We start from the raw sequence: 144179 nt of genomic DNA on the forward strand, positions 1-144179 counted from the left end.
ACTGTGCTCTACTGTGCTCTACTCTACTCTACTGTGCTCTACTCTACTGTGCTCTACTGTGCTCTACTATGCTCTACTCTACTCTACTGTGCTCTACTCTACTGTGCTCTACTGTGCTCTACTCTACTCTACTGTGCTCTACTGTGCTCTACTGTGCTCTACTCTACTGTGCTCTACTGTGCTCTACTCTACTGTGCTCTACTGTGCTCTACTCTACTCTACTCTACTGTGCTCTACTCTACTGTGCTCTACTGTGCTCTACTGTGCTCTACTGTGCTCTACTCTACTGTGCTCTACTCTACTGTGCTCTACTCTACTGTGCTCTACTCTACTGTACTCTACTGTGCTCTACTCTACTGTGCTCTACTGTGCTCTACTGTGCTCTACTGTGCTCTACTCTACTGTGCTCTACTCTACTGTGCTCTACTCTACTGTGCTCTACTCTACTGTGCTCTACTCTACTCTACTGTGCTCTACTCTACTGTGATGTCCAAACTTGTGAAACATGAGCCGAATGCCATTCATACCCATAATTATGCATTTCTGTGTAGTACAGATCAAGGACCCATGATGTAATTCCTCTTACCGTAATTCCGTTACCCGGTGTAAATCTACTTCACTTACTGTAGTTCAATAAACAAAATAGATTTTTTCGAACTCAAGGTGCCATGTCATAGCTGACACCCCATTATTTCTGCAGACATCTTTGAATCTTAATTCGGAGAAGATATTTAAACGTGGTCACGTTAAAAACGGAGGGAGATTTTACAATAATTCCATTACCAAAGTTTGCATCTGCACAGTTCTATCACTAAATTAGTTTTTGCCCATTTTTCAGAGGAAATGGTTAAAAGTAGTCCTTGTGCATAGAGTTGTATGGTTTGTTAATCTTGGAAACCAATGGTTATTATTTGGCATACGTTTTAAAGTGAAATAACGGAGTCAAAGTGTAAATCTGTTATTGTGGAATTGCCCAGTACAAGTCCGCTTCTTGAAAAGTTACCACGCAAAAATAATGTTTCAGAAAGGCACCAGCTGCCACTATTATGTGGCTGTAACAGGTCAGTAATCCAAAGAAGTGGTCAAAAGCCACCCACAGACCCCCCCCACACCCTACTCCAATCCCACCCTAAACAACCATTATATATAGCAGGTATGACATCAACCCATGTTTTGGTTTGGTTTACCTAGCCACTGATGAAAAGGTTAGCATTTGAAGACCACCTGCCGACCCCCCCCCCCCCCCAACTGTGAGACTGATGTAACCAACCAACTGTGAGACTGCTGTAATGACTGACTGACTGGCTGGCAGAGTGCTAACTAGGACACTGGGCCTGCCCTGAGTATCAGTCTGCTAACCTGGCATGAACCATGGCGAGCAGTGCCGAGCAACAGCACCAGACAAATCACCCATTTAGCATCACGGTGTGTGTGTCTATCAATAGTCTCACATCTCTGTGTCTCCTGCTGTTTCTGTCTTTCTCTCTGAACTCTACAAACCACAGTCATTAATATAGAAAGAAGTAACACATATATTTTGTAATTTCATGTCACTTCTGAACACAGGACTAACTTTTCTCTTCTCTCTCTCTCTCTCTTTCAGTGAAGAAAGCCAAGCTGCATGGGCCTCCAGGTAATAAAGACCAGCACACAACCAACATTTGGTTCTGGGTGCCGTGATTACATATGTTGTGATCCCTTATCCCTACAGGGATGACCTATATGGTGATCCCTTATCCCTACAGTGATTACCTATGTGGTGATCTCTTATCCCTACAATGATCCCTTTGTGGTGATACCTTATCCTTACAGTGATCCCTATGTGGTGATCCCTTATCCTTACAGTGATCCCTATGTGGTGATCCCTTATACTACAGTGATCCCTATGTGGTGATCCCTTATACTACAGTGATCCCTATGTGGTAATCCCTTATACTACAGTGATCCCTATGTGGTGATCCCTTATACTACAGTGATCCCTATGTGGTGATCCCTTATACTACATTGATCCCTATATGGTGATCCCTTATACTACAGTGATCCCTATGTGGTGATCCCTTATACTACATTGATTACCTATGTGGTGATCCCTTATACTACAGTGATCCCTATGTGGTGATCCCTTATACTACAGTGATCCCTATATGGTGATCCCTTATACTACAGTGATCCCTATGTGGTGATCCCTTATACTACAGTGATCCCTATGTGGTGATCCCTTATACTACAGTGATTACCTACACTACCATTCAAAAGTTTGGGGTCACTTATAAAGTTCCTTATTTTCGAAAAGAATTTGTTTTTTTGTCCATTAAAATAACATCATATTGATCAGAAATACAGTGTAGACATTGTTCATGTTGTAAATGGCTATTGTAGCTGGAAACTGCTGATTTTTAATGGAATATCTACATAGGCGTACAGAGGCCCGTTATCAGCAACCATCAGTCCTGTGTTCCAATGGTACTTTGTGTTTGCTAATCCAAGTTTATCATTTTAAAAGGCTAAATTATCATTAGAAAACCCTTTTGCAATTATTTTACCATAGCTGAAAACTGTTGTGCTGATTAAAGAAGCAATAAAACTGGCCTTCTTGAGACTATTTGAGTATTTGCAGCATCAGCAATTGTTGGTACGATTACAGGCTCAAAATAGCAAGAAACAAATAACTTTCTTCTGAAACTCGTCAGTCCATTCTTGTTCTGAGAAATGAAGGCTATTCCATGCGAGAAATTGCCAAGAAAGTGAAGATCAAGAAGGATTCTTCTAAGATCTTCAAAGTTCTTTTAAGAATCTTAGGGTTCTTGGCACTGAAAATTGCACCCAAAAGGTTCTTCCAAGAACCCCATAGGGGGTGGGGTTCATCGAGGAACCTCCTTAGTTGGTGGGGGTTCTGGCAGGAACCTAACTGCTCAACTGAAATATTTGGATTTGAATTTGAAAGGACAGCAGGTGCAGGCACTTCACTGAAAAATGTAAAGATCGCCTCAATTTAAGGTAAGGTTGGTCCCTTGTATGGTCTAAATTGATATTGTTTTCTGATTCTTCTTTTCATATTTGTGCAAATCTTTCTAAAACAGAAAATGGGCACAATTCAATGGATATCAATCAACAAAGAGGTAAGAATATGTACTGTAGGCTATAAGAATATGTTGAAGGCTAGCTGTATTGGGTGCAGATGACTGAACTGCTCACTTTTGTGTCTGTAGGTATACAGACGAGGAGGCATACAAAGGTATGTCAATTGGGACTTGGTATGTTATGCAGATCAGATTTACCATCCTCCTCCCTTACCTCTTCAGTGAATATCCCATAGGCCTCTACATTATGGAAAAGGTATGTTTATGAAAACCATTATTAAAACTGTTTTTTCATGCACATTTACCACAAAAACCAAGGTATGAGTACTGTCATGTGCATGTTTTGTTAATCATCTGTATAACTACTATTTTTTGGATTCACAGACTTCACCCTCCCTACACCTCTGATGAATATAACAGGAAACCTGTTCGATCACCATGCACTGCAAAATCATTCTGACTATGGATATGGAGAACATCAACACATTAACATCAACATGCCAGAGGATATATCCATTGGACTTGGGGCTCTGCTGGGAGTTTACCTCATATTTGGATTTTTTATATTCTCATTTGCCACTCAAATCATAATAAACACTGACAACTAAAATATTGTGTTATTGTTGTTAGCCCTGTTGGCGGTAGGTGCACTTGAATCAGAAGCCCTGTTGGCGGTAGGTGCACTTGAATCAGAAGCCCTGTTGATGGTAGGTGCACTTGATTCAGAAGCCCTGTTGGCGGTAGGTGCACTTGAATCAGAAGCCCTGTTGATGGTAGGTGCACTTGATTCAGAAGCACTGTTGGTGGTAGGTGCACTTGATTCAGAAGCCCTGTTGGCGGTAGGTGCACTTGATTCAGAAGCCCTGTTGATGGTAGGTGCACTTGATTCAGAAGCCCTGTTGGCGGTATGTGCACTTGATTCAGAAGCCCTGTTGATGGTAGGTGCACTTGATTCAGAAGCCCTGTTGGCGGTAGGTGCACTTGATTCAGAAGCCCTGCGCACCAGGTAGGCAAAGTATTCCCATTTTGAACCATTTCATTTTTCAAACTCCGTTTACCCGGCGGACCGGGAGATCTGTTGGTAAATCGAGTGCGCCTACTGTGCTGGACAATCCGATAGCTCAAATCACAGCTTCCACGACCCCCGCCACAACAAAGTTTGATACTAGCCTGCAAAGATTGATACTAGCCTACGTGAGATTTCATAACTTTTTAAACCATGACCAGACAGAGACTGTCAAATAATACAGCAAAGATCTGCTGTTTTTATGAGTGAGTTAATGTCTAAGTGTTTATTCAGCTCTGTCACTGTTTTTATTCAACACTATTACAAAACATAAAACGTGCTTCTCTCTACTTCCCGTTGCGCTGCAGCAGCAATGAATGAGTAGTGTATCGATACCCTGCGTTTTTATTATTATTAGCAGCTCGTCGTGTCTATTTTAATATCAAGGAATATTTCACTTTCTCTGGTCATAGGAACAACATGAATTTGTGCATGAGGCAGATGCAGAGCGATTCGAGTTTCGCCACCAGGTGGAAGATTGTCCCCTCTCTCTGGTCAGTCTCACCAGAGGAAAGGAAGGAGAGAGCAGGGGCCGTGAGAGGCGGACGTGGACCCTCTGCTGCTCTCTCCTTCCCTCCGCAGAGATTGCCGTGTTCCAAACAACAAGGAGCTCGGAAATCTCCGACTTCAGTGCATTCGAGACAACTGGGAACTCGGGGAAAAATGAGATCCGACTGAGAAAAATATGTTCAATGGTCATTCAACTCTGAATTCCAAGTCGGAAACGTGGGTATCTTTCTAGAGCTCCGACTTTCCGACCAGAAGATCACCGACGTCATGATTTGACTTCGTTTTTGCCGAGTTCCCAGTTGTCTTGAAAATACCATGCCCATCAAATGTAGGTAACATCAGTCCAGTAAAAAAAAAAAAGCTCGACTTTTGAAATATAATAAGGTCTGAGAAGGACAATATAGCCAATATACTATGATACTATATTAGGCCTAATGCACAAACCTCATTTTTATTAGGTTCATGTTACATTTTTTAAGTCATGTAAAAATAAAAAAATAATCTGAGAGGTACAGCTTGCTTTTTCACTGCGAAAGTAATCTTGACTCAGAAAAGGTTGGTTGGCCTAACCAAACTTTTTTGGTGAGAAAACCATCAGTCAGTTGAAAATGCGATGGAAACCCATTTAACTTGTATTTTGTATTCTGTACATGGGAATTTAACCGCAAAATATATTGTTATGTGCACTACGTCATCACGCTCAGACTTTTATCTGGAACAAGTCAATTTGATGGAAACACATCTCTGGTGGGAAAATGCGCATATTGTTTTTATGCAGATTCTACAATATTCGCATGAAAATCTGTCGCCAATTGGATGGAAACCTAGATACTGACATTATAATCCTCACACAGTATTTATCTTTCTCTCTCTTGCTCTGTCTTTGTCTCTGTCTGTCTCTCTCTCTCTCTCTCTCTTTCGCTCTCTAATTAACAATGTCACAAATGTAAAGAAAAATCATAAATCATATACTAGATTTTTATAACCTAACTAAGCTAAATGCCTAACTATTGATTTATGTTTAGTATAAGTTAGCTTTATATTGAAGATTCGGACGATGCACGTCAATACCTCTTCAACAGAACATGCCAGAATGATATAAGTGACATATTCTAAATCAGCTCACGATAACGAACAAGCTCTGTTCCGTTTTCAAAAAGTGACTTTATAGTCATTTCAATGGCAGATTCTCTGTGTACTTGAAGTTTACGGACCTTCTTAAAAGTGCATTTGTTAACTGAAAAACTGAAATAGCTTTGCAACCACATGACATAGAACTCTCAAACCAACTGTAATATGTTCAGGGACAATCAACGGCAATTAGTTTATTTTTATTTTTACTTTGGCTATTTTCTATCCATTTAAATTGTATACATAAAAAATGCTTCCTTCAAACGTCAATAACTTCCACCCAATAATAAGCCCCCCTCCCCGGGGCTTGGCCCACACTCCCTGGGGAGGCCACAGACCTCCCTGGCCCTCTGGAGCTCTCTCATTCAATGCAATGAAGTGTGGATAAAAGGCTGGAGTAACTATGATTCTCTTAAAAGGATAATCCACCCAAACCACTAATTCCTATGATTAACAGTGTTAAATAACACTAGTATGTGAAAACAATATTTTTGTGAACAAGTGTTTCATTTTGTCGCTATACCAAGGTTTGTAGCAACATTTGAAAATTGTGGTGGAAATCTGTTGCAGCTCAAGTCGTCCACAATGCAAGGCTACACTGTTTAGATTGAGCATACCTAAACAAAAGATATACTTTGTCATGACAATATGAACGTATGAAAAATCAGTGCCCGTAATTGCCCAAATTCAGTGCCCGACCTCACTAATGCTCTTGTGGCTGAATGGAAGCAAGTCCCCGCAGAAAGCTCAGAGCTTTCTGTGGTGGTGGGGCAGCCAGCGGAAAATATGGAGCGTAGGGGTTGGAAATGTTCTCTAGTTGCGCCGTGATTGGCTCAGTGTTCTGTTACTCATGGGGACACTACGTCACCGCAAAATCTATGGGGAGAGCTCGGAAATTCAAGCCCCTTGGGTGCTGCTATAAAGTTACATTAGAAGTGCCCATACAAGAAGGCTCAAGGTCATTGGCCACAGATAAAATGACGTCAAATAATGTTATATCTACCGTAGCTTTGATTGGACTGATCATGTCAACATCATGCTGTGTTCATTTGAAGAGGAAGGTGGCACGGCGGTCCTTGTGGGCAAATTTTGTCATCAAACTTTGTCATCAAAGTCTGGCATTCTCTGGATTTAGGGTGCTTTCAAGACAACTGCGAACTCGGAAAAAACAAGGTTAAATCAGCCTGTCAGTGATCTTCAGGTTGGAGCTCTAGAAAGAGGCCTGAGTTCACGACTTGGAATTCTGAGTTGGATGACCGTTCAAAGCGTATTTTCCCCGTCGGAGCGGAGAAAATTTGCCCACAAGGAAATTCCAAGTTAACACAGGTGAGAGTGTTGACGAGGACAAGGCTGGAGATCACTCTGTCATGCTGATTGAGTTATAATAACAGACTGGAAGCTTTAAAAGGATGGTGGTGCTTGAAATCATTGTTCTTCCTCTGTTAACCATGGTTACCTGCAAGGAAACACGTGCCGTCATCATAGCTTTGCACAAAAAGGGCTTCACAGGCAAGGATATTGCTGCTAGTAAGATTGCACCTAAATCAACCATTTATCGGTCATCAAGAAATTAAAGGAGATAGGGTAAATTGTTGTGAAGAAGGCTTCAGGGCGCCCAAGAAAGTCCAACAAGCTCCAGGACCGTCTCCTAAAGTTGATTCAGCTGTGGGATCGGGGCACCACCAGTGCAGAGCTTGCTCAGGAATGGCAGCAGGCAGGGGTGAGTGCATTTGTACGCACAGTGAGGCAAAGACTTTTGGAGGATGGCCTGGTGTCAAGAAGGGCAGCGAGGAAGCCATTTCTCTCCAGGAAAAACATCAGGAACAGACTGATATTCTGCAAAATGAATCCCCTTTCCGATTGGATGGGGAATCCGGAAAAAAGCTTGTCCGGAGAAGACAAGGTGAGCGCTACCATCAGTCCTGTGTCATGCCAACAGTAAAGCATCCTGAGACCATTCATGTGTGGGGTTGCTTCTCAGCCAAGGGAGTGGGCTCACTCACACTTTTGCCTAAGAACACAGCCATGAATAAAGAATGGTACCGACACATCCTCAGAGAGCAACTTCTCCGAACTATCCAAGAACAGTTTGGTGACGAACAATGCCTTTTCCAGCATGATGGAGCACCTTGCCATAAGGCAAAAGTGATAACTAAGTGGCTCGGGGAACAAAACATCCACATTTTGGGTCCATGGCCAGGAAACTCCCCAGACCTTAATCCCATTGAGAACTTGTGGTCAATCATTTTACATTTTACATTTTTTAGCAGACGCTCTTATCCAGAGCGACTTACAGTTAGTGAGTGCATACATTTTTCAATCCTCAAGAGGCAGGTGGACAAACAAAAACCCTGCAGTTCTGCAGTTGGGACAGCTTTATGTAGGCTTGTTTGTGGGCACCGTTTGTCACCGTTATAGTGCAATCAATGTATTGTTTAGTGTTGTGTTGTGGCTTTGCTGGCATGCATCTGGAAGAAATAAAAAATGCCGGAGTTTCCCCCACCAACATTGACATGCTAAAATCACCACTGGGTGGGTCAAGCATAACATTACAACCCTGTTACCCATAGATAGAAGATCTAGAATGATTTCAACAATTTACATTTGTTTGGCAAACTTGCATTCCATTCCCCCTGTCACACAGGGATTTCTGGTCGATTCAAAATGAAATAGTCAACCCTGTTACAGTCAACCCTGTTACTTTATTTGGCACTTAATAGGCAATTACTATAGTATGTATTTCTTACTCCAGATGGGGAAAACATGTTTTTTATTAAGTTGAACATGTGCTCTTTATGGCAGAATGTTAAAATGAGGTGAAATAAAAGTTAAACTCCCCAAAAGGCACTCAGTTGAAGCTATTTCAATCTGATATTTCTCCTATGGTCTAAAATAGATGTGTATAGATGACTCTCTAATATAACATGTCACACATTGTAGCAAACTGATGGAATGTTAGGTGTCTCATTGAAAGTCTAACATCTACCATGACTACTGGATGTTTCAATTCTAATACATAACAAAACAATCGACACCGTAACAACAATATTGCTTTTTTAATTAATTATTTTATTCAAGCTTAAAACTTTGTCATAATTTATTGGGAGTTATCTTCTAGGTCTAGGACAGGAGGGGTCCATATAATGACCGATTGGCATTCGTTATCCACCTGGGAGGGCCCCTGTCGGCCGGCCTCTGGCCGGTGTTCGGACGGACGGTTCCTCCCGCCCCATGTGGATTCGCCTCTATCGGTGGAGCCCCTTTCGGAGACGGTTTACCCCCGCTTCCCCGATACGCTCCAGCCGAGCACCGTCCGAGCGAAACCAAGTCGACCCGTCTGACCCAGTGGCCCTACGTTGGTGCTCCGGTTCGGGGAGTGGCACACCCAGGCAGCTATGCCAGGAGTGAGGTCCACCCTGCTATGTACCGGCGCCAGAGACACGTGTTTCTCACACCCTGTTGTTGGCTCGGTTGTGCGGTTCCTACTAAACCCTCCAGCTAGAAAAATACCTCTTGAGCGGCGCCCTGGCACTCGTGGCTCCGGCCGCGGGAAGTTCTGGGCCTCCCGCTTGGTGTGCGGCGGATTGCAACCGGGCCTCCTCCCCTGACGGGGTCGGACCGTGCCCGGGCTGTCTTCCGCTTAGCGCGCCCAGGTACAACCTCTACGTTGCGAGGGGCTACCTGGTTGATCCTGCCAGTAGCATATGCTTGTCTCAAAGATTAAGCCATGCAAGTCTAAGTACACACGGGCTAAACCCAGAATAACCCGTGTTGTGAGAATAAAGGAATTTACGGAAAATCGATGGCTAGGCGGCCGAATCCTAACCACTCGAGTGCCAGGGAATGAATTCGAAACATTTCTCACTCCAGAGTGTCCAGACTGGGTTATCAACCATGGACCCATCCGTGCTACCCCAAGGGCATGGATGTGAACTGCAAAGCTTGGAGGAGCGAAGCGAGAGAAGCGAGAGAATAAAGCGAAAAGCGAAGAAGGCAAAATGGCGGTTTCGGGGCTCCGAACCGCTGGGAGATGAGTACCACAGGGGTGCTCCCTACCCAATAAAAACATCTATTCGACATGTGGCCTTCCACAATAAACCTCAGGCCGCGGACCCAGATCCCCCCGATCCCGCGGACGCGAGGGGGGACGTGGGCTCGCTGGCGCCTCAGTGTTTCGGCAAATTAAGGGCACCTGCTCTAGCATCGTGGGATGGGGGGGATATCAGCAGTACCCTGCTGATATCACTCCCTGTCTTAGAATTGAGCTGTGAGCAATGTGGAACATGACTTGGAACTGTCGGGGAAGCTGCTAAGCATTATGCGGTGAAGCATTCGGGCGTTTCAGTTGTGTATATGTGTCGGGCGTGTGGTAAGTCCAGCGGCAACAGTCACTCCATTTCCTGCCATGTCCCTAAGTGTAAGGGACCGGTAGAGACCCGTTTGGAGGCTGGCTATGACTGGGTCTGTGGTCAATGTGCAAGAAGGTTTACAACTGCTGCGGGGCTGACCCAACACAAACGACACAAACACGTTGCTCTTTATTGCCAAGAAAAAGAGGGGGAGAAGGCAGCAATCCAAAAGGGGAAAAAGGATGGAGGTGAAGGATGGAAGGCCTGGGAGGAAGGTGAGTTGACTCGATTGAGCAACGAGTTGGCTGGGGATAAGCATATTAACAGGCTGATTGCAGTGAGCCTGGGGAATGGCAAAACTCCAGAACAGGTGAGGCAGAAAAGACGAAGACTGAGGCGTGGAAGGCTGCCGAGTGACATACTCCAGGAAGCAGCTGGTGAGTGTAATATCATCAGGTTGCTGTCCAAGCCGGCTGCACCATCAACACCCCAGAGCGGGATACGTGAGATCCTCCGGAATGAGCTACTGAGTGGTGATACCAATGATGGTGTAGAAATTGGAGAAGTCACCTTATCCCTAAGGGGGGTGGAGCAAGATCCAGCCTTGCTCAATTCGTCCGCCCTGGAACTGCAGCAGCTGCTGGGAGGGGGATCGGGTTCCCAGGGTCTACTGAACCAATCAGCGAAGCGCAAGGTCACATTGCCAAGTGAAGGAGAGAAAATTGCCAAGCAGTCGGAATATCACAGAGTACAAGTGCTGTATGATATGAATAGATCCAGATTGGCAAAGGATATTCTAGATGGTAATGGGGATGTAGTGGCTGCTTTACCACCACTGGAGGTTGCCTTGGCATTCAAAAGTCGGTGGGAGGTGACTGAAACGTTCCATGGCCTTGGTCAGTTTCATTCGGAGGGGAAAGCGGACAATGGGGTCTTCGGGTCGCTCATCTCAGCGGCTGAAGTAAGTGAAAACCTTGGGGCTATCAAAACTGGAACAGCAGCTGGGCCAGACGGGATCACTAAGACGGCATTACAAAAATGGGATCCGACTGGTGCGAAACTTGGTCGTACTTTTTCTGTATGGTTGACATCGGGTACCCTGCCTTTCAAGAGGTGCAGGACCACTTTGATACCCAAAACCGCTGACCCGGCTTTGCGCACCCAGGCGTCTGGGTGGAGGCCTCTTACCATCGGGTCGTTGGTATTGAGGCTATACTCTCGCATCCTTACAAACAGGCTGGCGCGGGCGTGTCCCATCAACCCACGCCAGAGAGGATTTACTTCCTCACCTGGATGTTCGGAAAACTTGATGATCTTGGGAGGATTGTTGAAGGAAAGTAGGGCGAGTGGCGAGATGTTGGCCGTGGTGATGGTGGACTTTGCACGTGCATTTGACTCCATTAGTCATCTGCATATCTTGGAGGTGCTGAAGCAGAGAGGACTGGATGAACACATCGTCAGAATCATAGGTGACTCGTACACCAACGTTACGACAATGATTATGGTCGATGGGGAGCAGTCCCCTCCCATCGACGTGAGGATAGGGGTCAAGCAGGGCGATCCCATGTCGCCGCTGCTGTTCAATATAGCCCTTGATCCAATGATTGACACTCTTGAACGTATCGGCTCGGGGTACAGGCTGGATGATCGTCAGATCACAACCCTGGCTTTTGCTGATGATCTTGTCTTGGTGAGCGGTTCATGGGAGGGCATGGCGAAAAACATCCTGATTCTGGAAAAATTTTGCCAACTGACGGGGCTGAGGGTCCAGCCCAAGAAGTGTCACGGTTTCCTCACTCAGAAAATTCGGGGAGTGTTCTCGGTAAACTCTTGTAGGCCCTGGATAATGGGTGGTGGTGAGCTGCACATGGTCGGGCCAGCAGAGTCGGTCCAATACCTTGGGTTGAGAGTGGGTCCGTGGCAAGGCATTATAGAACCGGAACCTGTCGAGCGACTTCGTGACTGGATTAGCTCGATTGGGCGGTCTCCGCTGAAGCCTTCACAGAAGGTGAGGATGTTGAATGCCTATGCGGTCCCGAGGATGGTTTATCAGGCGGACAACGGCGGGTCAGGGCCAAAAATCCTCAATGTACTTGATGGGATGATCAGGAAGGCGGTGAAGGTATGGTTCCACCTTCCACAGTCTACTTGTGACGGGTTACTTTACTCTAGATGCCAGGACGGCGGGCTGGGTATCGTAAAGTTAGCTTGTCAAATCCCATCTATCCAAGCCAGAAGGGTCTACCGATTATGGCATTCGGATGATGCCATCACTCGGATAGTTACCCGCAGGACAGTGAAATCAAAGGAGTACCTCGGGATGTGGCTGAGAGCTGGTGGGGACAAGGCAAGTTTGCCTCCCCTAGAAACATCGGATGAGGGTGCTGTCCGGAGTACAGACCCCGCCAGCTTGGTGATGCCAACAATGAAAAACCCAGTCAAGCCGAACTGGAGGCAAGGAGAGTTTCAGAGATGGCAGAACCTGGCAGTGCAGGGAGTAGGAGTGCAGGCATTCGCAGGAGACAGAAACAGCAATCACTGGTTGAAAGATCCAGCCAAGGTTGGATTTAAACAAAGATACTATATTGCAGGTCTCCAGCTGAGAGCCAATGTATACCCAACGCGAGAGGCACTTGCCAGGGGGAGGAAAGACATTCCATCGGTCTGCCGCCACTGTCTATCTGGTAATGAGTCTTGCTCACATATTCTCGGGCAGTGTCCTGCAGTGAAGGATAGTCGCATCTCGCGACATCACAAGCTGTGTGACCTGTTAGCAAGTGAAGCCGAAAGCGCCGGATGGATCGTCACCAGAGAAATGTGTTGCAGCACCCGTGCCGGGGCGTTGCGACGACCAGACCTGGTGTTCGTGAAAAATGGTACTGCTTTGGTGGTGGATGTTACTGTGCGGTACGAAATGGCCTCAAACACCTTAGAGGTCGCGGCTGCTGAGAAAGTCGCTAGGTACACCCCGATTGCTCGATACATCATGGCTGCCCTGAAGGTGAGGAAGGTAAAAGTGTTTGGTTTTCCACTGGGAGCCCGAGGGAAGTGGCCAATCAGAAATGAAAGGTTGCTAATGAACTTGGGGGTGAATCGTTTACGGAGGAAACGATTGGCCAAGCTATTCAGCAGGAGGGCTCTCCTGTACTCCCTGGATGTCCTTAGGGACTTCTATAGAATCGATGGGAAGATGGTGAGCTCGGATGAGGATAGCGATGATGATCATCCTTAGGCTCAGTAGGCGACTATTGAGGAGTGCCTGCTGGTATAGAGGTACTTTCACCGCTCTTTCCAAACGCTGCCCTGACCTTGGTTAGGAGAATTCCCAGAACCCCCACCATTGAACGAAACCCCTGGCTTCGGCGAGGAGATCCAATTAGACCTATGGTCTAATGGGGCATTATGATGGTAGAGGCGCCTCTAAGTTAATCTTGGAAGTAGCACCATCGGCGAGCCATTCTGCTTTGAACGAAGCCCTGACTTCGGTTAGGAGAAAAGGACCATGGTTAACTATAAATAGTTAAAGAAGGTTCGGTTCGGTTTCCATGAAGGTTCGGTTTCCATGAAGGTTCGGTTCGGTTTCCATGAAGGTTCGGTTCGGTTTCCATATAAAAAAATAAAAAAAGGGACAGGTGGGGTGGTGGAAATGATCAGAGTTGCGTTCAACTTGAATAAAGATGAGAAACTCTGGTCTGTGGAGCCACTGGACAGAGGGGAAGACTTCTGTTTAAACCATGTCCATTTGGGGATATTTTCTAGGACAGGTAAGGTGGTGAGGAGAGACGAATTCAACAGATAAAGATGATAATCTGTGGTCTGGGGAGGAGAGTTGATGACCTTAGACGGTTTGTTGCCTTGATTAAGAGGATACTTGCTGGCTTGAGGAGCTTAAAAAGGCATGAAGAATTGAAGAGGAGGAGGAATTATTGGGCGACACTTGTATGTATTACCAGCGTAACCCCAGTGGCACTGTGGCTTTGTTGAGTTGCAGCTCTCAGCAGACAGCAGGTTAGGAATGCTGTAAGAAATCACAGAGACAGGTAAGTATCTACATACATGTGTGTTGCATGTACACTAAACACTCACATTTGGATAATGTCACTTTTTAAAGTGGCAAAATATATATTAGCAGTGTAAAACATCAAAACATTTGGAAACATTATTTACCCCATCTTAATTATCTTCCAGATGCCTGGAGTTTTCTTTTTCTTGCACTTTGGCTCTGTTGTCTCAGCCTCTTCTTGAGCCTTTAACTGCTGGCTCATTGACCCCATCTGCTGGCTCTCTGCCCCCCGCTGCTGGCTCTCTGCCCCCCCCTGCTGGCTCTCTGCCCCCCCCTGCTGGCTCTCTGCCCCCCCCTGCTGGCTCTCTGCCCCCCGCTGCTGGCTCTCTGCCCCCCCCTGCTGGCTCTCTGCCCCCCCCTGCTGGCTCTCTGCCCCCCCCTGCTGGCTCTCTGCCCCCCCCTGCTGGTTCTCTGGCCCCCGCTGCTGGCTCTCTGCCCCCCCTGCTGGCTCTCTGCCCCCCCCTGCTGGCTCTCTGCCCCCCCCTGCTGGTTCTCTGCCCCCCCCTGCTGGTTCTCTGCCCATGCCTGTGGCCTCCTTGGCCTCTCCTGCTGGCCATCTCCAGATCCAACGGGCTCTTGGCTTAAGCTCTTGGTTGGACAGCGGGTGATGTACTGGGTGCTGCACTTCTTGATTAGAGCATCAGCCTCCAGATTCATCTGCTCCAGCCATTTCTCCTGCTTTTCATTTAGGGACTGTTCCTTCATCCTCTCCCTCTCCTCTTTACGTTTCTGTTGTTTTCTAAGCAGGGACTGGGCTCTCCACTGCTTATGATAATCCTCCAGCTTCTTCCTTATCTCCTCATCCTTCAGGAGCTCCTTCCTCTTCTCCCTCTCTCTCTCGGCCCGGGTGATGTGGGTTGTTATCACTATGTGTCCAGGGATGACTGGGAGGGGAGAAGAAGCAGAGTTCACATTCAGCTTAGGGGATCAGGTATCAACTTATATGCAATGGACACAGGGAATTAAGAACAGAACCCCCAATTGGATCTCAATGATTCTATACTCATTTCAACTGAGCAAGGCATGGTATTTGTCAATAAAGTGCAATAATTCCCGTCCTGAATTGACCTGACCCTAAGTTTAACATGAGTCCCAAATGGCACCTATTCCTTATATAGTGCCAGGGCCGGCCCTAGGCATATACGATCGCTTAGGGCCCCATGGCCACTAGCCCCCCCCGTCAAAACAAGTCATTTACATATTTTTTTGTGTATTTTTTAGGAACTCTTTCGGGGTCTCAACTAACTCTTGAGAGTGAGAATAGTAAATGACACCAGGTACAATTTCTAAACTTGGTTGTTAAATCAGCAGTATTTTTCTTGTATGTCAGTCAGTCACTCAATTAGCCATGTTAGCTAACATATTTTAGATTGGTAAGTTAGTCTAGCCAGCTAACTTGTAGTAATCATGATCGAATTACGGACCAGGCACGAAGGGCACGTGCCCAGGGGCCTTGACCTGCAGTGAGCCCCCATTGATTTTGTTAGTCACTCTCATTCAGATATCATCTTAACATGGCATTAGTCATGGCAAAATGTGTAGAATTGCAGGAAATTAGCTTAAAAACTGCAAATTCTTCTCTCCACCCCATGGCAAAATGTGTAAAATTGCATGAAATGTTTTCTATAATTGTAAAATCTTCTCTCCACCCCATGGTAGAATTGCAACAAACTTGTTTAAAAACTGCAATATTTTCTCTTCCCATTGCAAAGTGTATATTTGGAGGAAATGTACTCAAAAACCTAAACAAAATGTTGCTTAGGGCCCCCAAAAGGCTATGGTGCACTACTTTTTACCAGGGTCATTGAGATCCAGTTGGGTTTTCAATTCTACATTCCCTTTGTACATTACATTTAAGTTGAGACCAGATCAGCTTGTCCATTTTGGGTCAGTAGTTTATATTGAAACAATGATGCAACATGATGACTGGTGTGGAACTTATGTGTGTGTAGAAGAGACTAAAGATGATGATGATGATGATGTCATAAGCAGAGGGAAAACAGGTCTTACCAACGTTGATGATCTTATGGCCCTCCTCCTTCTCTCTCTGATACGTTCTCTCTATCTTTCTGAGGTTCCTCTTCTCCCACTTCTTATTCACCCAGCCCACAGCTCTCCTTCGGATACTTTTATCAGCTGGGACAAGATCCTCCTTGTCATCTTCATTCTCCTCCTCCTCTTCAGGGTTCTTCTCCTCCTCTCTCTCCTCCTCTCTCTCCTCCTCTCTCTCCTCCTCTCTCTCCTCCTCTCTCTGCCTCTCCTCCTCTCTTAGTCTGAACCTTTCTTTCTGTCTAGCAATTTCAATCTCTCGTTTTTTATCCTGCTCCTCTTGTCGTCTTGCCCTCTCCTGTTTTCTTTCCATCTCCAGCAGTCTTTCCTCCTTCTCCCTCCTGATTTGTTGTCCTCTTTCTATTTGTTCTCGTTCCCCCTTCAACACTTCTAACCTCCTCTGTTTACGCCTGTTGAAGACTTCCCGTGCTTTTTCTTTAACATTAACTACTACATGCTTCTTCATGCTTACTTCCTTTCTTCTCTCTTCTTCTCTTTCTCTTTCCTCCTCCTCTGCTTCCTTAATCACTTTCTGCTTTTCTTCCCTCTCTCTCTCCAGTTCATTCTGTCCCTCAATCTTTTCTTCCTCCATCTCTTTATGTTGCTGATCTTTTAATTCCATCTCTCTCTGATTCTGAGTCTCTTTCTCCATTTGTTTCTGTCTCTCCTCTTGTTGTTGTCGTCTGTCTATCTCTTCTCTCTCTCTCTGTCTCTTGTTCTCCCTCTCCCTTTCTTCCTCTTCCATCTCTATTGGCTGTTTACATCTTTCTTCTTCATGCTTTCTTTCAATCTCTCTCTGTCTCTCTTCTATTTTTTTCTGTCTCTTCTCCATTCTCTTTCTTTCAATCTCTCTCTGTCTCTCTTCTTCTTCTTCTATTTTTTTCTGTCTCTTCTCCATACTCTTCCTTTCTATCTCCTTGCATCTTTTGTTCTCCCTCTCCCTTTCTTCGTCTTCCATCTCTATTTGCTGTTTAAATCTTTCTTCTTCATGCTTTCTTTCAATCTCTCTCTGTCTCTCTTCTTCTTCTATTTTTTTCTGTCTCTTCTCCATTCTCTTTCTTTCAATCTCTCTCTGTCTCTCTTCTTCTTCTTCTATTTTTTCTGTCTCTTCTCCATACTCTTCCTTTCTATCTCCTTGCATCTCTTGTTCTCCCTCTCCCTTTCTTCCTCTTCCATCTCTATTTGCTGTTTAAATCTTTCTTCTTCATGCTTTCTTTCAATCTCTCTCTGTCTCTCTTCTTCTCTTTCCATATTTTTCTGTCTCTTCTCCATACTCTTCCTTTCTATCTCCTTGCATCTCTTGTTCTCCCTCTCTCTTTCTTCCTCTTCCATCTCTATTTGCTTCTGTTTGTCTCTCTCCTCTTCTTCTCCTCCCTCCATCTCCTTCTTCTTCTCCTCTTCTTGTTGTCCCTGTTTTGGTATTTTCTCTTTTCTCGTTCTTTCTACCTCTTTCTGTGTGTCGTTCTCACCCTCTGTCTTCTCCTCCATGGCCATTTGGTTCTGTTTCCATGTATACTCGTCTGTTTCCATATTTTCTAATTCTGTCAGCTGTTCCTTGATATTCTTCAATATTTCCTCCAGTTCAGACGTCTTGTTTTCATTGATGAGGGCTGTCTCTCTCTCCATCTCTCTCTCCATCTCTATCTCTCTCTCCATCTCCCCATCTCTCTCTCCATCTCTCTCTCCATCTCTCTCTCTGTCTCTATCAAATTTTCTCTCTGGTCCAGTCTCATCTTTCAATCTAATCTCTTCTTTCATTCTCGCAACCTCTCTGTCTAACACTAGTACATTTTTGTTAACCTGTTTCACTCTTTCATTCTGTCTTCTAAACGCTTCTTTTGCTCTTTGAAATGTTATTTTGTATTGAATCTCTTTTGTTGTCATGTCTTCTTTCAATCTCTCAACTTCTCTCTCTAACTCTTTTACCTTTTTGTTAACCTGTTTGACTTCCTCATTCTCTGCAGTACGCATGTCTCTTTTTCTTTCAAATGCTATTTCCTGTTCAATCTCTTTCAATCTCTCAATCTCTCGCTTTTATTGTTTCCTCTGCCTGTTTCACTTTCTCCTTCATTTCTTGTCTCTCCAATTCTGCTTTTCTCTCCCTTTCCCTCTGTCTTTCACTCTGTCTTTCCGTCTCAATAGGTTTGTTGTTCCAGGCCAGTCTTGGTCGCTGATCCTCCATGACTTTCTGCCATAGCCTCAATATCGCTATCTCTTGCTTCATTTTTAAAAGGTTCAATTAGTGCTAATTTATGACCAAGACATACTTTCAAAGGATTTGCAGTGAATGATACATATAAATACAACCTAGAGCTAGGTAATTGAATCAAACACTGGACAACATCAATAGCAGGGTCATTTTGACCAATTAATCTGGTCAATTCATTGTCAATGAATGTATTGACATGGTTTGAAAAAATCATGAGACATTTTATGGAATCAATTATGTCCAAAATCTGTACAAATACAAACACACAACTAGTTTTCCCATTCAGTTAGGGGTTTGAGAAATACCCGTTACAATTTGTGTGATGTTACAACAATGTTGCCTTTGATGTTTATGCTTGTAGAAATTACTCCTACAAATGATGTTTCACTGATGTAATTATTTACAACCTGCACACATACAGTTATCATCAACAACAACAACAACAACAGGAATGATATTAATAAGGAAGTGGATATTCGACAGGCAGAAGAAAGGAATAGAGATTAATATAATGAATAGGAAGAGAGATTAATATAATGAATAGAGATTAATATAATGAATAGGAAGAGAGATTAATATAATGAATAGAGATTAATATAATGAATAGAGATTAATATAATGAATAGGAATAGAGATTAATATAATGAATAGGAAGAGAGATTAATATAATGAATAGAGATTAATATAATGAATAGAGATTAATATAATGAATAGGAAGAGAGATTAATATAATTAATAGAGATTAATATAATGAATAGAGATTAATATAATGAATAGAGATTAATATAATGAATAGGAAGAGATATTAATATAATGAATAGAGATTAATATAATGAATAGGAAGAGAGATTAATACAATGAATAGAGATTAATGTAATGAATAGGAAGAGAGATTAATATAATGAATAGAGATTAATATAATGAATAGAGATTAATATAATGAATAGGAAGAGAGATTAATATAATGAATAGAGATTAATATAATGAATAGGAAGAGAGATTAATATAATGAATAGAGATTAATATAATGAATAGAGATTAATATAATGAATAGAGATTAATATAATGAATAGGAACAGAGATTAATATAATGAATAGAGATTAATATAATGAATAGGAAGAGAGATTAATATAATGAATAGAAAAAAATATAATGAATAGGAAGAGAGATTAATATAATGAATAGAGATTCATATAATGAATATGAAGAGAGATTAATATAATGAAGAGATTAATATAATGAATAGAGATCAATACAATGAATAGAGATTAATATAATGAATAGAAAGAGAGATTAATATAATGAATAGAGATTAATATAATGAATATAGATTAATATAATGAATAGGAAGAGAGATTAATATAATGAATAGAGATTAATATAATGAATAAGAAGAGAGATTAATATAATGAATATAGATTAATATAATGAATAGAGATTAATATAATGAATAGGAAGAGAGATTAATATAATGAATAGGAAGAGAGATTAATATAATGAATAGAGATTAATATAATGAATAGGAATAGAGATGAATATAATGAATAGGAATAGAGATTCATATAATGAATAGAGATTAATATAATGAATAGGAAGAGAGATTAATGTAATGAATAGAGATTAATATAATGAATAGAGATTAATATAATAAATGGAGATTAATATAATGAATAGGAATAGAGATTAATATAATGAATAGGAATAGAGATTCATATAATGAATAGGAAGAGAGATTAATATAATGAATAGAGATTAATATAATGAATATGAAGTGAGATTAATATAATGAATAGAGATTAATATAATGAATAGAGATTAATATAATGAATAGAAAGAGAGATTAATATAATGAATAGAGATTAATATAATGAATATAGATTAATATAATGAATAGGAAGAGAGATTAATATAATGAATAGAGATTAATATAATGAATAAGAAGAGAGATTAATATAATGAATAGAGATTAATATAATGAATAGAGATCAATATAATGAATAGAGATTAATATAATGAATAGAAAGAGAGATTAATATAATGAAGAGATTAATATAATGAATAGATATTCATATAATGAATAGGAAGAGAGATTAATATAATGAATAGAGATTAATATAATGAATAGGAAGAGAGATTAATATAATGAATAGAGATTAATATAATGAATAGGAAGAGAGATTAATATAATGAATAGAGATTAATATAGTGAATATAGATTAATATAATGAATAGGAAGAGAGATGAATATAATGAATAGGAAGAGAGATTAATATAATGAATAGAGATTAATATAATGAATAGGAATAGAGATGAATATAATGAATAGGAATAGAGATTCATATAATGAATAGGAATAGAGATTAATATAATGAATAGGAATAGAGATTCATATAATGAATAGGAAGAGAGATTCATATAATGAATAGAGATTAATATAATGAATAGGAAGAGAGATTAATATAATGAATAGAGATTAATATAATGAATAGATATTCATATAATGAATAGGAAGAGAGATTAATATAATGAATAGAGATTAATATAATGAATAGGAAGAGAGATTAATATAATGAATAGAGATTAATATAATGAATAGGAAGAGAGATTAATATAATGAATAGAGATTAATATAATGAATAGAGATTAATATAATGAATAGGAATAGAGATTAATATAATGAATAGGAATAGAGATTCATATAATGAATAGAGATTAATATAATGAATAGGAATAGAGATTCATATAATGAATAGAGATTAATATAATGAATAGGAATAGAGATGAATATAATGAATAGGAAGAGAGATTAATATAATGAATAGGAATAGAGATTAATATAATGAATAGAGATTAATATAATGAATAGGAATTGAGATTCATATAATGAATAGAGATTAATATAATGAATAGGAAGAGAGATTAATGTAATGAATAGAGATTAATATAATGAATAGAGATTCATATAATAAATGGAGATTAATATAATGAATAGGAATAGAGATGAATATAATGAATAGGAATAGAGATGAATATAATGAATAGGAATAGAGATTAATATAATGAATAGGAATAGAGATTCATATAAAGAATTGGAATAGAGATTCATATAATGAATAGGAATAGAGATTCATATAATGAATAGGAAGAGAGATTAATATAATGAATAGAGATTAATATAATGAATAGAGATTAATATAATGAATAGAGATTAATATAATAAATAGAGATTAATATAATGAATAGGAATAGAGATTAATATAATGAATAGGAATAGAGATTAATATAATGAATATGAATAGAGATTCATATAATGAATAGAGATTAATATAATGAATATGAAGAGAGATTAATATAATGAATAGAGATTAATATAATAAATAGGAAGAGAGATTAATATAATGAATAGAGATTAATATAACGAATAGGAAGAGAGATTAATATAATGAATAGAGATTAATATAATGAATAGGAAGAGAGATTAATATAATGAATAGAGATTAATATAATGAATAGGAAGAGAGATTAATATAATAAATAGAGATTATTATAATGAATAGAGATTAATAAAATGAATAGAGATTCATATAATGAATAGAGATTAAAATAATGAATAGGAAGAGAGATTAATATAATGAATAGAGATTAATATAATGAATAGAGATTAATATAATGAATAGGAATAGAGATTAATATAATGAATAGAGATTAATATAATGAATAGAAAGAGAGATTAATATAACGAATAGAGATTAATATATTGAATATTGATTAATATAATGAATAGAGATTCATATAATTAATAGGAAGAGAGATTAATATAATGAATAGAGATTACTATAATGAATAGGAAGAGAGATTAATATAATAAGAGATTAATATAATGAATAGAGGTTAATATAATGAATAGGAAGAGAGATTAATATAATGAATAGAGATTAATATAATGAATAGGAAGAGAGATTAATATAATGAATAGAGATTAATATAATGAATAGAAAGAGAGATTAATATAACGAATAGAGATTAATATATTGAATATTGATTAATATAATGAATAGAGATTCATATAATTAATAGGAAGAGAGATTAATATAATGAATAGAGATTACTATAATGAATCGGAAGAGAGATTAATATAATAAGAGATTAATATAATGAATAGAGATTAATATAATGAATAGGAAGAGAGATTAATATAATGAATAGAGATTAATATAATGAATAGGAAGAGAGATTAATATAATGAATAGAGATTAATATAATGAATAGGAAGAGAGATTAATATAATGAAGAGATTAATATAATGAATAGAGATTAATACAATGAATAGGAAGAGAGATTAATATAATGAATAGAGATTAATATAATGAATAGAGATTAATATAATGAATAGGAAGATAAATTAATATAATGAATAGAGATTAATATAATGAATAGGAAGAGAGATTAATATAATGAATAGAGATTAATATAATGAATAGAGATTAATATAATGAATAGAGATGAATATAATGAATAGAAATGAAGATAATGAATGGGAATAGAGATTAATATAATGAATAGGAATAGAGATTCATATAATGAATAGGAATAGAGATTAATATAATGAATATAGATTAATATAATGAATAGGAAGAGAGATTAATATAATGAATAGAGATTAATATAATGAATAGAGATTAATATAATGAATAGAGATTAATATAATGAATAGAGATGAATATAATGAATAGAAATGAAGATAATGAATAGGAATAGAGATTAAGATAATGAATAGGAATAGAGATTCATATAATGAATAGGAATAGAGATTCATATAATGAATAGGAAGAGAGATTAATATAATGAATAGAGATTAATATAATGAATAGAGATTAATATAATGAATAGAGATTAATATAATGAATAGAGATGAATATAATGAATAGAAATGAAGATAATGAATAGGAATAGAGATTAAGATAATGAATAGGAATAGAGATTCATATAATGAATAGGAAGAGAGATGAATATAATGAATAGAGATTAATATAATGAATAGAGATTAATATAATGAATAGGAATAGAGATTAATATAATGAATAGGAATAGAGATTCATATAATGAATAGGAATAGAGATTCATATAATGAATAGGAATAGAGATTAATATAATGAATAGGAAGAGAGATTAATATAATGAATAGAGATTAATATAATGAATAGGAAGAGAGATTAATATAATGAATAGAGATTAATATAATGAATAGGAAGAGAGATTAATATAATGAATAGAGATGAAGATAATGAATAGGAATAGAGATGAATATAATGAATAGAGATGAATATAATGAATAGGAATAGAGATGAATATAATGAATAGATATTAATATAATGAACAGGAATTGAGATTAATATAATGAATAGAGATTAATATAATGAATAGGAATAGAGATTAATATAATGAATAGAGATTAATATAATGAATAGGAATAGAAATTAATATAATGAATAGGAAGAGAGATTAATATAATGAATAGGAAGAGAGATGAATATAATGAATAGGAATAGAGATGAATATAATGAATAGGAAGAGAGATTAATATAATGAATAGAGATTAATATAATGAAAAGAGATTAATATAATGAATAGAGATGAATATAATGAATATAAATGAAGATAATGAATAGGAATAGAGATTAATATAATGAATAGGAATAGAGATTCATATAATGAATATAGATTAATATAATGAATAGGAAGAGAGATTAATACAATGAATAGAGATTAATATAATGAATAGGAAGAGAGATTAATATAATGAATAGAGATGAAGATAATTAATAGGAATAGAGATGAATATAATGAATAGAGATGAATATAATGAATAGGAATAGAGATTAATATAATGAATATAGATTAATATAATGAATAGGAAGAGAGATTAATATAATGAATAGAGATTAATATAATGAATAGGAAGAGAGATTAATATAATGAATAGAGATTAATATAATGAATAGGAAGAGAGATTAATATAATGAATAGAGATGAAGATAATGAATAGGAATAGAGATGAATATAATGAATAGAGATGAATATAATGAATAGGAATAGAGATGAATATAATGAATAGATATTAATATAATGAACAGGAATTGAGATTAATATAATGAATAGAGATTAATATAATGAATAGGAATAGAGATTAATATAATGAATAGAGATTAATATAATGAATAGGAATAGAAATTAATATAATGAATAGGAAGAGAGATTAATATAATGAATAGGAATAGAGATGAATATAATGATTAGGAAGAGAGATTAATATAATGAATAGGAATAGAGATTAATATAATGAATAGGAATCGAGATTAATATAATGAATAGGAAGAGAGATTAATATAATGAATAGAGATTAATATAATGAATAGGAATAGAGATTAATATAATGAATAGGAATAGAGATTAATATAATGAATAGGAATAGAGATTAATATAATGAATAGGAATAGAGATTAATATAATGAATAGGAAGAGAGATTAATATAATGAATAGAGATTAATATAATGAATAGGAATAGAGATTAATATAATGAATAGGAATAGAGATTAATATAATGAATAGGAAGAGAGATTAATATAATGAATAGAGATTAATATAATGAATAGGAATAGAGATTAATATAATGAATAGGAAGAGAGATTAATATAATGAATAGGAAGAGAGATTAATATAATGAATAGGAATAGAGATGAATATAATGAATAGGAATAGAGATGAATATAATGAATAGGAAGAGAGATTCATATAATGAATAGGAAGAGAGATTAATATAATGAATAGAGATTAATATAATGAATAGGAATAGAGATTAATATAATGAATAGGAAGAGAGATTAATATAATGAATTGAGATTAATATAATGAATAGGAAGAGAGATTAATATAATGAATAGGAATAGAGATTAATATAATGAATAGAGATTAATATAATGAATAGGAAGAGAGATTAATATAATGAATAGAGATTAAAATAATGAATAGAGATGAATATAATGAATAGAGATGAATATAATGAATAGAGATTAATATAATGAATAGGAAGAGAGATTAATATAATGAATAGGAAGAGAGATTAATATAATGAATACGAATAGAGATTAATATAATGAATAGGAAGAGAGATTAATATAATGAATAGGAATAGAGATTGATATAATGAATAGGAAGAGAGATTAATATAATGAATAGGAAGAGAGATTAATATAATGAATAGGAAGAGAGATTAATATAATGAATAGAGGTTAATATAATGAATAGAGATTAATATAATGAATAGGAAGAGAGATTAATATAATGAATAGGAAGAGAGATTAATATAATGAATAGGAAGAGAGATTAATATAATGAATAGGAAGAGAGATTAATATAATGAATAGGAATAGAGATTAATATAATGAATAGGAAGAGAGATTAATATAATGAATAGGAAGAGAGATTCATATAATGAATAGGAAGAGAGATTAATATAATGAATAGAGGTTAATATAATGAATAGAGATTAATATAATGAATAGAGATTAATATAATGAATAGGAAGAGAGATTAATATAATGAATAGGAATATCAGACAGTAAAAAAAACTGAACGAAGACACAAAGACATAGAATTACATATTACATGAGACAAATGCATTTTCTCAGAGTTACATAAATCACATGACACATTGGGACCTCAGTCTCAGAGATCACAACAGGCATTAGCTAACGGACGCACGCACACACACAACTGTAAATAAATAATGAGACGTTTGCTCTGCTTGCCTTCAGGTCCCAGATGAAAGAAAGTGCATCTCTGTGTCCACGTTGGGGGTCTGGCCCTCTGTCTCCCCCCCCTCTCTCCCTGCCTCCCCCACCCTCCCCCTCCCTCTCCCTCGGCCCTGCGGGCTGAAGACAGAGGGGAAGGCATGTTTAAAGGCCTTTCTGAAGTTGTTGCCCATGAAAGCGTAGACCAGAGGGTTGACAGAAGAGTTGGAGTAGGACATGCAGTGGGCCCAGATCTTCACCTGGCAATCAAACCAAAACCAATCAAAACAAAACCAATCAAACCAACACTTTATTTACACGTGCCTTCAAGATGCTCCACCATCTCTGTTCAGTGCCTGCCAGGGTTGGGGTCAATTCCATTTAAATTCCAATGCATTCAGAAAGTTAACCAAATTCAAATTACTTACTTACTTACTTACTTACTTACTTACTTACAGACAGACAGACAGACAGACAGACAGACAGACAGACAGACAGACAGACAGACAGACAGACAGACAGACAGACAGACAGACAGACAGACAGACAGACAGACAGACAGACAGACAGACAGACAGACAGACAGACAGACAGACAGACAGAGAGAGTTACCTTGGAGAGTGCGTAGGGCAGGCAGACAGACAGACAGACAGACAGAGAGAGAGAGTTACCTTGTAGAGTGCGTAGGAGCGCAGGTGTGGTTCGAAGGCCTGGAGCAGGATGCAGATCTGGATGGGCCCCCAGCACACAGTGAATAGAACCACCATCACCACCACCATCCTAGAGACACGAGCCCTGACTGCTGCACCACGTTCTACTTGGGCTGTTACCTAGAAGGGGTAGGGGTTAAGGTTAGGGTAAGGGTAAGGTTAGGGTAAGGGTAAGGTTAGGGTAGGGTAAGGGTAAGGGTAAGGTTAGGGTAAGGTTAGGGTAAGGGTAAGGTTAGGGTAAGGGTAAGGTTAGGGTAGGGGTTAAGGTTAGGGTAAGGGTAAGGGTAAGGTTAGGGTAAGGTTAGGGTAAGGGTAAGGGTAAGGGTAAGGTTAGGGTAAGGGTAAGGTTAGGGTAAGGGTAAGGTTAGGGTAAGGGTAAGGTTAGGGTAAGGGTAAGGTTAGGGTAAGGGTAAGGGTAAGGGTAAGGGTAAGGGTAAGGGTAAGGTTAGGGTAAGGGTAAGGTTAGGGTAAGGGTAAGGTTAGGGTAAGGTTAGGGTAAGGGTAAGGTTAGGGTAAGGGTAAGGTTAGGGTAAGGTTAGGGTAAGGGTAAGGTTAGGGTAAGGGTAAGGTTAGGGTAAGGGTAAGGTTAGGGTAAGGGTAAGGTTAGGGTAAGGAGTAGACAGGTTGTGTCTAACTACCTGGTAGCTGCTGTCGGTGGGCTGTACCGAGGGCTGTCCCATGCGTTTGATCATGAAGGCGTAACAGAAGCAGATAGTGATGACAGGTAACAGGTAGACAGCCAGGAAGCTGTAAAGGATAAATGCTCTCTGGAGGTGGGCAGAAGGAAACACTTCACTGCAATATGTCTGGGGACCAAACCAACAGCCCTCCTCCAAACGCTGGTACAGAGCTATAGGCACTGACAGCAGGAGAGAACCTGGGGGTAGGATGGAGAGATGGAGATGGAGAGATGGAGATGGAGAGATGGAGATGGAGAGATGGAGAGATGGAGATGGAGAGATGGAGAGATGGAGATGGAGAGATGGAGAGATGGAGAGATGGAGATGGAGAGATGGAGATGGAGAGATGGAGATGGAGAGATGGAGAGATGGAGATGGAGAGATGGAGATGGAGAGATGGAGATGGAGAGATGGAGATGGAGAGATGGAGAGATGGAGATGGAGAGATGGAGATGGAGAGATGGAGATGGAGAGATGGAGAGATGGAGATGGAGAGATGGAGAGATGGAGAGATGGAGATGGAGAGATGGAGAGACAGAGATGGAGAGACAGAGATGGAGAGATTGAGATGGAGAGACAGAGATGGAGAGACAGAGATGGAGATGGAGAGATTGAGATGGAGAGAGCGAGAGAGATAGAGATAGAGATGAGAGAGAGAGAGAGAGAGAGCGAGAGAGCGAGAGAGAGAGAGAGAGAGAGAGATCGATAGAGAGTGAGAGACAGAGAGAGAGAGAGAGAGAGAGAGAGAAAGAGAGAGAGAGAGAGCGAGAGAGAGAGAGAGAGAGAGAGAGAGAGATAAAGAGTTAGAGAAATAGACAGATACATATGTATTGCCTAGATCTGGAAATGTTACAAAATAAATGTGACAGTGTGTGTGTGTGTGTGTGTGTGTGTACCTATCCAGATGGAGACAGAGACCGTCATGGCCATGCGAGGGGTACGGTGGCGTAGGGACTGTAGAGGATAGACGGTCACGTAGCAACGGTCAACACTCATAGCAGACAGAGTTATACAGGTCGCCTGCGCTGTCACCTGGAACACACAGTAATCACTATCCATTTCTCCATTTAGTTAGAAGCACAAATATCCCCTTTGAGCCTGCTGAGTCCAACTCTGACCCCTGTGTGTGTCTTCCTGTTGTAGGTAGTTGACCAGCCGACAGTCTGTGGTGTGTGTGTGTGTCTGTGTGTGTGGTGTGTGTGTGGTGTGTGTGTGTGTGTGTCTGTGTGTGGTGTGTGTGTGTGGTGTGTGTGTGGTGTGTGTGTGGTGTGTGTGTGGTGTGTGTGTGTGTCTGTGTGTGTGGTGTGTGACCCACCTGTTGTAGGTAGCTGACCAGACGACACATGAAGTCTCCGAACACCCAGCTTGGAAGGGGGTAGAGGGTAGCGGTGAAGGGGACACAACACACCAGGAACATGATGTCTGTTGTGGCCAGGTTCACTGCAGCAACACAGGACAGAGAGGTTAGAGGTTAGAGGTTAGCCAGGAACACAGGACAGAGAGGTTAGAGGGTAGAGGGTAGCCAGAACACAGGACAGAGAGGGTAGAGGGTAGCCAGGAACACAGGACAGAGAGGTTAGAGGTTAGAGGTTAGCCAGGAACACAGGACAGAGAGGTTAGAGGGTAGAGGGTGGCCAGGAACACAGGACAGAGAGGTTAGAGGGTAGAGGGTAGCCAGGAACACAGGACAGAGAGGTTAGAGGGTAGAGGGTAGCCAGGAACACAGGACAGAGAGGTTAGAGGGTAGCCAGGAACACAGGACAGAGAGGTTAGAGGGTGGCCAGGAACACAGGACAGAGAGGTTAGAGGGTGGCCAGGAACACAGGACAGAGAGGTTAGAGGTTAGAGGGTGGCCAGGAACACAGGACAGAGAGGTTAGAGGGTAGCCAGGAACACAGGACAGAGAGGTTAGAGGGTAGAGGGTAGCCAGGAACACAGGACAGAGAGGTTAGAGGGTAGCCAGGAACACAGGACAGAGAGGTTAGAGGGTGGCCAGGAACACAGGACAGAGAGGTTAGAGGGTAGCCAGGAACACAGGACAGAGAGGTTAGAGGTTAGAGGGTAGCCAGGAACACAGGACAGAGAGGTTAGAGGTTAGAGGGTGACCAGGAACACAGGACAGAGAGTTTAGAGGGTAGCCAGGAACACAGGACAGAGAGGTTAGAGGTTAGAGGGTGGCCAGGAACACAGGACAGAGAGTTTAGAGGGTAGCCAGGAACACAGGACAGAGAGGTTAGAGGGTCACCAGGACCACAGGACAGAGAGGTTAGAGGTTAGAGGGTCACCAGGAACACAGGACAGAGAGGTTAGAGGGTAGCCAGGAACACAGGACAGAGAGGTTAGAGGGTAGCCAGGAACACAGGACAGAGAGGTTAGAGGTTAGAGGGTAGCCAGGAACACAGGACAGAGAGGTTAGAGGTTAGAGGGTAGCCAGGAACACAGGACAGAGAGGTTAGAGGTTAGAGGGTAGCCAGGAACACAGGACAGAGAGGTTAGAGGGTAGAGGGTAGCCAGGACACAGGACAGAGAGGTTAGACGGTGGCCAGGAACACAGGACAGAGAGGTTAGAGGGTAGCCAGGAACACAGGACAGAGAGGTTAGAGGGTAGGGGGTAGCCAGGAACACAGGACAGAGTGGTTAGAGGGTAGCCAGGACACAGGACAGAGAGGTTAGAGGTTAGAGGGTAGCCAGGAACACAGGACAGAGAGGTTAGAGGTTAGAGGGTAGCCAGGAACACAGGACAGAGAGGTTAGAGGGTAGAGGGTAGCCAGGACACAGGACAGAGAGGTTAGACGGTGGCCAGGAACACAGGACAGAGAGGTTAGAGGGTAGGGGGTAGCCAGGACACAGGACAGAGAGGTTAGAGGGTAGCCAGGAACACAGGACAGAGAGGTTAGAGGGTAGCCAGGAACACAGGACAGAGAGGTTAGAGGGTAGAGGGTAGCCAGGAACACAGGACAGAGAGGTTAGAGGATGGCCAGGAACACAGGACAGAGAGGTTAGAGGGTAGCCAGGACACAGGACAGAGAGGTTAGAGGGTAGCCAGGACACAGGACAGAGAGGTTAGAGGGTAGCCAGGACACAGGACAGAGAGGTTAGAGGGTAGCCAGGACACAGGACAGAGAGGTTAGAGGGTAGCCAGGACACAGGACAGAGAGGTTAGAGGTTAGAGGGTAGCCAGGACACAGGACAGAGAGGTTAGAGGGTAGAGGGTAGCCAGGACACAGGACAGAGAGGTTAGAGGTTAGAGGGTAGCCAGGAACACAGGACAGAGAGGTTAGAGGTTAGAGGGTAGCCAGGACACAGGACAGAGAGGTTAGAGGGTAGAGGGTAGCCAGGACACAGGACAGAGAGGTTAGAGGGTGGCCAGGAACACAGGACAGAGAGGTTAGAGGGTAGAGGGTAGCCAGGAACACAGGACAGAGAGGTTAGAGGGTAGAGGGTAGCCAGGAACACAGGACAGAGAGGTTAGAGGGTAGCCAGGAACACAGGACAGAGAGGTTAGAGGGTAGCCAGGACACAGGACAGAGAGGTTAGAGGTTAGAGGGTAGCCAGGAACACAGGACAGAGAGGTTAGAGGTTAGAGGGTAGCCAGGAACACAGGACAGAGAGGTTAGAGGGTAGAGGGTAGCCAGGAACACAGGACAGAGAGGTTAGAGGGTAGCCAGGAACACAGGACAGAGAGGTTAGAGGTTAGAGGGTAGCCAGGAACACAGGACAGAGAGGTTAGAGGGTAGAGGGTAGCCAGGAACACAGGACAGAGAGGTTAGAGGGTAGCCAGGAACACAGGACAGAGAGGTTAGAGGGTAGCCAGGAACACAGGACAGAGAGGTTAGAGGGTAGCCAGGACACAGGACAGAGAGGTTAGAGGGTAACCAGGAACACAGGACAGAGAGGTTAGAGGGTAGCCAGGAACACAGGACAGAGAGGTTAGAGGTTAGAGGGTAGCCAGGAACACAGGACAGAGAGGTTAGAGGTTAGAGGGTAACCAGGAACACAGGACAGAGAGGTTAGAGGGTAGCCAGGAACACAGGACAGAGAGGTTAGAGGTTAGAGGGTAGCCAGAACCACAGGACAGAGAGGTTAGAGGGTAGCCAGGAACACAGGACAGAGAGGTTAGAGGTTAGAGGGTAGCCAGGACACAGGACAGAGAGGTTAGAGGGTAGAGGGTAGCCAGGAACACAGGACAGAGAGGTTAGAGGGTAGAGGGTAGCCAGGAACACAGGACAGAGAGGTTAGAGGGTAGAGGGTAGCCAGGAACACAGGACAGAGAGGTTAGAGATTAGAGGGTAGCCAGGCCACAGGACAGAGAGGTTAGAGGGTAGAGGGTAGCCAGGAACACAGGACAGAGAGGTTAGAGGGTAACCAGGAACACAGGACAGAGAGGTTAGAGGTTAGAGGGTAGCCAGGACACAGGACAGAGATGTTAGAGGGTAGCCAGGACACAGGACAGAGAGGTTAGAGGGTAGAGGGTAGCCAGGAACACAGGACAGAGAGGTTAGAGGGTAGAGGGTAGCCAGAAACACAGGACAGAGAGGTTAGAGGGTAGCCAGGAACACAGGACAGAGAGGTTAGAGGTTAGCCAGGAACACAGGACAGAGAGGTTAGAGGGGAGCCAGGAACACAGGACAGAGAGGTTAGAGGGTAGCCAGGAACACAGGACAGAGAGGTTAGATGGTAGAGGGTAGCCAGGAACACAGGACAGAGAGGTTAGAGGTTAGAGGGTAGCCAGGGACACAGGACAGAGAGGTTAGATGGTAGAGGGTAGCCAGGAACACAGGACAGAGAGGTTAGAGGTTAGAGGGTAGCCAGGGACACAGGACAGAGAGGTTAGATGGTAGAGGGTAGCCAGGAACACAGGACAGAGAGGTTAGATGGTAGAGGGTAGCCAGGAACACAGGACAGAGAGGTTAGAGGTTAGAGGGTAGCCAGGGACACAGGACAGAGAGGTTAGAGGTTAGAGGGTAGCCAGGAACACAGGACAGAGAGGTTAGAGGGTAGCCAGGAACACAGGACAGAGAGGTTAGAGGGTAGCCAGGAACACAGGACAGAGAGGTTAGAGGGTAGCCAGGAACACAGGACAGAGAGGTTAGAGGTTAGAGGGTAGCCAGGAACACAGGACAGAGAGGTTAGAGGTTAGAGGGTAGCCAGGAACACAGGACAGAGAGGTTAGAGGTTAGAGGGTAGCCAGGAACACAGGACAGAGAGGTTAGAGGGTAGCCAGGAACACAGGACAGAGAGGTTAGAGGTTAGAGGGTAGCCAGGAACACAGGACAGAGAGGTTAGAGGTTAGAGGGTAGCCAGGACACAGGACAGAGAGGTTAGAGGGTAGCCAGGAACACAGGACAGAGAGGTTAGAGGTTAGATGGTAGCCAGGAACACAGGACAGAGAGGTTAGAGGTTAGAGGGTAGCCAGGAACACAGGACAGAGAGGTTAGAGGTTAGAGGGTAGCCAGGAACACAGGACAGAGAGGTTAGAGGGTAGCCAGGAACACAGGACAGAGAGGTTAGAGGTTAGAGGGTAGCCAGGAACACAGGACAGAGAGGTTAGAGGTTAGAGGGTAGCCAGGACCACAGGACAGAGAGGTTAGAGGTTAGAGGGTAACCAGGAACACAGGACAGAGAGGTTAGAGGGTAGCCAGGAACACAGGACAGAGAGGTTAGAGGTTAGAGGGTAACCAGGAACACAGGACAGAGAGGTTAGAGGGTAGCCAGGAACACAGGACAGAGAGGTTAGAGTTAGAGGGTAACCAGGAACACAGGACAGAGAGGTTAGAGGTTAGAGGGTAACCAGGAACACAGGACAGAGAGGTTAGAGGTTAGAGGGTAACCAGGAACACAGGACAGAGAGGTTAGAGGGTAACCAGGAACACAGGACAGAGAGGTTAGAGGGTGGCCAGGAACACAGGACAGAGAGGTTAGAGGGTAGAGGGTAGCCAGTAACACAGGACAGAGAGGTTAGAGGGTAGCCAGGAACACAGGACAGAGAGGTTAGAGGGTAGATGGTAGCCAGGAACACAGGACAGAGAGGTTAGAGGTTAGAGGGTAGCCAGGACACAGGACAGAGAGGTTAGAGGTTAGAGGGTAGCCAGGACACAGGACAGAGAGGTTAGAGGGTAGCCAGGAACACAGGACAGAGAGGTTAGAGGTTAGAGGTTAGAGGGTAGCCAGGAACACAGGACAGAGAGGTTAGAGGGTAGAGGGTAGCCAGGACACAGGACAGAGAGGTTAGAGGGTAGCCAGGAACACAGGACAGAGAGGTTAGAGGGTAGCCAGGAACACAGGACAGAGAGGTTAGAGGTTAGAGGGTAGCCAGAACCACAGGACAGAGAGGTTAGAGGGTAGCCAGGACCACGGGACAGAGAGGTTAGAGGGTAGAGGGTAGCCAGAACCACAGGACAGAGAGGTTAGAGGGTAGAGGGTAGCCAGGAACACAGGACAGAGAGGTTAGAGGTTAGAGGGTAGCCAGGAACACAGGACAGAGAGGTTAGAGGGTAGCCAGGAACACAGGACAGAGAGGTTAGAGGTTAGAGGGTAGCCAGGAACACAGGACAGAGAGGTTAGAGGGTAGCCAGGAACACAGGACAGAGAGGTTAGATGGTAGCCAGGACACACGACAGAGAGGTTAGAGGTTAGAGGGTAGCCTGGAACACAGGACAGAGAGGTTAGAGGGTAGCTAGGAACACAGGACAGAGAGGTTAGAGGTTAGAGGGTAGCCAGGAACACAGGACAGAGAGGTTAGAGGGTAGCCAGGAACACAGGACAGAGAGGTTAGAGGGTAGCCAGGAACACAGGACAGAGAGGTTAGAGGGTAGCCAGGACACAGGACAGAGAGGTTAGAGGTTAGAGGGTAGCCAGGACAACAGGACAGAGAGTTTAGAGGGTAGCCAGGAACACAGGACAGAGAGGTTAGAGGGTCACCAGGAACACAGGACAGAGAGGTTAGAGGGTAGCCAGGACCACAGGACAGAGAGGTTAGAGGTTAGCCAGGACCACAGGACAGAGAGGTTAGAGGGTAGCCAGGAACACAGGACAGAGAGGTTAGAGGGTGGCCAGGAACACAGGACAGAGAGGTTAGAGGGTAGCCAGGACACAGGACAGAGAGGTTAGAGGGTAGCCAGGAACACAGGACAGAGAGGTTAGAGGTTAGAGGGTAGCCAGGAACACAGGACAGAGAGGTTAGAGGGTAGGGGGCAGCCAGGACACAGGACAGAGAGGTTAGAGGGTAGATGGTAGCCAGGAACACAGGACAGAGAGGTTAGAGGGTAACCAGGAACACAGGACAGAGAGGTTAGAGGTTAGATGGTACCCAGGAACACAGGACAGAGAGGTTAGAGGGTAGCCAGGAACACAGGACAGAGAGGTTAGAGGTTAGAGGGTGGCCAGGAACACAGGACAGAGAGGTTAGAGGTTAGAGGGTAGCCAGGAACACAGGACAGAGAGGTTAGAGGTTAGAGGGTAGCCAGGAACACAGGACAGAGAGGTTAGAGGGTGGCCAGGAACACAGGACAGAGAGATTAGAGGGTAGCCAGGACACAGGACAGAGAGGTTAGAGGTTAGAGGGTGGCCAGGAACACAGGACAGAGAGGTTAGAGGTTAGAGGGTAGCCAGGAACACAGGACAGAGAGGTTAGAGGTTAGAGGGTAGCCAGGAACACAGGACAGAGAGGTTAGAGGGTGGCCAGGAACACAGGACAGAGAGGTTAGAGGGTAGGGGGTAGCCAGGAACACAGGACAGAGAGGTTAGAGGATGGCCAGGAACACAGGACAGAGAGGTTAGAGGGTAGGGGGTAGCCAGGAACACAGGACAGAGAGGTTAGAGGGTAGCCAGGACACAGGACAGAGAGGTTAGAGGGTAGCCAGGACACAGGACAGAGAGGTTAGAGGTTAGAGGGTGGCCAGGAACACAGGACAGAGAGGTTAGAGGGTAGGGGGTAGCCAGGAACACAGGACAGAGAGGTTAGAGGGTAGCCAGGACACAGGACAGAGAGGTTAGAGGGTAGCCAGGACACAGGACAGAGAGGTTAGAGGTTAGAGGGTGGCCAGGAACACAGGACAGAGAGATTAGAGGGTAGCCAGGAACACAGGACAGAGAGGTTAGAGGGTGGCCAGGAACACAGGACAGAGAGGTTAGAGGGTAGGGGGTAGCCAGGAACACAGGACAGAGAGGTTAGAGGGTAGCCAGGACACAGGACAGAGAGGTTAGAGGGTAGAGGGTCACCAGGAACACAGGACAGAGAGGTTAGAGGGTAGCCAGGAACACAGGACAGAGAGGTTAGAGGGTAGCCAGGAACACAGGACAGAGAGGTTAGAGGGTAGCCAGGAACACAGGACAGAGAGGTTAGAGGGTAGCCAGGACACAGGACAGAGAGGTTAGAGGGTAGCCAGGAACACAGGACAGAGAGGTTAGAGGTTAGAGGGTAGCCAGGAACACAGGACAGAGAGGTTACAGGGTAGCCAGGAACACAGGACAGAGAGGTTAGAGGTTAGAGGGTAGCCAGGAACACAGGACAGAGAGGTTAGAGGGTAACCAGGAACACAGGACAGAGAGGTTAGAGGGTAGCCAGGAACACAGGACAGAGAGGTTAGAGGTTAGAGGGTAGCCAGGAACACAGGACAGAGAGGTTAGAGGGTAGCCAGGAACACAGGACAGAGAGGTTAGAGGTTAGAGGGTAGCCAGGAACACAGGACAGAGAGGTTAGAGGGTAGCCAGGAACACAGGACAGAGAGGTTAGAGGGTAGCCAGGAACACAGGTCAGAGAGGTTAGAGGTTAGAGGGTAGCCAGAACCACAGGACAGAGAGGTTAGAGGGTAGCCAGGAACACAGGACAGAGAGGTTAGAGGGTAGCCAGGAACACAGGACAGAGAGGTTAGAGGTTAGAGGGTAGCCAGGAACACAGGACAGAGAGGTTAGAGGGTAGCCAGGAACACAGGACAGAGAGGTTAGAGGGTAGCCAGGAACACAGGACAGAGAGGTTAGAGGTTAGAGGGTAGCCAGGAACAAAGGACAGAGAGGTTAGAGGGTAGAGGGTAGCCAGGAACACAGGACAGAGAGGTTAGAGGGTAGCCAGGTACACAGGACAGAGAGGTTAGAGGTTAGATGGTAGCCAGGAACACAGGACAGAGAGGTTAGAGGTTAGAGGGTAGCAAGGAACACAGGACAGAGAGGTTAGAGGTTAGAGGGTAGCCAGGAACACAGGACAGAGAGGTTAGAGGGTGGCCAGGAACACAGGACAGAGAGGTTAGAGGTTAGAGGTTAGCCAGGAACACAGGAAAGAGAGGTTAGAGGTTAGAGGGTAGCCAGGAACACAGGACAGAGAGGTTAGAGGTTAGAGGGTAGCCAGGACCACAGGACAGAGAGGTTAGAGGTTAGAGGGTAACCAGGAACACAGGACAGAGAGGTTAGAGGGTAGCCAGGAACACAGGACAGAGAGGTTAGAGGTTAGAGGGTAACCAGGAACACAGGACAGAGAGGTTAGAGGGTAGCCAGGAACACAGGACAGAGAGGTTAGAGGGTGGCCAGGAACACAGGACAGAGAGGTTAGAGGGTAGCCAGGAACACAGGACAGAGAGGTTAGAGGGTAGCCAGGAACACAGGACAGAGAGGTTAGAGGGTAGAGGGTAGCCAGGCACACAGGACAGAGAGGTTAGAGGTTAGAGGTTAGCCAGGAACACAGGACAGAGAGGTTAGAGGTTAGAGGGTAGCCAGGAACACAGGACAGAGAGGTTAGAGGGTAGAGGGTAGCCAGGAACACAGGACAGAGAGGTTAGAGGTTAGAGGGTAGCCAGGACACAGGACAGAGAGGTTAGAGGGTAGCCAGGAACACAGGACAGAGAGGTTAGAGGGTAGATGGTACCCAGGAACACAGGACAGAGAGGTTAGAGGTTAGAGGGTAGCCGGGAAACACAGGACAGAGAGGTTAGAGGGTAGCCAGGACCACGGGACAGAGAGGTTAGAGCGTAGCCAGGACCACAGGACAGAGAGGTTAGAGGTTAGAGGGTAGCCAGGAACACAGGACAGAGAGGTTAGAGGGTAGAGGGTAGCCAGGAACACAGGACAGAGAGGTTAGAGGGTAGCCAGGAACACAGGACAGAGAGGTTAGAGGGTAGCCAGGAACACAGGACAGAGAGGTTAGAGGGTAGCCAGGAACACAGGACAGAGAGGTTAGAGGGTAGCCAGGAACACAGGACAGAGAGGTTAGAGGGTAGCCAGGACACAGGACAGAGAGGTTAGAGGTTAGAGGGTAGCCAGGACAACAGGACAGAGAGTTTAGAGGGTAGCCAGGAACACAGGACAGAGAGGTTAGAGGGTCACCAGGAACACAGGACAGAGAGGTTAGAGGGTAGCCAGGACCACAGGACAGAGAGGTTAGAGGTTAGCCAGGACCACAGGACAGAGAGGTTAGAGGGTAGCCAGGAACACAGGACAGAGAGGTTAGAGGGTGGCCAGGAACACAGGACAGAGAGGTTAGAGGGTAGCCAGGACACAGGACAGAGAGGTTAGAGGGTAGCCAGGAACACAGGACAGAGAGGTTAGAGGTTAGAGGGTAGCCAGGAACACAGGACAGAGAGGTTAGAGGGTAGGGGGCAGCCAGGACACAGGACAGAGAGGTTAGAGGGTAGATGGTAGCCAGGAACACAGGACAGAGAGGTTAGAGGGTAACCAGGAACACAGGACAGAGAGGTTAGAGGTTAGATGGTACCCAGGAACACAGGACAGAGAGGTTAGAGGGTAGCCAGGAACACAGGACAGAGAGGTTAGAGGTTAGAGGGTGGCCAGGAACACAGGACAGAGAGGTTAGAGGTTAGAGGGTAGCCAGGAACACAGGACAGAGAGGTTAGAGGTTAGAGGGTAGCCAGGAACACAGGACAGAGAGGTTAGAGGGTGGCCAGGAACACAGGACAGAGAGATTAGAGGGTAGCCAGGACACAGGACAGAGAGGTTAGAGGTTAGAGGGTGGCCAGGAACACAGGACAGAGAGGTTAGAGGTTAGAGGGTAGCCAGGAACACAGGACAGAGAGGTTAGAGGTTAGAGGGTAGCCAGGAACACAGGACAGAGAGGTTAGAGGGTGGCCAGGAACACAGGACAGAGAGGTTAGAGGGTAGGGGGTAGCCAGGAACACAGGACAGAGAGGTTAGAGGATGGCCAGGAACACAGGACAGAGAGGTTAGAGGGTAGGGGGTAGCCAGGAACACAGGACAGAGAGGTTAGAGGGTAGCCAGGACACAGGACAGAGAGGTTAGAGGGTAGCCAGGACACAGGACAGAGAGGTTAGAGGTTAGAGGGTGGCCAGGAACACAGGACAGAGAGGTTAGAGGGTAGGGGGTAGCCAGGAACACAGGACAGAGAGGTTAGAGGGTAGCCAGGACACAGGACAGAGAGGTTAGAGGGTAGCCAGGACACAGGACAGAGAGGTTAGAGGTTAGAGGGTGGCCAGGAACACAGGACAGAGAGATTAGAGGGTAGCCAGGAACACAGGACAGAGAGGTTAGAGGGTGGCCAGGAACACAGGACAGAGAGGTTAGAGGGTAGGGGGTAGCCAGGAACACAGGACAGAGAGGTTAGAGGGTAGCCAGGACACAGGACAGAGAGGTTAGAGGGTAGAGGGTCACCAGGAACACAGGACAGAGAGGTTAGAGGGTAGCCAGGAACACAGGACAGAGAGGTTAGAGGGTAGCCAGGAACACAGGACAGAGAGGTTAGAGGGTAGCCAGGAACACAGGACAGAGAGGTTAGAGGGTAGCCAGGACACAGGACAGAGAGGTTAGAGGGTAGCCAGGAACACAGGACAGAGAGGTTAGAGGTTAGAGGGTAGCCAGGAACACAGGACAGAGAGGTTACAGGGTAGCCAGGAACACAGGACAGAGAGGTTAGAGGTTAGAGGGTAGCCAGGAACACAGGACAGAGAGGTTAGAGGGTAACCAGGAACACAGGACAGAGAGGTTAGAGGGTAGCCAGGAACACAGGACAGAGAGGTTAGAGGTTAGAGGGTAGCCAGGAACACAGGACAGAGAGGTTAGAGGGTAGCCAGGAACACAGGACAGAGAGGTTAGAGGTTAGAGGGTAGCCAGGAACACAGGACAGAGAGGTTAGAGGGTAGCCAGGAACACAGGACAGAGAGGTTAGAGGGTAGCCAGGAACACAGGTCAGAGAGGTTAGAGGTTAGAGGGTAGCCAGAACCACAGGACAGAGAGGTTAGAGGGTAGCCAGGAACACAGGACAGAGAGGTTAGAGGGTAGCCAGGAACACAGGACAGAGAGGTTAGAGGTTAGAGGGTAGCCAGGAACACAGGACAGAGAGGTTAGAGGGTAGCCAGGAACACAGGACAGAGAGGTTAGAGGGTAGCCAGGAACACAGGACAGAGAGGTTAGAGGTTAGAGGGTAGCCAGGAACAAAGGACAGAGAGGTTAGAGGGTAGAGGGTAGCCAGGAACACAGGACAGAGAGGTTAGAGGGTAGCCAGGTACACAGGACAGAGAGGTTAGAGGTTAGATGGTAGCCAGGAACACAGGACAGAGAGGTTAGAGGTTAGAGGGTAGCAAGGAACACAGGACAGAGAGGTTAGAGGTTAGAGGGTAGCCAGGAACACAGGACAGAGAGGTTAGAGGGTGGCCAGGAACACAGGACAGAGAGGTTAGAGGTTAGAGGTTAGCCAGGAACACAGGAAAGAGAGGTTAGAGGTTAGAGGGTAGCCAGGAACACAGGACAGAGAGGTTAGAGGTTAGAGGGTAGCCAGGACCACAGGACAGAGAGGTTAGAGGTTAGAGGGTAACCAGGAACACAGGACAGAGAGGTTAGAGGGTAGCCAGGAACACAGGACAGAGAGGTTAGAGGTTAGAGGGTAACCAGGAACACAGGACAGAGAGGTTAGAGGGTAGCCAGGAACACAGGACAGAGAGGTTAGAGGGTGGCCAGGAACACAGGACAGAGAGGTTAGAGGGTAGCCAGGAACACAGGACAGAGAGGTTAGAGGGTAGCCAGGAACACAGGACAGAGAGGTTAGAGGGTAGAGGGTAGCCAGGCACACAGGACAGAGAGGTTAGAGGTTAGAGGTTAGCCAGGAACACAGGACAGAGAGGTTAGAGGTTAGAGGGTAGCCAGGAACACAGGACAGAGAGGTTAGAGGGTAGAGGGTAGCCAGGAACACAGGACAGAGAGGTTAGAGGTTAGAGGGTAGCCAGGACACAGGACAGAGAGGTTAGAGGGTAGCCAGGAACACAGGACAGAGAGGTTAGAGGGTAGATGGTACCCAGGAACACAGGACAGAGAGGTTAGAGGTTAGAGGGTAGCCGGGAAACACAGGACAGAGAGGTTAGAGGGTAGCCAGGACCACGGGACAGAGAGGTTAGAGGGTAGCCAGGACCACAGGACAGAGAGGTTAGAGGTTAGAGGGTAGCCAGGAACACAGGACAGAGAGGTTAGAGGGTAGAGGGTAGCCAGGAACACAGGACAGAGAGGTTAGAGGGTAGCCAGGAACACAGGACAGAGAGGTTAGAGGGTAGCCAGGAACACAGGACAGAGAGGTTAGAGGGTAGCCAGGAACACAGGACAGAGAGGTAAGATGGTAGCCAGGACACACGACAGAGAGGTTAGAGGTTAGAGGGTAGCCAGGAACACAGGACAGAGAGGTTAGAGGGTAGCCAGGAACACAGGACAGAGAGGTTAGAGGGTAGAGGGTAGCCAGAACCACAGGACAGAGAGGTTAGAGGGTAGCCAGGAACACAGGACAGAGAGGTTAGAGGTTAGAGGGTAGCCAGGAACACAGGACAGAGAGGTTAGAGGGTGGCCAGGAACACAGGACAGAGAGGTTAGAGGGTAGCCAGGAACACAGGACAGAGAGGTTAGAGGTTAGCCAGGAACACAGGACAGAGAGGTTAGAGGTTAGAGGGTAGCCTGGAACACAGGACAGAGAGGTTAGAGGGTAGCCAGGAACACAGGACAGAGAGGTTAGAGGGTAGCCAGGAACACAGGACAGAGAGGTTAGAGGTTAGAGGGTAGCCAGGAACACAGGACAGAGAGGTTAGAGGGTAGAGGGTAGCCAGGAACACAGGACAGAGAGGTTAGAGGTTAGAGGGTAGCCAGGGACACAGGACAGAGAGGTTAGAGGTTAGAGGGTAACCAGGAACACAGGACAGAGAGGTTAGAGGGTAGCCAGGAACACAGGACAGAGAGGTTAGAGGTTAGAGGGTAGCCAGGAACACAGGACAGAGAGGTTAGAGGGTAGCCAGGAACACAGGACAGAGAGGTTAGAGGGTGGCCAGGAACACAGGACAGAGAGGTTAGAGGGTAGCCAGGAACACAGGACAGAGAGGTTAGAGGGTAGCCAGGAACACAGGACAGAGAGGTTAGAGGTTAGAGGGTAGCCAGGAACACAGGACAGAGAGGTTAGAGGTTAGAGGGTAGCCAGGAACACAGGACAGAGAGGTTAGAGGGTAGCCAGGAACACAGGACAGAGAGGTTAGAGGGTAGCCAGGAACACAGGACAGAGAGGTTAGAGGTTAGAGGGTAGCCAGGAACAAAGGACAGAGAGGTTAGAGTGTAGAGGGTAGCCAGGAACACAGGACAGAGAGGTTAGAGGGTAGCCAGGTACACAGGACAGAGAGGTTAGAGGTTAGATGGTAGCCAGGAACACAGGACAGAGAGGTTAGAGGTTAGAGGGTAGCCAGGAACACAGGACAGAGAGGTTAGAGGTTAGAGGGTAGCCAGGAACACAGGACAGAGAGGTTAGAGGGTGGCCAGGAACACAGGACAGAGAGGTTAGAGGGTAGCCAGGAACACAGGAAAGAGAGGTTAGAGGTTAGAGGGTAGCCAGGAACACAGGACAGAGAGGTTAGAGGTTAGACAGGAACACAGGACAGAGAGGTTAGAGGTTAGAGGGTAGCCAGGACCACAGGACAGAGATGTTAGAGGTTAGAGGGTAGCCAGGAACACAGGACAGAGAGGTTAGAGGTTAGAGGGTAGCCAGGACACAGGACAGAGAGGTTAGAGGGTAGAGGGTAGCCAGGAACACAGGACAGAGAGGTTAGAGGTTAGAGGGTAGCCAGGAACACAGGACAGAGAGGTTAGAGGGTAGCCAGGAACACAGGACAGAGAGGTTAGAGGTTAGAGGGTAGCCAGGAACACAGGACAGAGAGGTTAGAGGGTAGAGGGTAGCCAGGAACACAGGACAGAGAGGTTAGAGGTTAGACAGGAACACAGGACAGAGAGGTTAGAGGTTAGAGGGTAGCCAGGAACACAGGACAGAGAGGTTAGAGGTTAGAGGGTAGCCAGGAACACAGGACAGAGAGGTTAGAGGTTAGAGGGTAGCCAGGAACACAGGACAGAGAGGTTAGAGGGTAGAGGGTAGCCAGGAACACAGGACAGAGAGGTTAGAGGGTAGCCAGGACCACAGGACAGAGAGGTTAGAGGGTAGCCAGGAACACAGGACAGAGAGGTTAGAGGGTAGCCAGGATCACAGGACAGAGAGGTTAGAGGGTAGCCAGGAACACAGGACAGAGAGGTTAGAGGTTAGAGGGTAGCCAGGAACACAGGACAGAGAGGTTAGAGGGTAGCCAGGAACACAGGACAGAGAGGTTAGAGGGTAGAGGGTAGCCAGGTACACATGACAGAGAGTTTAGAGGGTAGCCAGGTACACAGGACAGAGAGGTAAGAGGGTAGCCAGGAACACAGGACAGAGAGGTTAGAGGGTAGAGGGTAGCCAGGAACACAGGACAGAGAGGTTAGAGGGTAGCCAGGAACACAGGACAGAGAGGTTAGAGGGTAGCCAGGAACACAGGACAGAGAGGTTAGAGGGTAGAGGGTAGCCAGGAACACAGGACAGAGAGGTTAGAGGGTAGCCAGGAACACAGGACAGAGAGGTTAGAGGTTAGAGGGTAGCCAGGAACACAGGACAGAGAGGTTAGAGGGTAGCCAGGAACACAGGACAGAGAGGTTAGAGGTTAGAGGGTAGCCAGGAACACAGGACAGAGAGGTTAGAGGGTAGAGGGTAGCCAGGACCACAGGACAGAGAGGTTAGAGGTTAGAGGGTAGCCTGGAACACAGGACAGAGAGGTTAGAGGGTAGCCAGGAACACCGGACAGAGAGGTTAGAGGTTAGATGGTAGCCTGGAACACAGGACAGAGAGGTTAGAGGTTAGAGGGTAGCCTGGAACACAGGACAGAGAGGTTAGAGGGTAGCCAGGAACACAGGACAGAGAGGTTAGAGGTTAGAGGGTGGCCAGGAACACAGAACAGAGAGGTTAGAGGGTAGAGGGTAGCCAGGAACACAGGACAGAGAGGTTAGAGGGTAGCCAGGAACACAGGACAGAGAGGTTAGAGGTTAGAGGGTAGCCAGGAACACAGGACAGAGAGGTTAGAGGGTAGATGGTAGCCAGGAACACAGGACAGAGAGGTTAGAGGGTAGCCAGGAACACAGGACAGAGAGGTTAGAGGGTAGCCAGGAACACAGGACATAGAGGTTAGAGGGTAGCCAGGAACACAGGACAGAGAGGTTAGAGGTTAGAGGGTAGCCAGGAACACAGGACAGAGAGGTTAGAGGGTAGCCAGGAACACAGGACAGAGAGGTTAGAGGGTAGAGGGTCACCAGGAACACAGGACAGAGAGGTTAGAGGGTAGCCAGGAACACAGGACAGAGAGGTTAGAGGTTAGAGGGTAGCCAGGAACACAGGACAGAGAGGTTAGAGGTTAGAGGGTAGCCAGGACCACAGGACAGAGAGGTTAGAGGGTAGCCAGGAACACAGGACAGAGAGGTTAGAGGGTAGCCAGGAACACAGGACAGAGAGGTTAGAGGTTAGAGGGTAGCCAGGAACACAGGACAGAGAGGTTAGAGGGTAGAGGGTAGCCAGGAACACAGGACAGAGAGGTTAGAGGGTAGCCAGGAACACAGGACAGAGAGGTTAGAGGGTAGCCAGGAACACAGGACAGAGAGGTTAGAGGGTAGCCAGGAACACAGGACAGAGAGGTTAGAGGGTAGCGGTGAAGGGGACACAACACACCAGGAACAAGATGTCTGAAGGTACACCCTTCACTGAAGGGACACAGCACAAACAGTACATACACGTAGTATAAGTTGGTAATAGAGTTGATATAACAGCACGGTAACAGAGTTGACATAACATAGTTGACATAACATCGTTGACGTAACATAGTTGATGGAACAGAGTTGACGGAACAGAGTTGATGGAACAGAGTTGACGTAACAGAGTTGATGGAACATAGTTGACGGATCATAGTTGATGGAACAGAGTTGACATAACATAATTGATAGAACATAGTTGATGGAACATAGTTGATGGACCATAGTTGATGGAACATAGTTGACATAACATAGTTGACGGAACAAAGTTGACGTAACAGAGTTGACATAACAGAGTTGACACACATAACAGTACCTATATAGAAGTTGGTGACGGTCTTCATCTGCTGGTGCTTGGTGATGACGTGGATGACCAGAGAGTTTCCCACCAGGCCGACCAGCATGATGAAGCTGAACAGGGTGGGAACCAGCCAGGCATCCACCAGCACCGGGGGGCCCTGGTCCTCCAGAGAGGCTGACTGGTTACACCCTAAGCTTAAGGGCTCCGTTACGGTTAGGGGGCTGGGGCTGGTCTCCACAGGGCTGTCCGTCATTATGCACAAGCACTGTAGCTAGTCCTCTGCCCTAATCTAAAATAAGCAATAGTGGAAAAAGGATGTTACAATATTTGTTCTATAATATTTTATTCAAATTCATGTTCTAATCAAACCTGGTAAAACAAAGGTGAAAAGAATGTCAGTCTAATTTATATTTTATCTGTGTTTAGAATAATGTATCAAAGGTAGAGGTTGCGTCACCTGTTTGGGGTATCCCTCTTTTAGCTCACTCCGACGAAGATGTTCTGGACACCCACCCAGGAGATGGTGGTTGATCTGTGGTCAATGTTCGGTCCAGTGTCCTCCTACACCGTGGTCATTCTGTAAAATATCAGCTCTCAGTTCAAAGCACTCTGTCAAAGCCACAGCCATGGACAGACAGACAGACAGCACTGACTTCAGAGATAGAGAGCTCGAGAGGGATGGAGAGAAGGGAGGGGAGCTCGAGAGGGATGGAGAGAAGGGAGGGGAGCTCGAGAGGGATGGAGAGAAGGGAGGGGAGCTCGAGAGGGATGGAGAGAAGGGAGGGGAGTGGTGTTGAAAGAAAAGAGGGTAGAGACAACAAAGAGAATAAATATTGGTTGTGGACGGTAGTGATTATGTGTGTTTTTGAGAGATGGTGTTTGAGTTGTGTGTGTGAGTATGTAATTACCAGTTGCTTCAGGGACTTATTGCCCTTTAGGTTTTCGGGTGCAGTCAGGTTGGGTAGTCAGTCAGTCAGCCAGGTTGGGTAGTCAGTCAGTCAGCCAGGTTGGGTAGTCAGTCAGTCAGCCAGGTTGGGTAGTCAGTCAGTCAGCCAGGTTGGGTAGTCAGTCAGTCAGTCAGGTTGGGTAGTCAGTCAGTCAGCCAGGTTGGGTAGTCAGTCAGTCAGCCAGGTTGGGTAGTCAGTCAGTCAGCCAGGTTGGGTAGTCAGTCAGTCAGCCAGGTTGGGTAGTCAGTCAGTCAGCCAGGTTGGGTAGTCAGTCAGTCAGGTTGGGTAGTCAGTCAGTCAGGTTGGGTAGTCAGTCAGTCAGACAGGTTGGGTAGTCAGTCAGTCAGGTTGGGTAGTCAGTCAGTCAGCCAGGTTGGGTAGTCAGTCAGTCAGGTTGGGTAGTCAGTCAGTCAGCCAGGTTGGGTAGTCAGTCAGTCAGCCAGGTTGGGTAGTCAGTCAGTCAGGTTGGGTAGTCAGTCAGTCAGTCAGGTTGGGTAGTCAGTCAGTCAGTCAGGTTGGGTAGTCAGTCAGTCAGCCAGGTTGGGTAGTCAGTCAGTCAGCCAGGTTGGGTAGTCAGTCAGTCAGCCAGGTTGGGTAGTCAGTCAGTCAGCCAGGTTGGGTAGTCAGTCAGTCAGCCAGGTTGGGTAGTCAGTCAGTCAGCCAGGTTGGGTAGTCAGTCAGTCAAGTTGGGTAGTCAGTCAGTCAGTCAGGTTGGGTAGTCAGTCAGTCAGACAGGTTGGGTAGTCAGTCAGTCAGGTTGGGTAGTCAGTCAGTCAGTCAGGTTGGGTAGTCAGTCAGTCAGCCAGGTTGGGTAGTCAGTCAGTCAGCCAGGTTGGGTAGTCAGTCAGTCAGGTTGGGTAGTCAGTCAGTCAGGTTGGGTAGTCAGTCAGTCAGGTTGGGTAGTCAGTCAGTCAGTCAGGTTGGGTAGTCAGTCAGTCAGCCAGGTTGGGTAGTCAGTCAGTCAGCCAGGTTGGGTAGTCAGTCAGTCAGCCAGGTTGGGTAGTCAGTCAGTCAGCCAGGTTGGGTAGTCAGTCAGTCAGCCAGGTTGGGTAGTCAGTCAGTCAGGTTGGGTAGTCAGTCAGTCAGACAGGTTGGCTAGTCAGTCAGTCAGTCAGCCAGGTTGGGTAGTCAGTCAGTCAGCCAGGTTGGGTAGTCAGTCAGTCAGCCAGGTTGGGTAGTCAGTCAGTCAGTCAGCCAGGTTGGGTAGTCAGTCAGTCAGGTTGGGTAGTCAGTCAGTCAGCCAGGTTGGGTAGTCAGTCAGTCAGTCAGGTTGGGTAGTCAGTCAGTCAGTCAGGTTGGGTAGTCAGTCAGTCAGACAGGTTGGGTAGTCAGTCAGTCAGACAGGTTGGGTAGTCAGTCAGTCAGACAGGTTGGGTAGTCAGTCAGTCAGCCAGGTTGGGTAGTCAGTCAGTCAGTCAGCCAGGATGGGTAGTCAGTCAGTCAGGTTGGGTAGTCAGTCAGTCAGCCAGGTTGGGTAGTCAGTCAGTCAGGTTGGGTAGTCAGTCAGTCAGCAAGGTTGGGTAGTCAGTCAGTCAGCCAGGTTGGGTAGTCAGTCAGTCAGTCAGGTTGGGTAGTCAGTCAGTCAGACAGGTTGGGTAGTCAGTCAGTCAGTCAGCCAGGTTGGGTAGTCAGTCAGTCAGCCAGGTTGGGTAGTCAGTCAGTCAGGTTGGGTAGTCAGTCAGTCAGCCAGGTTGGGTAGTCAGTCAGTCAGCCAGGTTGGGTAGTCAGTCAGTCAGTCAGGTTGGGTAGTCAGTCAGTCAGACAGGTTGGGTAGTCAGTCAGTCAGTCAGCCAGGTTGGGTAGTCAGTCAGTCAGTCAGCCAGGTTGGGTAGTCAGTCAGTCAGTCAGCCAGGTTGGGTAGTCAGTCAGTCAGAAAGGTAGGGTAGTCAGTCAGTCAGTCAGGTTGGGTAGTCAGTCAGTCAGACAGGTTGGGTAGTCAGTCAGTCAGTCAGGTTGGGTAGTCAGTCAGTCAGACAGTTTGGGTAGTCAGTCAGTCAGTCAGTCAGCCAGGTTGGGTAGTCAGTCAGTCAGTCAGGTTGGGTAGTCAGTCAGTCAGTCAGTCAGCCAGGTTGGGTAGTCAGTCAGTCAGACAGGTTGGGTAGTCAGTCAGTCAGGTTGGGTAGTCAGTCAGTCAGACAGGTTGGGTAGTCAGTCAGTCAGTCAGTCAGGTTGGGTAGTCAGTCAGTCAGACAGGTTGGGTAGTCAGTCAGTCAGTCAGGTTGGGTAGTCAGTCAGTCAGACATAGGTTGGGTAGTCAGTCAGTCAGTCAGTCAGCCAGGTTGGGTAGTCAGTCAGTCAGTCAGGTTGGGTAGTCAGTCAATCAGTCAGTCAGCCAGGTTGGGTAGTCAGTCAGTCAGATAGGTTGGGTAGTCAGTCAGTCAGGTTGGGTAGTCAGTCAGTCAGACAGGTTGGGTAGTCAGTCAGTCAGACAGGTTGGGTAGTCAGTCAGTCAGGTTGGGTAGTCAGTCAGTCAGCCAGGTTGGGTAGTCAGTCAGTCAGCCAGGTTGGGTAGTCAGTCAGTCAGTCAGGTTGGGTAGTCAGTCAGTCAGACAGGTTGGGTAGTCAGTCAGTCAGACAGGTTGGGTAGTCAGTCAGTCAGACAGGTTGGGTAGTCAGTCAGTCAGCCAGGTTGGGTAGTCAGTCAGTCAGGTTGGGTAGTCAGTCAGTCAGCCAGGTTGGGTAGTCAGTCAGTCAGCCAGGTTGGGTAGTCAGTCAGTCAGCCATGTTGGGTAGTCAGTCAGTCAGACAGGTTGGGTAGTCAGTCAGTCAGACAGGTTGGGTAGTCAGTCAGTCAGCCAGGTTGGGTAGTCAGTCAGTCAAACAGGTTGGGTAGTCAGTCAGTCAAACAGGTTGGATAGTCAGTCAGTCAGACAGGTTGGGTAGTCAGTCAGACAGGTTGGGTAGTCAGTCAGTCAGACAGACAGGTTGGGTAGTCAGTCAGTCACACAATCAATCAGGTTGGGTAGTCAGACAGTCAGTTCATCAGTCAATCAGTCAGACAGTCAGTCAGGTTGGGTAGTCAGTTGGGTAATCAGTCAAACAGTCAGGTTGGTTAGTCATTCAGTTAGGTTCGGTAGTCAGTCAGACAGTCAGTCAGCATGAGTAATCAGAGTCAGTCGGTTAGTCACTCAGACAGGTTGGGTAGTCAGTCAGTCAGGTAGCCAGTCAATCAGTCAGGTTGGGTAGTCAGTCATTCAATCAGGTAGCCAGTCAGTCAGTCAGGTAGCCAGTCAGTCAGTCAGTCAGTCAGGTAGCCAGTCAGTCAGTCGGGTTGGGTAGCCAGTCAGTCAGCTAGCCAGTCATTCAGGTAGCCAGACGGTCAGGTAGCCAGTCAGTCAGGTTGGGTAGCCAGTCAGTCAGTGTGTGTGTGATGGTGTGTGTCTGGTCTTTCAGGTGTTGTTGTGGCTCAGCAGCATGTGAGCGCCCTCTGGTGGGCACACTGTTCTCACATTGAACTATACAGAGCTCAGTGTCTTTCTGCGCTAGACGACAGCCCATCATTCACCATTACACAAACAGAGTGTCGGCAAAGTGTGTGTGGAAGTATGTCTGCCTTTTGTTTCAGGTGTAGGGGTCGTGACAGGGCCGGCTCCAGGAATAAGCAACATGACCTGGGGACTCTGAAAAGACCCCTGGTGGCATGTCTGGTGGGATGTGTGTGTGTGTCAGTTGACTATGCAAAAAAATTGAAATATCCAACACATTGTTTCTTATAAATAGAAAAAGTAATACAGTCAAGAGAGACTGGTCTACTTGGTATTGATATTAGCCCTCTGATTACAATGAAGACTGATGTAGCGATGTGTCATTTTAATGTCATATGTTGAACGGTGTTGAACTTCCTTTTACTGTCTGTCTAAAATGCTGAACTGTTATAGACAACTGAGTTCCTCCAAGCGCTCTCGCTCTCTCCCAGACAAAGGGTGATAGTGGTTCTTCACACCTAGGGGCGATACCATGTTTCAAGTTTATTTTTTTAAGTCACATGCAAGAACAGTGAAATGCCATTCTTGCAGCTTTAACCCCAACAATGCAGTAATCAGTAACAATGTAGTACTAAAAATAACAAGCTGGAACAAAAACACACAATCTAAAAATAAGAACACAATAAATTAAGTAAGCATATTATATACAGGGTCAGTTATTTACATGTGCAGGGATACTGGAGTGATAGAGGTAGATATGTACAGGGGTACGGTGACTATATACAGGGTCAGTTCAATACCATATTAACAATGTGCAGGGATACTGGAGTGATGGAGGTAGATATGTATAGGGGTAAGGTGACTATATACAGGGTCAGTTCAATACCATATTAACAATGTGCAGGGATACTGGAGTGATGGAGGTAGATATGTATAGGGGTAAGGTGACTATATACAGGGTCAGTTCCAGTACCATATTAACAATGTGCAGGGATACTGGAGTGATGGAGGTAGATATGTATAGGGGTCAGGTGACTATATACAGGGTCAGTTCCAGTACCATATCAACAATGTGCAGGGATACTGGAGTGATGGAGGTAGATATGTATAGGGATCAGGTGACTATATACAGGGTCAGTTCAATACCATATTAACAATGTGCAGGGATACTGGAGTGATGGAGTTAGATATGTAAAGGGATCAGGTGACTAGGCAACAGGATATGAGATAAACAGAGTAGCAGCAGCTTGTATGTGTGTGGTTGTGGGGGTGTGTAGTCAGTATAAATGTATGTGCATATTATGTGTGTGTGAAAAGATGACGGAGTGAGTGTTTGTGTGTGTGCGTGTTGGAGTGAGTGTTTGTGTGTGTGCGTGTTGGAGTGAGTGTTTGTGTGTGTGCGTGTTGGAGTGAGTGTTTGTGTGTGTGTGTTGGAGTGAGTGTTTGTGTGCGTGCGTGTTGGAGTGAGTGTGTGTGTGTGTGCGTGTTGGAGTGAGTGTTTGTGTGTGTGCGTGTTGGAGTGAGTGTGTGTGTGTGTGCGTGTTGGAGTGAGTGTGTGTGTGTGTGCGTGTTGGAGTGAGTGTTTGTGTGTGTGCGTGTTGGAGTGAGTGTGTGTGTGTGTGCGTGTTGGAGTGAGTGTGTGTGTGTGTGCGTGTTGGAGTGAGTGTTTGTGTGTGTGCGTGTTGGAGTGAGTGTTTGTGTGTGTGCGTGTTGGAGTGAGTGTTTGTGTGTGTGCGTGTTGGAGTGAGTGTTTGTGTGTGTGCGTGTTGGAGTGAGTGTTTGTGTGTGTGCGTGTTGGAGTGAGTGTTTGTGTGTGTGCGTGTTGGAGTGAGTGTTTGTGTGTGTGCGTGTTGGAGTGAGTGTTTGTGTGTGTGCGTGTTGGAGTGAGTGTTTGTGTGTGTGCGTGTTGGAGTGAGTGTTTGTGTGTGTGCGTGTTGGAGTGAGTGTGTGTGCGTGTGCGTGTTGGAGTGAGTGTGTGTGCGTGTTGGAGTGAGTGTTTGTGTGTGTGCGTGTTGGAGTGAGTGTTTGTGTGTGTGCGTGTTGGAGTGAGTGTTTGTGTGTGTGCGTGTTGGAGTGAGTGTGTGTGTGTGTGCGTGTTGGAGTGAGTGTGTGTGTGTGTGCGTGTTGGAGTGAGTGTTTGTGTGTGTGCGTGTTGGAGTGAGTGTTTGTGTGTGTGCGTGTTGGAGTGAGTGTTTGTGTGTGTGCGTGTTGGAGTGAGTGTGTGTGTGTGCGTGTTGGAGTGAGTGTTTGTGTGTGTGCGTGTTGGAGTGAGTGTGTGTGCGTGTTGGAGTGAGTGTTTGTGTGTGTGCGTGTTGGAGTGAGTGTTTGTGTGTGCGTGTTGGAGTGAGTGTTTGTGTGTGTGCGTGTTGGAGTGAGTGTGTGTGCGTGTTGGAGTGAGTGTGTGTGCGTGTTGGAGTGAGTGTTTGTGTGTGTGCGTGTTGGAGTGAGTGTTTGTGTGTGTGCGTGTTGGAGTGAGTGTTTGTGTGTGTGCGTGTTGGAGTGAGTGTGTGTGCGTGTTGGAGTGAGTGTTTGTGTGTATGCGTGTTGGAGTGAGTGTTTGTGTGTGTGCGTGTTGGAGTGAGTGTTTGTGTGTGTGCGTGTTGGAGTGAGTGTTTGTGTGTGTGCGTGTTGGAGTGAGTGTTTGTGTGTGTGCGTGTTGGAGTGAGTGTTTGTGTGTGTGCGTGTTGGAGTGAGTGTTTGTGTGTGTGCGTGTTGGAGTGAGTGTTTGTGTGTGTGCGTGTTGGAGTGAGTGTTTGTGTGTGTGCGTGTTGGAGTGAGTGTGTGTGCGTGTGCGTGTTGGAGTGAGTGTGTGTGCGTGTTGGAGTGAGTGTTTGTGTGTGTGCGTGTTGGAGTGAGTGTTTGTGTGTGTGCGTGTTGGAGTGAGTGTTTGTGTGTGTGCGTGTTGGAGTGAGTGTGTGTGTGTGTGCGTGTTGGAGTGAGTGTGTGTGTGTGTGCGTGTTGGAGTGAGTGTTTGTGTGTGTGCGTGTTGGAGTGAGTGTTTGTGTGTGTGCGTGTTGGAGTGAGTGTTTGTGTGTGTGCGTGTTGGAGTGAGTGTTTGTGTGTGTGCGTGTTGGAGTGAGTGTGTGTGTGTGTGCGTGTTGGAGTGAGTGTTTGTGTGTGTGCGTGTTGGAGTGAGTGTTTGTGTGTGTGCGTGTTGGAGTGAGTGTTTGTGTGTGTGCGTGTTGGAGTGAGTGTGTGTGCGTGTGCGTGTTGGAGTGAGTGTGTGTGCGTGTTGGAGTGAGTGTTTGTGTATGTGCGTGTTGGAGTGAGTGTTTGTGTGTGTGCGTGTTGGAGTGAGTGTTTGTGTGTGTGCGTGTTGGAGTGAGTGTGTGTGTGTGTGCGTGTTGGAGTGAGTGTGTGTGTGTGTGCGTGTTGGAGTGAGTGTTTGTGTGTGTGCGTGTTGGAGTGAGTGTGTGTGCGTGTTGGAGTGAGTGTTTGTGTGTGTGCGTGCTGGAGTGAGTGTTTGTGTGTGTGCGTGTTGGAGTGAGTGTTTGTGTGTGTGCGTGTTGGAGTGAGTGTTTGTGTGTGTGCGTGTTGGAGTGAGTGTTTGTGCGTGTGCGTGTTGGAGTGAGTGTGTGTGCGTGTTGGAGTGAGTGTGTGTGCGTGTTGGAGTGAGTGTTTGTGTGTGTGCGTGTTGGAGTGAGTGTTTGTGTGTGTGCGTGTTGGAGTGAGTGTTTGTGTGTGTGCGTGTTGGAGTGAGTGTTTGTGTGTGTGCGTGTTGGAGTGAGTGTTTGTGTGTGTGCGTGTTGGAGTGAGTGTTTGTGTGTGTGCGTGTTGGAGTGAGTGTGTATGTGTGTGCGTGTTGGAGTGAGTGTTTGTGTGTGTGCGTGTTGGAGTGAGTGTGTGTGCGTGTTGGAGTGAGTGTTTGTGTGTGTGCGTGTTGGAGTGAGTGTTTGTGTGTGTGCGTGTTGGAGTGAGTGTTTGTGTGTGTGCGTGTTGGAGTGAGTGTGTGTGCGTGTGCGTGTTGGAGTGAGTGTGTGTGCGTGTTGGAGTGAGTGTTTGTGTGTGTGCGTGTTGGAGTGAGTGTTTGTGTGTGTGCGTGTTGGAGTGAGTGTTTGTGTGTGTGCGTGTCGGAGTGAGTGTTTGTGTGTGTGCGTGTTGGAGTGAGTGTGTACGACCCTGTGAATGTGCAAAATTCAAAAATAAAATAACAAAACACATAAAGGGTAGATAGTCTGGGTAGCCATTTTATTTAGTTACCTACTGAACAAAAATATAAACGCAACATGCAACAATTTCAAAGATTTTAAATTCATTTGGCCTTAATCTATGGATCTTCACATCACTGGGAATATACAGTTGAAGTCGGAAGTTTAGATACACTTAGGTTGGAGTCATTAAAACTTGTTTTTCAACCACTCAACAAATGTCTTGTTAACAATCTATAGTTTTGGCTAGTCGGTTAGGACATCTACTTTGTTCATGACACAAGTAATTTTCCAACAATTGTTTACAGACAGATTATTTCACTCATAATTCACTGTATCACAATTCCAGTGGGTCAGAAGTTTACATACACTAAGTTGACTGTGCCTTAAACAGCTTGGAAAATTCCAGAAAATGATGGCATGGCTTTAGAACAGGGGTGTCAAACGTCCGGCCCGCGGGCCGGATCAGGCCCGCAAACGGGTTTAATCCGGCCCGCGAGATGATTTTGTAAAGTATAAAAATGAGCTGCAATTTTTCAATAAAAGAAACTGCTGTTCCAATTGTGTCCACTGGATGGCGCAATAGCAATTGTGTTAAGCAAGCAAACTGTTTATACCGGGGCAGAGCAAATAGGTCAAGCAAGTGCAGCCAGTCCGGATGAGCTACTTTGTTTTGCCCGCGATATTTATTACGGCTTCTACTTTTAACATTATGTGCTTTGGCACCCTCATTGCCCCAATATGTCTCTGTCAAAAAAGAGAAAAGTGGACGCAGAGTGTTCCAAGAAAAATTGTCATCCTTCTATTTATTCACGGAATTGAATGGGAAAGCTGTATGTTTGGTGTGTTCACAGCATGTTGCAGTGCTGAAAGAATATAACCTTCGTCGCCACTATGTGAGTCTTCATGCCGACAAATATGACAACTTTCAAGGACAGCGGAGATGAGAGAAGGTGAATGAACTGTTGGTGGGTCTGAAGAAACAGCAGTCTGTGTTTACTCACAGCCAAGACATCAGTGACGCTGCAGTGAAAGCTAGCTACCTCATTGCTAATGAAATCGCAGTGGCTTCAAAACCATTTAGTGAGGGTGAATTTGTAAAAACATGCATGATGAAGGCAGCGGAGATTGTGTGCCCTGAAAAGCACCAGGCTTTTGCAAATATCAGCCTGACAAGAAACACAGTTGCAGACAGGATTTCCGATCTTTCAGTGGATTTGGACAGCCAGTTGAAGCAAAAAGTAAAGTCATTTATTGCGTTTTCGGTTGCAATTGATGAAAGCACGGACATTACAGATGTTGCACAACTGGCCATTTTCATCCGCGGAGTTGATGACACATTGACCGTCACCGAGGAGTTCTTGGAGTTGGTGCCGATGACAGATACAACGACAGCAGCTGATATTTTCATTGCACTCGTCGGCGCGCTGGACAGGGTCGGAGTGGACTGGTCCCGCGCTGTCAGCCTGGCTACAGATGGTGCGCCCTCAATTATCGGGAAAAAAGCAGGCGTTGTGACAAAGTTCAGAGAGAAAGTGCAATCTGCAAATGGAGGACGTGATTTTTGGACTTTTCACTGTATTTTGCACCAGGAGGCTTTGTGTTGCAAGTCATTAAAGATGGATAACGTCATGAATAAAACAAAGCTGCGCTCAAGGCTCACGCACAAGCACTTGAATCACATCCTGAAGTTGGCTGCCACTCAGGATGTGACGCCTGATATTGATGCGCTGGTGAAAGCTAAAAGATGCCAGGTATCAGGAGTCAAATAAACTATGCAACCCCACTTAAAGTGCTGCATGAGACACCCTGATATAGTTCTGTGATCTGTGATATACTTCTGTGTGTGTGTTTGTGTGTTGTTTGTCCTCAGAATTTCAAATAGCTTGAGGTGTTTTATGATTAATAGTGATGTTGTGCTTTTGGACACACTGTCCTCAGGCTCCAGCTTTATGTTTATATGTTTTTATGTTGATGTGCTATTGTTTTTAATTGTTTTTATTTTATTTGTATATTTAACCTATTCTTGACTCTGTGGTTCTTGCACTTGTTTGGGGAACAGGATTTCATTATTTGTATCTATATTTCTGCCTGAGAAATGACCCTCTGATATAGTTATGTGATCTGTGAAACAGTTCTGTGAATCACTGAGGCATTGTGTGTTTGTGTGTTCTTTTTCTTTAGAATTTTCAAATAAACTTGACGTGTTTTATGATTAATAGTGATGTTGTGCTTGTACTATTTTGGACACACCGTCCTCAGGCTCCAGCTTTATGTTGTATGTTGATCGTATTAAAACAAAGAAAACAATCTGAAGTTGTTGTTTTTAAGTTATATATACCATGATTTTACCGGTCCGGCCCACTTGGGAATAGATTTTCCTCCATGTGGCCCCTGAGCTAAAATGAGTTTGACACCCCTGCTTTAGAAGCTTCTGATAGGCTAATTGACATAATTTGAGTCAATTGGAGGTGTACCTGTGGATGCATTTCAAGGCCTACCTTCACACTCAGTGCCTCTTTGCTTGACATCATGGGAAAATCAAAAGAAATCAGCCAAGACCTCACAAAAAAAATTGTAGACCTCCACAAGTCTGGTTCCTCCTTGGGAGCAATTTCCAAACGCCTGAAGGTACCACGTTCATCTGTACAATCAATAGTACGCAAGTATAAACACCATGGGACCACACAGCTGTCATACCGCTCAGGAAGGAGACACGTTCTGTCTCCTAGAGATGAGCGTACCTTGGTGCAAAAAGTGCAAATCAATCCCAGAACAACAGCAAAGGACCTTGTGAAGATGCTGGAGGAAACAGGTACAAAAGTATCTATATCCACAGTAAAACGAGTCCTATATCGACATAACCTGAAAGGTCGCTCAGCAAGGAAGAAGCCACTGCTCCAAAACTGCCATAAAAAACCCAGACTTCGGTTTGCAACTGCACATGGGGACAAAGAACGTACTTTTTGGAGAAATGTCCTCTGGTCTGATGAAACAAAAATAGAACTGTTTGGCCATAATGACCATCGTTATGTTTGGAGGAAAAAGGGGTTAGCTTGCAAGCTGAAGAACACCATCCCAACCGTGACGCACGGGGGTGGCAGCATCATGCTGTGGGGGTGCTTTGCTGCAGGAGGGACTGGTGCACTTCACAAAATAGATGGCATCATGAGGAAGGAAAATTATGTGGATATATTGAAGCAACATTTCAAGACATCAGTCAGGAAGTTAAAGCTTGGTCTCAAATGGGTCTTCCAAATGGACAATGACCCCAAGCATACTTCCAAAGTTGTGGCAAAATGGCTTAAGGACAACAAAGTCAAGGTATTGGAGTGGCCATCACAAAGCCCTGACCTCAATCCTATAGAAAATGTGTGGGCAGAACTGAAAAAGCGTGTACGAGCAAGGAGGCCTACAAACCTGACTCAGTTACACCAGCTCTGTCAGGAGGAATGGGCCAAAATTCATCCAATTTATGGTGGGAAGCTTGTGGAAGGCTACCCGAAACGTTTGACCCAAGTTAAACAATTTAAAGGCAATGCTACCAAATACTAATTGAGTGTATGTAAACTTCTGACCCACTGGGAATGTGATGAAAGAAATAAAAGCTGAAATAAATCATTCTCTCTACTATTATTCTGACATTTCACATTCTTAAAATAAAGTTGTGATCCTAACTGACCTTTTACTAGGATTAAATGTCAGGAATTGTGAAAAACTGAGTTTAAATGTATTTGGCTTAAGGTGTATGTAAACTTCCGACTTCAACTGTATCTCTCCCCAGCAGCATACCACTCTGCATCTCTCTCTACCCCAGCAGCACACCACCCTGCATCCCACTGCTGGCTTGCCTCTGAAGCTAAGCAGGGTTGGTCCTGGTTGGTCCCTGGATGGGAGACCAGATGCTGCTGGAAGTGGTGTTGGAGGGCCAGTAGGAGGTCCCTGGATGGGAGACCAGATGCTGATGGAAGTGGTGTTGGAGGGCCAGTAGGAGGTCCCTGGATGGGAGACCAGATGCTGCTGGAAGTGGTGTTGGAGGGCCAGTAGGAGGTCCCTGGATGGGAGACCAGATGCTGCTGGAAGTGGTGTTGGAGGGCCAGTAGGAGGTCCCTGGATGGGAGACCAGATGCTGATGGAAGTGGTGTTGGAGGGCCAGTAGGAGGCACTCTTTCATCTGGTCAAAAAAAAAAAAACTATCCCAGGGCAGTGATTGGGGACATTGCCCCAGGGCAGTGATTGGGGACATTGCCCCAGGGCAGTGATTGGGGACATTGCCCCAGGGCAGTGATTGGGGACATTGCCCCAGGGCAGTGATTGGGGACATTGCCCCAGGGCAGTGATTGGGGACATTGCCCCAGGGCAGTGATTGGGGACATTGCCCCAGGGCAGTGATTGGGGACATTGCCCCAGGGCAGTGATTGGGGACATTGCCCCAGGGCAGTGATTGGGGACATTGCCCCAGGGCAGTGATTGGGGACATTGCCCCAGGGCAGTGATTGGGGACATTGCCCCAGGGCAGTGATTGGGGACATTGCCCCAGGGCAGTGATTGGGGACATTGCCCTGTGTAGGGCGCCGTCTTTCGGATGGGACGTTCAATGGGTGTCCTGACTCTCAGTGGTCAGTGAAGATCCCCAGCTTCCAATTGGCTCATTCATCCCCCCTCCTCTCCCCTGTAACTATTCCCCAGGTCGTTGCTGTAAATGAGGTGTTCTCAGTCAACTTACCGGGTTAAAAAAGCCAAAAGACACAAACCACTTTATATTTCAAATCTATTTATATAGTCTAAACATCACAACAACTGTACATAGACGTATTGCACTAGTTACATATATGCAGTATTGATAGCTATATGTCAAACACTTACTGTGGTTCTGGAATGGAGCAGAAAGAAACCAACAGAAACCTCTAGAGGTGAGAAATAGGGATTTGTGCGTTATACAGTTTAAGGGGTCTTGTACATTCGTATATACACACACACATTTATACTATGCATTTCAAACAACCAAGTAAAACAAAATAATGTACAAACGGCAAGATCAGTTTCAAAGCCACTCAGGTCAGGAACTCTTCAACCTCAGTAGGGTGAAACATTCTGAACGTTGCAGACAGAAATGTAACGAATAGAGCTGACGTGACTCTTCTTATTCTATGATTGAAAGAATCATATTTACATTTACATTTACATTTTAGTCATTTAGCAGACGCTCTTATCCAGAGCGACTTACAGTTAGTGAATACATATTTTTTTATACTGGCCCCCCGTGGGAATCGAACCCACAACCCTGGCGTTGCAAACGCCATGCTCTATCAACATCCCTGCCGGCCATTCCCTCCCCTACCCTGGACGACGCTGGGCCAATTGTGCGCCGCCCATGAGTCTCCCGGTCGCGGCCGGCTGCGACAGAGCCTGGATTCGAACCAGGATCTCTAGTGGCACAGTTAGCACTGCGATGCAGTGCCTTAGACCACTGCGCCACTCGGGAGACATATGTTCTATACAACACATTTCTATCTGAATGTTCTGTAATGTTGCGCCCCACTGACACCTGCATCATGTGGCTGGATGACACTTTCCTGTGCCGCGTTCCATTGGCTAACCAACATCTCCTTTGCTGTCTATAGTCCGTCTAGCTCTCCAAGTCTTCTGTTACGGTCTAGTCTAACTGTCAGAACCAGCGTGTCTACGTGGTCCGTGGTCTGAGACTAGGGCAGCTAGGACTTCAGTGGGGGAGTCGAACGGCTCACAGGTAAAGAGCAGTGTTTGGCTACACGATCAAATTCCCTACTGACCTAAGGATCACCACCTCGCTCCAAGGCCCAAAGCTTTACAGTTCTGTCCTTCCTCTACTCACCTCACGGGCCTCTGGGTAGGGAAGGGGATGGGACGGTGTGTGAGGACGGTTCGGCTGTGTGTGTGTGTGTGTGTGTGTGTGTGTGTGTGTGTGTGTGTGTGTGTGTGTGTGTGTGTGTGTGGAGGACCACTGTTAGGGGACATTAGATGATGTGTGTGTAGGAAGGCCACAGCAGGAAGCTCTCTCAGATGTTGAAGCTCTCGCCACAGCCGCAGGTGCCCTTGATGTTGGGGTTGTTGAAGACAAACTCACTGGACAGCTTGGACTCCACAAAGTCCATCTCTGTCCCCAGCAGAGTCAGCTGGGCCTTCTTCTCTATGAATACACGCACACCTGCAGGAGAGGACAACCACACCACTCAGTACTATACACCTACAGGACCACACCACTCAGTACTATACACCTGCAGGACCACACCACTCAGTATTATACACCTGCAGGACCACACCACTCAGTACTATACACCTGCAGGACCACACCACTCAGTATTATACACCTACAGGACCACACCACTCAGTACTATACACCTACAGGACCACACCACTCAGTACTATACACCTACAGGACCACACCACTCAGTACTATACACCTACAGGACCACACCACTCAGTATTATACACCTGCAGGACCACACCACTCAGTATTATACACCTGCAGGACCACACCACTCAGTATTATACACCTGCAGGACCACACCACTCAGTATTATACACCTGCAGGACCACACCACTCAGTACTATACACCTGCAGGACCACACCACTCAGTATTATACACCTACAGGACCACACCACTCAGTACTATACACCTGCAGGACCACACCACTCAGTATTATACACCTACAGGACCACACCACTCAGTACTATACACCTACAGGACCACACCACTCAGTATTATACACCTGCAGGACCACACCACTCAGTATTATACACCTGCAGGACCACACCACTCAGTATTATACACCTGCAGGACCACACCACTCAGTATTATACACCTACAGGACCACACCACTCAGTACTATACACCTACAGGACCACACCACTCAGTATTATACACCTACAGGACCACACCACTCAGTATTATACACCTGCAGGACCACACCACTCAGTATTATACACCTACAGGACCACACCACTCAGTATTATACACCTGCAGGACCACACCACTCAGTATTATACACCTGCAGGACCACACCACTCAGTACTATACACCTGCAGGACCACACCACTCAGTATTATACACCTGCAGGACCACACCACTCAGTATTATACACCTGCAGGACCACACCACTCAGTATTATACACCTGCAGGACCACACCACTCAGTATTATACACCTGCAGGACCACACCACTCAGTATTATACACCCAATATCACTTAACACATATATGGAGTGATTTCAGAGCCAACAGAAATTGTATTTGAATTCCATAATTTTGAATTGGTATTAAGATATTGAATTTGAATTAATTTGGGGTTCAGCAGCGATGCTGGTAAAACCCTCCTGTATTTGTTCTGGTTCATTATCATTTGGGCTTCAGCAGCGAAGGGTCTGGAACCCCCATTAGAATTGTTTGGATTATTTTTGGAGAGCTATAGCTCTGAAATGGTAAGACCTACAGAGACCAAACTTGGTGGGGTGGTGTAAAATTATGCACAAATACATCTGGTTACACGTGGTGCAACTCGGACAAAATGGTGGCGCTACAAACGTTATAGATCTGCCATTTTGAAAATGGTGTAAAATCTTCAACATTTTTAACTTAGCAATATGCACCTACATATGTAGATCGTATTAGATACAAAGTTACAGAAAGCTAAACCAACAACCACACAAACCGAAATTGGATACACTGCAAACACAGGTTCAACAAAGAAAAAGGTAGCTAGCAAGTGATTTGTTTTTGCAGACATCTTTTTTTGTGTGTGCTGAGCATGACCTTCTCTGGTCACGACACAAATGGACCTATGCGATCAAATCCTCCCACATTACATTTCTAGTTTGACCAGCTTGTTTTCAGCAACTGATATTTTTTAATTTGGTTGTCATATTGGCAGGTTTGCTAGCAACAAACTATTTAGCTAGCGTTTAGCCTAGTGTTTGATATGTGATCTCCATGGTAAAGAACAGTGTCCTGACGAGCCGGCACTATGCCAGGCTAAATCGGGCATCGTCAGCTCATTGTTATGGATGTATCCAAATGAATGTCAATAGAAAACAGCTGTTCTGCTGCTATTCTGGCTGCAGAGGTCGTGACTGTGTTAGCCGTAGCTAGTTAGCCGTAGCTAGTTAGCCGTAGCTAGTTGGCTAGCTAGCGAGAAAGGGATAACAACATCCTTCAATATATCACTAAATCGAACGAGCAACCAAAAGATGTTAAAAGTATGAATTTGCTTATGGAAATATAAACACAATTATTATTATTTCTACCGGTAAATGAGTGCTTTAGTATTGTTTTCTTTGGTAAATGTGGTATAAGCAGGACAAAAGCCATCGTTCTATACATTACCTTGGAAAAATGACCTTCACTGCGTCGTCCATTATTTCCACGGTAATGTACAGAATGTAGGTGTTTATCCCCTACGTAAAGTAGAGCACATTACAGTATTTTACTTTTACATTTTAGTCATTTTAGCAGATGCTCTTATCCAGAACGACTTACAGTTAATGAGCGCATACATTTTTCATACTGGCCCCCCGTGGGAAACGAACCCACAACCCTGGCGTTGCAAGCGCCATGCTCTACCAACTGAGCTACAGGGGACTGCAGTACAGTACATTATAGACGTCTATGTTTGTGCCCTTGGAGGGTTGGAGCCACTTGCAGGCTATTCATGTCAATACCCTACACTTTTTCCTGGAGTGTGCAGTTGTCCATTGCCCACGTGGTGGTCCTCCGTAGCTCAGTTGGTAGTAGGTTCTTGCAGCAGCAGGATAGCGGGTCCCATTCTCGCGACCACCTGAATGTATGCACACAGTTGCTTTGGATAAAAGCCACCTGCTGAATGACATACGAGACAATATTATATGTTATAAGACTTGTGCAAGAGATTGAGTCAAGACTGGAACCTGCAATTCATACATACATGGAAGCTCTTCCACAGTGTTCAACTCTGAGCGTTGGTGCCTTTGTCTCGTAATGCAAGCCAACCCACCACGGCCCAGGTTCAAATCCCACCGCTGCCACTTTCAGATAGACATCGCTAAACAATGAGGGATTGTTGGTGTTGTACCTGAACCAAATTGTATGACTTCTAAAATAAAGCATAATATTTGAGAGGGCGAAAAAGGCAAACAGGGCGGAACGGGCGCCAAAGGCTTGGACCCCGGGTCATCGCTGCAGTCAGCTATATTTAGGGGTTCAGCCAAAGGCTTGGACCCGGGGTCATCGCTGCAGTCAGCTATATTTAGGGGTTCAGCCAAAGGCTTGGACCCCGGGTCATCGCTGCAGTCAGCTATATTTAGGGGTTCAGCCAAAGGCTTGGACCCCGGGTCATCGCTGCAGTCAGCTATATTTAGGGGTTCAGCCAAAGGCTTGGACCCGGGGTCATCGCTGCAGTCAGCTATATTTAGGGGTTCAGCCAAAGGCTTGGACCCCGGGTCATCGCTGCAGTCAGCTATATTTAGGGGTTCAGCCAAAGGCTTGGACCCCGGGTCATCGCTGCAGTCAGCTATATTTAGGGGTTCAGCCAAAGGCTTGGACCCCGGGTCATCGCTGCAGTCAGTGTTGACGCTGGTGAAACCCCATTGTCTTTGTTCTGGTTCATTATTATTGTTGTTATGGTCCTTTTTCTGCCATTTGGTGGAAAAACTATCAAATACCCGTGAGATGAAAAGGCCCAGGACTGTGCGACTTAGCAACATGGTAAAGGCCCAAGGGCCACACCCTCTCATGCGTTACCATGCCAATTGGCCACATGGTGGCGCTATAACAAGCGATTGAAAATGCTAACTTTGAAAGGTCAGGCCCCGCACCCCTTGTGACCTAGAGTCATTAAATTTAGTCCATAGGTCCCTCTCCTCACAAGGAAAATGTTTTCCTCAAGAATTCATAGTCTGCCATGATGGATTTTCCGCCATTTTGAATTTTGTGAAAATCACTTAAAAACGCTACTCCTCTGGCACCGATTGACCGATCTGCACGAAACTTGACATGTGGCATATACAGTGAGGGAAAAAATTATTTGATCCCCTGCTAATTTTGTACGTTTGCCCACTGACAAAGAAATGATCAGTCTATAATTTTAATGGTAGGTTTATTTGAACAGTGAGAGACAGAATAACAACAAAATAATCCAGAAAAAAAGCATGTCAAAAATGTTATAAATTGATTTGCATTTTAATGAGGGAAATAAGTATTTGACCCCTCTGCAAAACATGACTTAGTACTTGGTGGCAAAAACCTTGTTGGCAATCACAGAGGTCAGACGTTTCTTGTAGTTGGCCACCAGGTTTGCACACATCTCAGGAGGGATTTTGTCCCACTGCTCTTTGCAGATCTTCTCCAAGTCATTAAGGTTTCGAGGCTGACGTTTGGCAACTCGAACCTTCAGCTCCCTCCACATATTTTCTATGGGATTAAGGTCTGGAGACTGGCTAGGCCACTCCAGGACCTTAATGTGCTTCTTCTTGAGCCACTCCTTTGTTGCCTTGGCCATGTGTTTTGGGTCATTGTCATGCTGGAATACCCATCCATGACCCATTTTCAATGCCCTGGCTGAGGGAAGGAGGTTCTCACCCAAGATTTGACGGTACATGGCCCCGTCCATCGTCCCTTTGATGCAGTGAAGTTGTCCTGTCCCCTTAGGAGAAAAACACCCCCAAAGCATAATGTTTCCACCTCCATGTTTGACGGTGGGGATGGTGTTCTTGGGGTAATAGGCAGCATTCCTCCTCCTCCAAACACGGCGAGTTGAGTTGATGCCAAAGAGCTCCATTTTGGTCTCATCTGACCACAACACTTTCACCCAGTTCTCCTCTGAATCATTCAGATGTTCATTGGCAAACTTCAGACCGGCATGTATATGTGCTTTTTTGAGCAGGGGGACCTTGCGGGCGCTGCAGGATTTCAGTCCTTCACGGCGTAGTGTGTTACCAATTGTTTTCTTGGTGACTATGGTCCCAGCTGCCTTGAGATCATTGACAAGATCCTCCCGTGTAGTTCTGGGCTGATTCCTCACCGTTCTCACGATCATTGCAACTCCATGAGGTGAGATCTTGCATGGAGCCCCAGGCCGATGGAGATTGACAGTTATTTTGTGTTTCTTTCATTTGCGAATAATCGCACCAACTGTTGTCACCTTCTCACCAAGCTGCTTGGCGATGGTCTTGTAGCCCATTCCAGCCTTGTGTAGGTCTACAATCTTGTCCCTGACATCCTTGGAGAGCTCTTTGGTCTTGGCCATGGTGGAGAGTTTGGAATCTGATTGATTGATTGCTTCTGTGGACAGGTGTCTTTTATACAGGTAATAAACTGAGATTAGGAGCACTCCCTTTAAGAGTGTAACCCATTCGGAATATTTTATATTTGAGATTCTTCAAAGTAGCCACCCTTTGCCTTTGACAGCTTTGCACACTCTTGGCATTCTCTCAACCAGCTTCATGAGGAATGCTTTTCCAACAGTCTTGAAGGAGTTCCCACATATGCTGAGCACTTGTTGGCTGCTTTTTCTTCACTCTGCGGTCCAACTCATCCCAAACCATCTCAATTGGGTTGAGGTCGGGTGATTATGGAGGCCAGGTCATCTGATGCAGCACTCCATCACTCTCCTTGGTTCACCTTCCAACAGGACAACGACCCTAAGCACACAGCCAAGACAGCGCAGGTGTGGCTTCGGGACAAATCTCAGACTGTCCTTGAGTGGCCCAACCAGAGCCCGGACTTGAACCCCATCGAACATCTCTGGAGAGACGTGAAAATAGCTGTGCAGCGACGCTCCCCATCCAACCTGACAGAGCTTGAGAGGATCTGCAGAGAAGAATGGGAGAAACTCCCCAAATACAGGTGTGCCAAACTTGTAGCGTCATACCCAAGAAGACTCGAGATTGTAATCGCTGCCAAAGGTGCTTCAACAAAGTACTGATTAAAGGGTCTGAATAATTATGTAAATGTAATATCCTTATTTTTTTATATAAAATTAGCAAACATTTCTAAAAACCTGTTTTTGCTTTGTCATTATGGGGTATTGTGTATAGATTGATGAGGGGGTAAAAACAATTTAATCAATTTTAGAATAAGGCTGTAACGTAACAAAATGTGGAAAAAGTCAAGGGGTCTGAATACTTTCCGAAGGCACTGTAGGTAGGAGCTACCGAATGTCATTTTTGGTGAGTTTGGAAATGTACAAGCAAAATGTGGACGAGAGACATTGTACAAATGAACAAAGTTTTGACGCTTGTCTGAAGGGAGAACAGCACTGGCTCTGGAGTGTCTGTTTGGAGTCTGGAGTCGCTAGGGCAACGGGCCTGCCTGCTCTGCTTGGAGTCGCTAGGGCAACGGGCCTGCCTGCTCTGCTTGGAGTTGCTAGGGCAACGGGCCTGCCTGCTCTGCTTGGAGTTGCTAGGGCAACGGGCCTGCCTGCTCTGCTTGGAGTCGCTAGGGCAACGGGCCTGCCTGCTCTGCTTGGAGTTGCTAGGGCAACGGGCCTGCCTGCTCTGCTTGGAGTTGCTAGGGCAACGGGCCTGCCTGCTCTGCTTGGAGAAGAGGGGGGAGGAGCAGACGGGCTGAGAACGGAGAGGAGAGAAACAACAAGAGGAAATGAAGATGGTGTTTAGTAGCTGAACAGATAACTCATCCAAAGAGCTGCACAATACGATGCCCCGTCACCTTATTCATTCAACCACTTCCTTAGATTAACTAGCAAGTTAAATGTAGGGGTCGGGTAATGCAGAAGTCTGTGTTTTACACGCAGGAAAAAAATATTAAAAACGCATAAGATATATCTTGCTGCGTTTTGTAAATGCAGACGTAAAATGCTTCTTATTGTAATTTCTGCTCGGCGTTAGTTGCACTTCTCCACTCGGATGAGAATTCACCAACGGGCATTCTATCACCAGACAGCTCTATTATGATGTCATAGAGGAATGGGGTCATAATAGCTTATAGCCCAAACAGTTCAAACACTAGATTCATTAGGAAGAAAATCTATTCCACGTGGTTTCAGATAACTGCCAGAAACACCTCCGTTGGTACCACTAGCTTCTGATTCCACCTTTCCTGGCTGGCTAAGTACCAGGATGTTGTCTCTGGTTTTGAATCTGAACTTAGAGAACTCGATTTGAAAACGGAATCATCTGAAAAGTTTAATATATGAAACTTTGGTCAACTTGAAATGATAGTTTGTAAACTTGAAACACAGACAATGAATGCAATATGTACCATATTGAAACTGAATATATATCATTTTAATATTCAATTACATTTATATTTAAAACTGCAATATTCATTCAATTCAGTTTCAAATCATGAAATACAAGTTCAATTTATAAATTAAATGATTCAATTTGAATTGAATTCAAATTATATTATATATAAATTATATCGGCACTGAAATCGCTCCATATACATATCACTTAATGCATTTAATGTTTTGAAAAACATTTCAACATAACATTGGGGAGACGTTGATGGTAAAGTTACACAATTCAACCACAGACAATCTATTACCTACCAACATCGTGCTGAGATGGGGATAAAATGAGACCTTGGTCTAACATTACGCTAACGTTAAGGAACTAACACGATGATAACGTTGCTCACCGTCCTGCAGCACCTCCTCGTCAGCTTTGTCTTTCTGCTTGGTGAAGTCCAGAGTGTAGGTCATACCATTACAGCCCCTCGTCCTCACACCTACTCTCAGACCAATCTGGACACAACACAAAAACACCATTATACCACTACCACTCACACCTACTCTCAGACCAACACAACACCTGTTCAGGTGAGAGAGTGTTGTACCTGGAAGGTCCTTAGTGTCTATAGGCTGCACGGTGCTGTTGGTTTATTTCTGTGAGCAACCATTTTGTGACCGTGCTGTCTTGAAGAAATGTTTGGGGTGTGCAATAATGTCTTCTTTTTTTTCTCCAGTTGGTTTGTTTGGAGAGGCTCTGCTGGTTTGAGGTCCAGGCAGCACCCTCCAGTAAGGAAAGTCACTAGTATTTCTGAAATGTCTATTGTTTAAGTAAATGCCGTGGTTAAGTGTTCTTTCTTTCCAACCATAAGAAGTACAGTATTGTTTGTCACTGTTTTTGGTCAACTTGTGAACGTGGTCAGCTGAATCTCTGTGAAAGCAGTGTTCTATTTCAGAAAACGAATCTAGTGGAAGTAACATATCTAAGTCATTCTGGTGTACTCTTGTTAATGCGTATTTATTCTGTAATCCTCTGTTTAATAAACAGCTTGTTCTGTTTTATCGTTTCCTTTAATGGGTCTAGAACCGGTCTAACGTTTAGATATTACAACTGTAATTACATTCATTACCAACCATTATAAACTGGGTGGTTCGAGCCCTGAATGCTGATTGGCTGACAGCCGTGGTATATCAAATCAAATGTTATTTGCCACATGCGCCGAATACAACAGGTGTAGACCTTACAGTGAAATGCTTACTTACAAGCCCTTAACCAACAATGCAGTTTTAAGATAAATAAGTGTTAAGTAAAAAATAGATAAGTAAAAAGTTAAAATAAAAAATAATTAAAGAGCTGCAGTAAAATAAAATAACAGTAGGGAGGCTATATACAGGGGGTACCGGTACAGAGGCTATATACAGGGGGGTACCGGTACAGAGTCAATGTGTAATAACAGTAGGGAGGCTATATACAGGGGGTACCGGTACAGAGGCTATATACAGGGGGGTACCGGTACAGAGTCAATGTGTAATAACAGTAGGGAGGCTATATACAGGGGGTACCGGTACAGAGTCAATGGGAAATAACAGTAGGGAGGCTATATACAGGGGGTACTGGTACAGAGGCTATATACAGGGGGTACCGGTACAGAGTCAATGTGTAATAACAGTAGGGAGGCTATATACAGGGGGTACCGGTACAGAGTCAATGTGTAATAACAGTAGGGAGGCTATATACAGGGGGTACCGGTACAGAGTCAATGGGAAATAACAGTAGGGAGGCTATATACAGGGGGTACCGGTACAGAGGCTATATACAGGGGGTACCGGTACAGAGTCAATGGGAAATAACAGTAGGGAGGCTATATACAGGGGGTACCGGTACAGAGTCAATGGGAAATAACAGTAGGGAGGCTATATACAGGGGGTACCGGTACAGAGTCAATGTGCGGGGGCACCGGTTAGTCGAGGTAATTGAGGTCATATGTACATGTAGGTATAGTTAAAGTGACTATGCATAGATAATAAACAGAGAGTAGCAGCAGCGTAAAAGAGGGGGTAGGGTGGGGGGGGGGGGGGCAATGCAAATAGTCCGGGTAGCCATGATTAGCTGTTCAGGAGTCTTATGGCTTGGGGGTAGAAGCTGTTAAGAAGCCTTTTGGACCTAGACTTGGCGGTCCGGTACCGCTTGCCGTGCGGTAGCAGAGAGAACAGTCTATGACTTGGGTGGCTGGAAACTTCCTCTGACACCGCCTGGTATAGAGGTCCTGGATGGCAGGAAGCTTGGCCCCAGTGATGTACTGGGCCGTAAGCACTACCCTCTGTAGTGCCTTGCGGTCGGAGGCCGAGCAGTTGCCATACCAGGCTGTGATGCAACCAGTCAGGATGCTCTCGATGGTGCAGCTGTAGAACTTTTTGAGGATCTGAGGACCCATGCCAAATCTTTTCAGTCTCGAGGGGGAATAGGCTTTGTCGTGCCCTCTTCACGACTGTCTTGGTCTGTTTGGACCATAATAGTTTGTTGGTGATGTTCTTGGGCACAGGGACTATGGTGGTCTGCTTGAAACATGTTGGTATTACAGACTCAGTCAGGGACAGGTGGAAAATGTCAGCGTAGACACTTGCCAGTTGGTCAGCGCATGCTCGGAGTACACGTCCTGGTAATCCGTCTGGCCCTGCGGCCTTGTGAACGTTGATCTGCTTAAAACTCACATCGGCTACGGAGAGCGTGATCACATAGTCATATGACAAAACATGTATTTATACTGCTCTAATTACATTGGTAACCAGTTTATAATAGTAATTAGCCACCTCAGTGTCTGTGGTATATGGCCAATATACCACGGCTAAGGGCTGTATCCAGGCACTCCACGTTGCGTTGTGCGTAAGAACAACCCTTAGCCGTGGTATATTGGTCATATACCACACCCCCCTCGGGCATTATTGGTTAAATATACCACTACTCCTAACCCCAAACCGCCTTCACATCAATCTGGAACACTACAGAACAAGTTAGTCTGGAACAAAAGCCTATTTTCTCCAGGACCAGTGTTTTGGGTTCTGGGTTAGGAGGGTTATTACATTTAAGTCATTTAGCAGACGCTCTTATCCAGAGCGACTTACAGTTAGTGAGTGCATACATTATTTTTTCATACTGGCCCCCCCCACCCTGGATGACACTGGGCCAATTGTGCGCCGCCCCATGGGTCTCCCGGTCGCGGCCGGCTACGACAGAGCCTGGATTCGAACCAGGATCTCTAGTGGCACAGCTAGCACTGAGATGCAGTGCCATAGACCACTGCGCCACTCGGGAGCTATTATATATCATCCCCTCAGTGGGAAGGGTTAGTTAGAAGGTGGAAAAGGTTGGAGGGTTATATTGCAGGGATACTTACATATTCTGGCTTGTTCTCCAGTAGGGTCCTGATCCTATTCACAGCAGGAGGAGTCTGGAGGAAAAACCAGAGGAAAGGGGTTGGCAACACACCATTAACAACAGCTATGACAGTGCAGTCTATGGCGGTCCTCCAGCAGCACACCACCCTGCATCTCTCTCTACCCCAGCAGCATACCACCCTGCATCTCTCTCTACCCCAGCAGCATACCACCCTGCATCTCTCTCTACCCCAGCAGCATACCACCCTGCATCTCTCTCCCCCTCTCCCCCCAGCAGCCCTAATGCCAGCAGCATACCACCCTGCATCTCTCTCTACCCCAGCAGCATACCACCCTGCATCTCTCTCTACCCCAGCAGCATACCACCCTGCATCTCTCTCTACCCCAGCAGCATACCACCCTGCATCTCTCTCTACCCCAGCAGCACACCACCCTGCATCTCTCTCTACCCTAGCAGCACACCACCCTGCATCTCTCTCTACCCCAGCAGCATACCACCCTGCATCTCTCTCCCCCTCTCCCCCCAGCAGCATACCACCCTGCATCTCTCTCTACCCCAGCAGCATACCACCCTGCATCTCTCTCTACCCCAGCAGCACACCACCCTGCATCTCTCTCTACCCCAGCAGCATACCACCCTGCATCTCTCTCCCCCTCTCCCCCCAGCAGCCCTAATGCCAGCAGCATACCACCCTGCAGCTCTCTCTACCCCAGCAGCATACCACCCTGCATCTCTCTCTACCCCAGCAGCACACCACCCTGCATCTCTCTCTACCCCAGCAGCATACCACCCTGCATCTCTCTCTACCCCAGCAGCACACCACCCTGCATCTCTCTCCCCCTCTCCCCCCAGCAGCCCTAATGCCAGCAGCATATCACCCTGCATCTCTCTCTACCCCAGCAGCACACCACCCTGCATCTCTCTCTACCCCAGCAGCATACCACCCTGCATCTCTCTCTACCCCAGCAGCACACCACCCTGCATCTCTCTCTACCCCAGCAGCATACCACCCTGCATCTCTCTCTACCCCAGCAGCACACCACCCTGCATCCCACTGCTGGCTTGCCTCTGAAGCTAAGCAGGGTTGGTCCTGGTCAGTCCCTGGATGGGAGACCAGATGCTGCTGGAAGTGGTGTGTCCAAACTTTTGACTGGTAGTGTGTATACAGTTGAAGTCGGAAGTTTACATACACCTTAAGCCAAATACATTTAAACTCAGTTTTTCACAATTCCTGACATTTAATCCTAGTAAAAATGGGAAGACCCATTTGCGACCAAGCTTTAACTTCCTGACTGATGTCTTGATGTTGCTTCAATATATCCACATAATTTTCCTTCCTCATGATGCCATCTATTTTGTGAAGTGCACCAGTCCCTCCTGCAGCAAAGCACCCCCACAGCATGATGCTGCCACCCACGTGCTTCACGGTTGGGATGGTGTTCTTCGGCTTGCAGGCGACCCCCTTTTTCCTCCAAACATAACGATGGTCATTATGGCCAAACAGTTCTATATTTGTGTCATCAGACCAGAGGACATTTCTCCAAAAAGGACGATCTTTGTCCACATGTGCAGTTGCAAACCGTAGTCTGGCTTTTTTTATGGCGGTTTTGGAGCAGTGGCTTCTTCCTTGCTGAGCGGCCTTTCAGGTTATGTCAATATAGGACTTGTTTTACTGTGGATATAGATACTTTTGTACCTGTTTCCTCCAGCATCTTCACAAGGTCCTTTGCTGTTGTTCTGGGATTGATTTGCACTTTTCGCACCAAAGTACGTTCATCTCTAGTGAAGTCTAACGACAGCCCCCACAATAATTTTATCATCAGTCATTTGTGTAAGTGCTTGTTGAGTGTCCTTCCCTATAAGCGTGCTGAAAGTCTGTTGTCAGTTTGTTTACTGTGAAATAGCATTGTATCTGGTCAAACAATTTTTCCAGAAGTTTACTAAGGGTTGGTAACAGGCTGATTGGTCGGCTATTTGAGCCAGTTAAGGGGGCTTTACTATTCTTAGGTAGGGGAATGACTTTAGCTTCCCTCCAAGCCTGAGGGCACACACTTTCTAGTAGGCTTAAATTGAAGATATGGCAAACAGGAGTGGCAATATCGTCCATTATTAACCTCTGTAATTTTCCATCAAAGTTGTCAGACTCCGGTGGCTTGTCATTGTTGATAGACAACAATAATTGTTTCACCTCTTCCAAACTGACTTAACAGAATTCAAAAGTACAATTGTCTTTCATAATTTGGTTAGATATACTTCGAAGCGTAGAGTCAGCGTTTGTTGCTGGCATGTCATACCTTGCCTAGCATACCTGTGGTCCTCTGTAGCTCAGCTGGTAGAGCATGGCGCTTGTAACGCAAGGGTAGTGGGTTCGATCCCCGGGACCACCCATACGTAAAAATGTATACACACATGACTGTAAGTCACTTTGGATAAAAGCATCTGCTAAATGGCATATTATAATTATTGTTATACGTAGGGTTAGATTTAGAGTTTTATCGGCAAAAGCTAATAGCTCTCTTGCCTGTCCCTGTGGCCATCTACATACCTAATTCACGACACTCGCTGGGCTCAATCTGAGGTAACAACTGCGTCAGATCTACATATCAATGAGCTAGACCCATCCATTTGGTTTGCGAATCAGTGAACCTGTGCAGCATACGCTCAATTCGATGCCTACGAACTAACAGATTTCGACGCATTTCAAATTACCCAGCAGCCATTTAGAAACAACAAATCGACAAATGTTTTATTTCTTCATTAAGAAATGTCTTCTGCGGTTTAAAATTGGCCAGAACTTGAAAAGGGGGACAGTGACACGCGTTTTGTTTAGGTTTTACACCTTTTTCTTATAAAATGTGGTTACCCATGACCAGGGCATAAAATTACCTTTTTGGTCCACCAGCCACAGGACCATGCCTCAGGACTACCTGGCCTGATGACTCCTGGCTGTCCCCAGTCCACCTGGTCCTCTCTCCCTCCCCTCCCGGAGGACCTGAGCCCTAGGACCATGCCTCAGGACTACCTGGCCTGATGACTCCTGGCTGTCCCCAGTCCACCTGGTCCTCTCTCCCTCCCCTCCCGGAGGACCTGAGCCCTAGGACCATGCCTCAGGACTACCTGGCCTGATGACTCCTGGCTGTCCCCAGTCCACCTGGTCCTCTCTCCCTCCCCTCCCGGAGGACCTGAGCCCTAGGACCATGCCTCAGGACTACCTGGCCTGATGACTCCTGGCTGTCCCCAGTCCACCTGGTCCTCTCTCCCTCCCCTCCCGGAGGACCTGAGCCCTAGGACCATGCCTCAGGACTACCTGGCCTGATGACTCCTGGCTGTCCCCAGTCCACCTGGTCCTCTCTCCCTCCCCTCCCGGAGGACCTGAGCCCTAGGACCATGCCTCAGGACTACCTGGCCTGATGACTCCTGGCTGTCCCCAGTCCACCTGGTCCTCTCTCCCTCCCCTCCCGGAGGACCTGAGCCCTAGGACCATGCCTCAGGACTACCTGGCCTGATGACTCCTGGCTGTCCCCAGTCCACCTGGTCGTGCTGCTGCTCCAGTTTCCACTCTTCTGCCTGTGGCTATGGAACTCTGACCTGTTCACCGGACGTGCTACCTTGTCCCAGACCTGCTGTTTTCAACTCTCTCTCTCTACCACACCTGCTATTTCAACCTCTAAATGCCCGGCTATGAAAAGCCAAGTGACATTTACTCCTGATGTACTGACCTGTTGCAACCTCTACAACCACTGTGATTATTATTTGACCCTGCTGGTCATCTATGAACATCTTGAAGAACGATCTGGCCTTAATGGCCATGTACTCTTATAATCTCCAACCGGCACAGCCAGAAGGGGACTGGCCACCCCTCAGAGCCTGGTTCCTCTCTAGGTTTCTTCCTAGGTTCCTGCCTTTCTAGGGAGTTTTTCCTAGCCACCGTGCATCTACAGTGAGGGAAAAATGTAGCTACAGTGAGGGAAAAAAGTATTTGATCCCCTGCTGATTTTGTACGTTTGCCCACTGACAAAGAAATGATCAGTCTATAATTTTAATGGTAGATTTATTTGAACAGTGAGAGACAGAATAACAACAAAAAAATCCAGAAAAACGCATGTCAAAAACGTTATAAATTGATTAGCATTTTAATGAGGGAAATAAGTATTTGACCCCTCTGCCAAACATGACTTAGTACTTGGTGGCAAAACCCTTTTTGGCAATCACAGAGGTCAGACGTTTCTTGTAGTTGGCCACCAGGTTTGCACACATCTCAGGAGGGATTTTGTTCCACTCCTCTTTGCAGATCTTTTCCAAGTCATTAAGGTTTCGAGGCTGACGTTTGGCAACTCGAACCTTCAGCTCCCTCCACAGATTTTATATGGGATTAAGGTCTGGAGACTGGCTAGGCCACTCCATGACCTTAATGTGCTTCTTTTTGAGCCACTCCTTTGTTGCCTTGGCCGTGTGTTTTGGGTCATTGTCATGCTGGAATACCCATCCACGACCCATTTTCAATGCCCTGGCTGAGGGAAGGAGGTTCTCACCCAAGATTTGATGGTACATGGCCCAGTCCATTGTCCCTTTGATGCGGTGAAGTTGTCCTGTCCTCTTAGCAAAAAAACACCCCCAAAGCATAATGTTTCCACCTCCATGTTTGACGGTAGGGATGGTGTTCTTGGGGTCATAGGCAGCATTCCTCCTCCTCCAAACACAGTGTTGAGTTGATGCCAAAGAGCTCGATTTTGGTCTCATCTGACCACAACACTTTCACCCAGTTCTCCTCTGAATCATTCAGATGTTCATTGGCAAACTTCAGATGGCCCTGTATATGTGCTTTCTTGAGCAGGGGGACCTTGCGGGCGCTGCAGGATTTCAGTCCTTCACAGCGTAGTGTGTTACCAATTGTTTTCTTGGTGACTATGGTCCCAGCTGCCTTGAGATCATTGACAAGATCCTCCCGTGTAGTTCTGGGCTGATTCCTCACCGTTCTCATGATCATTGCAACTCCACGAGGTGAGATCTTGCATGGAGCCCCAGGCCGAGGGAGATTGACAGTTCTTTTGTGTTTCTTCCATTTGAGAATAATCGCTCCAACTGTTGTCCCCTTCTCACCAAGCTGCTTGGCGATGGTCTTGTAGCCCATTCCAGCCTTGTGTAGGTCTACAATCTTGTCCCTGACATCCTTGGAGAGCTCTTTGGTCTTGGCCATGGTGGAGAGTTTGGAATCTGATTGATTGCTTCTGTGGACAGGTGTCTTTTATACAGGTAACAAACTGAGATTAGGAGCACTCTCTTTAAGAGTGTGCTCCTAATCTCAGCTCGTTACCTGTATAAAAGACACATGGGAGCCAGAAATCTTTCTGATTGAGAGGGGGTCAAATACTTACTTCCCTCATTAAAATGCAAATCAATTTATAACATTTTTGACATGTGTTTTTCAGGATTTTTTTGATGTTGTTCTGTCTCTCACTGTTCAAATAAACCTACCATTAAAATTATAGACTGATAATTTCTTTGTCAGTGGGCAAACGTACAAAATCAGCAGGGGATCAAATACTTTTTTCCCCTTACTGTACATCTGCATTGCTTGCTGTTTGGGGTTTTAGGCTGGGTTTCTGTATAGCACTTTGTGACATCTGCTGATGTAAAATGGGCTTAATAAATACATTTGGTTTGATTTGAGGCAGGTAGATTTAAAAATCTACCAGCCACTCAGATTTCATACCAGCCAAAATATTACTTATTTTTATTCAACTTAAAACCAACAAAACACAAAAAAACTAGTCTCCAGCTTCAGAGATTTTTGCAATTCGTTTCAGTCATTGGCAGCAGAGAACTGGAAGGAATGGCGGCCAAAGGAGGTGTTGGCTTTAGGGATGACCAGTGAGATATACAGTGGGGAAAAAAAGTATTTAGTCAGCCACCAATTGTGCAAGTTCTCCCACTTGAAAAGATGAGAGTGGCCTGTAATTTTCATCATAGGTACATGTCAACTATGACAGACAAAATGAGAAAAAAAAATCCAGAAAATCACATTGTAGGATTTTTAATGAATTTATTTGCAAATTGTGGTGGAAAATAAGTATTTGGTCAATAACAAAAGTTTCTCAATACTTTGTTATATACCCTTTGTTGGCAATGACACAGGTCAAACGTTTTCTGTAAGTCTTCACAAGGTTTTCACACACTGTTGCTGGTATTTTGGCCCATTCCTCCATGCAGATCTCCTCTAGAGCAGTGATGTTTTGGGGCTGTCGCTGGGCAACACGGACTTTCAACTCCCTCCAAAGACTTTCTATGGGGTTGAGATCTGGAGACTGGCTAGGCCACTCCAGGACCTTGAAATGCTTCTTACGAAGCCACTCCTTCGTTGCCCGGGCGGTGTGTTTGGGATCATTGTCATGCTGAAAGACCCAGCCACGTTTCATCTTCAATGCCCTTGCTGATGGAAGGAGGTTTTCATTCAAAATCTCACGATACATGGCCCCATTCATTCTTTCCTTTACACGGATCAGTCGTCCTGGTCCCTTTGCAGAAAAACAGCCCCAAAGCATGATGTTTCCACCCCCATGCTTCACAGTAGGTATGGTGTTCTTTGGATGCAACTCAGCATTCTTTGTCCTCCAAACACGACAAGTTGAGTTTTTACCAAAAAGTTCTATTTTGGTTTCATCTGACCATATGACATTCTCCCAATCCTCTTCTGGATCATCCAAATGCACTCTAGCAAACTTCAGACGGGCCTGGACATGTACTGGCTTAAGCAGGGGGACACGTCTGGCACCGCAGGATTTGAGTCCCTGGCAGCGTAGTGTGTTACTGATGGTAGGCTTTGTTACTTTGGTCCCAGCTCTCTGCAGGTCATTCACTAGGTCCCCCTGTTTGGTTCTGGGATTTTTGCTCACCGTTCTTGTGATCATTTTGACCCCACGGGGTGAGATCTTGCGTGGAGCCCCAGATCGAGGGAGATTATCAGTGGTCTTGTATGTCTTCCATTTCCTAATAATTGCTCCCACAGTTGATTTCTTCAAACCAAGCTGCTTACCTATTGCAGATTCAGTCTTCCCAGCCTGGTGCAGGTCTACAATGTTGTTTCTGGTGTCCTTTGACAGCTCTTTGGTCTTGGCCATAGTGGAGTTTGGAGTGTGACTGTTTGAGGTTGTGGACAGGTGTATTTTATACTGATAACAAGTTCAAACAGGTGCCATTAATACAGGTAACGAGTGGAGGACAGAGGAGCCTCTTAAAGAAGAAGTTACAGGTCTGTGAGAGCCAGAAATGTTGCTTGTTTGTAGGTGACCAAATACTTATTTCCCACCATCATTTGCAAATAAATTCATTAAAAATCCTACAATGTGATTTTCTGGATTTCTTTTTCTCATTTTGTCTGTCATAGTTGACGTGTACCTATGATGAAAATTACAGGCCTCTCTCATCTTTTTAAGTGGGAGAACTTGCACAATTGGTGGCTGACTAAATACTTTTTTACCCCACTGTACCTGCTGGAGCGCAGACTACGGGTGGGTGTTGCTATGGTGACCAATGAGCTAAGATAAGGCTGGGATTTGCCTAGCAGTGATTTATAGATGACCTGGAGCCAGTGGGTTTGGCGACGAATATGTAGTGAGGGCCAGCCAACAAGAGCGTACAGGTCACAGTGGTGGGTAGTATATGGGGCTTTGGTGACAAAACGGATGGCACTGTGATAGACTACATCCAATTTGCTGAGCAGAGTGTTGGAGGCTATTTTGTAAATGACATCGCCGAAGTCAAGGATCGGTAGGATAGTCAGTTTTACGAGGGCATGTTTGGCAGCATGAGTGAAGGAGGCTTTGTTGCGAAATAGGAAGCCAATTCTAGATTTAACTTTGGATTGGAGATGCTTAATGTGAGTCTAGAAGGAGAGTTCACAGTCTAACCAGACACCTAGGTATTTGTAGTTGTCCACATACTCTAGGTCAGACCCGTCGAGTAGTGATTCTAGTCGGGTGGGCGGGTGCCAGCAGCGTTCGATTGAAGAGCATGCATTTATTTTACTTGTGTTTAAGAGCAGTTGAAGGCTACGGAAGGAGTGTTGTATGGCATTGAAGCTCGTTTGGAGGTTTGTTAACACCGTGTCCAATGAAGGGCCAGATGTATACAAAATGGTGTCGTCTGCGTAGAGGTGGATCTGAGAGTCACCAGCAGCAAGAGCGACATCATTGATATACACAGAGAAAAGAGTTGGCCCAAGAATTGAACCCTGTGGCACCCCCATAGAGACTGCCATAGGTCCATTTCCGTATGGACTATTTCCGTATGTGAGTATGGATACTGTGGTGTCCTGTGTTTTGTGTACTCACTCATTTGCTGGTTACTCTGTTTGGTAACTTTGTGTGTTTCTGGGAAAAGGGGAATTTAAGCAAGTTGCCCTTGGGCGTACATTACCCGTAGGAAGAAAACTGTCTAAAAACACTAGTTAGACCTGAGCGGACCACCCACTGTATTTTTGTATGATTAGCAGTAGCTTAGCGGTTCTTGAGGCAGGCAAGATCAGTTTAGGGGTTTTTTACACTATTGTTTCATTTCTTGGGTTCTGCTCAGCCCTTTTTCCCAAACCTTTACCGTGTGTTCAAAAATAAACCTTTTATGTTTGACGGTAGTTTATGGTTGTCGTGTAGTTTTTGTTCTCACTGTTCCATGTCACGCTTCTAATTTGCATGAATTATGTTACGGGTCTCTTGTCCATCCACCCTAGACGTTTAAAGCCACGGGGTTCGTAACATAATGCAAATTGAGAATCATGTGACTAAACTGAATAAAAAGAAAAAACTATACTATGAAACAAATAAATTATATAAAGAATGATAGCAAAAAGCTTTGGAGCACATTAAATAAAATGTTGGGCAAAAAGGCAAACTCAGCTCCATTATTCATTGAATCAGATTTATCACAAAACCCACTGATATTGCCAACTACTTGATGATGATTTTTTAATTGGCAAGATTAGCAAACTTAGGCATGACATCCCCGCAAAAAGGGCCGACACTACACATCCAAGTATATCTGACCAAATAATGAAAGACAAGCATTGTAATTTTGAATTACGTAAAGTGAGTGTGGAAGAGGTAAAAAATGATTGTGGTCTATCAACAATGACAAGCCACCGCGGTCTGACAACTTGGATGGAAAATTACTGAGGATAATAGCGGACGATATTGCCACTCCTATTTGCCATATCTTCAATCTTACAAGAAAGTGTGTGTCCTCAGGCCTGGAGGGAAGCAAAAGTTATTCCCCTACCTAAGAATAGTAAAGCCCCCTTAACTGGCTCAAATAGCCCACCAATCAGCCTGTTACCAACCCTTAGTAAACTTTTGGGAAAAATTGTGACCAGATACAAATGACTGGCTGAGGGAAATTGATGATAAAAAGATTGTGGGGCTGTTTTGTCAGACTTCAGTGCGGCTTTTGACATTATCGATCATAGTATGCTGCTGGAAAAACGTATGCGTTATGGCTTTACACCCCCTGCTATAATGTGGATGAAGAGTTACCTGTCTAACAGAACACAGAGGGTGTTCTTTAATGGAAGCCTCTCCAATATAATCCAGGTAGAATCAGGAATTCCCCAGGGCAGCTGCCTAGGCCCCTTACTTTTTTCAATCTTCACTAACGACATGCCACTGGCTTGAGTAAAGCCAGTGTGTCTATGTATGCGGAAGACAACACTATACACGTCAGCAACTACAGCGACTGAAATGACTGCAACAATTAAAGAGCTGCAGTTAGTTTCAGAATGGGTGGCTGGGCGTTGTATTTGGGACAAATCATTCACTAAACCTCAACTAAATCTTGTAATGAATAATCAGGAAATTGAGCAAGTTGAGGTGATTAAACTGCTTGGAGTAACCCTGGATTGTAAACTGTCATGGTCGAAACACATTGATACAACAGTGGCAAAGATGGGGAGAAGTCTGTCCATAATAAAGCGCTGCTCTGCCTTCTTAACAGCACTATCAAGGCAGGTCCTATAGGCTCTAGTTTTGTCGCACCTGGACTACTGTTCAGTCGTGAGGTCAGGTGCCACAAAGAGGGACTTAAGAAAATTACAATTGGCTCAGAACAGGGCAGCTCAGGTGGCCATTAAATGTACACGGAGAGCTAACAATAATATGCATGTCAATCTCTCATGGCTCAAAGTGAAGGAGAGATTGACCTCATCACTAATTGTTATTGTAAGAAGTGTTGACAAGCTGAATGCCCCGAGATGTCTGTTTAAACTACTATCACACAGCTTGGTCACCCATGCATACCCCACAAGACATGCCACCAGAGGTCTCTTCACAGTCTCCAAGTCTAGACTATGGGAGGCGGAGAGAGAGAGAGAGAGGGATGGAGGGAGAGAAGGCGGGAACTTTGGCAGACGAGTAATGACGAAATGCAATGTCTGTGAAAACACACCACATGGAGTGACATGCAAGTACACATACAGTCGTGGTCAAAAGTTGAGAATGACACAAATACTAATTTTCACCAAGTCTGCTGCCTCAGTTTTGATGATGGCAATTTGCATATACTCCAGAATGTCATGAAGAGTGATCAGATGAATTGCAAAGTTCCTTTGCCATGAAAATGAACTTAATCCAAAAAAAAAACATTTTCACTGCATTTCAGCCCTGCCACAAAAGGACCAGCTGCCATCATGTCAGTGATTCTCTCATTAACACAGGTGAGAGTGTTGACGAGGACACGGCTGGAGATCACTCTGTCATGCTGATTGAGTTAGAATAACAGACTGGAAGCTTTAAAAGGAGGGTGGTGCTTGAAATCAATGTTCTTCCTCTGTTAACCATGGTTACCTGCAAGGAAACACATGCCATCATCATTGCTTTGCACAAAAAGGGCTTCACAGGGAAGGATATTGCTGCTAGTAAGATTGCACCTAAATCAACCATTTATCGGATCATCAAGAATTTCAAGGAGAGAGGTTAAATTGCTGTGAAGGCGGCGTCAGGGCGCCCAAGAAAGTCCAGCAAGCGCCAGGACCGTCTCCTAAAGTTGATTCAGCTGCGGGATCGGGGCACCACCAGTGCAGAGCTTGCTCAGGAATGGCAGCAGGCAGGTGTGAGTGCATCTGCACGCACATTGAGGCAAAGACTTTTGGAGGATGGCCTGGTGTCAAGAAGGGCAGCAAAGAAGCCACTTCTCTCCAGGAAAAACATCAGGGACAGACTGATATTCTGCAAAAGGTACAGGGATTGGACTGCTGAGGACTGGGGTAAAGTCATTTTCTCTGATGAATCCCCTTTCCGATTGTTTGGGGCATCCGGAAAACACCTTGTCCGGAGAAGACAAGGTGAGCGCTACCATCAGTCCTGTGTCATGCCAACAGTAAAGTATCCTGAGACCATTCATGTGTGGGGTTGCTTCTCAGCCAAGGGAGTGGGCTCACTCACAATTTTGCCTAAGAACACAGCCATGAATAAAGAATGGTACCAACACATCCTCCGAGAGCAACTTCTCCCAACCATCCAAGAACAGTTTGGTGACGAACAATGCCTTTTCCAGCATGATGGAGCTCCTTGCCATAAGGCAAAAGTGATAACTAAGTGGCTTGGGGAACAAAACATCGACATTTTGGGTGCATGGCCAGGAAACTCCCCAGACCTTAATCCCATTGAGAACTTGTGGTCGATCCTCAAGAGGCGGGTGGACAAACAAAAATCACAAATTCGGACAAACTCCAAGCATTGATTATGCAAGAATGGGCTGCCATCAGTCAGGATGTGGCCCAGAAGTTAATTGACAGCATGCCAGGGCGGATTGCAGAGGTCTTGAAAAAGAAGGGTCAACACTGCAAATATTGACTCTTTGCATAAACTTAATGTAATTGTCGATAAAAGCCTTTGACACTTATGGAATGCTTGTAATTATACTTCAGTATACCATAGTAACATCTGACAAAAATATCTCATAACACTGAAGCAGCCAACTTTGTGAAGACCAATACTTGTGTCATTCTCAAAACTTTTGACCACGACTGTACATAGAGCCATGACTACATGGATCTCTATTCCACATCAGGTAACTGCAGTAGAATCAGATTTTAAAAAACAGATAAAAATACACCTTACGGAACAAAGGGGACTGTGAAGTGACACACACAGGTACAGACACACGCGGTAGCGCACACACACACACATTGTAATATTGTTGTATGGTGGTATTATACATTTTGTATTGTAGATATGTAGTGGTGTAATAATGTTATATGATGCACTGTTTTATCTATTGTTTTGTGTGTGATGTAAGTGCCTTAATGTGTTTGGACCCCAGGAAGAGTAGCTGCTGCCTTGGCAGGAACTAATGGGGATCCATAATAAACCCCAGGAAGAGTAGCTGCTGCCTTGGCAGGAACTAATGGGGATCCATAATAAACCCCAGGAAGAGTAGCTGCTGCTTTGGCAGGAACTAATGGGGATCCATAATAAACCCCAGGAAGAGTAGCTGCTGCCTTGGCAGGAACTAATGGGGATCCATAATAAACCCCAGGAAGAGTAGCTGCTGCCTTGGCAGGAACTAATGGGGATCCATAATAAACCCCAGGAAGAGTAGCTGCTGCCTTGGCAGGAACTAATGGGGATCCATAATAAACCCCAGGAAGAGTAGCTGCTGCTTTGGCAGGAACTAATGGGGATCCATAATAAACCCCAGGAAGAGTAGCTGCTGCCTTGGCAGGAACTAATGGGGATCCATAATAAACCCCAGGAAGAGTAGCTGCTGCCTTGGCAGGAACTAATGGGGATCCATAATAAACCCCAGGAAGAGTAGCTGCTGCTTTGGCAGGAACTAAATGGGGATCCATAATAAACCCAAGGAAGAGTAGCTGCTGCCTTGGCAGGAACTAATGGGGATCCATAATAAACCCCAGGAAGAGTAGCTGCTGCCTTGGCAGGAACTAATGGGGATCCATAATAAACCCCAGGAAGAGTAGCTGCTGCCTTGACAGGAACTAATGGGGATCCATAATAAACCCCAGGAAGAGTAGCTGCTGCCTTGGCAGGAACTAATGGGGATCCATAATAAACCCCAGGAAGAGTAGCTGCTGCCTTGGCAGGAACTAATGGGGATCCATAATAAACCCCAGGAAGAGTAGCTGCTGCTTTGGCAGGAACTAATGGGGATCCATAATAAACCCCAGGAAGAGTAGCTGCTGCCTTGGCAGGAACTAATGGGGATCCATAATAAACCCCAGGAAGAGTAGCTGCTGCCTTGGCAGGAACTAATGGGGATCCATAATAAACCCCAGGAAGAGTAGCTGCTGCCTTGGCAGGAACTAATGGGGATCCATAATAAACCCCAGGAAGAGTAGCTGCTGCTTTGGCAGGAACTAATGGGGATCCATAATAAACCCCAGGAAGAGTAGCTGCTGCCTTGGCAGGAACTAATGGGGATCCATAATAAACCCCAGGAAGAGTAGCTGCTGCCTTGACAGGAACTAATGGGGATCCATAATAAACCCCAGGAAGAGTAGCTGCTGCCTTGGCAGGAACTAATGGGAATCCATAATAAACCCCAGGAAGAGTAGCTGCTGCCTTGGAAGGAACTAATGGGGATCCATAATAAACCCCAGGAAGAGTAGCTGCTGCTTTGGCAGGAACTAATGGGGATCCATAATAAACCCCAGGAAGAGTAGCTGCTGCCTTGGCAGGAACTAATGGGGATCCATAATAAACCCCAGGAAGAGTAGCTGCTGCCTTGACAGGAACTAATGGGGATCCATAATAAACCCCAGGAAGAGTAGCTGCTGCCTTGACAGGAACTAATGGGGATCCATAATAAACCCCAGGAAGAGTAGCTGCTGCCTTGGCAGGAACTAATGGGGATCCATAATAAACCCCAGGAAGAGTAGCTGCTGCCTTGACAGGAACTAATGGGGATCCATAATAAACCCCAGGAAGAGTAGCTGCTGCCTTGGCCGGAAAAATATCAAGGGAGGCCAAATGCTGGCTGGCTTCCCTTGCATTCAGAGCTTCCAGCGGCAACAATGTCATACTCTTTATGACCAGACAGAATCAGATAGATGGCCTACACATATAGAGACAGAGGGGCGCTGTTTCGCAAGAAGTATGAATGCGACTTCTGCAGAGTCAGTATCACCGTAAATGCCGAACGGCCAATGCAGACACGGATTGACCATGTAGCGCCTTTTACCCGCCAATTCCAAAATCTACCCACATTTGGCAGGTGTTAATTTTATGTTTAACTTTTGATGGGTAGGCGCCAGCCATCTCTGGCACCGTGGGTCACCACAGCGTGTACCCAGGCGAACAGTAAGTAACCTTAACCTTGTTTATAGTAAGTAACCTGAGGTAGTAAGCCTAGGAGGTTAATGCGGGCAGGTCTCATTGATAACTATAGTGAAGCTGGCATTGTGACGCAGAACAACGGGCTGGGAATAAAACGGTATTGATGGCGAGTCGGTGACACGGTGCTCAATACAACCAACAGAAACTGGCAGGGTGGAAAAATGCCCTAAAATAAAGACCTGCTTCTTCGCGATTACTAAAACTACGGCGAGCAGCTGGGTCATAGCGTAATATTATAAAAATGGGCTCCATGGCGGATGCAACTAACTAATTTTAATCAGAAAAGTGTTTAAAAAGTAATGTGTCCAGCCTACCAGTAATGGTTAACGTTCCCAAAAATCTTTGGTTAAATCACATGACATGATCTGGTGTAACAATCTCTGTAACTACAAGTTCGCTAGCTGAAGCTAGTGTATTCATAATCAATGACGTTAACGATATTAGCTATCTTAGCTAAATACATTTAACACACTTCTCACTCACTGTTCGTCAAAAGCATTAGGAGCATACATAACACGTAATGAGCGTCAGCAGAAAACAACATATGCTTTGGATAAAAGCGTCTGCTAAATGGCATATTATTATTATTATCTAAAACTACAGGCAGCAATGTATCCACTACTAGGGCCCCTGGTGTAACGTTAGCTAGCTAGCTCACTTTGTCACTTCGGAGCAAGCAGTCATAACACAAACCGTCAGTTTAAAGAGAAAATAGCGATGCCGAATACTTCTACACACTTACCAGAGTTAACGCAGCTCTTGTAGCTAATATCTTTCTTTTACTAACAGCTCTGACGGTCGCTCGAACCACCATGGAGGCAGACATGTTTAGCCGTCTAACCGTTAAATGTAGCCCCGTTGGCTAACGTGAAAACACCGGTCTACGCAGGCGCAGATCCACGATAGGGCGATTTCTTAGTCGACCGGCAGTTCAGCCAATAGACAAAGTACAGTTACGACACTTGTAGGACACTTCCAAAAACTTGTGCAACGCAACAAAGAAATAAGGTCATTTGGCTGGCTACAAAGGTCATTTAAAGTTTTAAAACCACAACATTGCAGTACACGTATCCCATTTTATGTATGTAGTTACATTTACATTTTAGTCATTTAGCAGACGCTCTTATCCAGAGCGACTTACAGTTAAGTGAGTGCACACATTTTTCATACTGGCCCCCCGTGGGAAACGAACCCACAACCCTGGCGTTGCAAGCGCCATGCTCTACCAACTGAGCTACAGGGGCCCTACAATCGAGTGAATAATAATCTCAGTAGGACTGCTGCCAGTACACAATTTGAGGAGCCTACATAGAAATGTGTGAATCAACCTAAAATTGAGTAATTCCAAAAGAAAGCCAGTGTGAGGGTTTATTTTCTAAACTAATGACAGAAAAGTACTGACAAAAAAAATTATCTGGACATTAAATGAACGTTTATTTGATAAGCAGGTCTCAGACAGAATACTAGCAGCAAACATTAGCCCAGGGCAGGGGGGGCAGGGCTTCACATTACAGCTACCTGTCCCACCAATCAAAGGCACTGGCCACCAAATGCATCATACAAACTAAAGCATATTTCCCGTTTTCCCACCCCACCCCAAAATCCTTCAGCACTGATGTACGCAGAACCCCAAATCAACCCTCAGCCCGATCCCATATCATGCGAGAGTGTAGATCGATAAGTATAATTGATTTGGTGTGTATAAGAAATCTGGTGGTAACTAGCTCCACCTTGAGGTTTCACTGTATTACTACACCTGTCCAATCATCTCAGATCTACACACATGGGAGTTGGGAGCTAGGGGTCCATTTAGGTACTGGTAACCCAAATACAGAGTCACTGCCATGACATCATTACAAACCCACAGCGTGTTTAGAGGGGGCAGGAAGGAGCGGAGTGGAATGGAGCTCTAGCTAGCTACCATCTTTGGATGTTCTGGCATGGAGGGGCTGTCCATTATTAATCAATAGTCCCCATTTGTTTCAGGGCCAATTCTAAAATCCAGATTTAAATCCTCTGCGCACGTACGAGTGTATAGAGATACACACACACAGCCCGGTTCGAACTGGATCTACTGTCCAAAATGGAGGAGAGGGGTGTTTGGGAGGACATCAGTGCACAAGAAAATTAAACAAATAATCACCATTATTAAAACTAAATAAAACACCCCCCCCCTGGTGTTGGGGGGGTGAACTAACAGAGAGAAGGAAGAAAACATGTATTTTCAGTTAAAACAATATGACACTTTAAAAAGCTCCTCAGACATTAGGAGTGGTGGTTAAAACATAAAATACCCTCTCGCTCTGTTTATCTGCAGCCCAAACGGCACCCTAATCCCTATAGACTGCATTATAGACCCTGGTCAAATGTAGTGCACTATATAGAGAATAGGGTGCCATTCTCTGGTCAAATGTAGTGCACTATATAGGGAATAGGGTGCCATTTGGGAGACATCCTCTGTCTGGGGCTCAGGCCCTGGGGTTCTAGGTTCCAGGGTCCGGGTTCCAACAGAAGGCTGGGGTGTTCCGGTTCCAAGTTCTAGGTTTCGGGTGTTCTAGATTCAGGCTGGTGGACTGGAGGTTTTGTCCAGAGCTCAGAGGGAGTAGAGTAGAACCCAGAGGTTGAGCGCTGCCTCCTCCGTCTCTCTCCTCCTCGCTCTCTGGTCTTCGGTCCACTGGGCTCCTCCTGGGATCAGACCGACCCATGTGCCTGCTGGCTAGACTGCCTGGAACACAGGTGGACGCAAGACAGCATTATGGAAGACAGCAAGGAAGAGATGCACTGACCATCGGGGAATGCTGCTGTAAGGTCCTGAAACATTGAGTAAATCAAATCAAAATGTTATTTTGGCCACAAATGTGTTTACATCCCTGTTAGTGAGCGTTTCCCTCATTAAAATGCAAATACATTTATAACATTTTTGACATGCGTTTTTCTGGATTTTGTTGTTGTTATTCTGTCTCTCACTGTTCAAATAAACCTACCATTAAAATTATAGACTGATCATGTCTTTGTCAGTGGGCAAACGTACAAAATCAGCAGGGGATCAAATACTTTTTTCCCTCACTGTATATACATACATACATACATACAGTGAGGGAAAAAAGTTAAAAATAATAAAAAGTAACAAAATAACAATAACGAGGCTATATACAGGGGGTACCGGTACAGAGTCAATGTGTAATAACAGTAGAGAGTCTATATACAGGGGGTACCGGTACAGAGGCTATATACAGGGGGTACCAGTACAGAGGCTATATACAGGGGGTACCGGTACAGAGGCTATATACAGGGGGTACCAGTACAGAGGCTATATACAGGGGGTACCGGTACAGAGGCTATATACAGGGGGTACCGGTACAGATTCTATATACAGGGGGTACCAGTACAGAGGCTATATACAGGGGGTACCGGTACAGAGTCAATGTGTAATAACAGTAGGGAGGCTATATACAGGGGGTACCGGTACAGAGGCTATATACAGGGGGTACCGGTACAGAGTCAATGGGAAATAACAGTAGGGAGGCTATATACAGGGGGTACCGGTACAGAGTCAATGTGCGGGGGCACAGGTTAGTCGAGGTAGTTTGTACATGTAGGTAGGGGTAAAGTGACTATACATAGATAATAGACAGCGGGTAGCAGCAGTGTAAAAACAAAAGGGGCGGGGGGTCAATGTAAATAGTCCGGGTGGCCATTTGATGAATTGTTCAGCAGTCTTATAGCTTGGGGGTAGAAGCTGTTAAGGAGCCTTTTGGTTCTAGACTTGGCGGTCCGGTACCGCTTGCCATAGCAGAGAGAACAGTCTATGACTAGGGTGGCTGGAGTCTGACAATTTTTTGAGCTTTCCTCTGACACCGTCTAGTATACAGGTCCTGGATGGCCCCAGTGATGTAGTGGGCCGTACGCACTACCCTCTGTAGCGCCTTACGGTCGGATACCGAGCAGTTGCCATACCAGGCGGTGATGCAACCGGTCAGGATGCTCTCGATGATGCAGCTGTCAAACTTTTTGAGGATCTGGGGACCCATGCCAAATCCTTTCAGTCCCCTGAGGGGGAATAGGTGTTGTCGTGCCCTCTTCACGACTGTCTTGGTGTGTTTGGACCATGATAGTTTGTTGGTGATGTGGACACCAAGGAACTTGAAACTCTCGACCCGCTCCACTACAGCCCTGTCGATGTTAATGGGGGCGTGCTCAGTCCTCCTTTTCCTGTAGTCCACAATCATCTCCTTTGTCTTGATCACGTTGAGGGAGAGGTTGTTATCCTGGCACCACACTGCCAGGTCTCTGACCTCCTCCCTATAGGCTGTCTCATCGTTGTCGGTGATCAGGCCTACCACTGTTGTGTCGTCAGCAAACTTAATGATGGTGTTGGAGTCGTGCCTGGCCATGCAGTCATGGGTGAACAGGGAGTACAGGAGGGGACTGAGCACGCACCCCTGATGGGCCCCAGTTTTGAGGATCAGTGTGGCAGACGTGTTGTTGCCTACCCTTACCACCTGGGGGCGGCCCGTCAGGAAGTCCAGGATCCAGTTGCAGAGGGAGGTGTTTAGTCCCAGGATCCTTAGCTTAGTAATGAGCTTTGAGGGCACTATGGTGTTGAACGCTGAGCTGTAGTTAATGAACAGCATTCTCACGTAGGTGTTCCTCTTGTCCAGGTGTGAAAGGGCAGTGTGGAGTGTGATTGAGATTGCATCATCTGTGGATCTGTTGGGGCGGTATGCGAATTGGAGTGGGTCTAGGGTTTCTGGGATTATGCTGTTGATGTGAGCCATGACCAGCCTTTCAAAGCACTTCATGGCTACAGACGTGAGTGCTACGGGTCGGTAGTCATTTAGGCAGGTTACCTTCGCATTCTTGGGCACAGGGACTATGGTGGTCTGCTTGAAACATGTAGGTATTACAGACTCGGTCAGGGAGAGGTTGAAAATGTCAGTAAAGACTCTTGCCAGTTGGTCCGCGCATGCTTTGAGTACACGTCCTGGTAATCCATCTGGCCCCGCGGCCTTGTGAATGTTGACCTGCTTAAAGGTCTTGCTCACATCGGCTGCCGTACAAGGTGGTGATACAGCCCGACAGGATGCTCTCAATGGTGCATCTGTAAAAGTTTGTGAGGGTCTTAGGGCCTAGCCAAATATCTTTAGCCTCCGGAGGTTGAAGAGGCACTGATGCGCCTTCTTCACCACACTGTCTGTGTGGGTGGACCATTTCAGTTTGTCAGTGATGTGTACGCCGAGGAACTTGAAGCTTTCCACCCTCCCTACTGCGGTCCCGTCAATGTGGATAGGGGCGTGCTCCCTCTGCTGTTTCCTGAAGTCCACGATCAGCTCCTTCGTTTTGTTGACGTTGAGGGAGAGGTTATTTTCCTGGCAGCACTCCGCCACATATGGTTACATGCACACAATAACACAATTATTGTGAATATTCAGATGAACATAATAGTTCGATTAAAACGTTTACATGCTTTGCAAGAAGAATGATTTCCCTAATAATCCTGTTTACATGGACACATCTGAAAATCAGGCTACTGATGGGACTTTGATAAATGCAGAAAATCGCCACTCAAAATGTTATTTTTGTGAAAACTATTTAATTCTGAGTTATAAAGTTTGTATGTGAAATACAGTGCTGGAACTCTGGCGTTTACCAATGATGGCTCAGAACACCAGGTGTTTTAATCGGCGTATTCTTCCTTCCATTATGACCAGCAGAGGGAGGTGTTACCATGACTATTACATAACCTGCCTACTGCCATAATCAGATTCATATCGAATTATTAGTGTGCATGTAAACATACTCATTGACCTTGGTTTTGAAAAGCTAATAGGAAATTATAATCATACATATTCAACTACAAACACATAAAAACCACTGACCTGCTTGTGGACTCAAATCACATTTTGTTGTTGCTTCTTTTTCTCCTGTTGAGGGGAGCCCTGGACAAATGAACACACAGGAGGGTTAGAACAAGTGCGCGCGCTTGTGTGTGTGTCAATGTTTGTGTGAATATTCATCGTACCCGTCTTTCTCTCTCTCTTAAATTCCTCATGTGGCTCGTAGAGGGAGAGGAGTTTTCTGCTTTGGCACCTGCATCAGACAGAAACATCAACACCACAACACTTTCTACAACAGACAGCCAGCCAGAGACAGACAGCCAGCCAGCCAGAGACAGCGAGCCAGAGAGAGACAGACAGCCAGCCAGAGAGAGACAGCCAACCAGCCAGAGAGAGACAGCCAGCCAGCCAGAGACAGCCAGCCAGAGAGAGACAGACAGCCAGCCAGAGAGAGACAGCCAGCCAGCCAGAGAGAGACAGCCAGCCAGCCTGAGAGAGACAGCCAGCCAACCAGAGACAGCCAGCCAGCCAGAGAGAGACAGCCAGCCAACCAGAGACAGCCAGCCAGAGAGAGACAGCCAGCCAGCCAGAGAGAGACAGCCAGCCAGCCAGAGAGAGACAAACAGCCAGCCAGCCAGCCAGCCAGAGAGACAGCCAGCCAGCCAGCCAGCGAGACAGCCAGCCAGCCAGCCAGCGAGACAGCCAGCCAGCCAGAGAGACAGCCAGAGAGACAGCCAGCCAGCCAGAGAGAGACAGCCAGCCAGCCAGAGACAGCCAGCCAGCCAGAGAGAGAGAGACAGCCAGCCAGCCAGAGACAAACAGCCAGCCAGAGACAGCCAGCCAGAGAGAGACAGCCAACCAGCCAGAGAGAGACAGCCAGCCAGAGAGAGACAGACAGCCAGCCAGAGAGAGAGAGACAGCCAGCCAGCCAGCCAGCCTGAGAGAGACAGCCGGCCAACCAGAGACAGCCAGCCAGCCAGAGAGAGACAGCCAGCCAACCAGAGACAGCCAGCCAGCCAGAGAGAGACAGCCAGCCAGCCAGAGAGAGACAGCCAGTCAGCCAGAGAGAGACAAACAGCCAGCCAGCCAGAGAGACAGCCAGCCAGCCAGCCAGCCAGAGAGACAGCCAGCCAGCCAGAGAGACAGCCAGCCAGCCAGAGAGAGACAGCCAGCCAGCCAGAGAGAGACAGCCAGCCAGCCAGAGACAAACAGCCAGCCAGAGACAGCCAGCCAGCCAGCCAGGGACAGAATGTCAGTCAGACAGACTCAGTACTGACCTGCCGGACCTCTGTACTGGGGGCAGTCCTTCTTGATGTGGGCGTTGCTCCCACACAGGAAGCAGCATCGCTTCTCTTCCTGTCGCCTCCAGCGGTCGCCCTGACGACGTTCCCTTCCCCCCTCAGACGCCGCCCAGTCCCTCCTTCCCTCCTGCTCACGACACTGCCTAGACCTAGAGAGGAGGATGTCACACACAGACACACACACACACACAGAGAGACACACACACACACACACAGAGAGACACACACACACAAAGTCAAAACACACACACACAGACACACACAAAGTCAAAACACACACACACACACCACACGGCTAGTGGCACTCCTTACTTCCTGCGCATGGGACAGTCTTTCATGAAGTGTCCGATCTTGCCACATATCCTGCAGCAGCGGTCGTTTGGAGCCAGCTGTCCTTCTGTCAACACCTCCGGGTCAAAGAAGAACTCCTGAGAGGGACAACCAGATATTACTGTTATAAACCTCCGGGTCAAACACAAAACCACATATTACTGTTATAAACCTCAGGGTCAAACACAAAACCACATATTACTGTTATAAACCTCAGGGTCAAACACAAAACCACATATTACTGTTATAAACCTCAGGGTCAAACACAAAACCACATATTACTGTTATAAACCTCAGGGTCAAACACAAAACCACATATTACTGTTATAAACCTCAGGGTCAAACACAAAACCACATATTACTGTTATAAACCTCAGGGTCAAACACACAACCACATATTACTGTTATAAACCTCAGGGTCAAACACAAAACCACATATTACTGTTATAAACCTCAGGGTCAAACACAAAACCACATATTACTGTTATAAACCTCAGGGTCAAACACAAAACCACATATTACTGTTATAAACCTCAGGGTCAAACACAAAACCACATATTACTGTTATAAACCTCAGGGTCAAACACACAACCACATATTACTGTTATAAACCTCAGGGTCAAACACAAAACCACATATTACTGTTATATACCTCAGGGTCAAACACAAAACCACATATTACTGTTATAAACCTCAGGGTCAAACACAAAACCACATATTACTGTTATAAACCTCAGGGTCAAACACAAAACCACATATTACTGTTATAAACCTCAGGGTCAAACACAAAACCACATATTACTGTTATAAACCTCAGGGTCAAACACAAAACCACATATTACTGTTATAAACCTCAGGGTCAAACACAAAACCACATATTACTGTTATAAACCTCAGGGTCAAACACAAAACCACATATTACTGTTATAAACCTCAGGGTCAAACACACAACCACATATTACTGTTATAAACCTCAGGGTCAAACACAAAACCACATATTACTGTTATATACCTCAGGGTCAAACACAAAACCACATATTACTGTTATAAACCTCAGGGTCAAACACAAAACCACATATTACTGTTATAAACCTCAGGGTCAAACACAAAACCACATATTACTGTTATAAACCTCAGGGTCAAACACAAAACCACATATTACTGTTATAAACCTCAGGGTCAAACACAAAACCACATATTACTGTTATAAACCTCAGGGTCAAACACAAAACCACATATTACTGTTATAAACCTCAGGGTCAAACACACAACCACATATTACTGTTATAAACCTCAGGGTCAAACACAAAACCACATATTACTGTTATAAACCTCAGGGTCAAACACAAAACCACATATTACTGTTATAAACCTCAGGGTCAAACACAAAACCACATATTACTGTTATAAACCTCAGGGTCAAACACAAAACCACATATTACTGTTATAAACCTCAGGGTCAAACACAAAACCACATATTACTGTTATAAATTAGAACGATACATGAGTGCTGTATAATCCTATTAGAGATCAGGACAGAGACTCAACCACAGCACATTACCATTATACTCCTGACAGAAACACAACCACAGATTTGATTTGTGAGTGCACTTGTTTTGAATGCACTTCTTCCAAGACAATATTGAATACATCAACATTTACATTTTAGTCATTTAGCAGACGCTCTTATCCAGAGCAACTTACAGGAGCAATTAGGGTTAAGTGCCTTGCTCAAGGGCACAGAAAGATTTTTCACCTAGTCGGCTCAGGGATTCGAACCAGCAACTTTCGGTTACTGGCCCAACCCTCAACAACTAGGCTACCTGAATACTAACCATCTGCGTATTCAGGAGGGTAGGTAGTGAATACTAACCATCTGACTAGTGTACTCAGGAGGGTAGGTCTTGACTGGCGTTCCAAACACTCTCCTACCATTAATGAATGCCTTCATGATGAAGTTGGTCACTATGAAAGAGAGAGCGAGAGAAGGAGAGAGAGACCGAGAGGGAGAGAGAAGGAGAGAAGGAGAGAGAGAGGAGAGAGAGACCGAGAGGGAGAGAGAAGGAGAGAGAGCGAGAGAGATTATTGAGAGGAAGATGTGATGCTGTGAGGTCGGTGTGCTATCAGACAGACAGACAGACAGACACCTATTTCTCCTGGACAGAGACAGACAGACAGACAGACAGACAACACCTACTTCTCCTGGACAGAGACAGACAGACACCTACTTCTCCTGGACAGAGACAGACAGACAGACACCTACTTCTCCTGGACAGAGACAGACAGACAGACACCTACTTCTCCTGGACAGGCCAGCTCCCAGGTTATGGTTCAGGTCAAAAGGATCTGGAGAGAACAACAACATTAGATCAGATAACTAGATCACTGGATCCCAACCCTCCCTGGCCTTGGAGTGCTGCAGGGTGTGCAGGCTTTCATTATAACCCAGCAATGCTAAACACTCAAACTTGATGATGAGTGGAACCAGGTCAGTCGGTGGTGGGCTGAACCAGGTCAGTCGGTGGTGGGCTGAACCAGGTCAGTCGGTGGTGGGCTGAACCAGGTCAGTCGGTGGTGGGCTGAACCAGGTCAGTCGGTGGTGGGCCATCACCATCGCTCCACTCAATCCCCTCCAAAAAGTGCCATGTTTACTGTCAAGAAAACTGTGCTAGGAGTTCAATAGGAATAAATGAAGTACTGACCTTCGATGACGATGTACTTGGAGGTCCACTGCTTGTTGAAGGTGGTAAGAGCTGCTCTCTGTCTGATGGAGATGACGTGTTCTCTGAAGTCAAAGGTCTCAGTGTAGAACTGCAGCAGGCCCAGCCACAGAGACCCTACACACTCCATGTTCCTCTGCTGCCAGCGCTCAGGCTAGAGAGAGAGAGAGAGGGCGAGAGAGAGAGGGCGAGAGAGAGAGAGAGAGAGAGAGAGAGAGAGAGAGAGAGAGAGAGAAACGGGGTTAAATTCTATAACCACCTAAAAGGAAGCGATTCCCAAACCTTCCATAACACAGCCATCACCTACAGAGAGATGAACCTGGAGAAGAGTCCCCTAAGCAAGCTGGTCCTGGGGCTCTGTTCACAAACACAAACAGACCCCACAGAGCCCCAGGACAGCAACACAAGTAGACCCAACCAAATCATGAGAAAAAATATATAATTATTTCCAATGTGTCAAGTAATTAACAAAAAAACTGCGCAAACTAGAATGCTATTTGGCCCTAAACAGAGAGTACACAGTGGCAGAATACCTGACCACTGTGACTGACCCAAACTTAAGGAAAGCTTTGACTATGTACAGACTCAGTGAGCATAGCCTTGCTATTGAGAAAGGCTGCCATAGGCAGACCTGGCTCTCAAGAGAAGACAGGCTATGTGCACACTGCCCACAAAATGAGGAGGAAACTGAGCTGCACTTCCTAACCTCCTGCCAAATGTATGACCATATTAGAGACACATATTTCCCTCAGATTACACAGACCCACAAAGAATTTGAAAACAAATCAAACGTTGATAAACTCCCATATCTGTTAGGTGGAATACCGCAGTGTGCCATCACAGCAGCTAGATTTGTGGCCCGTTGCCACAAGAAATGGGCAACCAGTGAAGAACAAACACCATTGTAAATAACACCCATATTTATGTCACGCTGGTGCCAGCAGCAGGCCAGCAGAGTGACTCACTAGGTTATCCAGCTGAGTGACTCACTAGGTTATCCAGCTGAGTGACTCACTAGGTTATCCAGCTGAGTGACTCACTAGGTTATCCAGCTGAGTGACTCACTAGGTTATCCAGCTGAGTGACTCACTAGGTTATCCAGCTGAGTGACTCACTAGGTTATCCAGCTGAGTGACTCACCAGGTTATCCAGCTGAGTGACTCACTAGGTTATCCAGCTGAGTGACTCACTAGGTTATCCAGCTGAGTGACTCACCAGGTTATCCAGCTGAGTGACTCACCAGGTTATCCAGCTGAGTGACTCACCAGGTTATCCAGCTGAGTGACTCACCAGGTTATCCAGCTGAGTGACTCACCAGGTTATCCAGCTGAGTGACTCACCAGGTTATCCAGCTGAGTGACTCACCAGGTTATCCAGCTGAGTGACTCACCAGGTTATCCAGCTGAGTGACTCACTAGGTTATCCAGCTGAGTGACTCACTAGGTTATCCAGCTGAGTGACTCACTAGGTTATCCAGCTGAGTGACTCACTAGGTTATCCAGCTGAGTGACTCACTAGGTTATCCAGCTGAGTGACTCACTAGGTTATCCAGCTGAGTGACTCACTAGGTTATCCAGCTGAGTGACTCACTAGGTTATCCAGCTGAGTGACTCACTAGGTTATCCAGCTGAGTGACTCACTAGGTTATCCAGCTGAGTGACTCACTAGGTTATCCAGCTGAGTGACTCACTAGGTTATCCAGATCATCGTAGAAGTAGACGTTCCATCCATCCACCAAAACCTCTGGCTTCGCTTCCCCGTCATAAATCTACAAACACATGAAGTTACATCAATACATCAATAAATCCACAAACACATGAAGTTACATCAATAAATCCACAAAACACATGAAGTTACATCAATCTCTCTATTGAGTAAACAATGTGAACATTCTGGAGCCAGTAAAAGAGTCAGCTAATCTAACCCCCGAGTCAGCTAATCTAACCCCCGAGTCAGCTAATCTAACCCCCGAGTCAGCTAATCTAACCCCCGAGTCAGCTAATCTAACCCCCGAGTCAGCTAATCTAACCCCCGAGTCAGCTAATCTAACCCCCGAGTCAGCTAATCTAACCCCCGAGTCAGCTAATCTAACCCCCGAGTCAGCTAATCTAACCCCCGAGTCAGCTAATCTAACCCCCGAGTCAGCTAATCTAACCCCCGAGTCAGCTAATCTAACCCCCGAGTCAGCTAATCTAACCCCCAGAGTCAGCTAATCTAACCCCCAGAGTCAGCTAATCTAACCCCAGAGTCAGCTAATCTAACCCCCGAGTCAGCTAATCTAACCCCCAGAGTCAGCTAATCTAACCCCCAGAGTCAGCTAATCTAACCCCAGAGTCAGCTAATCTAACCCCAGAGTCAGCTAATCTAACCCCCAGAGTCAGCTAATCTAACCCCCGAGTCAGCTAATCTAACCCCCAGAGTCAGCTAATCTAACCCCAGAGTCAGCTAATCTAACCCCCGAGTCAGCTAATCTAACCCCCGAGTCAGCTAATCTAACCCCCGAGTCAGCTAATCTAACCCCAGAGTCAGCTAATCTAACCCCCGAGTCAGCTAATCTAACCCCCGAGTCAGCTAATCTAACCCCAGAGTCAGCTAATCTAACCCCCAGAGTCAGCTAATCTAACCCCAGAGTCAGCTAATCTAACCCCAGAGTCAGCTAATCTAACCCCAGAGTCAGCTAATCTAACCCCAGAGTCAGCTAATCTAACCCCAGAGTCAGCTAATCTAACCCCAGAGTCAGCTAATCTAACCCCAGAGTCAGCTAATCTAACCCCCGAGTCAGCTAATCTAACCCCAGAGTCAGCTAATCTAACCCCAGAGTCAGCTAATCTAACCCCCAGAGTCAGCTAATCTAACCCCCAGAGTCAGCTAATCTAACCCCCGAGTCAGCTAATCTAACCCCCGAGTCAGCTAATCTAACCCCCGAGTCAACTAATCTAACCCCCGAGTCAGCTAATCTAACCCCAGAGTCAGCTAATCTAACCCCCGAGTCAGCTAATCTAACCCCCGAGTCAGCTAATCTAACCCCCGAGTCAGCTAATCTAACCCCCGAGTCAGCTAATCTAACCCCCGAGTCAGCTAATCTAACCCCCGAGTCAGCTAATCTAACTCCTCTGTTGTAGGTAGAATATCACCCGTGTGAGTTACCTCCTGCAGCACAGGTATAACGGGTGGGTTCCTCTGTTGGAGGTAGAATAGCACCATCAGGGTGTAGCCGTAGGAGGACAGACTGCCTCGGGACGCATCACCTATATCACACATCTAGACCAGGGGACAGACAGACTCATTCAATTATCATCAGAAGCTTCTAGTGCAGTGCTAAACGTGCTGGGCCATCGGCGTGTGTTCGGCTCACCTTGGCCAAGACCTTCATGACGTAGCACAGTATCTTGACTCGGGGGTCGACGGCAGCGTAGGACGCCAACAGACGTGTGTTGTACAGGGCCAGCGTGTTGTAGAGGGATATGTCTCCCTCCAGGCCCGTTCTGACGTGGTAGAACTTAACGATGGGGACTTTAGCTGTAGTGATGGGGAGGATGTTCCTTAGACCTGGGGGGGGGGCAGATACAGCATTAAGGGACTAGAAAGATAACCATTATTATAGGGTAGTGTCTAGACACTGACCTGGGGGGGGGCAGATACAGCATTAAGGGACTAGAAAGATAACCATTATTATAGGGTAGTGTCTAGACACTGACCTGGGGGGGGGACAGATACAGCATTAAGGGACTAGAAAGATAACCATTATTATAGGGTAGTGTCTAGACACTGACCTGGGGGGGGGCAGATACAGCATTAAGGGACTAGAAAGATAACCATTATTATAGGGTAGTGTCTAGACACTGACCTGGGGGGGGGCAGATACAGCATTAAGGGACTAGAAAGATAACCATTATTATAGGGTAGTGTCTAGACACTGACCTGGGGGGGGGACAGATACAGCATTAAGGGACTAGAAAGATAACCATTATTATAGGGTAGTGTCTAGACACTGACCTGGGTGTTTCCTCAGCAGTCTGGCCAGAGACTCTATGATGCTGATACAGTCCAGACCCTGCAGGGGAAAATAAATTATTACTTTTCAAAACAGGATTTCAGAAGAGGTGTGTTTATGGGATTCACTTAATGGTTTATCGATAGAGAGAATAGTTGTCTTGATAAGAGAGAAGGAGAAAAGCAGAGAGATTACTTCAGCGGTGTCCTCTCCGTCCAGCACCATACAGATGTCCAGGTCACTCTGCTTGAAGCCAAAGCCATTTTTAGATGAACCAAACAGTCTCAGCCTGGCACCTGTCAATCAATCAAGCAACCAGTCAACCAAACAGTTAAAGTACGGAACCTGTCAGTCACAAGAAATAACAACTACATATCTGCTACCACATGGAGAGTGGACATCTCTCCTCCAATCTTCCTTTAGACAACAACTTTTAGAGGTGAACATTATTTCCCCAGAGTATCAGGTGTGTCATGGCGTCTCACCAGTGAACTGGCGTTTGACGAAGCTCTCCAGGTCCAGTAGGATGTGTTCTCTCACTCCCACCTCCACCTCATCTAGAGCAAAGTCTCCTGGGAAATTCAATCAAATAAACAGTCAATTCCCGGGAAATATTAAATTAAATATATTTTAAAGTAACGACGTGGAACGGTACATCCTGTACAGAATGTACAGATCATTTGAAGAACAGGTAACACGCGCACACACAGGCAGACTTACGGTAGCACTGTTGGCAGACGGTGTTGAGTGTTTTGAGGAAGGCGGGCGTCATGGGAGGGAGAGGGGCTAGCTGTACCCTCTGGAAGTCCTCAGGGCAGTCCTTCTTTAGATGGCCGTCACGCTTACACACACCGCACACCACTGTGTGGGACTGAACCACACACAGACACAAGGTTAGCAAATCATAACAGTTTTAGACTTTGTTTGCAAGAACTTTGAAAGAAAATGTGTGATCACGTGGTCATATCTACCCTGCCGCGGGTGAACGCCTGTCTGGTGAACCCATAGCAGAGAACACTGGCCCCCTCGGTCCTGTTGTCTGGTGCTTCCTGCTTGGGCGGGTCCTCTGGTACTGTGGGTGGGGCTACCTCATCCTCCTCATCCAATGAGCCGGGAGTGTCTAGGTCTGGCCCCTCCTCATCGGAGAGTTGCTCCTCTCCTGAGACCTCGTCCAATGGGAACAGCTCTTCGTCCTCTGTGGTCACACTGTCTAGGTGATGTCTGGGATATACTCCATCCTCCTCTTCAGACAGGCTGTTCTTCCCCAAGTCTTCCTCTTCTTTCTCTTGGTCGGACTCTGGAGGGCTCTCCTCCTCTTCCTCCATACAGTCAGAATCCTGCACATCTGCCTCTCCTTTCTGCTTAGTGGTTGCCTGGGATTCCAGGATGAGACCACTCAACCCTGATTGAACAAGGCCAACGTCACTCGGAGCCTTATGTCCAGGCCCTGGCTTGTGATTGGCTCCTCGCGGCTCTGCTGTCGTGTGGTTGGCTGAGGGGAGCCTGAGGGGCAGGGCGAAGTACTTGTAGGTAGATTTGAGGCAGTGGAGGATGTACTCGTACATCTGTTGGCTGTTCAACGTACGAGCCACGTTCCTCTTCACAGCAAACGGATCTAAAAACACACGACTTCATTAGATCATAAACTCATCTCAAAATCATAACTTGTGTATCTGTGTCATGATTTGCTAAACAACTGTTCCCCATTCACAAAGTCTACCTGGAAACAGCTTACACAGGTTTAGCATTCAAAGTGAACAATTGGAGACCTTAATTCCGGTTAACTACACTGGGCTGGGTTCAACCACCACAGGTTATCCGGCTCCAACTAGAAAATAGCTACTAAAACATGTAGGAGACTGAAGGCAACAATACCCTCCACGGCAATGCGTTTCTTGGGCCAGTCCTTGGCCTCCCGTGATAGGACGAGGCTGGTACGCACGCTGATGACACACTCCGCCATGTTGAACTCCAGCGAATAAAAACGCAGCATCTCCACCCACAGAAGACCCACCGCTGGAGGAGAGACAGGTCTCTGGAACACCAGAGGAGCCTGGAGAGAGAGAGAGAGAAACACAATCACTGACAATGTTGAGCACCCACAGGGTGCGGTGGCCTCGCCCACCCCACAGAACACAGTGGCAATCGGGGGAGAAGGGCCTTGGTCAGGGAGGTGACCAAGAACCCAATGGTCACTCTGACAGAGCTCCAGAATTCCTCTGTGGAGATGGGAGAACCTTCCAGAAGGACAACCATCTCTGCAGCATTCCACCAATCAGGCCTTTATGGTAGTGTGGCCAGACGGAAGCCACTCCTCAGTAAAAGGCACATGACAGCTCGCTTGGAGTTTGCGAAAAGGCACCTAAAAGGACTCTGACCATGAGAAACAAGATTCTCTGGTCTAATGAAACCAAGATTTTACTGAATGCCAAGTGTCACGTCTGGCGGAAACCTGGCACCATCCCTATGGTGAAGCATGGTAGTGGCAGCCCCTATTACTTGCCTGTTCAACCTCTCTTTCGTAACGTCTGAGATCCCCAGAGATTGGAAAGCTGCCGCGGTCATCCCCCTCTTCAAAGGGGGTGACACTCTAGATCCAAACTGTTACAGACCTATATCCATCCTGCCCTGCCTTTCAAAAGTTTTTGAAAGCCAAGTTAACAAACAGATCACCGACCATTTCGAATCCCACCGTACCTTCTCCGCTATGCAATCCGGTTTCCGAGCTGGTCATGGGTGCACTTCAGCCACGCTCAAGGTCCTAAACGATATTATAACCGCGATCGATAATAGACAGTACTGTGCAGCCGTTTTCATTGACCTGGCCAAGGCTTTCGACTCTGTCAACCACCGCATTCTTATTGGCAGACTAAATAGCCTTGGTTTCTCAAATGACTGCCTCGCCTGGTTCACCAACTACTTCTCAGATAGAGTTCAATGTGTCAAATCGGAGGGCCTGTTGTCTGGACCTATGGCAGTCTCTATGGGGGTGCCACAGGGTTCAATTCTTGGGCCGACTCTTTTCTCTGTGTATATCAATGACGTCGCTCTTGCTGCTGGTGACTCTCAGATCCACCTCTACGCAGACGACACCATTTTGTATACATCTGGCCCTTCATTGGACACTGTAATAACAAACCTCCAAACGAGCTTCAACGCCATACAACACTCCTTCAGTAGCCTCCAACTGCTCTTAAACGCTAGTAAAACTAAATGCATGCTCTTCAATCGAATGCTGCTGGCACCCGCCCACCCGACTAGAATCACTACTCGACGGGTCTGACCTAGAGTATGTGGACAACTACAAATACCTAGGTGTCTGGTTAGACTGTAAACTCTCCTTCCAGACTCACATTAAGAATCTCCAATCCAAAGTTAAATCTAGAATCAGCTTCCTATTTCGCAACAAAGCCTCCTTCACTCATGCTGCCAAACATGCCCTCGTAAAACTGACTATCCTACCGATCCTTGACTTCGGCGATGTCATTTACAAAATAGCCTCCAACACTCTACTCAGCAAATTGGATGTAGTCTATCACAGTGCCATCCGTTTTGTCTCCAAAGCCCCATATACTACCCACCATTGTGACCTGTACGCTCTTGTTGGCTGGTCCTCACTACATATTCGTCGCCAAACCCACTGGCTCCAGGCCATCTATAAATCACTGCTAGGCAAATCCCTGTCTTATCTTAGCTCATTGGTCACCATAGCAGCACCCACCCGTAGTCTGCGCTCCAGCAGGTATATCTCACTGGTCATCCCCAAAGCCAACACCTCCTTTGGCCGCCATTCCTTCCAGTTCTCTGCTGCCAATGACTGGAACGAATTGCAAAAATCTCTGAAGCTGGAGACTCTTATCTCCCTCACTAACTTTAAGCATCAGTTGTCAGAGCACCTTACCGATCACTGCACCTGTACACAGCCCATCTGAAATTAGCCCGCCCAACTACCTCATCCCTATATTGTTATTTATTTTGCTCTTTTGCACCCCAGTATCTCTATTTGCACATCATCTCTTGCACATCTAGCATTCCAGTGTTAATACTAATTGTAATTATTCTGCACTATAGCCTATTTATTGCCTTACCTCCATAACTTGCTACATTTGCACACACTGTATATATATTTTCTGTTGTATTTTTTGACTGTATGTTTTGTTTACCCCATATGTAACTCTGTGTTGTTGTTTTTAATCGCACTGCTTTGCTTTATCTTGGCCAGGTCGCAGTTGTAAATGAGAACTTGTTCTCAACTGGTTTACCTGGTTAAATAAAGGTGAAATAAAATAAAATAAAAAATAAAATAAAAAATGCTGTGGGGATGTTTTCAGTGGCAGGGACTGGGAGACTAGTCAGGATCGAGGGAAAGATGAAAGGAGCAAAGTACAGAGAGATCCTTGATGAAAACCTGCTCCAGAGCGCTCAGGACCTCAGACTGGGGCGAAGGTTCACCTTCCAACAGGACAACAACCCTAAGCACACTGCCAAGACAACGCAGGAGTGGCTTCGGGACAAGTCTCTGAATGTCCTTGAGTGGCCCAGCCAGAGCCCGGACTTGAACCCGATCTAACATCTCTGGAGAGACGTGAAAATAGCTGTGCAGCGACGCTCCCCATCCAACCTGACAGAGCTTGAGAGGATCTGCAGAGAAGAATGGGAGAAACTCCCCAAATACAGGTGTGCCAAACTTGTAGCGTCATACCCAAGAAGACTTGAGGCTGTAATCGCTGCCAAAGGTGCTTCAACAAAGTACTGAGTAAAGGCTCTGAATACTGATGTAAATGTCATATTTCCGTTTTTATATTTTTTATAAATGTACAGAAATTTCTAAAAATTATTTTTTGCTTTGTCATTATGGGTTTTGTGTGTAGATTGAGGAGGGAAAAAAACAATTTAATCCATTTTAGAATAAGGCTGTAACGTAACAAAATGTGGAAAAAGTCAAGTGGTCTGAATACATTCAGAATGCATTGTATAGTTACCTCCCCCCAACCCAAAGGGTGTAGTTACCTCCCCCCAACCCAAAGGGTGTAGTTACCTCCCCCCAACCCAAAGGGTGTAGTTACCTCCCCCCAACCCAAAGGGTGTAGTTACCTCCCCCCAACCCAAAGGGTGTAGTTACCCCCCCCACCCCCAAAGGGTGTAGTTACCTCCCCCCAACCCAAAGGGTGTAGTTACCACCCCCACAGGGTGTAGTTACCTCCCCCTCCCCACAGGGTGTAGTTACCTTCCCCACAGGGTGTAGTTACCTTCCCCACAGGGTGTAGTTACCTCGCCCACCCCCACAGGGTGTAGTTACCTCCCCCCCACCCCCACAGGGTGTAGTTACCTCCCCCACCCCCACAGGGTGTAGTTACCTCCCCCCAACCCAAAGGGTGTAGTTACCTCCCCCTCCCCCACAGGGTGTAGTTACCTCCCCCCAACCCAAAGGGTGTAGTTACATCCCCCTCCCCCACAGGGTGTAGTTACCTCCCCCTCCCCACAGGGTGTAGTTACATCCCCCTCCCCCACAGGGTGTAGTTACCTCCCCGCCTCCCCACAGGGTGTAGTTACCTCCCCCTCCCCCACAGGGTGTAGTTACCTCCCCCTCCCCCACAGGGTGTAGTTACCTCCCCCACAGGGTGTAGTTACCTCCCCCACAGGGTGTAGTTACCTCCCCCACAGGGTGTAGTTACCTCCCCCACAGGGTGTAGTTACCTCCCCCACAGGGTGTAGTTTCCTCCCCAACAGGGTGTAGTTACCTCCCCCACCCCCACAGGGTGTAGTTACCTCCCCCACAGGGTGTAGTTACCTCCCCCACCCCCACAGGGTGTAGTTACCTCCCCCACAGGGTGTAGTTACCTCCCCCACAGGGTGTAGTTACCTCCCCCCAACCCACAGGGTGTAGTTACCTCCCCCCAACCCACAGGGTGTAGTTACCTCCCCCACAGGGTGTAGTTACCTCCCCCACAGGGTGTAGTTACCTCCCCCACCCCCACAGGGTGTAGTTACCTCCCCCACAGGGTGTAGTTACCTCCCCCACCCCCACAGGGTGTAGTTACCTCCCCCACAGGGTGTAGTTACCTCCCCCACAGGGTGTAGTTACCTCCCCCACAGGGTGTAGTTACCTCGCCCACCCCCACAGGGTGTAGTTACCTCCCCCACCCCCACAGGGTGTAGTTACCTCCCCCAACCCACAGGGTGTAGTTACCTCCCCCAACCCACAGGGTGTAGTTACCTCCCCCACCCCCACAGGGTGTAGTTACCTCGCCCACCCCCACAGGGTGTAGTTACCTCCCCCACCCCCACAGGGTGTAGTTTCCTCCCCCACCCCCACAGGGTGTAGTTACCTCCCCCACCCCCACAGGGTGTAGTTACCTTGCCCTCCCTGTAGATGGTTTCTGGGGTTGAGGATGAGGAGGAGTCCTTAGAGACGGGGTAGTAACCCCAGTGGACAAAGCCATCCTCCACGTAGGTGAGACTGAAGTCATACAGCCGGCTAATGGAGAACTCCTTTATCTGAGAGGGAGGAGAGAGGTGTTATGGTCAGCCTGAAGTCATACAGCCGGCTAATGGAGAACTCCTTTATCTGAGAGGGAGGAGAGAGGTGTTATGGTCAGCCTGAAGTCATACAGCCGGCTAATGGAGAACTCCTTTATCTGAGAGGGAGGAGAGAGGTGTTATGGTCAGCCTGGAGTCATACAGCCTGCTAATGGAGAACTCCTTTATCTGAGAGGGAGGAGAGAGATGTTATGGTCAGCCTGAAGTCATACAGCCGGCTAATGGAGAACTCCTTTATCTGAGAGGGAGGAGAGAGATGTTATGTTAGACGCAGTGTGTTCCTCGTGTCCCAGGTTAAGGTCTGTGTCTGTCCCTCGTGTCCCAGGTTAAGGTCTGTGTCTGTCCCTCGTGTCCCAGGTTAAGGTCTGTGTCTGTCCCTCGTGTCCCAGGTTAAGGTCTGTGTCTGTCCCTCGTGTCCCAGGTTAAGGTCTGTGTCTGTCCCTCGTGTCCCAGGTTAAGGTCTGTGTCTGTCCCTCGTGTCCCAGGTTAAGGTCTGTGTCTGTCCCTCGTGTCCCAGGTTAAGGTCTGTGTCTGTCCCTCGTGTCCCAGGTTAAGGTCTGTGTGTACCTCGTGTCCCAGGTTAAGGTCTGTGTCTGTCCCTCGTGTCCCAGGTTAAGGTCTGTGTGTCCCTCGTGTCCCAGGTTAAGGTCTGTGTCTGTACCTCGTGTCCCAGGTTAAGGTCTGTGTCTGTCCCTCGTGTCCCAGGTTAAGGTCTGTGTCTGTCCCTCGTGTCCCAGGTTAAGGTCTGTGTCTGTCCCTCGTGTCCCAGGTTAAGGTCTGTGTGTACCTCGTGTCCCAGGTTAAGGTCTGTGTGTACCTCGTGTCCCAGGTTAAGGTCTGTGTGTACCTCGTGTCCCAGGTTAAGGTCTGTGTCTGTCCCTCGTGTCCCAGGTTAAGGTCTGTGTCTGTCCCTCGTGTCCCAGGTTAAGGTCTGTGTGTACCTCGTGTCCCAGGTTAAGGTCTGTGTGTACCTCGTGTCCCAGGTTAAGGTCTGTGTGTACCTCGTGTCCCAGGTAGGCAGGCAGGATGGACTGTTTCCTCTGCTGGAGGAAGTAGATGACCATGAGAGCCAAGACGTACGACGGCAGACCTCCCTCCTCCGCTCGGTCCACGTGACAGATCTAACAGGCAGAAACAACGTCAAAACACTGAAACCTGGGACACAAAGGACATTCTGTCTATGAGGCGAATCCTAACTGCCACTCAACCCACATTTGAAGTTAGTCTACCATTTACATCGTAGCATGATTATGTGAAAATTGAACTTAATTCATCCCTCAGTGATGAATGAGGTTTCTACAAGCCAAAATGTCTTAGGAACTTCGGCACCTCACCTAAAAAAAAAACATCTAGAGGAAACACTACTAGGCTAACCGGTGATCAGGTATTAACCAGGTTACTGAGGTGATTGACAGGTGTGTGGGCCAATTAATAAACTCACCCGGGCCCAGTGTCTGAAGCCCAGGACCAGCGGCAGCAGGAGAGGCTCCCGATTGGCCAGCTCAGACAGGAAGGAGGTGGTCAAGCAGGCGTTGTCATTTCCTGCGCTCACCTTACACACCAGACCGCTTGAGGAACAACAACAACAATAACAGACAGGTTCTTCCTGTACCCAAAAACTACAGGGCCCATCAGCCACATTTTCACATCAGTCAAAGGGAGATGTGGTTATTTTCAGGAAGATTAGTGCTAAACAATACAACTGTCATATAGTCAGATAGCAGCACATTAGAAAGAACAGTCTAATGTTTCACTAACAATGGATGTGATTAATGAAGGACTGACCTGCCCTCGTCTTTACAGATGACCACAGGTACCCTGGCATGGAAGTCTGCCTCCAGGTTACCATAGAGAACTGGAAACAACCATCATCATCATCACCATCACCATCATCACAACCACCATCACAAACAACCACCATCACCACAAACACCATCCTCTTTATCACAAACAACCATCACAACCACCATCATTGTCGTCATCACAAACAACGATCAACAACATCTCAGAGTGATCACTCCATTGATGGCGATCACAATGTTTAACGCTAAAAGTATAATTGGTTATTATGGGGTTTTTCTAGCTAGCGTAGCATCACAAGAGGTAAAAATGTACTCACTACTGACAGACAGACTCTCCTGAACCAGCAACAGAACCTCTGGTTGATGCATCTGTGAATACAGGCACATTTCAAAACTCCTAAAGTATAAACACTGAACAAAAATACAAACGCAACATCCATCAATTTCAAAGATTTTACTGAGTTCATATAAGGAAATTCATTAGGCCCTAATCTTTGGATTTCACATGACTGGGAATACAGATATGCATCTGTTGGTCACAGATACCTTTAAAAAAAAAAGTTGTTCCATATATAAAAAAGGTAGGGTTGTGGATCAGAAAACCAGTCAGTATCTGGTGTGACCATCATTTGCCTCTTGCAGCGCGACACATCTCCTTCGCATAGAGTTGATCAGGCTGTTGATTGTGGCCTGTTGAATGTGGTCCCACTCCTCTTCAATGGCTGTGCGAAGTTGCTGGATATTGGCGGGAACTGGAACAAGCTGTTGTACACGTCGATCCAGAGCATCCCAAACATGCTCAATAGGTCACGTCTGGTGAGTATGCAGGCCATGGAAGAACTGGGACATTTTCAGATTCCAGGAATTGTGTACAGATCCTTGCGACATGGGGCCGTGCATTATCATGCTGAAACATGAGGTGATGGCAGCAGATGAATGGCACGACAATGGGCCTCAGGATCTCGTCACTGTATCTCTGTGCTTTCAAATTGCCATAGATAAAATGCAATGGTGTTCGTTGTCCATAGCTTATACCTGCCCATACCATAACCCCACCGCCACCATGGGGCACTCTATTCACAACGTTGACATCAATAAACCGCTCGCCCACACGACGCCATCTGACCGGTACAGTTGAAACCGGGATTAATCTGTGAAGAGCACACTTCTCCAGCGTGCCAGTGGCCATTGAAGGTGAGCGTTTGCTGAAGTCGGTTATGACACCGAACTGCAGTCGGGTCAAGACCCTGGTGAGGACGACGAGCACGCAGATGAGCTTCCCTGAAACGGTTTCTGACAGTTTGTGCAGAAATTCTTCAGTTAGCTAACATTGAACCTAGTTGGTTAGCTTTAGCTACCTGCAGATTCATGCATAGTAGTAACGTTATGAGTTGGGATTATGGTTCATTGTTTAGCTAGCTAGCTACACGTCTAAACAAAAGACTCCACTATGCAAGTAACCATTTCACTGTACCGTTTACACCAGGGGTACTCAACTCTTACCCTACGAGGTCCGGAGCCTGCTGGTTTTCTGTTCTACCTGATAATGAATTGCTCCCACCTGGTGTCCCAGGTCTAAAATCAGTCCCTGAATAGAGAACAATGAAAAAATGCAGTGGAACTGGCTTGGAGGTCCAGAGTTGAGTTGGAGCGGTTTACACCTTCTGTATCCTGTGCATGTGACAAATAAACTTAGATTTTATTTTATGTAGTAATAATATAGTGAGTGTTTACCAGAGACGGTAATGTGAAGAACAACATGACCTGCACCAAAGTCAGATTAGGACATAACGTTAGGCCAACGAGACGGTATCCAAGTTCTACAATTGTCAGGTAGAACGCCCTGCTTTTATTTAGTCACACCCACAACCAGCTCCCGTCGGACTGCCGCGCAGATTTACATTTTTGTTCAGTATAGATACAACACAGAGGAAGACATGTGACAGTACAACACTGAAGAACAGGAGAACTGCTAATTAAAGAAATAGGATGAGATGTAAACACACGCTACTCACATGAGGGGGGAACTGGATATCAATGTTGACGTCAGAATCCTTAAAACCAAACTTGGTGCAGGACGACCCATAGAGCCGGAGTTTCACCTCTGAAACAAGAAGAAGGGAAACTTTACTAGTCCAGCATGCGGGGGCAGTCCCTCAGAAACAAGGACCCGGTCTTTATCAACCCACCCAGCATGGTTGGTCCAGTCTTTATCAACCCACCCAGCATGGTTGGTCCAGTCTTTATCAACACACCCAGCATGGTTGGTCCAGTCTTTATCCACCCACCCTGCATGGTTGGTCCAATCTTTATCAACCCACCCAGCATGGTCGGTCCAGTCGTTATCAACCCAGCCATCATCCCTACCCAGCATGGTTGGTCCAATCTTTATCAACCCACCCAGCATGGTCGGTCCAGTCGTTATCAACCCAGCCATCATCCCTACCCAGCATGGTTGGTCCAATCTTTATCAACCCACCCAGCATGGTTGGTACAGTCATTATCAACCCAGCCATCATCCCCACCCAGCATGGTTGGTCCAGTCATTATCAACCCAGCCATCATCCCCACCCAGCATGGTTGGTCCAGCCTTTATCAACCCACCCAGCATGGTTGGTCCAGCCTTTATCAACCCAGCCATCAGCCTGAAGACAGGAAGTAAAACCTGTCCAAACAGTTCATATACTGTATTAAGCCAGTTCATATTATGACAACCTTTTGTGAGATGTTTGTTTGTTTTGGTGTTCCGGCTGTTTCAAGCACTTCTTTTCTTGAGGCAAGTCGAAGTTCGGTAACCTTCACGCCCCTTCATTGGTGATGTTTCAACAGTGGAGGTGGGAATTATGGATGGGATTCTTCATTGAAGTGTTTGCTGTCATTCAACACGAGAGAGAGGAGAGAGGGCAGCATCAGCTGGGCCCTACTGAGAGGAGAGAGGGCAGCATCAGCTGGGCCCTACTGAGAGGAGAGAGGGCAGCATCAGCTGGGCCCTACTGAGAGGAGAGAGGGCAGCATCAGCTGGGCCCTACTGAGAGGAGAGAGGGCAGCATCAGCTGGGCCCTACTGAGAGGAGAGAGGGCAGCATCAGCTGGGCCCTACTGAGAGGAGAGAGGGCAGCATCAGCTGGGCCCTACTGAGAGGAGAGAGGGCAGCATCAGCTGGGCCCTACTGAGAGGAGAGAGGGCAGCATCAGCTGGGCCCTACTGAGAGGAGAGAGGGCAGCATCAGCTGGGCCCTACTGAGAGGAGAGAGGGCAGCATCAGCTGGGCCCTACTGAGAGGAGAGAGGGCAGCATCAGCTGGGCCCTACTGAGAGGAGAGAGGGCAGCATCAGCTGGGCCCTACTGAGAGGAGAGAGGGCAGCATCAGCTGGGCCCTACTGAGAGGAGAGAGGGCAGCATCAGCTGGGCCCTACTGAGAGGAGAGAGGGCAGCATCAGCTGGGCCCTACTGAGAGGAGAGAGGGCAGCATCAGCTGGGCCCTACTGAGAGGAGAGAGGGCAGCATCAGCTGGGCCCTACTGAGAGGAGAGAGGGCAGCATCAGCTGGGCCCTACTGAGAGGAGAGAGGGCAGCATCAGCTGGGCCCTACTGAGAGGAGAGAGGGCAGCATCAGCTGGGCCCTACTGAGAGGAGAGAGGGCAGCATCAGCTGGGCCCTACTGAGAGGAGAGAGGGCAGCATCAGCTGGGCCCTACTGAGAGGAGAGAGGGCAGCATCAGCTGGGCCCTACTGAGAGGAGAGAGGGCAGCATCAGCTGGGCCCTACTGAGAGGAGAGAGGGCAGCATCAGCTGGGCCCTACTGAGAGGAGAGAGGGCAGCATCAGCTGGGCCCTACTGAGAGGAGAGAGGGCAGCATCAGCTGGGCCCTACTGAGAGGAGAGAGGGCAGCATCAGCTGGGCCCTACTGAGAGGAGAGAGGGCAGCATCAGCTGGGCCCTACTGAGAGGAGAGAGGGCAGCATCAGCTGGGCCCTACTGAGAGGAGAGAGGGCAGCATCAGCTGGGCCCTACTGAGAGGAGAGAGGGCAGCATCAGCTGGGCCCTACTGAGAGGAGAGAGGGCAGCATCAGCTGGGCCCTACTGAGAGGAGAGAGGGCAGCATCAGCTGGGCCCTACTGAGAGGCACACTACTAGTTTTCACGCACATGTTTAGAAGTACTCCACCAAACATCTTAGTTAGATGGAAAATCGCACGACTAAGCCCTTCTCGGCAGATTTATCTTAGATTAATTCAGACTATTTTGAGGAAGTGTTACTGGCTATGTTGTTGCTACGGTGGCTCAAGAGGGACAACCCGTAATATTGTTTTTCAAGCTAAGGTCTTTAGGGAGTTCTGCTAGGAGCAAAACCAACCAACAGTATGTACGGCTGGACTCGTCTACCCCGCTAGTCTACTCCGGCCGTTCTGTCACCAGGCAGGACGGACGTTAGGACTTCTAGTCACACACACAGCGTTCTCTCACCAGGCAGGACGGACGTTAGGACTTCTAGTCACACACACAGCGTTCTCTCACCAGGCAGGACAGACATCAGGACTTCCTGCATGTTGGAGACAATCTGTCGTCTGTTCTCTACATCCTGGTCACTCATCCCCCTCTCTCTGACCACGCCTTCCAACGCCACGCTCACCGCCACCACCTGCTCCACCCCAGGGGGCGCGAGATCCGTCAGCACCGCCTCCTCACGACGCTCCTAAACACAGAGACACATAGGGGTCATATAATAATAAATACATATCGTGTCTGTAATCATTGTTTTGGAAGATAGAGGTGAGTAGTATTAGTAGGTGTTCTCACCTTCGCTCTCCTCTTGTGCCACTTGTCTTTGACGTGTCTGTGAGCTTCAGAGACAGAGTCCAGTAGTACCTCACACAGAGAGCAGGTGTAGACAGCACTGGGTTTACTGCGGGACCTCTGAGACAGGGAGAAGAGAGAGAGACGTGCCATTGGTCGCGTTCCCCTGCATCAACCAATGCATCGACTGCGCCGCCAGGCACCAGACTGCTATAACATGTGACGGGGTCAGCTGATACGTAAAATAACTATGCAGGCATCGTAAGATCTGGCATGAGTCGGCAACGCCTGGCCAGAGGAACGCGCTCACAGTGTCCGTAGAGGACTCAGGAAGTAAGTTTAGCCTCTGATTAGTTGAATCAGTTGTGTGTGTGCGTGCGGGTCCAGAACAAAATGTATGACGTTGGGAATACTGAAGGATGGGAGTGGAGTGACACGGTACTCCCCTCCTGATGGACGCCTCACCTTCTTCAGACGGAAGATCTCCTCTCTGCCGATCTTCTCCTCTGCCTGTTTCAGTCCCAGCAGCTCTTTGGCTGACAGAGATGACTCATCCACCACCGGCCCACGGTCCTCCTCACCTAGACCCCGCCTCCGGTCACGGTACCTACAGTTCCTCCCCCCTGGAGAAACCAAGCTACGTTACCCATAGTCATTCACACACCTTCCTGACTCCACAGCCATGTAAATTGTGGGTAAATTGTGAATGACTGATCTACAACTAATATTAAGTAGTTATTTATGATGCAAGATGACTTGTCAATCAGTCAGTCTCGACACGCCTTTAAAATCGGCTGCAATGTGGAACGCACCCCATGCAAATAACCTATAGGTAACACCACCCCATGCCTACTGAAGATAACCCAGGTCTTTGTTTGGTTCTACCTGAGCTGTGAGGTGTGTTGTCAGTGTTGTCTCTCCGTCCCTGCTCCCTGTCCTCCCCTGGGTCCTCTCCCTGAGACGTTCTCCTCCAGCGCTGTGAGGGGCGCTCTCTCCAGTTCTCCTCCCTGCCCTCGACCAGGCCCTCCACCTGCTGGCTCTCCGGGTACCTGCAAAGTTTTAGCATGGCAACTTAGTGTGACATGTTTTTCCTATTGGGAAATGTTAACTGTTCAGTCTTAGGAATAAGTGTATTTTGTACCTGGGTCTCTGGAAACCCTCCCTCTGAGAGGGGCTTTGGCCCCCCTTGAACACCCCCCCTCCAGGGGAGCTGCTGAGGGGTCCCATCACTCCCTTCTTGGGGCGTCCCCTCTTCCCCTGGCCACTCCTCTCTGGCTTGGGGCTGTATCCCCTCCCAGCGTCCTGGTTCCTCCAGGCCTCTGCCTCGTTTGCCACCGCGCCCCTCTCCCGGCCTCCCTGCTTAGGGTAGCGTGGCCTGCCTCCTGACTCTTCCATGGTGTTTCTACTAGGCCTGTGGAGAGAGACAAAGAGAGATGTAGCTAGTTCAAATCAAATTCATTGCTACTTCATCAATACTTCTGGGGAATGTAGTGGCCACTAGCTCTGGTCCAGGGTGCTTGTGGAAAAACGCGCACTGACGAACCCCTGGACAAGCACTAAGTGGCCACTAGCTCATACAGAGATCACAGGTAATGACAGTTCATTCATTTGGCTTACCTCCATATCTGTTACTTCCTCAAAAGCTAGGCTAGCTAACTAGCTAAAGTTAGCTTCTAGCAGTTTGGCACGCTAACTATTAAGGCCCAACTGTTTACTAACAACTGCCAGTACGTTGTGTGGATCACATATTAACTAGCAAATACTTTCGTTACATTTTAAAACAACTTGACTGGCAAATTGTTTCTTTGCGGAAGCTAGCTGTTAGCATGTTGTCACAATATTGTTGGCTAACTAAACTAGCCACCATGACGTGACATTTAGCTAGCTTGCTACTGACTTATTGCTTAGCTAAGCCTAAAGACTTCGGGCTGGCATGTGTTGGATCTATTCTGGCTTACTTAATTTTCCTACAAAACCAGTAGCTAGCTCTGTCTGAATTCATCATCTGACCTTTCTGTTGTGAAATGAAACCGCTAACGCCAGCTAATGTGTTAGCTAGCTAGCTGGCTACCAATCATTGCTGGCTACTCGCTAATACACAAACATAAATGATTACAATAATAGGCAGATATTTAGAAATACCTGTTGTCTTAGTATGGCCAGCATGCTACTGTGTTTATTCGTTATCGTTAAGTTTAGCTAGCACAACACAGATGATCCATTATATTTACCAGGTACTCAAGCGCCCACTCTAACAATTAAAAGAAACGTCTTCAAAAATGGAAGGCAGTCGGGAGGAGGCGAGATCAGGTGGGATCATTCTAGCCAATGAGGGGGCAGATACAGCATCAGGTGGGATCATTCTAGCCAATGAGGGGGCAGATACGCGTGTGAACAGCTAGGGGTTCCGATCTAGAAGCACATTTTCGACTGCTCCTACAGTTCTGCTTCGGTACTGCAGTTTAACTGACGCCCGGCCGAGAAAGACCATTTCCAAACACGGCCACATAGAGAAGTCAGATGAGAAAATTCCTAATAAGACACTTTAGTGATCACCTTTGTGCACAAAATATCAATTGAATTATTCAAATAATTGTTGGCTGAGACCAATTTTTTTCCTTCACTCATATCAGAAGTACAGAGAGATCCTTGATGAAAACCTGCTCCAGAGCGCTCAGGACCTCAGACTGGGGCGAAGGTTCAACTTCCAACAGGCCAACCACCTTAAGCACACAGCCAAGACAACGCAGGAGTGGCTTCGGGACAAGTCTCTGCATGTCTATGACCCGTGTAGCTCAGTTGGTAGAGCATGGTGCTTGTGACACCAGGGTTGTGGGTTTGATTCCCACGGGGGACCAGTATGAAGAAAAAAAAAATTATGCACTCACTAAATGTAAAAATGTCCTTGAGTGTCCCAGCCAGAGCCCGGACTTAAACCCGATTGAACATCTCTGGAGAGACCTGAAAATAGCTGTACAGCAATGCTCCTCGTCCAACCTGACAGCGCATGAGAGGATCTGCAGAGAAGAATGGGAGAAACTCCCCATTTTTATTTTATTTGTTATTTTTATCTTTATTTAACTAGGCAAGTTAGTTAAGAACAAATTCTTATTTACAATGACGGCCTACACATACAGGTGTGCCAAGCTTGTAGCGTCATACCCAAGAAGACTCAATGCTGTAATCACTGCCAAAGGTGCTTCAACAAAGTACTGAGTAAAGGGTCTGAATACTTACGTAAATTTAATATTTCAGTTTTTATTTTTAATAAATTAGCAAACATTTCTAAAAACCTTTTTTTGCTTTGCCATTATGGGGTATTGTGAGTAGATTGAACAATTCAATCCATTTTAGAATAAGGCTGTAACGTAACAAAATGTGGAAAAAGTCAAGTGGTCTGAATACTTTCTGAAATATAAGAAAGTATAAAAATATAAATGCAACATGTAAAGTGTTGGTCCCATGTTTCAGGAGCTGAAATAAAAGATCCCAGAAATACATACAAAAAGCTTATTTCTCTAACATTTTGTGCACACATTTGTTTACATCCCTGTTAGTGAGCATTTCTCCTTTGCCAAGATAATCCATCCACCTGACAGGTGTGGCATATCAAGAAGCTGATTAAACAGCGTTTCACAGGTGCACCTTGTGCTGGGGATAATAAAAGGCCACTGCAGTTTTGTCACACAACACAATGCCACAGATGTCTCACGTTTTAAGGGACCGTGCAATTGGCATGCTTACTGCAGGAATGTCCACCAGAGCTGTTGTCAGAGAATTGAATGTTAATTTCTCGACCAATGTCGTTTTAGAGAATTTGGCAGGACGTCCAACCGGCCTCACAACCGCAGATCACATGTAACCACGCCAGCCCAGGACCTCCCCATCCGGCTTCTTCACCTGCAGGACCGTCTGAGACCAGCCACCCAGACAGCTGATTAATCTGTGGGTTTGGACAACCGAAGAGTTTCTGCACACTGTCAGAAACCGTCTCAGGGAAGCTCATCTGTGTGCTTGTCATCCTCACCAGGGTCTTGACCTGACTGCAGTTCGGTGTCGTAACTGACTTCAGTGGGCAAATGCTCACCTTCAATGGCCACTGGCACGCTGGAGAAATGTGCTCTTCACGGATTAATCCTGGTTTCAACTGTACTGGGCAGATGGCAGGCTGATGTCAACGTTGTGAACAGAGTGCCCCATGGTGGCGGTGGGGTTATGATATGGGCAGGCATAAGCTATGGACAATGAACACAATTGCATTTTATCGATGGCAATTTGAATGTACAGAGATACTGTGAAGAGATCCGGAGGTGGTCACACACTTACGTTTAAAGGTATCTGTGACCAACAGATGCATATCTGTATTCCCAGTCATGTGAAATCCATCGATTAGGGCCTGATAGATTTATTTAAGTTGACTGATTTCCTGATATGAACTGTAACTCAGTAAAATCTTTGAAATTGTTGCATTTTGCGTTTATATTTTTGTTCAGTGTGTATATACTATATGTACCCCCTGTGTATATACTATATGTGCCCCCTGTGTATATACTATATGTACCCCCTGTGTATATACTATATGTGTCCCCTGTGTATATACTATATGTACCCCCTGTGTATATACTATATGTGCCCCCTGTGTATATACTATATGTGTCCCCTGTGTATATACTATATGTACCCCCTGTGTATATACTATATGTACCCCCTGTGTATATACTATATGTGCCCCCCTGTGTATATACTATATGTGCCCCCTGTGTATATACTATATGTGCCCCCTGTGTATATACTATATGTACCCCCTGTGTATATACTATATGTGCCCCCTGTGTATATACTATATGTGCCCCCTGTGTATATACTATATGTGCCCCCTGTGTATATACTATATGTGTCCCCTGTGTATATACTGTATGTGCCCCCTGTGTATATACTGTATGTGTCCCCTGTGTATATACTGTATATGCCCCCTGTGTATATACTATATGTGCCCCCTGTGTATATACTATATGTACCCCCTGTGTATATACTATATGTGCCCCCTGTGTATATACTATATGTGTCCCCTGTGTATATACTATATGTGTCCCCTGTGTATATACTGTATGTGTCCCCTGTGTATATACTATATGTGCCCCCTGTGTATATACTATATGTACCCCCTGTGTATATACTATATGTGCCCCCTGTGTATATACTATATGTGCCCCCTGTGTATATACTATATGTACCCCCTATGTATATACTATATGTGTCCCCTGTGTATATACTATATGTGTCCCCTGTGTATATACTATATGTGCCCCCTGTGTATATACTGTATGTGCCCCCTGGGGATTTCAACCTCCCTATGTCCACATTTGACTCATTTCTCTCTGCCTCCTTCTTTCCACTTCTCTCCTCTTTTGACCTCACCCTCTCACCGTCCCCCCCTACTCACAAGGCAGGCAATACGCTTGACCTCATCTTTACTAGATGCTGCTCCTCTACTAATCTCACTGCAACTCCCCTCCATGTCTCCGACCACTACTTTGTTTCCTTTTCTCTCTCGCTCTCCTCCCACACTACTCACTCTGCCCCTACACAGATGGTAATGCGCCGCCGCAACCTTCGCTCTCTCTCTCCCACTACTCTCTCCTCTTCCATCCTATCATCTCTTCCCTCTGCTCAATCCTTCTCCCTCCAATCTCCTGATTCTGCCTCCTCAACCCTCCTCTCCTCCCTTTCTGCATCCTTTGACTCTCTGTGTCCCCTATCCTCCCGGCCGGCTCGGTCCTCCCCTCCAGCTCCGTGGCTTGATGACTCATTGCGAGCTCACAGAACAGAGCTCCGGGCAGCGGAGCGGAAATGGAAGAAAACTAAACTCCCTGCCGACCTGGCATCTTTTCACTCCCTCCTCTCTACATTTTCTTCATCTGTTTCCGCTGCTAAGCCCACTTTCTACCACTCTAAATTCCAAGCATCTGCCTCTAACCCTAGGAAGCTCTTTGCCACATTTTCCTCCCTCCTGAATCCTCCCCCCCCCGCCCCCCCCTCCTCTCTCTCTGTGGATGACTTCGTCAACCACTTTGAAAAGAAGGTTGACGACATTCGATCCTCGTTTGTTAAGTCTAATGACACTGCTGGTCCTACTCACACTGCCCTACCCTATGCTTTGACTTCTTTCTCCCCTCTCTCTCCAGATAAAATCCTGCGACTTGTGACTGCAGGCCGCCCAACAACCTGCCCGCTTGACCCCATCCCCTCCTCTCTTCTCCAGACCATCTCCGGTGACCTTCTCCCCTACCTCACCTCGCTGATCAACTCATCCTTGACCGCTGGCCATGTCCCTTCCGTCTTCAAGAGAGCGAGAGTTGCTCCCCTTCTCAAGAAACCAACACTCGATCCCACTGATGTCAACAACTACAGACCAGTATCCCTTCTTTCTTTTCTTTCCAAAACTATTGAGCATGCCGTCTTTAGCCAACTCTCTTGCTATCTCTCTCAGAATGACCTTCTTGATCCAAACCAGTCAGGTTTCAGGACTGGTCATTCAACTGAGACTGCTCTTCTATGTGTCACAGAGGCTCTCCGCACTGCTAAAGCTAACTCTCTCTCCTCTGCTCTTGTCCTTCTAGACCTGTCTGCTGCCTTTGATACTGTGAACCATCAGATCCTCCTCTCCACCCTCTCCGAGCTGGGCATCTCCGGCGCGGCTCACTCCTGGATTGCGTCCTACCTGACCGGTCGCTCCTACCAAGTGGCGTGGCGAGAAGCTGTCTCCGCACCACGTGCTCTCACCACTGGTGTCCCCCAGGGCTCAGTTCTAGGCCCTCTCCTTTTCTCCCTATACACCAAGTCACTTGGCTCTGTCATATCCTCACATGGCCTCTCCTATCATTGCTACGCTGACGATACACAACTAATCTTCTCCTTTCCCCCTTCTGATAACCAGGTGGCGAATCGCATCTCTGCATGTCTGGCAGACATATCAGTATGGATGACGGATCACCACCTCAAGCTGAACCCTGGCAAGACGGAGCTGCTCTTCCTCCCGGGGAAGGACTGCCCGTTCCATGATCTCGCCATCACGGTTGACAACTCCGCTGTGTCCTCCTCCCAGAGTGCGAAGAGCCTAGGCGTGACCCTGGACAACACCCTGTCGTTCTCCGCCAACATCAAGGCGGTGACCCGCTCCTGCAGGTTCATGCTCTACAACATTCGGAGAGTACGACCCTGCCTTACACAGGAAGCGGCACAGGTCCTAATCCAGGCACTTGTCATCTCCCGTCTGGACTACTGCAACTCGCTGTTGGCTGGCCTCCCTGCCTGTGCCATTAAACCCCTACAACTCATCCAGAATGCCGCAGCCCGTCTGGTGTTCAACCTTCCCAAGTTCTCTCACGTCACCCCCCTCCTCCGCACACTCCACTGGCTTCCAGTTGAAGCTCGCATCCGCTACAAGACCATGGTGCTTGCCTATGGAGCAGTGAGGGGAACGGCACCTCTGTACCTTCGGGCTCTGATCAGTCCCTACACCCAAACGAGGGCATTGCGTTCATCCACCTCTGGCCTGCTGGCTCCCCTTCCTCTGCGGAAGCATAGTTCCCGCTCAGCCCAGTCAAAACTGTTCGCTGCTCTGGCACCCCAATGGTGGAACAAGCTCCCTCACGACGCCAGGACAGCGGAGTCACTCACCACCTTCCGGAGGCATTTGAAACCCCACCTCTTTAAGGAATACCTGGGATAGGATAAAGTAATCCTTCTAACCCCCCCTTACCCCACCCCACCCCCCCCCCCCCCCCAATTGTAAAGTGGTTATCCCACTGGCTATAGGGTGAACGCACCAATTGGTGAGTCGCTCTGGATAAGAGCGTCTGCTAAATGACGTAAATGTGCCCTTGAGCAAGGCACCTAACCCTAATTGCTCCTGTAAGTCGCTCTGGATAAGAGCGTCTGCTAAATGACTAAAATGTAAAATGTAAAATGTATATACTATATGTGCCCCCTGTGTATATACTATATGTGCCCCCTGTGTATATACTATATGTGCCCCCTGTGTATATACTATATGTGCCCCCTGTGTATATACTATATGTGCCCCCTGTGTATATACTGTATGTGCCCCCTGTGTATATACTATATGTGCCCCCTGTGTATATACTATATGTGCCCCCTGTGTATATACTATATGTGCCCCCTGTGTATATACTATATGTGCCCCCTGTGTATATACTATATGTGCCCCCTGTGTATATACTATATGTGTCCCCTGTGTATATACTATATGTGCCCCCTGTGTATATACTATATGTGCCCCCTGTGTATATACTATATGTGCCCCCTGTGTGTAATGCCAAGAAAAGCATTCCAGGTGAAGCTGGTTGAGAGAATGCCAAGAGTGTGCAAAGCTGTCATCAAGGCAAAGGGTGGCTATTTGAAGAATCTAAAATATAAAATATATTTTGATTTGTTAACACTTTTTTGGTTACTACATGATTCCATATGTGTTATTTCATAGTTTTGATGCCTTCACTATTATTCTACAATGTAAGAAAATAGTAAAAATAAAGACAAACCCTGGAATGAGTAGGTGTGTCCATACATTTGACTGATACTGTATATATATATATATATTTTTTTACATGTATGTAACTCCTTAAATGTCTACATATATACACTATATATACAAAAGTATGTGGACACCCCTTCAAATTAGTGCTTTCGGATATTTCAGGTGTATAAAATTGTATAACATTGGCAGTAGAATGGCCTTACTGAAGACCTAAGTGATTTTCAATGTGGCACCGTCATAGGATGCCACCTTTCCAACAAGTCAGTTCATCAAATTTCTGCCCTGGTCAACTGTAAGTGCTGTTATTGTGAAGTGTAAACGTCTAGGAGCAACAACGGCTCAACCACATTTACATTTTAGTCATTTAGCAGACGCTCTTATCCAGAGCGACTTACAGTTAGTGAGTGCATACATTTTTCATACTGCCCCCCCGTGGGAAACGAACTCACAACCCTGGCGTTGCAAGCGCCATGCTCTACCAGCTGAGCTACACGGGACCTTTACCACGAAGTGGTAAGCCACACAAGCTCACAGAACGGGATCGCCGAGTGCTGAAGAGCGTAAAGATCGTCTGTCCTCGGTTTCAACACTCACGACCGAGTTCCAAACTGCCTCTGGAAGCAACATCAGCACAAGAACTGTTCGTCGGGAGCTTCATGAAATGGGTTTCCATGCCCGAGCAGCCGCACACAAGCCTAAGGTCACCATGCGCAATGCCAAGCGTTGGCTGGAGTGGTGTAAAGCATGCCGCCATTGGACCCTGGAGCAGTGGAAATAATGGTCTGGGACTGTATTTCATGGTTCAGTCTAGGCCCCTTACTTCCAGTGAAGGGAAATCTTAACGCTACAGCATACGATGGCATTCTAGACCATTCTGTGGCAACAGTTTTGGGAAGGCCCTTTCATGTTTCAGCATGGCAATGCCCCCGTGCACAAAGCGAGGTCCATACAGAAAAGGATTGTCAGAATCGGTGTGGAAGAACTTGACTGGACTGCACAGAGCCCTGACCTCAACCCCATCTAACACCTTTGGGATGAATTGGACCGCCGACTGCGGTTAATCATGATTAATGGCGCCGGAGAAGATGGCTGCCATTTTACAGCCCTCTAACCAGCCCTCTAACCAATTGTACTATTATGTGTGTTTTTCCACGTTATTTGTAATTTATTTTGTACATAATGTTTCTGCCACCGTCTCTTATAACCAAAAAGAGCTTCTGGATATCAGGACAGCGATTACTCACCTTGTATTGGATGAAGATTTTTTCTTCAACGAGGCGTCCGCAAAGGATATCCTACAGACACCCGACAAGGCCCGAATCCCTGTCATTCGCATGAGGAAGAGACGGAGATATCGTGGACGTAGGTCGGGGTGCCTTGTAAGGATCCGACGGCAAGCGAGTAAACTGCCGCTCCCATCAATCCTATTAGCCAATCTTCAATTATTTGAGAATAAATTGGATGACCTAAGATTACGGTTATCCTACCAACGGGACATTAAAAACTGTATTATCTTGTGTTTCACCGAGTCGTGGCTGAACGACGACATGGACAACATACAGCTGACGGGATATACGCTACATCGTCAGGATAGAACGGCTGACTCCGGTAAGACAAGGGGTGGCGGTCTGTGTATATTTGTAAACAACAGCTGGTGCACAAAATGAACTCCTAAGGAAGTCTCGAGGTTTTGCTCGCCTGAGGTAGAGTATCTTATGATAAGCTGTAGACCACACTATTTACCAAGAGAGTTTTCATCTATATTTTTCATAGCTGTCTATTTACCACCACAAACCAATGCTGGCATTAAGACGGCACTGAATGAGTTGTATAAGGCCATAAATCAACAGGAAAACAATCATCCAGAGGCGGCGCTCCTAGTGGCCGGGGACTTTAATGCAGGGAAACTTAAATTTCTACCAGCATGTTAAATGTGCAACCAGAGGGAAAAAACCTCTAGACCACCTTTACTCCACACACAGAGACGCATACAAAGCTCTCCCTCGCCCTCCATTTGGCAAATCTGACCATAATTCTATCCTCCTGATTCCTGCTTATAAGCAAAAACTAAAGCAGGAAGCACCAGTGACTCGGTTAATAAAAAAGTGGTCAGATGACGCAGATGCTAAGCTACAGGACTGTTTTGCTAGCACAGACTGGAACATGTTCCGGGATTCTTCAGATAGCATTGAGGAGTACACCACATCAGTCACTGGCTTCATTTGTAAAGTGGTTATCCCACTGGCTATAGGGTGAACGCACCAATTTGTGAGTCGCTCTGGCTAAGAGCGTCTGCTAAATGACGTTAATGTGCCCTTGAGCAAGGCACTTAACCCTAATTGCTCCTGTAAGTCGCTCTGGTTAAGAGCGTCTGCTAAATGACTAAAATGTAAATGTAAATGTAAAATGTAAGTGCATCGATGATGTCGTCCCCACAGTGACTGTACGTACATACCCCAACCAGAAGCCATGGATTACAGGAAACATCCGCACTGAGCTAAAGGGTAGAGCTGCCGCTTTCAAGGAGCGGGACTCTAATCCGGACGCTTATAAGAAATCCCGCTATGCCCTCCGACGAACCATCAAACAGGCAAAGAGTCAATACAGGACTAAGATTGAATCGTACTACACCGGCTCTGACGCTCGTCGGATGTGGCAGGGCTTGAAAACTATTACAGACTACAAAGGGAAGCACAGCCGCGAGCTGCCCAGTGACACAAGACTTCCAGACAAGCTAAACCACTTCTATGCTCGCTTCGAGGCAAGCAACACTGAAGCATGCATGAGAGCACCAGCTGTTCCGGATGACTATGTGATCATGCTCTCCGTAGCCGATGTGAGTAAGACTTTTAAGTAGGTCAACATTCACAAGGCCGCAGGGCCAGACGGATTACCAGGACGTGTACTCCGAGCATGTGCTGACCAACTGGCAAGTGTCTTCACTGACATTTTCAACATGTCCCTGACTGAGTCTGTAATACCAACATGTTTCAAGCAGACCACCAAAGTCCACGTGCCCAAGGACACTAAGATAACCTGCCTAAATGACTACCGACCCATAGCACTGACGTCTGTAGCCATGAAGTGCTTTGAAAGGCTGGTCATGGCTCACATCAACACCATTATCCCAGAAACCCTAGACCCACTCCAATTTGCATACCGCCCCAACAGATCCACAGATGATGCAATCTCTATTGCACTCCACACTGCCCTTTCCCACCTGGACAAGAGGAACACCTACGCTATTCCTTGACTACAGCTCAGCATTCAACACCATAGTGCCCTCAAAGCTCATCACTAAGCTAAGGATCCTGGGACTAAACACCTCCCTCTGCAACTGGATCCTGGACTTCCTGACGGGCCGCCCCCAGGTGGTAAGGGTAGGTAACAACACATCTGCCACACTGATCCTCAACACAGGGGCCCCTCAGGGGTGTGTGCTCAGTCCCCTCCTGTACTCCCTGGTCACCCATGACTGCATGGCCAGGCACGACTCCAACACCATCATTAAGTTTGCCGTCGACACAACAGTGGTAGGCCTGATCACCGACAACGATGAGACAGCCTATAGGGAGGAGGTCAGAGACCTGGCCGTGTGGTGCCAGGATAACAACCTCTCCCTCAACGTGACCAAGACAAAGGAGATGATTGTGGACTACAGGAAAAAAAAGAGGACTGAGCACGCCCCCATTCTCATCGATGGGGCTGTAGTGGAACAGGTTGAGAGCTTCAAGTTCCTTGGTGTCCACATCACCAACGAACTATCGTGGTCCAAACACACCAAGACAGTCGTGAAGAGGGCACGACAAAGCCTATTCCCCCTCAGGAGACTGAAAAGATTTGGCATGGGTCCTCAGATCCTCAAAAAATTATACAGCTGCACCATCGAGAGCATCCTGACTGGTTGCATCACCGCCTGGTATGGCAACTGCTTGGCCTCCGACCGCAAGGCACTACAGAGGGTAGTGCGTACGGCCCAGTACATCACTGGGGCCAAGCTTCCTGCCATCCAGGACCTCTATACCAGGCGGAGTCAGAGGAAGGCCCTCAAAATTGTCAAAGACTCCAGCCACCCTAGTCATAGACTGTTCTCTCTGCTACCGCACGGCAAGCGGTATCGGAGTGCCAAGTCTAGGTCCAAAAGACTTCTCAACAGCTTCTACCCCCAAGCCATAAGACTCCTGAACAGCTAATCATGGCTACCCGGACTATTTGCTTATCTGGGGATGGAAGTGACAGGAAAAGATAGATGAGAGACAGTGAAGGTGTTTATCAGCGTCACTCTGTCCTGTAAAGACAAAGCTTTACGTTTCCTCGGCAGTAGGACTTGTCTGCTTTCAAATCACAGTTCTCCTTTACAATATCCTTTATTCTTTCTGGAATGTGGAGCCAAGGATGTTCACTGGTCCATTGCTCCACTTAATTGGTACGTAACAGGACAAAACATAGTTGGATGTTCTAAAGAAACCCAACGCAGTTCTTGTTAGAAAATGTTAGAAAATACATTCTAATCTCCAACAAGAGCATCTAGTGATAACAGATCCTCAATTTGCATAAAGACTTCCAGGGGCTTTAATAACAATACCCCATGATATGACTGCAGCCCAAACGGTACCCTATTCCCTATATAGTACACTACTTTGACCAGGGTCCAGAGAGTAGTGCACTACAAAGGGAATAGGGTACCGTTTGGGACACACTTGGAATAATATGAGAGCTGTTTTGTTGGTCAGGAGGGTGGTGTGAGGTGCTGGTAGACTGGAGGCCTGCTAGATGCTGGCAGACTGGAGGCCTGCTAGATGCTGGCAGACTGGAGGCCTTCTAGATGCTGGCAGACTGGAGGCCTGCTAGATGCTGGCAGACTGGAGGCCTGCTAGATGCTGGTAGACTGGAGGCCTGCTAGATGCTGGCAGACTGGAGGCCTGTGAGGAGCTGGCAGATTGGAGGCCTGCTAGATGCTGGTAGACTGGAGACCTGCTAGATGCTGGTACACTGGAGGCCTGCTAGATGCTGGTAGACTGGAGGCCTGCTAGATGCTGGCAGACTGGAGGCCTGCTAGATGCTGGCAGACTGGAGGCCTGTGAGGAGCTGGCAGACTGGAGGCCTGTGAGGTGCTGGCAGACTGGAGGCCTGCTAGATGCTGGCAGACTGGAGGCCTGCTAGATGCTGGCAGACTGGAGGCCTGTGAGGAGCTGGCAGACTGGAGGCCTGCTAGATGCTGGCAGACTGGAGGCCTGCTAGATGCTGGCAGACTGGAGGCCTGCTAGATGCTGGCAGACTGGAGGCCTGCTAGATGCTGGCAGACTGGAGGCCTGTGAGGTGCTGGCAGACTGGAGGCCTGTGAGGTGCTGGCAGACTGGAGGCCTGTGAGGTGCTGGCAGACTGGAGGCCTGCTAGATGCTGGCAGACTGGAGGCCTGCTAGATGCTGGCAGACTGGAGGCCTGTGAGGAGCTGGCAGACTGGAGGCCTGCTAGATGCTGGCAGACTGGAGGCCTGCTAGATGCTGGCAGACTGGAGGCCTGCTAGATGCTGGCAGACTGGAGGCCTGCTAGATGCTGGCAGACTGGAGGCCTGCTAGATGCTGGCAGACTGGAGGCCTGCTAGATGCTGGCAGACTGGAGGCCTGTGAGGTGCTGGCAGACTGGAGGCCTGCTAGATGCTGGCAGACTGGAGGCCTGTGAGGTGCTGGCAGACTGGAGGCCTTCTAGATGCTGGCAGACTGGAGGCCTGCTAGATGCTGGCAGACTGGAGGCCTGCTAGATGCTGGCAGACTGGAGGCCTTCTAGATGCTGGCAGACTGGAGGCCTGCTAGATGCTGGCAGACTGGAGGCCTGCTAGATGCTGGTAGACTGGAGGCCTGCTAGATGCTGGCAGACTGGAGGCCTTCTAGATGCTGGCAGACTGGAGGCCTGCTAGATGCTGGTAGACTGGAGGCCTGCTAGATGCTGGCAGACTGGAGGCCTGTGAGGAGCTGGCAGACTGGAGGCCTGTGAGGAGCTGGCAGACTGGAGGCCTGCTAGATGCTGGTAGACTGGAGGCCTGCTAGATGCTGGCAGACTGGAGGCCTGCTAGATGCTGGCAGACTGGAGGCCTGTGAGGAGCTGGCAGACTGGAGGCCTGTGAGGTGCTGGCAGACTGGAGGCCTGCTAGATGCTGGCAGACTGGAGGCCTGCTAGATGCTGGCAGACTGGAGGCCTGTGAGGAGCTGGCAGACTGGAGGCCTGCTAGATGCTGGCAGACTGGAGGCCTGCTAGATGCTGGCAGACTGGAGGCCTGTGAGGAGCTGGCAGACTGGAGGCCTGCTAGATGCTGGCAGACTGGAGGCCTGCTAGATGCTGGCAGACTGGAGGCCTGCTAGATGCTGGCAGACTGGAGGCCTGCTAGATGCTGGCAGACTGGAGGCCTGTGAGGTGCTGGCAGACTGGAGGCCTGTGAGGTGCTGGCAGACTGGAGGCCTGTGAGGTGCTGGCAGACTGGAGGCCTGTGAGGTGCTGGTAGACTGGAGGCCTGCTAGATGCTGGCAGACTGGAGGCCTGCTAGATGCTGGCAGACTGGAGGCCTGCTAGATGCTGGCAGACTGGAGGCCTGTGAGGAGCTGGCAGACTGGAGGCCTGCTAGATGCTGGCAGACTGGAGGCCTGCTAGATGCTGGCAGACTGGAGGCCTGCTAGATGCTGGCAGACTGGAGGCCTGCTAGATGCTGGCAGACTGGAGGCCTGCTAGATGCTGGCAGACTGGAGGCCTGCTAGATGCTGGCAGACTGGAGGCCTGTGAGGTGCTGGCAGACTGGAGGCCTGCTAGATGCTGGCAGACTGGAGGCCTGTGAGGTGCTGGCAGACTGGAGGCCTTCTAGATGCTGGCAGACTGGAGGCCTGCTAGATGCTGGCAGACTGGAGGCCTGCTAGATGCTGGCAGACTGGAGGCCTTCTAGATGCTGGCAGACTGGAGGCCTGCTAGATGCTGGCAGACTGGAGGCCTGCTAGATGCTGGTAGACTGGAGGCCTGCTAGATGCTGGCAGACTGGAGGCCTTCTAGATGCTGGCAGACTGGAGGCCTGCTAGATGCTGGTAGACTGGAGGCCTGCTAGATGCTGGCAGACTGGAGGCCTGTGAGGAGCTGGCAGACTGGAGGCCTGTGAGGAGCTGGCAGACTGGAGGCCTGTGAGGTGCTGGCAGACTGGAGGCCTGCTAGATGCTGGCAGACTGGAGGCCTGCTAGATGCTGGCAGACTGGAGGCCTGTGAGGAGCTGGCAGACTGGAGGCCTGCTAGATGCTGGCAGACTGGAGGCCTGCTAGATGCTGGCAGACTGGAGGCCTGCTAGATGCTGGCAGACTGGAGGCCTGCTAGATGCTGGCAGACTGGAGGCCTGTGAGGTGCTGGCAGACTGGAGGCCTGTGAGGTGCTGGCAGACTGGAGGCCTGTGAGGTGCTGGCAGACTGGAGGCCTGCTAGATGCTGGCAGACTGGAGGCCTGCTAGATGCTGGCAGACTGGAGGCCTGTGAGGAGCTGGCAGACTGGAGGCCTGCTAGATGCTGGCAGACTGGAGGCCTGCTAGATGCTGGCAGACTGGAGGCCTGCTAGATGCTGGCAGACTGGAGGCCTGCTAGATGCTGGCAGACTGGAGGCCTGCTAGATGCTGGCAGACTGGAGGCCTGTGAGGTGCTGGCAGACTGGAGGCCTGCTAGATGCTGGCAGACTGGAGGCCTGCTAGACACTGGCAGACATTTGATTTGATTTGATAGCCAGTTTAAGGGTAACTTACCACTTCTAGACAGTCCACTATCTTGCTGAGTTTGTCCTCTGGTAGATCAGCCAACAGTGAGACACTAGCAGAGGACAATACAATAAAAACCATAACAATATTTTGCCTCTTCTCATTTTGGTTAACTCTAATAAACTACAACATGCTTTATGTTTCTCAAACAGTAAGGATAGTTAACGTAACATCATTATTATCTACTTTCAAACATTAAAACCATCCTGTCCTGTTATTATACCTGGGACCATCTGTATCAAGCATCTAATAGGAGTGTTGATCTAGGATCAGGTTATCCCTGTCCAGGTCATCTTTATTCATTATGACCTAAAAGGCTAAACTGATCCTGGATCAGCACTCCGAGGCGCTTGATAAATACGGGCTCTAGTTTCTCATGTGAACACAGTGAACATATACACGGGCTGGTCTGAAGTACTTTGCTTTCAAAGTAATCTAATTGAGTTTAACACTTCAACTTTAATAACATGATTGAATTCAGTCTTAATTCAAAGCAGCATTCCCATTCTGTTAAAACAAATACTCAATTATCCGTCTAGTTTGAGAATGGAAAGATCCCTTTGATGCTCTGCGTTTCTTTAACTATCAGATACTGAGAGGACAAGGATGTGGTCCAGTCCACAAACCCACACATTGTGTGTGTGTGTATGTGAGTCAGTTTTCCCTCTTGAGGAAGTAGTGGTACTGCTCATGTCGTGTCTCTGCCGTCATCCTGATGATGTTCTGAAACTCCTCCCTGTCCATGACCCACGTCCTCACCTTACTGACCGCTAGAATATAATCGAGTAGAGTAGAATAGAGTAGAATAGAGTAGAATAGAGTAGAATAGAGTAGAATAGAGTAGAGTATAGTAGAATAGAATAGAATAGAGTAGAATAGAGTAGAGTAGAATAGAATAGAATAGAATAGAGTAGAGTAGAGTAGAGTAGAATAGAATAGAATAGAATAGAATAGAATAGAGTAGAGTAGAGTAGAGTAGAATAGAGTAGAATAGAGTAGAATAGAGTAGAGTATAGTAGAATAGAGTAGAATAGAGTAGAGTAGAATAGAATAGAGTAGAATAGAGTAGAATAGAGTATAGTAGAAAATAGTAGAGTAGAGTAGAGTAGAGTAGAGTAGAATAGAATAGAGTAGAATAGAATAGAATAGAGTAGAGTATAGTAGAATAGAGTAGAATAGAGTAGAATAGAGTAGAATAGAATAGAATAGAGTAGAGTATAGTAGAATAGAGTAGAATAGAGTAGAATAGAGTAGAATAGAATAGAGTAGAGTAGAATAGAGTAGAGTAGAGTAGAGTAGAATAGAGTAGAGTAGAATAGAATAGAATAGAGTAGAGTAGAATAGAGTAGAGTAGAGTAGAGTAGAGTAGAGTAGAATAGAATAGAATAGAGTAGAGTAGAGTAGAGTATAGTAGAATAGAGTAAGATTAGAATAGAATAGAGTAGAGTAGAATAGAGTAGAGTAGAGTAGAGTAGAATAGAGTAGAATAGAGTAGAATAGAGTAGAGTAGAGTAGAATAGAGTAGAGTAGAGTAGAGTAGAGTAGAATAGAGTAGAATAGAATATAATAGAATATAATAGAATAGAATAGAGTAGAGTAGAGTAGAGTAGAATAGAGTAGAATAGAGTAGAATAGAGTAGAATAGAGTAGAATAGAATAGAATAGAATAGAGTATAATAGAGTAGAGTAGAATAGAGTAGAATATAATAGAACAGAGTAGAGTAGAGTAGAGTAGAGTAGAGTAGAATAGAGTAGAGTATAGTAGAATAGAGTAGAATAGAGTAGAATAGAGTAGAGTAGAGTAGAATAGAATAGAGTATAGTATAGTAGAATAGAGTAGAATAGAGTAGAGTAGAATATAATAGAGTAGAATAGAGTAGAATAGAGTAGAGTAGAGTATAGTAGAATAGAGTAGAGTAGAGTAGAGTAGAATAGAATATAATAGAATAGAATAGAGTAGAGTAGAGTATAGTAGAATAGAGTAGAGTAGAGTAGAATAGAATAGAGTAGAATAGAGTAGAGTAGAGTAGAGTAGAGTAGAATAGAATAGAGTAGAGTATAGTAGAATAGAGTAGAATAGAGTAGAATAGAGTAGAATAGAGTATAGTAGAATAGAGTAGAGTAGAGTAGAGTAGAATAGAATAGAATAGAATAGAGTAGAGTAGAATATAATAGAGTAGAATAGAGTAGAATAGAGTAGAGTAGAGTATAGTAGAATAGAGTAGAGTAGAGTAGAGTAGAATAGAATAGAATAGAATAGAGTAGAGTATAGTAGAATAGAGTAGAGTAGAGTAGAGTAGAGTATAGTAGAGTAGAGTAGAGTCGAGTAGAGTAGAGTAGAGTAGAATAGAGTAGAGTATAGTAGAATAGAGTAGAATAGAGTAGAAAATAGTAGAAAATAGTAGAATAGAGTAGAGTATAGTAGAGTAGAATAGAGTAGAGTAGAGTAGAATAGAGTAGAATAGAATAGAGTAGAATAGAGTAGAGTAGAATAGAATAGAATAGAATATAGTAGAGTATAGTAGAATAGAGTAGAGTAGAGTAGAGTAGAGTAGAGTAGAGTAGAGTAGAGTAGAGTAGAGTAGAATAGAATAGAGTAGAGTATAGTAGAATAGAATAGAATAGAGTAGAATAGAGTAGAATATAATAGAATAGAGTAGAGTAGAGTAGAGTAGAGTAGAGTAGAATAGAGTAGAGTAGAGTAGAATAGAGTAGAATATAGTAGAATAGAATACAGTAGAATATAATATAATATAATAGAGTAGAATAGAGTAGAGTGGACCCAAAGGCATTAGGAGATAGGGGCTATCAGATAGGGGCTAGGAGATAGGGGCTAGGATATAGGAGGCTAGGAGATAGGAGACTAGGCGATAGGATGCTAGGATATAGGGGTCAGGAGATTGGGGTTAGGAGAGAGGAGGCTAGGAGGCTAGGATATAGGGGTTAGGAGATAGGGGCTAGGAGATAGGGGCTAGGAGATAGGGGTTAGGAGATAGTATGCTAGGAGATAGGGGTTAGGAGATGGGGCTAGGAGATAGGGTTTAGGAGATAGGGGCTAGGAGATAGGGGTTAGGAGATCGGGGCTAGGAGATAGGAGACTAGGAGATAGGGGTCAGAAGATAGGGGCTAGGAGATAGGGGCTAAGCGATAAGGCCTAGGAGATAAGGGCTAGGAGATTAGGTTAGGTCTCTAGAAGAGATAGAGGCTAGGGGTTGATTTTCTACTCAGGAGCCATATCACTAGGTAATGAGGTCATTGGTGAGGTCATTGGTGAGGTCATTGTTTCGTGATCAGGCAGTTTGTTGAAGTGCATGGAACTATTTAAAATACATCAACATATCAAAGATTTTATAACTGTTTCTCATATTTTTCATCATCAAAGAAATCAGTTCATTTCAGTTCATTTCAGTCTTTCTAAACCTTTCTACACCCTCTCTCCTCTTCCAGTTCTATTTCTCATTTTATTTCTACCACTCCAGACACTAGTGAGTGCTGTCCGCTGGTGTATGGTGGGGGTCCTATGGACCAGTCCACTTTCTTTCTGTTTCTCTTTTCATCACCCTTTCTCAACATGCTCCTAGCCTTTCACATTCTGTTTAGTAGCCCTTCTCCTTCTGCCTGGGACATCTTTAGCATTTCCCTTTCTCTTTCTTTCTGTCTCTTTTTCCCTTTTGTCACCTGCTTTATAGTTCTTTACCAATGTGCCCATTTCTTCACATACTGAGACATCAAACGTTCCTCCATTTGGCCATACTGTATTCATTTTCTTAGTGCGGTGCTCCCATTTTTTTGGACATTTTTATCAATTCTTCTCTGCGTACAGGGTATCTATCCCCCAGGATTTCTACCTGTCACGTCTCCTCCCGTTGCTCCCCTCCGGCGCTCTGATTCGCCGGTCTACTGAGCCACCGATCTGAGCGCACCACCTCGGCAACACCGGAATGGAAACCCAACGCACCCTAATCACCTCCAGCGCACCTGCACCTCATCATCTCATCACCACCCCTATATAGCCCTGGACTGTTCAGTGTTGTGTTGTGTGTGATTGTTAGTGTCATGATGTGTACTCGCTCTTTGTTGTTCTCTTGCTCAGTGTTAAGTAAACCTTGACATGGTTGATTCCTGCGTCTGCGTCCTGCCTCTTCGTATCCTCAGTACTCGTCACAGAATCACACACCACATGAAGATGGATGCAGCAGGTAATCCTCCTGGAGTTACCCAGTGCCTGGACCAGCACCAGCAGCAGATTGCCCAGCTGAACGCCGCCATGCAGGAAGTGCTCCAAACACTGCATAAACTGACCATCACTCCGGTTCCACCTCAGGGAGCGGTGAGTGCACCCAGTCCACCTCCTCCCGGGCTATCACCAACGTCTGAGGGACCCCTCGCCCTGCCGGAGCGCTATGACGGGAAAACTACTAAATATAGAGGCTTCCTGCTACAGGTATCACTGTATCTGGCGCATCAGCCTGGGGCATCTCCATCGGACAAAGCCAGGATAGGAAGGAGGTGAGGCCGGCGGCGCTTCCCTACTCCACCTTCCTCACTCGTTTCAGGGCGGTGTTCGATCATCCCACTGAGGGAAAGGACGGGGGTGAGCGTCTCCTCCGGCTACAACAAATAGAGGAGGCCGCATTCGAGTACGCCGTGAGCTTTCGCACGGTGTCGGCGTCATCTGGCTGGAATGAGCGTGCTCTGCGCATAGCCTTCAGGAGAGGCTTACGGGAGGACATCACGACGGAACTTGCCACGTCCATTCGTCTTGACGACATGTTGAAAGACCGACGGCATTCCCAACACCACCCGGAGCCTCGACGCTCACCCCATCTGAGCTATGGAAGCCGCCCTGCCTCCGAGTCCTCACCCATAGAGGTGGGCAGCACCCCCTACACCAACACGGACCACAGATCTCCTGGCGGCTCCCTATCTAGGCGGTATGACTCCCGTCGCCGCTCCGTGAGTGTTCCGTCATCACCTGTCACCAAACCATTGTTTTTCGTTCCCCTAACGGTGAATGGTTCTTCCTTCTCTTCACTTTCCACGGCAATGATAGATTCCAGATCAGCGGGGAACCTTATCGATAGGTAGCTGGTCTCTGAATGGGGGTTGGCCACCGTGCCACTGCCTTCTCCGCTACACGTCACCTCGCTGGACAATTAACGACTTGGATCAGGCACCATTACGCACATCACGCTCTCCATCACCATCACCATTCCCACAGTACCGGAGCACCACAAGAAGCTGTCCTTCCACATCGTCACGTCACCCCTTCACCGGATCGTCTTGGGATTGCCCTGGCTCAGACTACACAACCCCACCATCAACTGGATCATGCCGGAGGACCTACCTGCCAGTGGTTTGTTGTTCCACGTCAGTGGAGAGTCCGGAGTCTGCCCTCCAGCCCAACATTCCACATGAGTACGCAGATCTCTCCGATGTCTTCTCTGCCTCCAAGGCCAAGTGTCTCCCTCCTCACAGGCCCTGGGACTGCACCATTGACCTGCTGGAGGGACAACACCCCCAGAAGAGTCGCATTTACTCCCTTTCCATAGCGAAGACTGAGGCCATGGAGAAGTATGTGGTGGAGACCCTGAAACAGGGGTTCATCAGACGCTCTACCTCTCCTGCCTCCCCCAGCTTCTTCTTCGTGGCCAAAAAAGACGGAGGACTGAGGCCGTGCATTGACTACCGGGGTCTGAACGCAGTCACCACCAAGCACCTGTACCCCCTCCCTCTGGTTCCGTCGGCCATCGAGCAGCTGCTAGGGGCCCGGTACTTTACCAAGTTGGACCTGAGGAGTGCCTACAACCTGATCCGAATGCGGGAAGGAGACGAGTGGAAGACGGCATTCAGCACTACCTCAGGCCACTATGAATACTGCATCATGCCCTACGGCCTCGCCAACGCACCTTCCGTGTTCCAGTCCTTCGTCAATGACGTGTTCCGGGACATGCTGAGTAGACAGGTAGTGGTGTACATCGACGATATCCTGATCTACTCGGCTACGTTCGAGGAGCACGTCAGGGACGTCCAAGCTGTCCTACTCCGCCTCCGGGAACACAGCCTGTTGGTGAAGGGGGAGAAATGGGAATTCCACCAACAGGCCATCTCCTTCCTGGGATACAGGATCAGTCCTCAGGGGGTGTTCATGGAAGGAGTGAAGACGGACGCCGTCAGGTCATGGCCAGTCCCCACCACCATCAATGGCCTACAGAACTTCCTGGGCTTCGCAAATTTATACTGGCCTTTCATCAGGTCCTTCAGCTCCATAGCCGCCCCGCTCACCTCTCTCCTTAAGGGTGGGACTCAGAAACTGGCCTGGAACCCTGAGGCTGACACTGCCTTCAAGAGGCTGAAGGAGAGGTTCACCACAGCGCCCCTCCTAAAACATCCAGATCCAGCTCGTCCTTTCATCCTGGAGGTGGACGCATCTGAGGAGGGTGTGGGTGGGGTCCTCTTCCAGCGGCAGGGTAAGCCAGAGAAAATGTATCCCTGTGCCTTTTTCTCGAAAAAGCTTACCCCCGCAGAGAGGAACTATGGAGTTGGAGACAGGGAGCTGTTGGCAGTGGTCCTCGCTCTGGAGGAATGGAGACACTGGCTGGAGGGCGCAGTCCATCCATTCCGGATTCTCACTGACCACCGGAAGTTGGAGCACATACGGGCAGCGAAACGGATGAACTCTCGTCAAGCCAGGTGGGCCCAATTTCTTACTTGCTTTCAGGATCCCAGAATGTGAAAGCCGACACACTCTCCAGGATGCACCATACCAGAGAAAGGAAGTATCTGGGGGTCCTATCCTGCCCTCGTCTCTCATCGGGGCGCGTTGCGTGTATGTACCCACCAAGGTCCGTGACCACCTGCTGATCTGGGCGCTCACTACCCTTACGGCAGGGCACTCCGGTATTACGCACACCCTACATTCTCTCTCACAAAAACACTGGTGGCCATCCTTGGCTACTGATGTCTCCCGCTATATCAACTCCTGTTACGTGTGTGCCCAAACGAAGACACCTCGGATCGCCCCGGCAGGCAAACTAGTTCCTCTCCCAGTGCCTCAGTGACCTTGGTCACACCTGTCCATAGACTTTGTCCCCAACCTCCCACATTCTGACGGCTTCACCACAGTCCTGGTGGTCGTAGATCGGTTCTCCAAATCATGCAATTTTTTTGTCACTAACTGGTCTTCCTTCTGCTCTCCAGGTCGCTGAGGTCCTGTTCCAACAGGTCTTCCGGCATTATAGACTTCCGGAGGACACCGTGGCCCCCAATTCACCTCCCGAGTGTGGAAAGCTTTTCTGGAGAAGATCGGGGCCACGGCCAGCCTCACTTGTGGGTATAGGCCTCAGTCGAATGGGCAGGTGGAGTGCATGAACCAGGAGCTGGGGAGGTTTCTTCATTTCCACTGTCAGGACCGGCAGGGTGACTGGGCGAGGTTTCTTCCCTGGGCAGAATATGCCCAGAACTCCCTCGTTCACTCTCCTACGGGGCTCACTCCCTTCCAGTGCGTCCTGGGGTACCAGCCAGCCCTGGCCCCTTGGACACCCAGCCAGACCGATGCGCCCGCTGTCGACGAGTGGTTCCGCCAGGCCGGACAGGCCTGGGACGCCGCCCATGTCCATCTCCAGAGGGCCATTCGTTGGCAGAAGGACCAAGCCGACCGCCACCAGAGTGAGGCCCCCATATTCCAGCCTGGTGATCATGTCTGGCTGTCCATTAAAAACCTCCCTCTCCGCCTGCCCTGCAAGAAACTGAGCCCCCGGTGTGTGGGGCCGTTTAAGGTCCTCCGGCGGATAAATTAGGTATTGTACCGGCTGCTCCTTCGCCCTCACTACCGTGTCTCACCCACTTTTCATGTGTCTCTCCTCAGGCCGGTAGTTCCTGGTCCTCTGGCGGATGCCGTCTGGGTCTGGACTGGAGCCGCTGACCGGAGCTTGACTGGGCACCGGTGGAGCGGACTCCTTTGGCTCCGGAGTGGAGCTGCTGACCGGAGCTGGATCAGGCACCGGTGGAGCGGACTGCTCTGGCTCCGGAGTGGAGCCGCTGACCGGAGCTGGATCAGGCACCGGTGGAGCGGACTGCTCTGGCTCCGGAGTGGAGCAGCTGACCGGTGCCGGACCAGGCACCGGTGGAACGGGCATGGGCCGTGCCGGACTGGACAAACGCACCACTGGTCTGGTGCGAGGAGCAGGCACGGGCCGGACCGGACTAGGAACACGCACCACTGGCTTGGTGCGAGGAGCAGGAACAGGCCGGGCCGGGCTGGCGACGTGCACCACTGGCTTGGTGCGATGTGCAGGAACAGGCCGGGCCGGACTGGCGACGCGCACCACTTGCTTGGGAAGGGGAGGTTTGTGATAGGCCTGTAGTTGTTGAGGAAGGGGAGGTTTGTGATAGGCCTGTAGTTGTTGAGGAAGGGGAGGTTTGTGATAGGCCTGTAGTTGTCTCATTTACTGTAACCTATTGACAAGCTTCAGTTGGACGACGCTTTTCTCATTTACTGCAATGTATTGACAAACTTCACATGTTGTAATGTTTTTCTTTTTGCGATGATATCATGTTTTATTAGCTCAAACACTTAATCTGCAAAAATTACAAGTTAATTAGTGTGTGATGATGATTTCAGAACCAAAGTGTGGGGACAAAAAACTGGCTACACACACACACACACAGAAGTCAGAAGTGGTAACCCGCGTATATAGTTCAATAGTACTGGTAACCCGCGTATATAGTTCAATAGTACTGGTAACCCGCGTATATAGTTCAATAGTACTGGTAACCCGCGTATATAGTTCAATAGTACTGGTAACCCGCGTATATAGTTCAATAGTACTGGTAACCCGCGTATATAGTTCAATAGTACTGGTAACCCGCGTATATAGTTCAATAGTACTGGTAACCCGCATATATAGTTCAATAGTACTGGTAACCCGCGTATATAGTTCAATAGTACTGGTAACCCGCGTATATAGTTCAATAGTACTGGTAACCCGCGTATATAGTTCAATAGTACTGGTAACCCGCGTATATAGTTCAATAGTACTGGTAACACGCGTATATAGTTCAATAGTACTGGTAACCCGCGTATATAGTTCAATAGTACTGGTAACCCGCATATATAGTTCAATAGTACTGGTAACCCGCGTATATAGTTCAATAGTACTGGTAATCCGCGTATATAGTTCAATAGTACTGGTAACCCGCATATATAGTTCAATAGTACTGGTAACCAGCGTATATAGTTCAATAGTACTGGTAACCCGCGTATATAGTTCAATAGTACTGGTAACCCGCGTATATAGTTCAATAGTACTGGTAAACCGCGTATATAGTTCAATAGTACTGGTAACCCGCGTATATAGTTCAATAGTACTGGTAACCCGCGTATATAGTTCAATAGTACTGGTAACACGCGTATATAGTTCAATAGTACTGGTAACCCGCGTATATAGTTCAATAGTACTGGTAACACGCATATATAGTTCAATAGTACTGGTAACCCGCGTATATAGTTCAATAGTACTGGTAACCCGCGTATATAGTTCAATAGTACTGGTAACCCGCGTATATAGTTCAATAGTACTGGTAACCAGCGTATATAGTTCAATAGTACTGGTAACCAGCGTATATAGTTCAATAGTACTGGTAACCCGCGTATATAGTTCAATAGTACTGGTAACCCGCGTATATAGTTCAATAGTACTGGTAACCCGCGTATATAGCCAAGTTATCGTTACTCATTGTGTATTTCTTATTACGTGTTTTACTTTTCTATAATTTCTCTATTTTCTTTCTCTCTCCATTGTTGGGAAGTAAGTCAGCATTCCACTGTTAGTCCACACCTGTTGTTTACCAAGCATGTGCCGAATACCATTTGATTTGGAATGATTGTGATAGTAAATATATTTAGTTATTAAGAGAGCTCTCGCTAAGCATTCTCATGATACCACATTGGTATTAGTCAGTGGAAAATATCATGGCTAAGCAGGGCTGGGCTTGGTTAAAACCCTGGATGGGAGACCAAAGGGTAACTGTAGATAGATCAACTCTTCAGTAGGAGGTGCTGTCCAGCCAATGTTAATTCAACCCGATCGTGCCGCTTTGGGATGGTGACGTCTGTCTCCGGCCATCACTTCTCCCCCGACAACAATGCAACATACTGTGAATAATTGCATTTTTAAAGGACATGTGCAAATGTATTTTCATATTAAGCTTATTGTACAAGCATATCCTTTTACCTCTGTAGCTCAATTGGTAGAACATGGCGCTTGTAACGCCAGGGTAGTGGGTTCGATCCCCGGGACCACCCATACGTAAAAATGTATGCACACATGACTGTAAGTCGCTTTGGATAAAAGCGTCTGCTAAATGGTATATTATTATTATTATTATTATTATTATTATTATTATTATTACCTACAGATGAAGATAGATAGATAAGATATATGTCTGTAGTAAACTGGAGACGTAATAGAATACAGGGGAAGTGAGTTTTCAGGGGTGATATGTCTCCTAGGAGCAGATCTGGGATCAGCTTAAACCTCTCCTTCCTAACCTTAAACATTAGTGGGAAAAACGCTAAACTAACCAAAGATCAGCATCTAAGGGCAACTTGGTCCTACACCGATAGGTAGGGGCTTTGCAGTGGGACAGTGGGGGGTTGGATACAGGACAGAAGACCGATGGGTAGGGGCTTTGCAGTGGGACAGTGGGGGGTTGGATACAGGACAGAAGACCGATAGGTAGGGGCTTTGCAGTGGGACAGTGGGGGGGTTGGATACAGGACAGAAGACCGATAGGTAGGGGCTTTGCAGTGGGACAGTGGGGGGTTGGATACAGGACAGAAGACCGATAGGTAGGGGCTTTGCAGTGGGACAGTGGGGGGTTGGATACAGGACAGAAGACCGATAGGTAGGGGCTTTGCAGTGGGACAGTGGGGGGTTGGATACAGGACAGAAGACCGATAGGTAGGGGCTTTGCAGTGGGACAGTGGGGGGTTGGATACAGGACAGAAGACCGATAGGTAGGGGCTTTGCAGTGGGACAGTGGGGGGTTGGATACAGGACAGAAGACCGATAGGTAGGGGCTTTGCAGTGGGACAGTGGGGGGTTGGATACAGGACAGAAGACCGATAGGTAGGGGCTTTGCAGTGGGACAGTGGGGGGTTGGATACAGGACAGAAGACCGATAGGTAGGGGCTTTGCAGTGGGACAGTGGGGGGTTGGATACAGGACAGAAGACCGATAGGTAGGGGCTTTGCAGTGGGACAGTGGGGGGGTTGGATACAGGACAGAAGACCGATAGGTAGGGGCTTTGCAGTGGGACAGTGGGGGGTTGGATACAGGACAGAAGACCGATAGGTAGGGGCTTTGCAGTGGGACAGTGGGGGGTTGGATACAGGACAGAAGACCGATAGGTAGGGGCTTTGCAGTGGGACAGTGGGGGGTTGGATACAGGACAGAAGACCGATAGGTAGGGGCTTTGCAGTGGGACAGTGGGGGGTTGGATACAGGACAGAAGACCGATAGGTAGGGGCTTTGCAGTGGGACAGTGGGGGGTTGGATACAGGACAGAAGACCGATAGGTAGGGGCTTTGCAGTGGGACAGTGGGGGGTTGGATACAGGACAGAAGACATAGCTATCCTATCTCCTATATGATATACAGTTGAAGTCGGAAGTTCACATACATCTTAGCCAAATACATTTAAACTCAGTTTTTCACAATTCCTGACATTTAATCCTAGTAAAAATTCCCTGTGTTAGGTCAGTTAGGATCACCACTTTAAGAATGTGAAATGTCAGAATAATAGTAGAGAGAATTATTTATTTCAGCTTTTATTTTTTTCATCACATTCCCAGTGGGTCAGAAGTTTACATACACTCAATTAGTATTTGGTAGCATTGCCTTTAAATTGTTTAACTTGGGTCAAACGTTTCGGGTAGCCTTCCACAAGCTTCCCACAATAAGGTGGGTGAATTTTGGCCCATTCCTCCTGACAGAGCTGGTGTAACTGAGTCAGGTTTGTAGGCCTCCTTGCTCACACATGCTTTTTCAGTTCTGCCCACAAATGTTCTATAGGATTGAGGTCAGGGCTTTGTGATGGCCACTCCAATACCTTGACTTTGTTGTCCTTAAGCCATTTTGCCACAACTTTGGAAGTATGCTTGGGGTCATAATCCATTTGGAAAACCCATTTGCGACCAAGCTTTAACTTCCTGACTGATGTCTTGAGATGTTGCTTCAATATATCCACAGCATTTTCCTTCCTCATGATGCCATCTATTTTGTGAAGTGCACCAGTCCCTCCTGCAGCAAAGCACCCCCACAGCATGATGCTGCCAATCCCGTGCTTCACGGTTGGGATGGTGTTCTTCGGCTTGCAAGCAACCTCCTTTTTCCTCCAAACATAACGATGGTCATTATGGCCAAACAGTTCTATTTTTGTTTCATCAGACCAGAGGACATTTCTCGAAAAAGTACAATCTTTGTCCTCATGTGCAGTTGCAAACGTAGTCTTGCTTTTTTATGGCGGTTTTGGAGCAGTGGCTTCTTCCTTGCTGAGCGTCATTTCAGGTTATGTCGATATAGGACTCGTTTTACTGTGGATATAGATACTTTTGTACCTGTTTCCTCCAGCATCTTCACAAGGTTCTTTGCTGTTGTTCTGGAATTGATTTGCACTTTTCGCACCAAAGTTCGTTCATCTCTAGAAGACAGAACGTGTCTCCTTCCTGAGCGGTATGACGTCTGCGTGGTCCCATGGTGTTTATACTTGCGTACTATTGTTTGTACAGATGAACGTGATACCGTCAGGCGTTTGGAACTGCTCCCAAGGATGAACCAGACTTGTGGAGGTCTACAAAAAAATGTCTGAGGTCTTGGCTGGTTTCTTTTGATTTTCCCATGATGTCAAGCAAAGAGGCACTGTTTGAAGGTAGGCCTTGAAATACATCCACAGGTACAGCTCCAATTGACTCAAATTATGTCAATTAGCCTATCAGAAGCTTATAAAGCCATGACATCATTTTCTGGAATTTTCCAAGCTGTTTAAAGGCACAGTCAACTTAGTGTATGTAAACTTCTGACCCACTGGAATTGTGATACAGTGAATTATAAGTGAAATAATCTGTCTGTAAACAATTGTTGGAAAAATTACTTGTGTCATGAACAAAGTAGCCGACTTGCCAAACTATCTTCCGACTTGAACTGTAGATCAGGATAGAGTTCATTTGGAGTCAGTTTTCTGTGTAGAGGCATTGTTTGACTCATATCAGCGGTGTGCACGTGTTACGTAGCCTAATCTGAGCCAGAAGATCCCATAGATCCTTTCTTCTGTTTCTGTACAGTGAGGGAGGCAGCTTGATGTACAGTACACCCCCTGGACAGGACACTAGTCTATCTCCTGTTTCTGTAGTGAGACAGCTTGATGTACAGTACACCCCCTGGACAGGACACTAGTCTATCTCCTGTTTCTGTAGTGAGACAGCTTGATGTACAGTACACCCCCTGGACAGGACACTAGTCTATCTCCTGTTTCTGTAGTGAGACAGCTTGATGTACAGTACACCCCCTGGACAGGACACTAGTCTATCTCCTGTTTCTGTAGTGAGACAGCTTGATGTACAGTCCACCCCCTGGACAGGACACTAGTCTATCTCCTGTTTCTGTAGTGAGACAGCTTGATGTACCAGTACACCCCCTGGACAGGACACTAGTCTATCTCCTGTTCCTGTAGTGAGACAGCTTGATGTACAGTACACCCCCTGGACAGGACACTAGTCTATCTCCTGTTTCTGTAGTGAGACAGCTTGATGTACAGTACACCCCCTGGACAGGACACTAGTATATCTCCTGTTTCTGTAGTGAGACAGCTTGATGTACAGTACACCCCCTGGACAGGACACTAGTCTATCTCCTGTTTCTGTAGTGAGACAGCTTGATGTACAGTACACCCCCTGGACAGGACACTAGTCTATCTCCTGTTTCTGTAGTGAGACAGCTTGATGTACAGTACACCCCCTGGACAGGACACTAGTCTATCTCCTGTTTCTGTAGTGAGGCAGCTTGATGTACAGTCCACCCCCTGGACAGGACACTAGTCTATCTCCTGTTTCTGTAGTGAGACAGCTTGATGTACCAGTACACCCCCTGGACAGGACACTAGTATATCTCCTGTTTCTGTAGTGAGACAGCTTGATGTACAGTACACCCCCTGGACAGGACACTAGTATATCTCCTGTTTCTGTAGTGAGACAGCTTGATGTACAGTACACCCCCTGGACAGGACACTAATATATCTCCTGTTTCTGTAGTGAGACAGCTTGATGTACCAGTACACCCCCTGGACAGGACACTAGTCTATCTCCTGTTTCTGTAGTGAGACAGCTTGATGTACCAGTACACCCCCTGGACAGGACACTAGTCTATCTCCTGTTTCTGTAGTGAGACAGCTTGATGTACAGTACACCCCCTGGACAGGACACTAGTCTATCTCCTGTTTCTGTAGTGAGACAGCTTGATGTACCAGTACACCCCCTGGACAGGACACTAGTCTATCACGCTGCTGATAAATGTAGCTACAGTGAGGGAAAAAATAATTTGATCCCCTGCTGATTTTGTACGTTTGCCCACTGACAAAGAAATGATCAGTCTATAATTTTAATGGTAGATTTATTTGAACAGTGAGAGACAGAATAACAACAAAAAAATCCAGAAAAACGCATGTCAAAAATGTTATAAATTGATTTGCATTTTAATGAGGGAAATAAGTATTTGACCCCTCTGCAAAACATGACTTAGTACTTGGTGGCAAAACCCTTGTTGGCAATCACAGAGGTCAGACGTTTCTTGTAGTTGGCCACCAGGTTTACACACATCTCAGGAGGGATTTTGTCCCACTCCTCTTTGCAGATCTTCTCCAAGTCATTAAGGTTTCGAGCCTGACGTTTAGCAACTCGAACCTTCAGCTCCCTCCACAGATTTTCTATGGGATTAAGGTATGGAGACTGGCTAGGCCACTCCAGGACCTTAATGTGCCTCTTCTTGAGCCACTCCTTTGTTGCCTTGGCCGTGTGTTTTGGGTCATTGTCATGCTGGAATACCCATCCACGACCCATTTCCAATGCCCTGGCTGAGGGAAGGAGGTTCTCACCCAAGATTTGACGGTGCATGGCCTTGTCCATCGTCCCTTTGATGCGGTGAAGTTGTCCTGTCCCCTTAGCAGAAAAACACCCCCAAAGCATAATGTTTCCACCTCCATGTTTGACGGTGGGGATGGTGTTCTTGGGGTCATAGGCAGCATTCCTCCTCCTCCAAACACGGCGAGTTGAGTTGATGCCAAAGAGCTCCATTTTGGTCTCATCTGACCACAACACTTTCACCCAGTTCTCCTCTGAATCATTCAGATGTTCATTGGCAAACTTCAGACGGGCCTGTATATGTGCTTTCTTGAGCAGGGGGACCTTGCGGGCGCTGCAGGATTTCAGTCCTTCATGGCGTAGTGTGTTACCAATTGTTCTCTTGGTGACTATGGTCCCAGCAGCTTTGAGATCATTGACAAGATCCTCCTGTGTAGTTCTGGGCTGATTCCTCACCGTTCTCATGATCATTGCAACTCCACGAGGTGAGATCTTGCATGGAGCCCCAGGCCAAGGGAGATTGACAGTTATTATATATATATGTTTCTTCCATTTGCGAATAATCGCACCAACTGTTGTCACCTTCTCACCAAGCTGCTTGGCGATGGTCTTGTAGCCCATTCCAGCCTTGTGTAGGTCTACAATCTTGTCCCTGACATCCTTGGAGAGCTCTTTGGTCTTGGCCATGGTGGAGAGTTTGGAATCTGATTGATTGATTGCTTCTGTGGACAGGTGTCTTTTATACAGGTAATAAACTGAGATTAGGAGCACTCCCTTTAAGAGTGTGCTCTTAATCTCAGCTCGTTACCTGTATAAAAGACACCTGGGAGCCAGAAATCTTTCTGATTGAGAGGGGGTCAAATACTTATTTCCCTCATTAAAATGCAAATCAATTTATAACATTTGTGACATGCGTTTTTCTGGATTT

The 144179-nt window shown here is 46.7% G+C and overlaps 3 protein-coding genes and 1 long non-coding RNA gene across 4 annotated transcripts; 1 reads left to right on the plus strand and 3 right to left on the minus strand.

Moving 5' to 3' along the window:
• Window positions 1-2996: 2996 nt before the first annotated feature.
• On the plus strand, window positions 2997-3601 carry LOC311141054. The gene is made up of 3 exons (XR_014614199.1): window positions 2997-3119; window positions 3210-3336; window positions 3465-3601. It is a non-coding gene; the product is annotated as an uncharacterized lncRNA (long non-coding RNA).
• A 22668-nt stretch (window positions 3602-26269) lies between these two features.
• On the minus strand, window positions 26270-45266 carry LOC311141055 (G-protein coupled receptor 54-like; the record flags this gene model as incomplete). The annotated part of the gene is made up of 6 exons (XM_084176334.1): window positions 26270-26509; window positions 26921-27079; window positions 27598-27836; window positions 28536-28671; window positions 28955-29079; window positions 45029-45266. 6 exons carry the CDS (start codon window positions 45264-45266, stop codon window positions 26270-26272), a joined length of 1137 nt encoding a protein of 378 aa, XP_084032460.1.
• Window positions 45267-58286: 13020 nt separating this feature from the next.
• LOC311141679 (iron-sulfur cluster assembly 1 homolog, mitochondrial-like) lies at window positions 58287-85348 on the minus strand. Its single transcript, XM_084177085.1, has 4 exons — window positions 85213-85348; window positions 70130-70183; window positions 67145-67250; window positions 58287-59720 (listed from the first exon to the last, which is right to left on the minus strand). Exons 1-4 carry the CDS (start codon window positions 85294-85296, stop codon window positions 59572-59574), a joined length of 393 nt encoding a protein of 130 aa, XP_084033211.1. The 5' UTR covers window positions 85297-85348; the 3' UTR covers window positions 58287-59571.
• Window positions 85349-85824: 476 nt separating this feature from the next.
• LOC311141339 (terminal uridylyltransferase 7-like) lies at window positions 85825-114058 on the minus strand. The gene is made up of 29 exons (XM_084176634.1): window positions 113928-114058; window positions 112927-113196; window positions 112671-112834; window positions 112251-112408; window positions 111789-111905; window positions 111507-111684; window positions 109010-109098; window positions 107312-107363; window positions 106978-107047; window positions 106634-106760; window positions 106194-106313; window positions 105010-105150; window positions 100528-100705; window positions 99624-100267; window positions 99373-99523; window positions 99138-99224; window positions 98848-98948; window positions 98655-98712; window positions 98014-98207; window positions 97806-97919; window positions 96349-96426; window positions 94641-94812; window positions 94237-94284; window positions 93812-93903; window positions 91921-92036; window positions 91585-91757; window positions 90493-90560; window positions 90350-90409; window positions 85825-87195 (listed from the first exon to the last, which is right to left on the minus strand). The coding sequence occupies exons 2-28, from the start codon at window positions 113178-113180 to the stop codon at window positions 90362-90364; spliced, it is 3792 nt and encodes a 1263-aa protein (XP_084032760.1). The 5' UTR covers window positions 113181-113196; window positions 113928-114058; the 3' UTR covers window positions 85825-87195; window positions 90350-90361.
• Between the last annotated feature and the right edge of the window lie 30121 nt (window positions 114059-144179).

Source organism: Coregonus lavaretus, assembly GCF_964263955.1.
Source record: "Coregonus lavaretus genome assembly, chromosome: 14".
NCBI lineage: Eukaryota > Metazoa > Chordata > Actinopteri > Salmoniformes > Salmonidae > Coregonus > Coregonus lavaretus.

What these genes read in the sequence shown, in the direction of transcription:
- LOC311141679 (XM_084177085.1), bottom strand. Translation starts at nt 85,296, where the DNA reads ATGTCTGCCTCCATGGTGGTTCGAGCGACCGTCAGAGCTGTTAGTAAA. An exon ending in CAAGAGCTGCGTTAACTCTG is followed by an intron (nt 70,184 to 85,212) that starts GTAAGTGTGTAG and finishes TTTTTCCTCCAG; the next exon opens with ACTCCTCCTGCTGTGAATAG. An exon ending in TGGAGAACAAGCCAGAATAT is followed by an intron (nt 67,251 to 70,129) that starts GTAAGTATCCCT and finishes TGTTGTGTCCAG; the next exon opens with ATTGGTCTGAGAGTAGGTGT.
- LOC311141339 (XM_084176634.1), bottom strand. Translation starts at nt 113,180, where the DNA reads ATGGAAGAGTCAGGAGGCAGGCCACGCTACCCTAAGCAGGGAGGCCGG. An exon ending in ACGGAGAGGACACCGCTGAA is followed by an intron (nt 98,713 to 98,847) that starts GTAATCTCTCTG and finishes TTTCCCCTGCAG; the next exon opens with GGTCTGGACTGTATCAGCAT. An exon ending in ACTGCTGAGGAAACACCCAG is followed by an intron (nt 98,208 to 98,654) that starts GTCAGTGTCTAG and finishes CCCCCCCCCCAG; the next exon opens with GTCTAAGGAACATCCTCCCC.